The following is a 144,179-nucleotide window of genomic DNA, read 5'->3' on the forward strand; positions in this document are numbered from 1 at the left end:
ACCTGTTTATTTTCCTTTCATTACACAAGAGTATATTTTGGGTTGACTCATGAGTTCCAACAAATGAAATCCCAACTTGTATTCAAATAAACATAAGAAACATGCAACTGATTCTACAAAATGAGGCTGCCCCAAACACAGCACAATTATGACAACAAAGCATAGAATCTCTTTTTTAAAATATCTTAAGTTGTATTTTTTTTTCCTTGAATCTAGAACATCTACAAATAAGTTTCCATTTTGGTAATGGCACACAGTTGGATTTTTTTTTCCAACATTATTTCAAACGCCCTTTGAAAATCATGTATCCTTTTTTCTCCCTAAAAATAATAGGTGGCTAAAATGATAAGAGTGAAATATGCTTGTCTAACCATTTTTTAAGGAAGCCGGGGTGAAAAAAACTCAAGCCGCTTTAAAAACTGAAAGACAAAGAAGGTATATTTCACTATAAATTATTCATTGCTCTCATTTTGGATCAATATTTATAAAAAGCATGTGAATATCTATAAAGCTTGGGAGATTCTTTTAAATGTCATAATTTCCTCCTCAAAGTCAATGTCAGACAGCCTTTGTATTGACAGTAAATGAGGGCATGAGGCAGATGCCCAATTTCTTCCTTCTTTTAACATCAGGGCAGTTTGATCCACTGTGGGCTTCTGCCACTGCTCTTCCAAGTGCCCTATTACTGGAGTATGATATTCTGCCAAGTGGCTTGCTTCAGAGGAACAGACCAGCAGAGAAAGGGGTCACCCTTATCCATTGAAAAAGAACGCCACCAGGGGCTGAAGCGATAGCACAGCGGCTAGGGTGTTTGCTCTGCATGTGCCCAACCCAGGTTCGATTCCCAGCATCCCATATGGTCCCCTGAGCACTGCCAGAAATGATTCCTGAGTGTAGAGCCAGGAGTAACCCTGTGCATCTTTGGGTGTGACTCAAAAAAGAAAAAAAAAACGGAAAAGAACACTATCAAGGCCACCATCCTATTTTCTCCTAGTAGCATTTAGGGGTAAGGAGTTTTGCATTCAGTGCCAAGAATCCGGATGAGATTATTTGAATGTTTCTGAAAATCCTGGGCAGGGTAACCCCCTGGTCATATCTTGACAACTTCACTTCTGAACTTAGATATAAAACTTATGCTTTATGTCCCCTATTTAAAGAAGTGATAAGAAAATGCCCTGCCAATATCAAATATTAGTTCATGTTCCCCAAACTCCAATTTCTTTTCCAAGTGAAAAAAGTAAGTTCCTATAGAATTCTATTCTCATGCACTTGCCAAGAATATCAAGCAGAGAGAGACAGAAATGGGTTTCCAAAGCTGCCATAACTAATTCATCTATCCTGTTAAAAAAAAAAAAACAGAGGGAGATTCCTGAGAGACAACACAGGGGGAAGGTGCTTGCCTTGCATGTGACTGACCCCAGTTTAACCCTTACCACTGCATATTACTCCCAGAGCAACATAAGGAGTCACTTCTGAGCACTGAACCAAGAATAAGTCCTGAGCACTTCCAGGTGTGGCCCAAGCCACCTATACCACCAACCCCAAAAAAACTAAACAAAAAGATTTCATCAAACATCATCAGAAAGGCCCCAACCCCCTTTTCTACCCACCCCATGAAAACTAAATAACCAAAAAGATTACTCTGTTCACCAGAAGAAAACCGTTTTATTGGTAACTATTGAATCAGGGGACTGGGAACAAAATACTATTTAAAATAATGTGAAGCTTGTCACAAGTGTATGGAGAGCAAAGGGCAGTTTGTATAAGGAAGGGACCAGTATGAAAATAATAGTTGAAAATGATCACCCTGGACAAGAACTGAGTGTTGAAAGAAGGTAAAGTGTGTATATATATATACATACATATATATTCATATTCTATATTCTATATAGAATAGCCTTACTGTATTTGTATTGCAAACCATAATTCCCCAAAGGGGGCGATATATATATATATAGAGAGAGAGAGACAGAGAAGAAAAGTGCCTACCACGGGAGTGGGGGTGGGAGTGGAGAGGGAACTGGGGACACAGGTGATGGAAAATGTACACTGGTGAAGGGACGAGTGTTGGAATTTATATTACTGAAACCTAATCATGAACAATTTTGTAACTGTGTATCTCATTGATCCAATTGAAAAAAGATAAATAAATTTTAAAAAATTTAAAAAACAAAGATATTTGGCAGCACAATGCTTACAGGTATCAAGAGTATGAGAAAATTTGAATAAAAAAATAATAGGAAAGATGCTCTGTATGTTCATGTTCTGCCATTCCTCATGCCAACCCTTGGGTAAGTAGAAGAATGTTTGGAGGCTAAACAAACTATCAAAAAATCAAAAAGAGATCATGACCATTCATATAGGGATGACACAATTTCTTCTGTTGTCTTGACAAGATAGTGTGGGTGAAGCTGGTGGGCATTGGGAATGGTTTTGAAGGAACAAAAGTCTGAACTTCAAAATCTAAGTGTGAACAGTGCAGTTGGGGCTTCCATGACAGTGTCTTATAATCCAGGTTCTTTCCAGTTCATGAGTGACTGCTCCCAAGACAATGGCTAATCATTTTAGTGGTAAGAAAATTCAGCAACAAGACAAGTAATCACATTGGATACTACCATGAACGATCCATATCCCATTTCTTTGTCTTAAAATGATCACTTCCTTCAAACGGTTCCTTCTGCTCAATAAACAACTTCTTAAGCTGTTACAGAAATTCAGTTATTGGCTATATTAAGGTTTGCAATGCTGCATATGTGGGTTTTTTTTCAAAAAAAAAGTATTTTTCTGCAGAATGCCTTGGCAAATCTTCAGGTGGGAAGGTACTCCATCGCTGGGATCAATTACTAATATCAAATAGATCCTGGAGAGGGGCTGAAGTGATAGTAGTGTGTGTAGGATGCTTGCCTTGCATCACCAGGGATTCTGGGCATTCTGATGGTTCCCCCAACCCTGCCAGGAGTGATCTGTGAATACAAAGCTAGGAGTAAGCCCTAAGCTGCGCCGGTGTGACCCCAAAACATAAGTAAATAAACAAGTAAATCCTGGAGACCCCTCCAAAAACAGCCCAGTATGCAAACTTTTCACTAGAGCCCCTGTAGAAAATGATCCATGGTAATCTGAGCAGAATCTAAGCATTAACTCCAGTGAATAAAAATCAAAGAATTTCAGTTCTATTTCTTTTTTCCAGTCTACAGCTACATCCCCAATTTCAGTAGTTTCTCCTCTTTCTTGATCAAAAAGTATACATTCTTGAGACCCCGGCTAATGCACCCCCCTTTCTGCCGCTTCCCCATCTGCCCCCACTCTCTGCTGCACCTCTGGAGACCACTGATGTCATTGAGCATTTGCTGAAAACCTGGAGCTATTTCCTCTGAGTCCTCCTTACAAGATTCCTGAAGCCACAGTGACTTTCTGCATCAGCAGTTCCATCTTTGGGGCACGGAGATTGATTTTCTTTCTTCCTACCAGCGAAAGTCCTGAGTGTAAGTCCCCTGCCAGTTACCCAGAGGGCCTGACAACCACCAGGATCAACTTGAAAAACTCATCTTGGGAGTGCGGGGGAGAATGGCTTGTTCCACTACCTCTGTGTTTCTCCAAGGCTTAAGTTTTCACTGTATCAACAGAGGTGAGCCAGGCTAACTCCTGTTCTACACCAGCTGCAGGCGTAGTTATCTTTAGCAAATCGGTGCATGTCTTCTACATAGAAAGTCTGCATTTAGCAGACCAGCGCAGTCATGAATATTCAAGAAGGAGTTTTCCAATAAGGGCCTGAGAAATCACTTCTTGATCTGGTAGTGCATGTTTTCAATGGCAGGGTCTAGGAAATCCTGAGTGTGTCCTCATCTGTGTGTGTGTTTGCATGGATGATTTTGTGCCATGTTAACACTCACTAGCAAGCAGGTACAAAGGAAAGCTTATCTATTTTGAAATCAGAAAAGGCCCTTTTTGAAAGCAGGCTTGCCAAGTCTTAAAATGGAAGGCTTTTGTTGGAGACAGTGGGGGAACAGGGAAAGTGCCGAATTTCATGAGCATCAATAACCTATCAGCTGACTGCAGGTTCTCTGTGCTTTAAGAAAGTACGTTTCTGGGCCAAGAGAGCTAGTACGGGATTTAGGGCGCTTGCCTTGCATGTACTCAACCAGGTTCTGTTTTCCCCATCGCATATGTTCCCCCTGAGCATCACCAGAAATGTACCCTGAGCACAAAGCCAGGAGTAACTCCTGAGCACCACCGTATGTGACCCCAATGGAGGAAGCAAGTCACGGTCACGGTCACGGTCTTCCCGTTGTTCATCGATTTGCTCGAGTGGGCCCAGTAACGTCTCCATTGGAGACTTTGTTGTTACTGTGTTTGGCATATCGAATACGTCACGGGGAGCTTGCCAGGCTCTGCCATTCGGGCGAGATACTCTCGGTAGCTTGCCGGGCTCTCCGAGAGGGGTGGAGGAATCGAACTCGGGTTGGCCGTGTTGGCTGCGTGCAAGGCAAATGCCCTACCAACGGGCTATCGAAAAAAAAAAAAGCAAAAAGGGAAGCAAGAAAAAGCAAAATAGCAGGAGCAAGATAAAAAAAAGCAAGAAAGAAGGGCGGGAAGAAAGGAAGAAGGAAGGAAAGTAGGCAGGCAGGCAAGAAGGCAGGAAGGAAGGCAGGAAGAAAGGTAGGAAGGAAGGCAGGAAAGAAGGCACGAAAGAAGGCACGAAAGAAAGCAGGAAGGAAGGCAGGAAGGCAGGAAGGAAGGCAGGCAGGAAGGAAGGCAGGAAGGAAGGAAAGAAACAGGCTGCTTTACATAAAGAAGATTGATAACAGAAAGGGTAAAGGAAACAGGTAGAAAGAAATTTAGAATTTAGATATACAATCATAACACATATGAAATAGAGTAACCAGATTCAGAATTAACCAATATATGGGCCTTTAAAAGTGATCATATTATTTTCCACATTTGGAATAATATTAAGCTGCATATCAGTGTCAAAGGTATGAGAGTAATAATATAGCATGTTTCTTAAGTGCCACCTCTTTATGAATAAATAGCAATGATTTGAAAAACTCAAATTGGAAGAATATCTCATTGTCTTTGTAGAAATTGCAGTCAGCTCTTAGCTAAGAAGGATGTTTGCCATTTCCTCATTATCTTTTGACTCTTGAAGTTTTCTAGGATGAAATTGCCAAAAAATATAATTCTACTTCATTCTTTGAAAAACATTAAGCACTTGCCTTGAACCAAGGTATAAAAATTGGTGACTTGGCATTTCTGAAATAATCCATATAGATAAGGAAATTTTTATTAGGTTGCTATATTTCAAACTTGAAATCAAAAAATAAATTATTCTGATGTAGTCTGGCTTTTAAAAACCATCCTCTATGACATATGTCTTTAGAATAATAAATGTCCTCTTTTCCAATGTCATATGTTATATAATTTATTTTATCCACAAAATGATTTGTTTCATTTCATATTTTGCTGTATCTAACCATAACAACCTTAATATTTTCTGATACAAGTTTCCAACTAAATATTCTTTATCATGTCAAGTGCATATCATGTGTTTGCATCCCGTTTATCATGGGACTCTTTACATAATGCCACACATTTTCAAAAGAATGTATTAAAATAAAATTTCAAGAAAGCCATCATAAACGAAGGAGGAAAGACTCTCTCCAGTGTTTGGAGATTCAAATGCCAAATTTCTATCAAAATTTGCCATGATTACCTGGAGCTACATCATCTTTTAAAGAAAAGTATGTACATTTATCTTTAATAAAAAAAAAGTGGCACAGGGACGGTGCCTTGAGTGCCCTCATTTGCAAACTCTGGCATGCAAAACTCTCACAAATAGTGCTGACTTTCCAACATTCAAACAATAACAATAATTTGGGGAGGTAGATGGTGACAAAAGGTCAGATTAAAATGCTCTATGTCAAATATAGGAGCTTTTTAAGAAGCTATTACCCGCAGCCCTTAACCCCTTACAGATGGGAAATGAGGTGCAGAGCAAACGAAATTAAGATGATAGTGTGTTGACAACAGCAAGTAGATCCCAGTTTCCATCCCTACAGACAACAGGAATGACATGGCATCTTCTCAAACTGACATGTTAATGAATTTAGCAACACCTGAACTTGCCTGGCATGAAACACCTTTGACACCCAGAGGTTCTTTTGTGTCAGTAATAATCAGATTCAATAGCGTTCCCTCCTTCCATATTTGATGGCAGAATTTCCTTTTGGGTCCTAACAAGCTGACAGTGGTTCATTTTGCTTCTTCGTTTAATGGCATCTTCTTTGCAGGTGAACTGGAGATGTAATGACTTCCTCTTTTTTTTTTCCCTTGGAAGGTTCTGAAATGTCATCACAGAACCAAGATGTCTCAATTGTGCATAATGCAAACACGAAGTCAGGGGCTTTGCAAGACCCCACAGATCTTGCTAATGAAGAAGTATCACTCTGTTAGGGGCAGGAGATTTTGTTCATTCCAGGGAGGTGAGCCTTACAGGTTAAGGTTTAAGCATGACCTAGGGTGTGAGTCCAGATCGCATCTTTTATTTACTGAGTTCTTAAGAGATGGAGAATGGAAAGGCTGGGCAACAAAGGCAGGCAACCTTGTTTGCATTTGAGCACAATCCAAAGAGAAAGGTAGTGAGCTCTTGCCTCAGCAATTTGCCATGATGGGGTCTCAATTATGATAAAGTTCAAATATGTGAACTTTAAATATGTGAACAGTAATGCCACCCATAAATACAACTGCCTATTCATGAAGGCAAGAAACTCAAGTTTTCTATTTATCTCCCTTCTTCAGTCCTTCTATTTTTCCCATGAGTCTGATTCAATCGTTACATAGTCACCTCTTTGTTTTGCTCCCCTTCTTTTACGCAATAAAAAGGCACTAAATACAATACTTGTGGCTATCATTAATTTGCAGAATGGTCATGAAAACCACAGTGGGTGAGCAATCCCCCAGAATTAAATGTTGGCAATGTCAGAGCTGCCTAGACCTCCAGATCACTTAGAAATTCTGTTTTATACTTCTTCCTGATCTGACCCATCCGGCTGGTCACCAGTGAGGGGAAGATAAGAATATTTTAAAAATATGGTTCACCTATGACATACAATTTCTTGTGGGTGAGTCAAGTCAAACTTCCTAGCACAATCACACTTCACTGTGAGAGTGGCAGGCCAGAACTAAAAAAGGCTCAAGGGTTCCCCCATTTCAGCTGAAAGCCCTGGGTCACTCTCCCATTACCAAAATACACCATTAGTGATGGCCCAATTTCTTATTTTGGTGGGAGAGTTGGGGCCATACCTGGCTGTGCTCAGGGCCTCCTCCTGGCTTGGTACTCATGGATCATGCCCAGTGATGCTAGGGATTGAACCCAGGTTGGCTGCATGCAAGGCAAGGGCCCTACCTGCAGTACTATTACCACCGCCCCTCAAATCCCCCACTTATTTCGCCACTCTGGTGGTGCCCCAAATTGTTAACCAAAATGTTTCAAAAATGAATGCTCATTCAGATTTAACTGTAGTATCAACCCTCATCTTTTTCTCTTCTTTTTATACTTTAAAATCTATTATGATTATGGTCAAAACTTTACAGATGGGGACAGCAGACAGGGTGTTGGCCTTGCACGCAGCTGACCTGGGTCTAATCCTCAGCATCCATGTGATCCTCTAAGCACCACCAGGTTGCTGGGTGTAACTCAACAACAAAAAAATTTAAAAGAAATTTTTAAAAAATTTTCAGATATCCCAGATTCATCTCAAACTGCATGCCCTAGGTCTGGAGAGACAGGACAGGGGCAAGGTGCTTGTTTAATACACTGTGGACCCCAGTTCCATCCTCAGCACCCCATATGTGCACTTTGAGGGGTTGATCTCTGAGCACAGAGCCAGGAGTAGCCCTGAGCATCACCAAGTAAGACCCAAACATCCCCCCTTCCCCATAAAAAAGGCAGACTCTACTCATTTTAAGAGCGTGTTGTCCCAATCAAAACTCCCTCATATCCCCAAAATCTTATTACCTTTCTGCTGTGTGGACTCCCTATAATTATTCAAGTGTTAGGTGTGACCCACAGATCATTCTGAACTTAAAAAATCGTTCTATAAAAGATGAGGATGGTTTAACCATTAAAAACATGTCTCTGAGTCCTGGCCACTTCACCGTGTGTGCTTTTAGGAAAACACACACACATCGACCTCTGCTTATCACAGGTAAAATAATGACTTCTTCACCTGTCAACAGCAAGCTTAAAATTCCCACACATGGAGGCTAAGTCCGCTGCATCAGGCTTTGAATTTCAGCTGCTTTGCTTTTCAATGCCTCGGTTTCACTGGTGTCTCTTTTGTGTCTCTAAAGCTCACAGTGGGTCTCTCTTTGGTACTGGGTTTTTCTTTTCACAGTGACATTTCAACATAAACAGTCAATATTCATTACCTCCAAGGAGCCTTCCCTCCCATGGCTGACCAATTAAATACCAGCTGAGATGGGCAGACAAAGCTGAGAACTGTGACAACACAGGCTTCAAGCTTACTTTCTGCTCCCTGAAAAGGGAGAAAAATGGGACTCAAAACAAAGAAAGCTGGGGATTTAGGGACTATCTCTTTCCAAGAGACACAATTCCATTGGAGGATATTCAGGTCCTCTATCTTTTCATCTGCCGTATGACAGAGTGGAGGGATTTTTGTATTGGGAGTGTGTGTGTGTGTGTGTGTGTGTGTGTCTGTGTGTGTGTCTGTGTGTGTGTCTGTGTGTGTGTCTGTGTGTGTGTGTGCGCGCGCTTGCTGCTTGTTTTTAATAATTCAGAACCAGGCATTTTTGAGGTTTCACTGAGCAGGACAATCAGTCCTTTAATTAGTTCCTGCCTGAAGATGGCCATATTGGCATAAGCTGTTTACTCAAATGCTAGTGGACCTGACCTTTATTTTCTTACTCTGCTGACTAATTTGATTTCGTTTGATTTCTGTATTTCTCTACCACACAAGAGTGACTCAGGAGGCGCCACTCAAAACATCTGTGGAGACTAAACCCTTGGTGGTGAACCCCAAACTCTATCGGGAATTACTGGGAAGGGCTGTGAGACCCTCTGACCTATATTTTCATTTGGTGGAGGGAAGGAGGGGGTAGAAAAAGAGAGGTGGGATAAAGGTATTCTTATCTGTTTCTTTGAATTGCTAAAGAGTTCAATTCCCTTCCCACACCAGGCACCCCCTCCCCACCTTTACATACTTTCCAAGATACAGCAAAACATGCAGGATACTGAGTAAAAATGTTTTCTGTAGAAATCTGGATAGTTTTCATTTAATGATAATAACTGCACTTTTCAACTAGCTCTTTTATAATAATAAAACTAGCTCTTATAAAATAAAGTAGCTCTTACATAATAACTGCAACGTTTCAACTAGCTCCTTTCATTTTCACAAATGCAGGCAGTGTTCATGTGCCAAACTGCAAAACATTCATTCTCTGTTGAGGAACTGTGCAAGAAATCTGACATACGCAAGGTTTTTTTATGTGTGGAATCTCTACCAACATAAGCCACCTTCACCAAACATTCTTCTCCTCAGTGGCAAGGAGACCCTTGGGGTGCTGATTTTTTATATATGCAGTGCAGGCCTCAATGAAAACCCATCTGCTCTCAGAATGGCCATCCAAACAATCCAACATTTTCTGAAAGATTAATTTAGAACACATTCTAAACCCCAAAAAGAGCAAAAAGCCAAAAGTGATTAATGAATGAATGAATGAAATCTGCCTACATCATTTTCTTACGCACCCAAAACACCCTCGCTTTGTCATCAAGGCATCCCTAAAACAATGTCACTCTGGATTGCAATCTGTACTCAACTTCCTGTGAAAGTGGAAGATCAGGGATCAATATTCCCAGCAAAGTATAGTGCAAAATGTGTGTGCCATCTTTAGCAGCTGCTTAAGAGATGTGATGAACCAATTTGCTCCTGACAGGCCCTCCCAAGTTATTGCTCTGTTTCGTCTCATGAAAATAAGAGTTTGCTCAAGAACAGAAGCTTTTATGTGTGTGGCGGGGGGGGGTGGGGGGGGTGGGGGGGTGTACCACTTTGTGGAGTAGTTTCTATTAAAATGAAAATTTTTCGTTCCCCAGAATCTATGTGTGCATGTGCAGGGGTAACGCAGGCCTCCAAACCAGATTAAGTGAATATAATCATCAGAGAATTTTATTTTTCATTTGTGCTTCCAGCAGCTAGAGGGCACAAAAGAATGCTTTTACCTTGTCTTGTCTTTTCTTTCTTTCTTTCTTTTTCTTTTTCTTTCTCTCTTTCTTTTTTGTAATTACTGTCTGAAACTCTGTAGGCTCATAAATAAATAACAACAACAACTACAATCAAAAAGAAAACAGCAAAAAGAATAGAGAAAGCTGGTGGCTTTTGCTGCCCCTTCTTTCCTAGGTCAATCTTTCATATTTTTTTCCAACAGGAAACACAAAATCCATGAAAGTGAGGTGTGCAAAATTTGTCTTCCCCAAATAAAGAGCAAATCCTAAAAACTAGAGACTCAATCTGGGGTACCCTCATTCCAAGTTTTGCCTGTCATTATGTTTCTGGACTCTTGAAAGCTCTTTGTTCAAAAGCAGCATAAACACATGTTTAACCTTTATCGGTCCAGCATCTTAAATATTAATGTTGGTTGTGATTCTGCATTAACAACATCTATTATTTTTGCACTAATAAGAGGCTTACAAGAATAAACATGAAAGACTTTGAGTAACCTCCTTGTCAATTAAGAAACAGTCAGTAGTACTTCAAATGAAGAGTTTCAGCGGATCACAGCAACTGGAATCAGAGGGGAAATGCGTGCTTTAAGAATCACAAAAGAGGTTCCAACCATGACTATAAGTTTTCAATCTTTCCCCTCTACACACTTTGACACTCACTTCCTATCTTGGAAAGCTAGCTAGTAATACTCAATAGTAAAAGGCATTCTTTTTGGACCATTTATTTGAAAGCATAATAGTTTGGCATTTTTCTGCAAGAAACACTAATAAACCTCAGGAGAAGTCGCATCTGTTGCTGGAGTACAAAATGGGTTGGGCCTCAATAGCATAATATATATAAACACTTTTTCCCCCTAATGAACTGTACCGCCCCCTTAGGCATAAATGAGTTGGATGTGGATAGAGTACCATTTGCCAAATTGTAAATTGCCTACATTTATTTTGGGAGTGCACTAAACAGAGTGCTAATTGCCTTGTTTAGCACTTTCCTTTCTTTCATTTGCACTGGTGTAAAATCTTAGTAAATTAACTCAAGGCTTTTATTATGTAGGTAGCATTTGAACAACCAAGAATTAGTGAGGAGACAGCATGAAAGGGCTGATAAAAGAGGAGTTGGCTACCCATAATGCCATTTATATGTCCCTTGAATTAAAAGGATGGAATTAACTTTTAATCCTTGGGCTTTTTAAATAGCTAATGTTAACACAGAGTGTATTACGCAGCCATTTTATTTAAATTTGCTCACTTAAAATAGGAAGAATGTTAACAACCATGATCATATGGGGAAAGAGCACAGCGCTGTGTTCATATACACAAGTGTATATATTAAGATTCATTCGAAATAGCAATTTATGTTGCTTGTAGTCAATGGCTTAGTCAAGATTCCCAGCTTATTGTCAAAGACAAAGCACTCCAAATCATTTCCACCCACTGCCGAGAAGTATCCTCTATAGGATGAGTTGGGAGACTTATTGCCCTATCTAATAGACAGGTGTATACTTCAGAAAAACTATAATCAGACTGAGCACAGAACAGAAGGCTTCCTTGCTCTTTGAAGGTAAAGAATAGAGACAAAATAACCCATAGCGGCTGAAGGTTTTACACTCTTACAGGTAGTCTCTCTGGGGCACCTGATCAGAAGTCCTGGAATCCAGAATACATGGTGTTCTGTGGACACACCAAGATTTTTTTCTCTGTCCTCAGTGCTCTTGGTTTGGTCTTCTGCACTCAGTCTTGTAGATCCATTCCAAATCAGGGGTGCAGCTTCAAACATACCTTTTTGGAAGCAAAGAAAATCTGTTGTCCATGACAATTTTCAATGAAAAGCAATCAATCCATCGTCATTTTTGAATTTGTGATTTTGCTCGAAATACCATGAAGGTTGTGTTATGGGGTCAGAGCCATAGTACAGTAGGAAGGATGTTTGCCTTGAATACTGCTGACCCAGGTTTTTAATTTGAGGTACACCAACATTAAAAATGTTTTGCAGGAGAGGAAACATTTAGATTGTGGGCAGAGGGTGGGGGATATCTAGAATGTAATTCCCTGAGTTCAAGTTAACGGCAGAAGAAGGAAGATTTTGACTATGGGAAGTTAACCTTTATTCTCTATCTTCAAGACCATCATATACCCAGTCATAAAGAAACTTATATATTGATTCTCTTATCATTGGAAAGGAAAGATTATATGTTTTGCTTCATAGTCCCTAGATCCAAGAAGTATGATGGCAATTTCTTGATAGGTTATACATTAATGACAAAACAAACACTGAAGCCTGAGAGGTATATGTGAATCTCAATATGTTCACAGGAACTCTGCGTGCTGGCAAGTTTTGAATATTGGAGGCTTTTTAAATCTCTAATATGGAATGACCATTCTCACATGGACATACTGATCAGAGGAATACATGGCAAATGCCTATAGAGTTTCTAACACATGGTAGGCTGTCAAAGTATAATGATTTCCTTTTTGATCCTCTTTCTTTCTATGCTCTCTTTTCATTCCACCTCGTCCATGAATTGTTGACACAAATTCTTTCTTGGATATCAAAAGATATAATAGTGTAATGAATTTGTTTCTCGACAGTGCAACTGAACAGGAGAACTCCCCTATCTGATGAAAGAAGAAATGAATGAGAAAAAAATTAAAATGTCTTAAGAGTGTCTCTGGAATACTATCAAATTCAATGAGACTATTAGTTACTGATACGATTTAGTACAAATCCTCTTTCCTTCCCATCCATTATTAACTATAGCTGGTGTGTATATATGATTACAGTAGATGTTTATAATACATAAATTATACTAGAGATTTCATGATGAGGCATTTTTGTGAAGTTTCCAGACCAAAAGAGCTTGGAAGCATTTCAGGTTGTTAACTGGAATTACATACACTTCTGTGGATGCTATGAGGTCTACCTATTACTCAACACCAAATTGTGGTTATTACAAGTTTTACAAGAAATAAGGTAGGATTTAATGTATTTCCCAAACTAATTTACTTGCCATGGAAACAAAACGATGGCTCAACATCTAAGCCTTGTCTGGTTTTCCATTTAAATAGAGAACATGTTGGCAAATGAAAACTAGAGATGTAGGAGACTAGACAAAAATTGAGAAAGGTGATTTTCTTCATCCTTCATCCCCTCCCCCCAGGAGTTGAAACCATAAATGTGGTGCTATCCAAGTCCCCACAGTCCCCACAGGTACAAGATCTACCCTGGCCATGGGAGATGAAGCACCAGAAACAAAGAGAAGGTTTTCCAGCTTCTTAATGCAAAATGCTAATCGGCATTCCAAAATTTCCAAGAGAAATCCTCAGCAATTAAACTGGACCATCCTCTACAGAAGAAAGTGCTCAAAGGGACCATGGGAAGAAATTGTAAAAAGAACTGACTATGCACTCAAGTTCTAAGGGACCATCACTGGTGCATCACGTGCTGATAAAATGGCGAAGAGAAGTCAGAAACCTAAAATTAGAAAGGTTCTGGGAAACAAGCTATCAGGGCTGCCGAGGAAGCAAAGAAAGCTAAGCACACACCTAAAAAAGACAGCAGTGAGGCTGCTCAGGCTCCGACCTTAAGAGAAAGATTGTAAAGTTCTGAATCTTAAATAAAGATCTGACTATTTTTTTAAATGGAGAAAAGCTATTTTAACCTATGTGATAAGCCTTGTCAGGTGTGTGCAAGGCAAATGCTCTATGCTTTGTACAGTCTCTCTCTGGCCCTGTGTGATATATGTTTCCACTATTTTATTCCAACATGTTTTCCTTTCTTAAATCTTTAGGCAAATGGTCTAAACTAATCTTTTAGGCTATAACTTATTTTAACATATGTATACTTTTATTGTTCTGTATTTTGTCTCTAAATAAGCAACATGGCTCTCCACATTCTCCACTTCCTAGTTTTTCTCCCAGTCCTTCTTCCTTTTCTTTGATCTAATTTGTGACATTTTAATCTGCTAATACTGGTTTATGTTTTGTTTTGTTTTGTTTTTTAAAAAAGGACTTTAGTGGAAACTATTTAAACAGATGAGCCATGATTGTTTTGTTAAAAAAAATGTGTTCTTTATGGACTACTCTCTTATCGCATTGAATCTTATGATTCCTGAGGTTTAGTTTTGTTTGTTTGGAAGAATTCATAATGTTGATGACCTGTAATCCATTTCCACTTTGAACAATCTTGCCAAATGTTTAATAAATGTGTCATTTAATTTTACTAGCTAACTGGTAAATGGAGTTTTGAAGGATCCAAAGCTACCTCAGATCATCAACCCCCACAAAAAAAAGTTTATTTATGTTAAGAAGGAATTCATTCAAGTGACCCAGATCTGACATCAAAGCACTACATGTAAGTTTTCCTGTTAACACTTAATTTCTTACACAAGGTAGCAACCACTTATTAAACAAACTGTGTGTCAGGGAGCATTTATATATTACTTCTCTAAGTTTCTATGATCTCATATCTGCAGCAAACAGACTTCTTTCTCATTTACTGAAAACATTCCAAACTTGGAATCTTCACTGGACAGTAGGTATTAATTGGGAGGGAAGCCCAGAGAGAGACAATATATAAGAAGAGAAACTCTGGGTAGAAACTTAAACATTTATGAAGGTTAAACTCATGAAACATAATGTTCCTTTAAACCCCAGAAGTGTTCTGGTACCTATCTAACAGTATCTGTTATCAAAGTGATTTCCTACCCCACACACTCCATTAAATATTTGGTCAATTGTTTCCATGAACTTCTGCACAAAGTTTGGTCTGCAGGTTGGCTAAGATTATTTGCAATAATGAGAGCAAGAGTTCTCACACCCCCTAATTTCTGTCTATGGAAGATATGCTTATTACTAACTTATTACTAACTGTGAAAATTCTAAGATACATTTTTGGAGGAGTGTGGGGAGCAGGCAACATCTGGCAGTGTTCAGAACTTGCTCTTGGAGGTGCTAGGATATGAGGGGGGAGACTAGGAGGTGCTATTACTATTAGGGATCAAATTAGGTTTTCCGGCATTCAAAGCATACCCTCAGCCCTTTTGAGTAACCTTACCAAAACTAAAATTCATTTTAAAACACATTTTCAAATGAAAGTTGGAAGTGTGCTTTTAAAGTATTATAGTTTTCTTTCTATTCTTAGAGCTAGAGCTGAAAATGTGAAGATAACTTTTTTAAAAATATAGGATTTAGAGCAAAGAGGCTCTTTAACTAAAACTATTGCCTTCAAAGTGTTTATTCTGCCTTCCTAGCTGGAATATATATTGAGATTAAAATTCAAATGCGGGAAGACCTTAATTAAAACTATTTGCATCACGATCTCTCATCAAATTATTTTACTATTCAATAAAATACTTGATACAACCACCCAAAATGTTTTACTTGGAAAACACAATGTCTTGGAGACAAATACAAACAATGCTTATAAAGATGTTTTATAGATATTAAAAATAAGCTTATAAAAATTCTAGGAACAGATCTGAGTACTGACATGAACTTGACTCCGTGAAGACTATATTTTTTAACTATAAACCTAGTTAGAAAAAAAAACAAGCTGGGTTCAAACAGTTATTTGGTTTGATCTGGAAATTAAACTCTTCTCCATTTCTATCAACCCGCACTGTGCTTTTTTTCTCTGCAGAACTCTGTATTCATTACTCAATGGGAAATTTTGTTGCAAACAGTTCTTCATGGAGGACTGGGTGTTGGAAGCAGGTTCTTCTTTTATGGTAAGGTGACCACAGTTAAGTCCTATCAAATAGGGCACAGTTAGAGGGACACATCCCTTCTGCCTACCCAGTCTGTATGTGTCTAGAACAGCCCAAGAATCAATGCACTGAACTAACAGCAGCACGTGGTTATGACAATCTTCTCTGCTGAACTCAAAGCAAGGCTGGCACCTCTTTCTCTGTCTTCCTTTGCAAATAATGATATCAATCATTACATTTTATTTGTAACTTGCTTGTTTTAGTTGAGTCATTGAAATTTACAATGTTGTTAATGAAAGGGTTTCAAGCATACAGTTCTAACACCACAGCCTCCACCAGTGTCAACTTCACTCCACCATTGTCTCAGGGTCATCCCACACTTCAATGCTCCAAATTAATTTTTTAAAAAACTCTCAAACCCCACCCAGCGTGGTAAAACTAAGTTTTGTTTTGTTTTTGGTGTGGGGGCCACACCCAGAGTTGTTCAGGGCTTACTCCTGGCTCATCACTCAGGAATTACTCCTGGCGATGTTCCTGGGACCTTATGATATGCGGGGGAATTAAATGAGAGTTTGTAGTGTGCAAGGCAAACACCCTACCTGCTGTACTATCACTCCAGGCTCTTAGGGGTTTTGTTTTGTTTGTTTGTTTGTTTGTTTGTTTGGGAACCACATCCCGCCATGCTCAGGGGTGACTCCTGGTTCTGCACTCAGGAATCACTCCTGGCTCTGAGCTCAGTGGACCATATGAAATGCTGCCTATCGAATCTGATCTGCCTTGAGCAAGGCAAACTCCAGAACCTGTTCCTGTTGTACTATCTCTCCACCCCTGGACCCTCAGTTTTTAATCTTGCCTAGTGCCTTGTCCTCTTATTGGAATGGGGAGTTCAACATATTTAGCTGCAAAGGGATGGCACCAAAAAAAGAAAGAAAGAAAGAAAAAAAGAAAGAAAGAAAGAAAGAAAGAAAGAAAGAAAGAAAGAAAGAAGAAAAAGACGAAAACAAAGGCAGAGACCAATCAAAGGCTGGACACAGTCCTTGCCCATGAGAAATTCCAATGCTAACGATACTTTGGTGTGTGCCAAGTCTTAGGTGACGATTGTCTCTATTTCCCCATTCTAGAGCATACCACCTTATCCCATCACCTCCTCACCCTCCAGAATTGACCCCGCATATAAACCCACCATCAGGAAATCGGGTTTTCTGCAAGAGCGCGCTGGCAGACCCTTGCATTTGAAACGTCCCCCCTCTTGGTGGGGGAGGCTGACTTAATTCCCACCTCTCTTACTTAATTCTAGCCCATTCTCCGAGCAAGCAAGCTAAAGCAGAGAGATTAAGCCACTTTCTGAAGATCACAAAGTCAGCGGCTGAGTCTGGAGCAGAATAAATTCCGGCGGCGCTTGCCTTAAGAGATGCCTGTCACTTTGAATCTGCACGGCTCGGGTCCGCCCCACCCCCCGCTACCTAAGCCCAGAGTCTCAGCAACACATATTCAATAAATATTAGACAGGCCGCTTATTGGCTCCACTCCGAGGTGGGAGGGCTGTCTGTCCACCGGTTTAAAGAAAATTAAGCTGATTGGAGGGAAGTGCGGGGTCTATTAGCAAAGGGTGCCGCACAGATCATGCAAACAAAGGTGTTTCCCTCCTTCAGCCCCCCTCAGCTCCTTCGGAGGGATGATTTGCTGGGACTGTGTTTTCCTTCTCCTCCAATTGAGGGATTAACCTGGTCCCAGTCGAAATGCTAGAGTATCCCCTACCTGCCTGGGTCTCCCCAGCCTGGCTGATACCAGCGGGGACCCGCCGAGAAGAAGGTCTTTATTTCTGCTTTATTGTTCCAAACTACACATCCGTGAACCTTCAGCATGTTATGTACTTAACCATGGTCAGGTTGATGTCATTATTTTCTGATTGTCCGCGGGCTCCCGGGGTACTGGGCCAGATTGAGAGAGAGGGCTGGCCTGTTCTTTGTAGACTAACCTTTCAAAGAGAACCCACCCACCCCCTACCCACCCCCCGACCACCTGCATGTTTAGCCCGCGGCTTTGACATTGCACCGGGCCAATTGGTGCGCTTCAAAACACGGCTTAGCTCCAGTCGTGCGAGTTCATCTTGCCTTTTAATTTTCCCTGGGTCTTGTTAAATAAACCTCCTCTGTTCTGCCCGGAAATTCTTCTTGGAGCCGATTTTTCAAGATCCTTGCAAGAGGGGTGCACGGGTGGCTGTCTGCTCTCTCTAAATGGCTGTATAGTTATTTTGGAAGCTTCTCTGCCTCTTTTTTCACATATGTGTGTGTCTATATACACACACACACATATATGTATGTGTCTATACATATATGTGTATACATAGATGCATATATATTATATATATATATATAATTTTGTTTCCTCTCCCTCGGGTTACTGTCCATATGTCTGAGTAACTAACCAGGCTAGCCTCAAGCAGACAAAACTTGGAGCTTGTGCAGAGAAAGGCACAAGCAAGAACGGGGAAGCCAAGAGCTCGGCGTCAAGAACCACCTCTGCACTGGGCTTTTACAATCCTATAAAAATGGCTTGACTTGTTATCATTTCTGCCTGGAAAGCAGGCAACAGCCCCGGATTGCCTCGGGCTTTGATGTAAGCACCCCTGACTATTTCTGTTTAAACTCCAGCGGATAGAAGACACCTATAAAGATATTAATTAGCTCCAGTTGTCACCAGATGTGATCCAAATTCTCTGAGCCGGCTCTGAAATACTGGAATTTTTATTAGGCAAGGTAATGTTTATAGCTCTCATTACTGAGTCACAAAGACTGACGATGAGATTGAGGGGGGATGGGGGGGTAGTTTACTCTTTGTTTATCAACTTTCAAAAAAATTCTTGAAACTTCTGGTTCGGATGGGAGGGGCCTGATATCTTGGCAGGGTTGGGTGAGAATCAATTGCTTTTCATCTTCAAGGAAAGCTTTTGATTTAGACTAAATAGTGGACTGGTTTGTGTCCGAATTATGAGTTCTGCTTACTTGCTGAATTGTTCAAATGTCAGCCAGGCAGCATTTCTCCATGCAAAACTGAATTTTCTATTACTTGTTATTGGGCTGGATATTTTGTTAGATGAGCTATAATATGACAATGAAGCTGTTTATTCCAATTGCCTGAATGGTGCTTCTTAGTGGTCAGAGGGACAGAGAGAGGGGTAAAACATCCAGGAGTGTCTTTGAAAAAACTTTTCTTCAATTATTCATTGACCCCCCACAATCTCTGCCACCCCCAAAATTATCCCACTAATTATCATATACCTTCAGGACTTTGCTAGTTTTCCCTCTTACAAAACAAAGACAGCAATAGCTCAAGTTAATCTGTTCTACAAGCCTATTTAGGCAAATTTAAAAATCTTTATTTGAGAAATATTGGCAGTCCAAATAGCTGCTCAGACTCTTTCAAAAGCAGCCCTGGCATTTGGCATTTTCTTGAAGCTACAACTTCCCCCCCCCCCCCGCCCCCCGCCTCAAACCTAAGTACATAATATTCTGGCCCAATTCTTCTCTGGTGCACAGGAGATTTTAGGGTTTGGATTCCCCAAACGGGGCATATCTTCAGTCAGAATCCTCTGATGCTTACATCCTTGCATCCACTTTGCAGTTTCATAAGATCTTTGGAGGTTTTAAATGATATTCAGAAATATGCTTATGCATTTTTAAAGGATTCCTTTTTCCCAGCTGAACTCTTTTAACAAAGGTATTACACTAAGTACAAAAGCTGTCCAATTTTTTCCAACCTTTTGGTTCTTTCTAAAACACCGTCATTTTGTTAGACATTGAAAATGTCTTGATTTAGTTGTCTTGCTATTTTGGGCCTGTCCTACCCCCTGCAGTGGTAATAAGGATGGGAGTTCCTGCTGGGCCTTGAAGAATACCATTTCACGCCCGCCACAGAGCTGGCGGCTTTTATTTATGGAGCCAAGAAAATGAATGGGTATTAGTGTCCAAACATTTCAACATGCTCCCGCGGCCATGCACAAAAGGGACTGATTCGCAGCAAATTTCCACTTATTTTCCAAAAGTATTTACCTTACCGAGGCTTGGCTGAGCACTATAATGGAATAGCTGAGGGGGGAAAAAATGACCATTTCAGAACCCAATTTTTATATATATATATTTCTGAACCTGAAAAGTGCTCTACTTCTCCTGAATAAAGATAATACCTTTGGTGGCTCAGCTTTTATGGATATGTGGGTAAATCCGGACTACTGGTATGTTTGTACTTTCTCGTTTTAAACAAGAAAAAAACTCTGCATTGCCCAACAAAAGTAGTTCCTTACAGCAGATGTAGGACAACAGGATCCAAAGGCTCAAGTCATCTTTGGGCACTTCCAGTGGGAAAGACTTACTTTTTAGTGTCTGGAATTTGACCCAGGAATTAGGACCAACCTGTTCTGTAGCTATGTGGCCTATTTAACCTCAGGCTAATTGATTGGCTAGTTGGCTCAAACTGCTAGGTAACCACTTTGCCTGTTTCCATGGTGTCACAAACTCATTTCACCAAGAAACTTTCACCTGAGCACCTACTATGTGCTGGACATTTGCAACCTGCCTTGCAAAGACTTTACAAATAATGGAGTTCCTGAAGGCTTTGGCTCAACAATATTCATGTTCTCTGATGAGACAAACACTTAAACTGTCCCTTTCTCCAGCTGTTCTCCAGCCTCTGTCACTGAATAGGAATGCTCCCCATCTTGAATACTCTCTCTTCCCTCTACACCTTGGTTTACTCCATGTAGTAGGGCAAGGAATAACATTGGCCCCAATTCTATAAAGCCACATTTCTCTCCAAATTTTTACACCTAAGTTCATTCTTCTGTGCCCTCATAGTGAAGAAGTTGTCTTGAGTCCCTTTTTCCTCTCACTCCCCACCTCAAGCTCTATGGCAGACAGTTTCTCCTCCTCCTCTTTCTCCTCCTCCTCCTCCTCCTGCTCCTCCTCCTCCTCCTCTTCCTTCTCCTCCTCCACCTTCTCTTCCTTCTCCTCCTTCTCCTCTTCTTTTTCCTTCTCTTTCTCTCCTCTTCTCTCTCTCTTTCTCTCTCTGTCTCCCTCTCTGTCTCCCTCACTCTCTGTCTCTCTTCCTTTTTGGGCATTATGGTTTGCAATACAGATACTGAGAAGTTATCATGTTTGTTCATTTACCTACTTTCAACACTCAGCTCTTGTCCAATGATCATTCTAACTATTATTGTCATACTGGTTCCATCTCTACCATAACTGTCTTTTGTCCCACCTATCACTATTCTTAGTTTTGCACAGCCCTCTCTCCTTAAATGAGAGACAAGGCGTGCATGTACCTGGGTGGCCCTGGAGCGCTTCATGTTACCTGAAATAAATCAGAGATAGAAGAACAAATACCAGATGCTCTCACTCATCTGTGGCTTATAAAAATCAAAACAAAGGAATGAATGTCCAATATGTAATGAAGACAAACTCTTAGCCTTTGAATGCAAAACTGAGATTGCCAGGAAGGGGGGCGAGGGTGGGGGAGGGCAAGGGAAAGGAAATTCAACTTTCACTGAAAAGGCTACATATTTCCTTGATCAATACTTGAGGTTAAGTATCTTAATAGCCACTTATGTTTGCTTACATATAATTAGTCCAATTTTCTTCTACATTATAGACCTTTTATTTGATATTCAGGGATTTTGTTATTCTAGATATGAAGCATTTTTGATTATACAAGTTAACCAAAACATATTCTCTTGCAGTTTTCATTTCTTAATTAAATATAGTCAAATTAGTCTAGACTATATATTTTATCCTGTCATTAAAAAATTTATTTGAGAAAGAGAGAAAAAAAAGTGCCTGCATAGAGGTAGGCTAGGGGACACGAGAGAGAAATTGGGGTCATTGGTGGTGGAAAATGTACACTGATGAAGAAATGGGTGTTGGAGCATTACATGACTGAAACCCAATCAGGGACAAATTTGTAACTGTGACTCTTATAGTGGTTCACTGTATCACTGTCCTCCTGTTGTTCATCGATTTGCTGCAGCCAGCCCAGTAACGTCTCCATTGTGAGACTTGTTACTGTATTTGGCATATTATACATCATGGGTAGCTTGCCAGGCTTTGCCATGCGGGCGAATTACTCTTGGTAGCTTGCTGGGCTCTCCAAGAGGGGCAGAGGAATCGAACCTCTGTTGGTCAGGTCCGCTGCATGCAAGGCAAACGCCCTACCCGCTGGGCTACCACTCCAGCCTTGACTACCACGCCAGCAATTCAATAAGAAATAAATTCTTTCATGTCTATCCTAACATTTAATTCTATATTTTTTAACACTTGAAATTTTGCTTTTTATATTTATATTCTTGGGTGGAGGAGGCACAGTCCTGAACCGAGCAAGCCTGGAGATCTCAGCCCCGGGTCCCACACATCCGGGTTCCTCTTCCAGTTTCTTCATACCTGAGGCTCGTCCAAGCATGTGGAGAGTGGTCTTAGAATGGCTGTGGCTGAGTCCCAGAGATCTTCAGCTGCCGGGGCTCTGCTCAGGGTGGAGAGGGAAACTCAACCCGCCCCCATCCAAGGGGCCCTGGTGAGGACAGACAGGCACGGGGGCAGGAGACTCTTCTTTGTTCTCTTCTGGGAGCTTGGTTTTATAGTGTCTGGATCGTGGTCATTGATGGGGTTACACGGCAGTTGGTGGGTGTAACTGTTTAGCTGCTGGAAGATGGGGGATTCTCCGGCATCTTTTTTTTAAAATTTTATCGAATCACTGTGAGATAGTAACAAGTTTTCATGTTTGGGTTACAATCACACAATGATCAAACACCCTCCATCAGTGCACATTCCCTACCACCAAGATCCCCGGTATACCCCCCTTTTCCCACCCTTCCTCTGCCTCCATGGCAGACATGATTCCCCATAACTCTCTGTACTTTTGGGCACTATGGTTTGCAATACAGATCCTGAGAGATTATGTTTGGTCCTTTATCTACTTTCTGTACACATCTCCCATCCCGACCGATTCCTCCAGCCATCTTTTTCTTAGTGATCCCTTCTCTATTCCAGCTGCCTTCCCCCCATTGCTCCCCATGAGGCAGGCTTCCAGCTATGGAGCAATCTGTCTGTCCTGTGTATCTACTATCCTTAGGTTTCAGCCTCATGTTTTGTTGTTTTATACTCTACAAATGAGTGCAGTATGTGAGGGGACAGGAATTGAGGCACACCTGTGCACCCAAAACTCCGGCATCTTATTGTCTAGTTATCGTCCTCAGAGAACCCAGCAAGCTACTGAGAGTATCCTGCCTGCATATATGCCTGACTGGGAACACCTGTAAAGGTGATTAGAGGCTGCCCCAAAAGCCTCCATCCCTCTCGGAGAGCCCGGCAAGAGAGTATTCCACCCACACAGCAGAGCCTGGCAAGCTACCCGTGGCAGACTCAATATGCCAAAAACAGTAACAATGTTGATCCTCATTCCCCTGATCTTAAAAGAGACCCCAGTATGCCATCGGGCTACACTAGCATGTGACAGGGAAGAATGGAGATGTTACTGGTGCCCGCTCGAGCAAATCGATGAACAACAGGATGATAGTGATAGTGATATTCTTACCTTATATTTTCATCTCTGAGAATCTTAAATAATTTTTTCATAAAAAATTGCCAACAGCAGCATAAATGGAACTGAAGAATCTTATGTCAAGTGAAATAAGTGAGAAGGACAAGGTCAAAACCAGATTTTCTCAATGAATCTGTGTCAAAGAAAATAGTATGTCAAGGAAAAGGTAGGTAACAAAAGTAGACAAAACACTGGCTCTAGATTACAAGAGCAAATATGCAATGGAAGGAGAGAAAAGGAGATGGAATCAAGAAGAGCATATCTGAAAGTAATATGAGCACATAGGGCAGAGTCTGCGTTGGACCCCTCTAGAAGTGAAATATCAGTATAAATCCAACAGATCCAACACTGTTGGATTCAACAGATCCAACAGATCCAACACAGTGTTACATCCACTAGATCCAACACTACTATGAGTAGCACAGGAGCACTGTCCTCCTGTTGTTCATCGATTAGCTAGAGCGGGCCCAGTAACGTCTCCATTGTGAGACTTGTCGTTACTGTGTTTGGCATATTGAATACGCCAAGGGGAGCTTGCCAGGCTTTGCCGTGTAGGCAAGATACTCTCAGTATCTTGCCGAGCTCTCTGAGAGGGGTGAAGGGACAAACCCCAGTAGGCTGCATGCAAGGCAAATGCCTTACCCACTGTGCTATCGCTCCAGCCCTCAACCGTAAGTAAGAAGTTCAAATTACAATTAAACTGAAAATGCAACTGTCAAGAAACCAGGTTGGGAAGCATGAGAGAATCTGGGGTCAGTGGTGGTGGGACTGAATCATGGAGTAGTGGATTGGAGGTGGGAAAATTTTGTTCCTGAAAACACAATGTAAACAATATTCACATTACGGTGTCTCAATAAAATGTTTTAAAATCATAAAAAAGGGCTGGAGAGATAGTACAGCAGGTAGGTGATCGTGCATGCAGCTGATCTCGATTTGATCCCCGAAGCACTGCCAGGAGTGATTCCCGAGTGCAGAGCCAGGAGTAACATCTGAGCACCACTGAGTCTGGCCCCCAAACCAATAATAATAGTAATAAAATTATTAACTATCAATAAAGCCAAAAAATCACTAATGAGTCGTACCATTTTCCAATTTTCCAATTATATTATCTCCTCCACAAATCTGTATCATCTCATTTCATGTATGCTTTTTTTTCTTTTCTTTTTTGTATTTTTGGCTTTTGAGCCACACCTAGTTGAGCTCAGGGCTTACTCCTGGCTCTGTGTTTAGGGATCATGCCTGGCAGGCTTCAGGGGACTATTTGGGGTGTCAGGGATGCTACCCTGGCCAGCTGTGTGCAGAGTAAGCACCTTACCTGCTGTCCTGTTGCTCCAGTCCCTCTCATGTTTTCATGGATAAATTTTCATGGGTGAACCTATGCTTAGTTCCGTAACCAGTTACACTGTGTTTTCTTCATTTCTACATGAACTTTATAGTACCATTACAATTTCTGTTTTTTTCTCATTTACAAAGATTTTTCATTAACTATATTTTTCTGGTTTGCTATTTCATTAAGTTCCAAGTCTTTCCTTCATTTCTTGCTATTAAGTTTTATGCTTAGCTAAATAATTTTTAGTATTTATTCTTTTTTTATGTAGCATTTAAGATTATATGTTTTTCTCTGAGCACTAACTTACCTAAAACCATGCAATTTGATCTTTAGTCTGCAGAGATTCACAACTAAATACATTTTTTTCTTTCTCTTTTCTTATTTGACTCTCTCCCTTTTTCTTTTTTGTTTTTGTGTCACATGCTGTGATGTTGCAATACTCAGCGGTTACTCCTGGTTCAGTACTCAGGAGTTACTCTTCGCAGTGCTCAGTTGACCATATGGGATACTGGAGATCAAACCCAGATCAGCTGCATGCAAGGCAAGTGCCCTACCCACTCACTATATTATAGCTTCAGACCCTGTCTCACAATTATTAAAGGAGAATCTTATGTATCTTAATATGTGCAGCTTTTGGCAATTTTTTGTTTATGTCAAATTATTGCATTGAATTTAGAGATTATCTTTGAGACATTAACAATTTACTATTTATTGACACTCCCTTGCTTTCTCAGAACATGGAAAAGTCTGATAAATACAGCTTCAATAAGTTTACGAAAAGGTGTTTTCTCCAATTATCTAATTAAAAAACTCAATATATGTTTTTCTCTATTTTTCTTTCTTTCCTAAGTGTTCCCTTTCCTAAGTGTTCATGACATTCTTCTGCTCAAATATAACAAAAAAATTATAGTGTCATGTAAATAAACTTAGTGAAGAATTATTTTCTCTCTAAGAAGGGAAACATATTGGTAACTGATTTTACCTCGATCATAATATTTTTAAATGCAAGAAAATGTAAATGATTATTTAGTTTAGAGCTCATTTGCAAGACATATCTTTCTGTTCTTTTTTATCTTCCACCCCGCCTCAATTTACTCTGAAGCTTCTGGAGTTTTCATATTGGTTGCTGAAAGTTAGCCTTCTCTTTGTTCTTTGTGAGTTTTTCATCACATTTTGATCTCTTGCATCACTAGAAGAGAATAACTCTTACCTAACACCCTTTCTCCAAAGTCTTTCTAAGAGAGCCCATCCTCTCCTCGGCATTACACCTGAGACCACCCACAGATCCCACTATCCTAGTGGGATGAAATTGTGGTCATTCATTTCTGAGCTCCAGACCCATATGTCAATTTCTGAATATTTATACATTTTTAAAATTTTCCTGAGTCCCTACAATTCTTTCAGGAATGTCACCTCACCCTTGGGGGGGATATGATCTGATGGTTTCCATGGACATCTCAAAATCTCTCTCTTGAAGTAACCCCCAAAACAGTACTCAATAAATATCTCCAAGTTGAAAATAATGAATTACTATATTTCTCACTCTACCTCTCTTCTTTCCTAGGTCCATAGATCAGGCTCTTTATTTTCAATTATCTCTATTCTATCTACAATTCAGAAGTTCCTGGGGAATCTTTTATTTCCCAGAATATTGTTGAGTGTCAGACTACTATTTCACCCTTCTTTCAGTGAACAAAAACCCCACTGTTTAAAAAAATTCATCAGACTCTTTTTTAAAACACTGTAGATAATGTTATAGTGGTTTGATGTGACCCTGAAAAAATTTTGTCATGGCACTCTTATTACACATCAATGGTTACAATAAAGCTATTGTGTCAAAGTCTCTTGAAAACAAGCACCTCCAATATTTCTATATATTTGAAAGTCATTCATCAGAAGAGTTCCTTTTAAATATTGTTTATATTGACTTTAAAGAGAAAACAATAGCTAAGTTGTATCTAACCCCACATGCGCACTTATTTTGAATGAGCATTATGCTGGCCAGCTGAACAAATACCACCCTATTGTCAACAGAATTGAGAACTGAGGCTTCTAAGTGGGGTGAGGGTTATTGGTACCCTGGTGGAGTTTATGATGCTGTCTACTCTTGAAAAATGTGACACCTCAATTTTGAAAATGATTAAAAGGGGCAAGAGAGAAGGACATGTTTAAGGTACTTATCTTATGTGTAACTGACCCCATTTGTATCCCTGGCACCATCTATGGTACCCCAAACTCAGCCGGCAGTCACTTCTGAGCACAGAATCAGAAATAGGCCCTGAGCACTGCCAGGCATGACCCAAACTCACCTCCCAATATAAATAAATAACGTTTCAAAATACGTAAATAACATTGTTATCTTCTCTATCATCATCCCCAGTTCAGGCAATGAGAGAGCACATATATGAGGGTTGGTTCCAATCAGCTCTGTTACCCTCCATTACCCATGTGTAGTTGGTTGTCCCATCTATTTTTCTGTCATCACACTCTGTGATGTTCACACCACAAAGGAATCAACTCACATCAAGCAAAACCTCACCACCTATACACCTATCAGGATCTCATCACTTCCAAGAAGTACAGTATTCAGTCACGGAGCAACATTGAGTGGGAAAAAGAATTCCCAGACAGCCTTAAGGTAAGAAGTAATCAAAAGGAGATAGGCCAGAGTCTCTCTTCTTAAACTCTTACACCCCAATGTGATTATATCACTGAGTGTGGGGGTTATGAAAAGTGTGGATTTTTTAATTATTTAAAAAGAGAACAGTGCAGTCTCCTGCCCCCGCGCCTGGCTGTCCTCGCCGGGGGCCCCTTGGAGGGGAGCGGGTTAAGCTTTCCTCCCCGCCCCGACCAGGACTCCGGCAGCCGAAGAGCTCCAGGACCAGCCACCACCATGCTGAGACCACTCTCCGCACACCTGAAGGTACCGGCAGAGGAAAAAAGGCAAGCGGGTCCCGGGGCTAAGATCTCCAAACCTACTCGGATCGGGGCTGAGCATCCTCCGCCCAGATCCTCCGAATTCCAGTAGGCGGGGGTCACACCCAACAACTAGCCCCCTGGCGCCATGTAATCCCATCAACCGCCAAGACTCAGAAACTATAAAAACCAGGTCCCAGAACCGCGCGGCCGTGAATGTCTTATTATGACATCTTATTATCTCATTCCTACTTTGGACAAACTGGCAGGCTACCGAATGTAACCTGACCACACGGCGGAGTCTGGCAAACTCCCCGTGGCGTACCCAATATGCCAAATACCAGTAACAATGATGGGTCTCATTCTTCTAAAGAGCCTTGAATATAGCACTTTCTTAAAAATCTCAGGGCTAGGATGAAGGAGATGTTACTGGGACCTGCCCGAGGCAATCAACGAATAACAGGATGGTCGTGATTCGTGATTCATGATTTTAGGTTGACAGATGACTAGCAACTTAAATGCCTAGTCATTAATTCACCATTTATTATATAAGACGTAAGGGTTTTTTATTTTTCACTGAATCACTATGAGACAGCCCATTACAAAACTATTTATGATTGGGTTTTAGTCGTATAGTGATCCAACAACCATTCCTCCACCAGTACACTTTTCCCAGCTTCAATACTTCGATATCTCCAGTTTCCCTCCCATCAACCCTCAATATACCTCTCCCCCACCAGAGGCCTCAGGCACTCCTCTCTCTCTCTCTCTCTCTCTCTCTCTCTCTCTCTCTCTCTCTCTCTCTCTCTCTCTCTCTCTCTCTCCCTCCCTCCCCCTCTCTCCCTCTCTCTCTCTCCCTCTCTCTCTCGCTCGCTCGCTCACTCGCTCTCTCTCTCCCTCCCTCTATCCATCCATCCATCTCTCCTTCCCCTTTTGGGCATCGTGGTTTGCAATACAGATACTGAAAGGTTATCATGTATGTCCTTTTACCTACTTTCAATACTCGATTGAAGAGAAACTCTGGTTTCTCTGTAGATTGCATAAGTCTTCCACTTTTACTAAATTTTTGAAAATAAATTTCTTTGCAATTTATGATTTATTGACATACCTGTCTGCCTGGGGTTATGCAACAATTTCTCATATGCAAAGAAATCCTGAGGGGCTAATGTTGAAGATACCCTGCTCTAGAACATTCTAAAGAAAGGGCTTTGAGAACGCCCTCTCTTCTTACCTTGGTGTGTTGCCTGAGTCAGTAAAATTTGAGATATACAAAGAACTCCTTTGCAGGTTATTAGAAAAGATGAATTAGTCTGTCTCCCAACTTCAGGAATATTTCCGTGCCAGGAATAAGGCATGAGGCAGGAAGAAGTGACACTCAGGACAGGCAGCAATAAGACCGCTATGAAATAAATAAATTTGGTGAGATGAGGCTAGTTACCTGGTTACAGGTTTATCAGCCCCTTTGAAAACAGAAAATAGTTAGAAATTCTCATAAAGTAAAACACTGGAGATATTTCCTGTCTAAATGAAGAATGCCAAGGTTAGGGATGCATTTATAACAAATTATGTTTTTAATATAAAGCAGAAACAAAATAAGATTTCTCCTCCTGGAAGAACTAGGAACCTCCTTTTAGAAAGCTACCAATTTCATTTAGTCAATTCCCATGAGCCACAGGACTATTAAACAAAGCAAATCTTTTTCTCCATTTTATTCCTTTGCACGTAGTTTTAAATTTGGTCAATGATGGTAGGGTGGTGGGGGGCGGGGGGGTGGGGGCACACCACTACTAAGCCAAAGCAGGACTTTTTATTTTCAATCTTCAGACATGAATTTCATATAAACCTCCCTTATTAAAAAGATTCAATCTTGTCAGGTTAGCAAACTGGAAATTTCACTTTTTTCTTTAGGTTAACAATTACCTTTATGTGACAATGACCTTAATAGGTTAGCATTAATTTTGTGATAGCATTAATTTTGCAATAAATCATGTAGCAGGTAGGAGGAATGAAAATACTTGACCAGTGCCTAACCTGGTGAACCCCTAATTTGAAGAATAGTATTTTTTTATCTTGTACTACAGGGTCATTCAGGTAGAAAATAAAAACTAACAAAAAGAATCTGGGGAGAAAGGGAGAAAGACTCTGCACGATAATTTTGGTAGCTTTCTCATTGCAATGGAATTCTGGACTCCTTACCTGAATTTTCTAAGCACTGCCCAAGTCACACCCCAGAGGTTCAGAGGTAGCTTTATTGTCCTGACTTCAGATATCAGATATCAGATATCCCTGTCTCAATGGGTGAAGATGTTCCTGAACATCTTCAAAAGAACACAGTCCCTGGATGTTCTTTTGGTGCCTGTATGATCAACACAATCTTGGACCAGTGCTATTTATTTGTATAATGGAGAGTTTGCTGTGTTGAATTAGCTCTTTACTCATGGAGCAATTGTTGAGATTCTACTATACGCCAGGTTGGATGGCTCGTACTGGAGACACAAAGAGTTAAAGGAGGCATTTACAGGGGAGTGGTCCCCAGACAGGGAAAATAAATGTACAGTATGATAAGAGTTTCCAAAGAGGAGATTGCAGAGGACTAAGAATTATTGGCAGTGAACCTAGCCTGGAGAGGAGAGCAGAGAGAGGAGATAAAGAGCAGGATTATAGAAAATACAATGCAAGAGTTATAACTGCGGGGAGGGAGCAAAAACACAGCAGAGAGAGCATTTGCCTTGCATGCAGCCCACCAGGAATCAATCCCCGACATCCCATAAGGTCCCCCAAGCACTGCCAGGAGTAATTCCTGAGTTCAGAGTCAGGATTAACCACTGACCATTACTGGCTATGACCCAAAAAGAAAAAAAAAAATATGACTGTTGTTCTCTGTGTTGTGGGTATATGCATAGGTAGGAAACAGTATGATTGAAAGTGCAACGTAAGGATTATGACACTACTTTGTCTGTATGGGGCAAAGGGAGTAGGGAATGGTAGCACTGTCCTGTAGCACTGTCCTCCCATTGTTCATCAATTTGCTTGAGTGGGCACCAGTAATGTCTCCATTGTGAGACTTGTTGTTACTGTTTTTGGCATATCAATACAACACGGGGAGCTTGCCAGGCTTTGCCATGTGGGCGGGATACTCTCAGTACCTTGCCAGGCTCTCCAAAAGGAGCAGAGGAATCGAACCCAGGTCGGCCACGTGCAAGGCAAATGACCTATCCACTGTGCTATGGGTGGAGGAAATGATATTATAGAAAAAAAAGTCAATGAAGCATCGTGGATATACTCATACTCTTCATTCATTCATTCATTCATTCATTCATCATCCTGTTATTCGTCGATTGCCTCGAGCAGGCCCCAGTAACATCTCTTTCATCCTAGCCCTGAGATTATATTCAAGGCTCTTTAGGAGAATGAGACCCATCATTGTTACTGGTATTTGGCATATTTGGTACGCCACGGGGAGTTTGCCAGACTCTGCCCTGTGGGCAGGCTATATTCGATAGCCTGCAAGTTTGTCCAAAGTAGAAATGAGATAATAAGATGTCATAAAAAGATGTCCTGAAAAGATGTCGCGCGGCCACAAATGCGGCCGCACAATTCCGGGAGCTGGAATTTATAGTCTCTGAGTCTTGGCCGCTGATGGGATTACACGGCGCCAGGGGGCCAGGTGGTGGATGTGACCCCCGCCTACTGGAATTTGGAGGATCTGGGTGGAGGATGCTCAACTCCAATCCGAGTAGGCTTGGAGATCTCCAAGCCTACTCATACTCTTAAGTTTAAATTTATAATGTATTCTTCCCTCTCCTTTCTTAATAAGTCCCTGCTCTCGTGTTATCATCTGATGACTGCTGCATGGCAACCCACATCATCTGGGTGTTTTTTTTTCTACTTTAGAACATCACTTTAGAAAACAGAAGAAGAAGATATCCCATCATGCATGATCATTGAAAGACTTGAATTTTCTGTCCAAATGCACTTCCTAGGTGTTTGATAACTGGGTTTTGCTTTCTGACAGGTATAGGAGATGCCAGCTTATTTTCAGCTTCTACTTCTCTCACAATTCTTGAGTAATTTCATCCTAACAGATCAATGTTGAGGTCCATTAACATGAATATATCTGAGTGATCAGTGTACCATTTATCCTATTTTAGGAGATTGCAAGGAAAAATATTCTATCAGGTAGCGAGAGAATGAGTTATTTTCATTAAGCCCCTGTTCTGCCTCTTACTTGGGGATATGGTGATGCAACAGGGCAGAAATTCTCTGACTTTAGGTTTTTCCTCTAGTACAGATTAAAAGTCTATGAAAATGAACCAGATCAGCAATGGTAGCTGAAATTAAAATACTCCCGCAACATCAGTAGTATGCTAAGCCTAGCTCAAGAGTTGTCCCAACTAAATTCAACTAAGAAGAATTAAATTGTGGTTAATTAATTCCATTTTTAAAATCTAGTTTAAACATTAGCTAACGTTATTGCAGTAACTGAAATTGTTGCCAAAAAATCAGGAATTTGGGGGCTGGAACAATAGTACAGTGAGTAAGGCTGTCTTGCTGTGTGGCCATCCAGGTTCAATCCCCAGCACCCCGCTGGTTCCCTGAGCCCCACCATGACTGATCCCTGAGCGCAGAGTCAGGAGTCAGCCCTGAGCACCACTAGATATCCCTCCCTCCCTCCAAAAATTAATAATTCACCATCATAAAATTCAACTGTTAAATTTTCTCTTTTCTACTTTGGTTCTCCCCAGAAATGAGAATTGTAAGGTATTAAGGTTAGGTTGGTGACTTGGAGTCGCTTACAATTAACTGTGTGGTCTTGGAAATTTCTTCATTAAAGTGGGATCCATAACTAAAACCAGATGCATACCCAAAGTGAATCCCTCTCTATGTGGGATCCTTAACCCATAGTGAGATTCCTAGATCAACAGGATTTCCTTGCCTGAGGGTTTGATGAAAATTCAGAGTCTCAGGATTCTGCCAGACCTCAGGAAATGCCCAGCCTCTTGAATAGGCATTTCAGTAAAAATTCAAGTCATTTGTGTGCAAATTAGAAGTACAAAATATTTCTTGGGGGACTTGATTGATCAGCTTTTCATGGACTCCAATATAAGTCCTTGTCCTCTAGATTTTATTTTTCACTAACTTGACTAAAATTCATTTTTCTAGCCAGAGACCAATAACCCCTAGTTATTCTGGCACACAATAAATGATGGGAATTTGTAAGCAGGGACTTTTTGCATCAAAGCTGTGCAAATGCAAAGGCAGATGAGGAAAGTAATTCAGAGGAGGGTGGAGAAACACCATCGCTCCCCATCCCCTATAAATTCATTCAACTTGCAAGGGATGAAGACAGCAGATGAATGACTCAAGAGCCTATGCTTATTTCCTGCTCTATTCTAGCTCTTGTCATCATGTAAAACTAATGAGAATAGAGGACCAATAAGCTGGAAGTTGCTGTAGAGGTCATCTAGCTCCACTATTTCATGTGAAAGAAAGGAAGTGAAGATTTTTCCAGTTGCTTCCAAAATCCACAGCCAACTCACCTCAGATTGGACACAAGAAGGCAGATTTCCTGATGTTCCATGGAACCTCCTGCCATTTCTGGGCCTCAAAACCACCTTTGATAGGCAAGATACACACCCAGATGAAGGTCCCAGGAGTCGTGCATGCCTAGTTAAACATTTATGTTCATTGAAAACCAATAGACACCAAGTTTCCAATCCTTTCATCTCTCCACTCATTGACTGACATCCATTGACTTGGCATCTCCCTGGACAATGAATAATTGAGAAAGAAAATAAAGGGACAACTCAGAATGTTGATGCAATAATAAACAGGATCAGTTCCTTCTAAGGCTTATACCAACTGCAGATGCAATACTCCGCCAAAGCCCACGTGTAAGCCTGCATCTATGTCATTCTATTGCTAATCTATATAGCCATTCATGGTCCTTTCATCATCTTAGATCATTCTTCTTTCCTGGCTTTACTAGCTTAACCTTACTAACACTGCACTTTAGTAATCTCTAACTGTTGAACACAATTCTCTATATAAGATCATTCTCAACTTTTAAAGCATCACTATCTTTGCTAAAGAGGAGGAATTTATTTTCTCCACCCGGTGCTTTCTAGGGATAGGGCCCACATGTATTAAATATGTTCTGCATGAGTCTATTGTGCACATTTTTCCCGAACAAAGGTCTGTGGTGTTACTTTTATAACTTTAGGTCTATACAAACAGGAGACAAGAATATGTTGGTGAAAAGCCCAAAGTTTTCTAAATGTAGATGAGCACAGATTAAGAAAGCAGTAATTAATTTCCTTTGACCTTGAGCTGAAATTCCTTTCTAAAGCTGTCATAAAGAGAAAGAGGCCAGAGTGGAGAAGTGAGACTGTGTAACAATGCAATTAAACCCTTGTAATGAGGTCGGGCCTTGGACTTGTTGCAACTGATATCATTATAGCAATAAGAAGGCCTATATGGATGGTTGATTTTTTTTAATTCATGCTTTCTTTTAACTCTTTTTCTTCAGGTATAGACTTCTATGTAAGTGAAATAGAGAGGTGTCATGTATAAAGAAGCACAAATTACCCTTTTTGTTTTCAGAAGAGACATTCATTTGGACCAGACATGTGAAGCAGGAAAATGTAAGAATAATAGGAAAATCTGAGAATTGAGAGTTAATTTACCATTGTCTACTATGAAATGAAGGCAAAGATGGATTCACAGAGTTTTGGTCTTTAGGTTCCTGTAAAACATTGTGTGGACTGAGACAAGGCCAGAAAGTCTCTGAGACTCAGCCCTCTGATTCCAACAAGTGGAATAAGATGCTGTTTACTGGTTTCTTTCTTGCTTGTTTACCAGGTAGATTTGATCTGAGTCATCCGACTATAAATGTATTGGCCTGGATGTATTGGCACACACTTATATCTATTTGGGGGCCAAACTGTTGAAGAAGGCTAGTAACCCTATCAGCCCTCATGCTGCTGTGTAACTCAGAGCAGAAACTCTCAAGTACACTACCTGGGTTCAAAACCTGCTTCATCATTCTGCAGTGTGCACCTGACAAATGACTTATTATTGCCTTCTCTTCTTCTCTTACATATTGAATGGGTATTCAATGGTTCCTACTTTGTAGGGGTGGACCTGAAGAATTAATGACATCATGAACAAAACGGTTCTTGGTCCCTCCCCACCCCTTCCCTTCTTCTCCCTTTGTTGTTGTTGCACACATGCTGTGGTGCTCATATATTGGCTACAGTGACCCTGGAGATTAAATAACAGGTTGGGCTGCTGAAAATCACAGAGATTTCACATGGCATGTGGGACACAGTCAGAGATCAAATTCACAACGTCATACGTACAAGACAGAAACTTTTTACCGCAACTGTAACCCCAGTGAAAAGCATTTGAAAGTGACCGCAGCCACGTAACAGAGATTGATAAAGAATCGACACATTATTTGTATATAACAATTCTACTCAGAGAATTGAAGAGTGACGGGTTTCCCCGTAATTCCCTAAGAATAATTCTTCTTTGGGCATCAAGGCTCATGGAAATTTCCTTTTGATTAGAAATGTAAATGTTTTGATCGTTCCAGTGTGGGATTGATTGCAAACCTCTCTCTGTCTTTTGTCCACAAAAAGTGTGTCAACATTGAAGATGACACCTGGCCTCCCCTGAAACAAGGAAAGTAGGTGAATAGAAGGTTTTCCTCAACAGTTTCTAAGTAAACAAGTGTTAGGACTGCAAGTAGGGAAGGAATACAAATGACATAAGACTGCATGTCTTCTACTTTTACCCTCTGCAGCTGTTCACCGCTTACTCAGAAACCTGACTCTACAGACTTCTCAACACCTTCATAAGCAAAAGAATTTGTGACGGCTTTGAGGACCTTAATGAAAAGCAACAGCAAAAGTCCTGAAAAACTTAGACCCCAACAAAACTCCATAAAGAGACCTATTCAGGGATCATAGAGTTAAACTGCTACCAGTCGTCCTCTATTTTCCCAAGTGTAAAGCAAAAACGTTGAGAATAAGATGAATGTGGACATGAAATAAGAAGACCCATATGAAAATGCAGCTGATGAAGTCTGCTAATTCTCTCCCTTCTACAGTATGCCTCAAGTGAAAGCCAGAAGAAACATGTTAAAAGGAAATCACCTTGGCTCTGATGCTCTCAACACTTTGGGATGCTGAACCCCAGAACTTAGGGAAAGAACCAGAGTAGAGAACACCAGGCCTCTGATCATCTAACTAAAAGATGAAGTGAGATTCTGCCTTCTCTCTTGTATCTCAAACCAAATCTTCCAAAGAGCAAAGGATACCTTCCTTAAGACCAGATCTGGCCAGAGTCACCTGATTGAACTGGGACTTGTCACCAGTCAAGATGAGAGATTCCAAATACAAGAGTTAGAAGCCTAGGGGAGAAAGCAGCTGGGATAGAGAAGGGATCACTAAGTCAGTGATGGTTGGAAGGATTGCTTGGGATGGGAGATGTGTGCTGAAAGTAGATAAAGGACCAATCATGATGGCCTCTCACTATCTTTGTTGTGAACCATAATGCCCATAAGTAGAAATAAAGAGGGAAACTGTCTGCCATAGTAGAGGCAGAAGGAGGGGTGGGACAGGGGTGAGGGCGAGGGATATCGGGGACATTGGTGGTGAAAAATATACACTGGTGGAGGGATGGGTGTTCTATCATCATATGACTGAAACTCAAACGTGAAAGTTTTGTAACTGCAACTCACAGTGATTCAATTAAAACAATTAAAAAATAATACGATCACGATCATCCTGTTGTTTGTCGATTGCCTCGAGCAGGGACCAGTAACGTCTCCTTTGCCCTAGCCCTGAGATTTTAAAAAGTGCCATATTCAAGGCTCTTCCATAGTTAGGAGAATGAGACCCATCATTGTTACTGGTATTTGGCATATTGGGTACACCACGAGGAGTTTGCCAGACTCTGCCATGTGGTCAGGTTACATTCAGTAGCCTGTCAGGTTGTCCAAAGTAAGAATGAGATAATAAGATGTCGCGTGGCCACAAATGCGGCTGCGCACTTCTGGGAGCTGGGTTTTATACTCTCTGGGTCTTGGCCATTGATGGGATTACACGGCGCCAGGGGGCAGTTGGTGGGTGTGACCCCTGCCTACTGGAAGATGGAGGATCTGGATGGAGGATGTTCAGCCTCGATCCATCCAAGCAGGCTTGGAGATCTCAGCCCCGGGACCCACATGCCTTTGTTCCTCTGCCGGTACCTTCATGTGTGTGGAAAGTGGTCTCAGCATGGTAGTGGCTGGTTCTGGAGGTCTTCGGCTGCCGGGGCTCTGCTTGAGGCAAAAAATAATAAATTTTAAAAAAAGAGTTATCTGTAATAAGTAGATCTTAGCACTGAGGATTATTTGAGCAGAAGACCTCTAGAAAACAGCTGAACTGAAAAAAAAAAAAGGACTGTCACTACCACCCCACCCCCAGTCACCAACCATCACTCCCAACAGATTTGGGTGGAAGCAAAAAACATTGCTTCAGCACTCTGCTTCAACAAGAATGCAAAAGAGGTTTCCATAAGCAATCCTTGCAGCTGATACTTTCAAATCTTCATCAAAGGTCGCCCTCTCTCTATATGCTCACACTACAGCCACAGAACAATTTCCACCTTGCAAACAACTTGGGAAGATTTGTAAATTCAGCAGTTCCAGGAAGAGGGAGCTGGTGCTTCCTGATCTTTGGGTTGGTCTGAGATGCAAGGTGCTGTCTTCTGGGGCTGGGAGGGGGCGGGGAGGGGGTGACAGAAGGCAGGTGGTGAATGAAGCTCTTAGCACTAAACATTCTGCAAAAGGTTTCTTTTACATTGCAAATGTTCACAGTCCCCCCTTAGGTCTCTGCAGCTGACCCCCCCACCTTAAAACAAGTGATCAAGACTCAACCCCCTGATTAGTATTCAGGAAAGTAATGAATGGCCCTGAAATGTAAATGGATAAGGAAAGCACCTTCTATTTTGTAAAATAATTATCCAGCCTAATAATTATTTCCATGACTCTTTATGATTGATTGAGAAAGGGCAAATAGGAGCTGAGAATTGTCTTTCAGATCTAAATTCAAGGAGCAGCACCCAAATACAAGGTCAACCTGTAAGTGGGAATGGCAAGAGGCTGATTCTATTTTGATGTGGGGAGGCTGGTTTACAGTCATTTGTTTGCACTTTCTGTCCTTCCCCTCACCAATCCTCCCCCATCATCACTCTCACATTGCTGCAGAACTACAACTCACTGAGGGTCAAGGTAGGGTCCGCCTATTTCCAAGGTATAATTTTAGTAAGTCACCAAGGAGACCTTTATTCTCTCACTACTCTGTCCCTGCAGATGCAATGCAATGTAAAGAATTCTTAAAAGTAGGGGAGAATTGACTACAACCAAATTCATTTTGAAGAATCTCATTGACTTCCAGAAATGATTCATGAATCAGATTACATTCAGTTAGTGTCTCAAAAGGAGCTCTTGTAAAGCTACCCAACGTGAAAGGCTTGGAGAGGCAGAAAAAAGGAAGGGTAAGGTTAAAAAAATATATGGGAGGGCAGGAGTGGGAGTTGCTTACGTAACCTACCTACAAATGAGCAAAAATGTGTGGTAGATTATCTTCTTCCGGTAATAAAAAAAAAATCCAAGAATCCAAGCCAAAGAATTCCATCCTGGCCAGTTAAGGCTGTGGTGGCAGGGGTGGCTATTGCAGTGAAATTAGATAGTTAAATCTTGCTAGATGGTGCAAAAGCCATCTTTTTTTTAAAAATAATATTTAGGTTGCTAGCAAAATGCAAACTAGCAGTTGTTTTCCAGTGTTGTTTTACTGGGCCCATCCTAAATTCTTTTGGTGGCTAGGGAGATTTGGGCCTTCTTCAATACTCAAGGGTTATTCCTGGCTCTGTACTCATGAGTGACCCTTGGGGTGGCTCAGGGGATCACACGCTGTGCCAGGATCCAATCAGGTTCAACTGTATGCAAGGCAAGAGCTTTGTCCCTTTTGCCACATCTTATCTCTTTTAATTCTTCTGTAGAATTTCTTGGTTTGCTCCACTTTGACTTCTCTAATAAACCATATCTAGATTGTCTAGAGGAAATATGAGACATGAATAAAATTATGAGTCCTTAGGCGAGTCAGACCTATAGCAAAAATAGTTTTTCAAAGCCTTTGATAATAGGTAAAACAACTAATTAAGTCATCTCTCCTCTCCTCACTTGTTATTTAGCGCCTTTCCTCCTTCATACTTGTTGCACAAAAGGTAAGTGTAGATAATTCCCAGAATAACAAAACATAAGCTATTTATATGCATGTGAGATTATATTAGTTTCTATTTTCTATCAGAAAACTGAAGCTCTTGCACCTGGGACATGATGAAACAGAGAGAATAAAATACAATAAATATGCAATTAACCCACTGAATTTATTCCTGGCAAGCTCTAGACGGTCTCTTTTAGAATGTTGAAGGACAGATAAGAAAAGTATTGAAAAGTATCAGAGCCCGGGTAAAGCGATGCACCAGCTCATCCATCTAAGGAAGCAGCAACTTGGGACATCCTACAGGTGGTAAGTTCTGGGAACCAAGAGGAAGAAAGCATAATCCAAGGAGTATGGAGGAGTCAGCAGTGCTACTGTGCATGCTTGTTCCAAGGGCCATCCTGACAAGGTCTGGGGCTAGAGTGTCAGACTCAGTCCTTGCTCTTCAACCACTGATTTTTGAAGGTATCTCAGGCCCATGTCAAGTAACCACTTTCTACAAAAGCCTTTCCCACATGCTCCACTTGAGACCTTCAATTCATTCTCTCCAATCCAACTCTCTTTTGGATCTCTTGCACTCCCAATTCCTAATGTCTAGGTCCTACAGTCTAGGCATGACTTCATTCCTAAGATCTAGGCAAGCCATCATATTATCTTTTGCATTTTCTGAGCATCTGCTATGTGTAGAGAATGCACTACGAGGATGGAACAGAGGACAGGAATGATATGGTCAGTTCCCTGTGAACTTACAGCTTAAGCAGACAAAAGCATAAAGAAATAAACAAATAAAATGATCCTTATTGAGCTCTAACAATTGTATTATGAGTGTTATGTGCCAACAGATCTCAATAGTGACATAAAAATCTAATGAGTAGACTGTCTTTGTATCTCGGTCACTGTTTCTTTTGAGGTGCAGAAGCATCTCATGTAGTTTCATGTAGTCCTATTTGTTTATCTTTGCTCCCACTTGCTTGGTTGGTGGTATTTCATCTTTGAGGTTGCCATTTGCTTCAATGTTATAAAAGGTTTTCCTCCATGTACCTTATGACCAGGGGCCAGGAGGACTGGTCAGTGGTTGGAGTGACTTGTCACAAGTGTGGAAGGGTGGGGGGGGGGGCAAAGGACCATTAGGAAACAGGATTGGTATGACAATAATAGTTGAAAATGATCACTCCGAACAAGAACTGAGTGCTGAATGTAGGTAAAGTGATATACATGATAATCTTGCAGTATCTATATTACAAGCCATAATGCCCAAAAGGAGAGAGAGAGAGAGAGAGAGAGAGAGAAGAAAAAGAAAAGTGCCTGCCAGAGTTGGGGGAGGGTGGGAAATGTGTACTGGGGAAGGGATGGTTGTTGGAACATTATAAGACTGAAACCTAATCATGAACACCCTTGTAACTGTGTACCTCACTGCAATTCAATTCAAAATAAATAAATATTAAAAGCACAACTAATGAGTGGACAATTAACCAACGCATTGTTCCTTGCATACAATCCTCAGCATTACCAGGGATCAGACACTGAAGATCTCTCTAGCAATTTGATTCTGCCTCTGCCAATGGAACGGGGTTGGTCTGGGGCTAGGTTATACTTCCCGAAGAGTTTCTTGTGAGGCCTCATGAATGTATCTGTGAGCAGCTCTCATTATGGCAGAGGGGCCTCTGAATGCAGGCTGAGAGAAACCTCTCCATCAGAACAGCTGCTGGTGTATTATTTGATGGGTTTAACTCTTGCCCCCAATATCCTGCAGTGCTCCCGGCTGTAATTCAGATTTCAGATGCCTCGCATGGCCACGCTGATTTCACCATGTTCATTATTCGAATCTAGTCCTTTCACTTCATTATTCCAACAGTGTTTTCCTCCCCTTCTCATTTCCAATTGTGGGGTTTGGTTGGTTTTTTTTTTCAATATTCTCATCCATTTTCATCTAGGAATTTCATTTCCATCTCTGAGACTATTTGAACTCGACTCTTAACGTTTCATTAGCATTGCATCTCTCTTTTTCTGAGGTCCCTCTTATGATTGCGGCATTTTTAGGGAACTTCTTATAACTTTTAAAACTCAAAGATAATATGTGCTGGCAAGGCACATCAATTCTTTGATTAAGAAATCTCAACTTTTATAAATGCATAAAAATAATCATGCGTGGAACAAGTATTTTGCAGTTCAGGATGTTTTCTATTTTTATTTTATTTTCCTTTTTGATAAAGGGAAAAGCCTTTTTCTTGCAATTTTTGGTAGACTTGAAATCTTCTCTAAAAGAACTTAGAGAATGTCACCTAATATCCCAGGCTCCACTCCTCCTGCTGGATGTAGGCCCATCTGTCTGTTCTCCTCTATAAGGAGGTTAAAAGATCTCTGAGTGGTCATTGATGGTCACTCAGAAAGATCTCGTGGTCATGGTGGTCACTGTGATTGCCAGCCCCATCCCAGGGCTCCAATTGCAGGGAATATTTGTCCCTGGACTCTCAAGAATGAAATCCCAAGACCTCTGTCTATGTACCCAGCATAGAAAATTTAGGTAACATGATAAATAGTTCTAATGTTTATAGTACTAATGTACAAAGTTACTGTAACCCACCATCACCAAAATGGCCAAGACCCTTCACCATTTCCCCTATGTCACCTCTAGTCACCTCTAGACACCTCCAGTCTGCCTCTTCATTACCCCACCCACCTCCACCCTCCATCTTTCCCCCTGTTGCTTGGTAATCTGAGTTAAGTAACCCAAGGCCAAAGGTTTATCATTGTCTGATACTGTCTATTCCCTTGCTTTGCATCTCTCTATTCCATACATGTGCAAGATCACTCGGTAATTTTTTTGTCTTTTTCATTTTAACTTATTTCACTTACATTGCTGCATGTTTTCATCCTTTATTCCAGCTACATCATATTCTATTATTTATATGGTGATATATCACCATTTCCAACTTTTGGCTATTGTTCTATATAATTTTGATTGGTGTGTTTGTATTTGGTACCAAGCAACTGAATTACTGGATCACATGGGCTCTGGTTTTTTTTTTTTGAGCAACTGTCATACGGCTTTCCACAAAGGCTGAACCAGACATGTGTACATGATCTTCGACGTAAAGAATGCTCAGTTTTCACACTGAGCAAACGACAATGACTGCTATATAAGCAAGTGTCTTGCAAAGAACGTCAAGCTTTAAAGCAGAGTTTCAGAAAAAATATTGAAACTAACAAAGCATCCTACCCCATTGTGGAGTCACTCACAACCCAGAGGATCAATGGAGAGAAGGCAAGAGAACTCACCTGATTTTAAAAACTTGTGTTTTTAAAGTACAAAAATCAAGGTGAATAACTTAATCCATTTCACATCCATTAAATAAAGTGGGAAATAAGTGTGATGTTCGTAGATTTTCTCTGTCTCTCTTTTTTTTTTTTTTTTTTTTTGGCCACACCTGGCAGAGATCAAACATTACTTTAGGCGTGGAGCTTGGGAATCACTTCTGGTAGTGCAGGGGGGATGAGGTGGTGCCAGTAATCAAACCCGAGCCTCTTGTATGCACAGCCCTCCCACTAAGCTTCTGAGACAAAACAGGGAACACAAGGCATTAAAAGACATTTCTAGTGTCTTGATTAAGTAAAACAAGTATCTAATTGCAAGAGAGGCAAGTGATACTACAAAACCGCCCTGGAGGGGGCAATATGAAGTCTCAGGCAAGTTCATTTTCAAAGCACAATTCAAAACAATCACCTAGCAGGTTTTTCCTCTGCAAGTTGGTTGAAGAGTGCAAATACTTCTCACTCTACAGCTCAATTAAAGCAGTTCCTCCGACCAAAATTTTTCATCAAAATAAATCTATCTGTTAAATGTCTTCATTTAGTCTTATATTAAAATCAATAGGCAAACATAAAAGATTTCATCCTGGAAGCTCCATTATAGAAACAGGTGTGTGTGTGTGTGTGTGTGTGTGTACGTGTGTGTGTGTGTGTGCGTGTGTTAATGCATACAATGCTGTGGTGTTGATATTTTTTATCATCAGTGTTCAAAGTTGTGTCTCTCAGAATGCAATATTAGGAAAGACTGGCTTTCACCAAGAATCTTAGGTAACCATGAAATGACAGCTGTCAATCAAAAGCTTTGCACTTTCTCTCAGCACAGAAGTTGAATAATATATCCAAGCACTCTTTTCTTGTGACCTTAAAGAAAGTGAGAGAGTGAATTACTTCACATTAACAATATTTTGGATATGAGATACTCAAGTACCTCTAGACATTGTCCACTCACTCATTTCTCCATCCAAAGTTTATTTCTTTCTATCTCTAATTCTAGAGTGGTATGTGGTGCTTTATAATTGGTTCTGAGCTTTCTTTTCCCTCCCCAATGTTTTCATGCCAAGGATATCATTATGAGATTCTGCAGTAACAAGCATTCTTCTGCTCAAATTTATATCAATTAGTTTGGGACAGTAATTCAATTGGACGGCCCACTGGATTTTGAAAGACTCGAGACCATGTCAAAGTGATGACCTTTTTTCTTCTCTCTCAGCCAAAAGCAATTTTTTAACAAGGAGCCCTGGAAAGAAATGCTGGTTTAATAATTAGTTATTGATCATGGCCAATGCCATGGCGAGCACCATTGGGTTAGTCAGAGACCAGCAAATCGGTACTTGAGAGTTTCCTTGTCAAAAAGGGAAAAACCAAGAAGCGCATAAAATAAGAGATGTTTTTCAAAAAACAGCATAATTAGATTTTTTCTAATATTTGATAGGGATCCCTTTCATTTTCAAAAGCCAAGCAAAATCTTTAACCTGGGTTTTTTCGAAGCTAAAACAACGGAACTGGTATCAAGCAACTTAAACATACATCTTCAATTAAAAGCATAGCAAAAGAACAGCTCTGAGTAAAACAGTTGTGGAGATTACTAGAATTGCTTTGAAACAACACCATGCAAAGTTATTTTGATAAATTAACCCTGCCTTGGCCAGCATTTTTGCTCCCACAAGATACCATTAACCCCCATGCCCCGAAATGCCCATTAGAAACAATTTGGATACGTGTACCAGGAGACCATAACAATTATAGACAGTAGCTTTAAAAGTATAATTGACTTTTCTGAGCCCTGATTCAGGCATCGCTTTAAGGCTGCATAAAAATCTCCATATATAAACCATTTAATGGAAGGAGAAACCTAAAAGGAAGGTTTTATTGTACTTTGAGGGGAGAAATGTTTCCATTAGTTGCACAATTTCTTGTAGAATTTTTTTAATACTAAAAAGGCACAATATAGTGACAACTTAGTAATAACTTCTAGCTACATGGAGGTGGTAGCACCAAACCTTAAGGCAAAAATGAGTAAAAATGGGGGTGTCTCTATGTTCCATATTTATTAGGCTCTTTTTAAGTGGAAATCAACCAGATTTATGATAATAAAGTGGCTTTTGGTCAGAAATACTCTTAGAAAGAAACTTCTATTTTGGGTTCACCTTTTCCCTAGGTATTTTGTTGTTGCTATTGGTTTTCGGGAGGGTTGTTTTGTTTGGTTTCGTTGGTTTTTTTGGGAGGCCAGTGTTGGGACCCATACCCAGCTGAGATCAAGAATTATTCCTGGCTCTGCTCTCAGGGATCATTCATGGTAGGGCTCAGGGGATCATATGGGATGCAAGGCTTGGACCCAGGTTAGCCACATGCAAGGCAAGTATGCTGCACTGTAATATCACTCCAGGCTCCTTTTCCTCAGGATTAAAAAGCTCATATCTATTTATTTTTCATCCACGTTCAAATAGTTCTCAGGATTAAAGATAGTAGAATCAGATCCAAATGTTGGATTTCTCAGGCACTGGTAAAAGAAAAAGACATTTAGTTTGTTGCTGTCACAACTAAACAAAGCTAAAATCAGAAAGAGAGTGAGAGAGAGAGAGAGAGAGAAGAAAATTGCTCACCATAAAGACAGGTGGGGAAAGAGAGGGAAACTTGGAACATTTGTGGCGGGAAATGTGCACTGGTGAAGAGAGGGTATTGGAACATTATATGACTGAAACCCAATCAGGAACAACTTTGTAGCTGTATATTTCACTGTGATTTGATTTAAAAAATAATTTTTTAAAAAAAATACAAAACTAAGCTTACAAGAGTGTGTTAATTCTCTTTTGCAAATGATGTTCAAACCAAATCTAGACTATGTTTTGGTGGGGTTATCCAAGAGCAGTGTGGCACTCCAGAATCCTTCCCTCCCACGATTCAAGGCAGCTTATTCATTCTGAGTTCAAATCCTCTGACATAACAACTGTCACCTTAAAAGTATGATCATATCCTGAGATTCTTCTTTGAATCAACTTTTACCACCTTTTTTATTTTTATGTCCACTTGACTTTGGCAGTCGCAAAGAAATTTCTGATCCCTGAGCAGCTGGCATGTAAGATTATTTATATTAATTATGTACTTCTCAAGAAAAGCAGCCATGTACTTTTTAAGTCATGTAATAAGACCTTGTAAAAAGAATAATACAGACTTAAAAGGAACATTGGTCTGATGGCTTCCTCTTCAAAAACAAAGTGGCTTGATGCTTCACATAAGTAATTCCTTTCATTTGGGAAGTAAAAAGTCTGCAATGGATTTAAAAATTAGCAGGCAGTGCTAACAGCCATAGCTTCACATGCAGCGAGCATTCTCTCTGGATGTTTTTGCCCTTGGATGAGCTGGCTAACCCTGGACACATCGATCAACTCTCTGGTCTTCATTCTCATTTATAAAATGAAAGCAGTGTGGAAGCACCAAAGCCCCACTATCTAGAGTGGGGTCTGGGGAAAGCAGAAATAGCATTTCTTGGCAGTCCATTAGAAATGCAAACTCTTAGGCCCCTCAGGAGATGCAGTGAATTCAAATCTGCATTTGGACAAAATCCTCCAGGACTCGCAGGTCCAAAGTACTTTAAGGATCAGTTCCAATTCAGCAGAGATGAGGGCTGGGAAGAAAAAGAGACTGCCTTCAAGGAAAGGTTCTTAAACTGTGTGTGCCCCTTCACTTTCCACCTTCTGCTTCTTCACTCTTGCATTTCTGATCATCTAAGGGCACAGATTTCCACACACCCGCCTGAAAATCTGCCTTCTTTATTTTTTATTTATTTATTCATGTATTCATTTATTTATTCATTTATTATTGACTCAGATACTGTTGCAAAGCTTTCACGAATGAGTTTTAGTCATACAATATTCCAACACCATTTCCTCTATCAGTGTGCATTTCCCACCACCAATATCCCCCTTATTTCTCCTGCCACCACCACCCCACCGTGAACCAATCTTCCTGGTAAGGGCACAGATTTAGCTACACAAACATGCTGGTAGATGCTCTGAGATGGATAACTACCTCCACACCCCTCCTCCCTTCACACTTCTGACTCAAACATTTTCCGACGGGGTCACCATGCAAGGAATTAATATCTTTTTTGCCACCCGCTCTCAGTTCAGCTCACAACCAAATTAGTAGAGAAGTACATAACATAAATAATCTTATCTGTCTTTTTCTTTTTTTGCTCCAGTGTCTTATCTGTCAAGTTTGTTTTTTTGTACCCCTCTACCTCTCCGACAACCCCCCACTCCTCTGCCCCTCTGGATTGGGGTGGTGGAGGTGATGCACATCCAGCCCCTTGGAAGATTCACTTAGGATAACTGTGGAGGGGCCAGCAGAGAATGAACAATAGAAAACTGTCAAGCCCGACAGCCAATCCTGGATGTATTCTGGATGTATGAGCGCTGAGCTGACAGCGAGGGCCTCAGAGGGTAAACTGCTTTGCTGGAACTAATTAAACAGATGAAATTATTACATGAATATGCAGATGTTGTTTACATTTTACCATATGGTATTATTTCAGGTAATAACTCGCAGGAGAATCCCTTCCTCTCATCAATAGAAAATGGGTTGAAGAGAAGGCCCTGGGTGTCACCTTTCAATCGCCAGGCAGACGAAGATAAAGCCTGTTTGCTAAGACTGGTGGGGAGGCTGCCTCCTGGATCCAAGAGAATAAGGCCCCAGTTCCTCCATCATGGAAGTCCTGGTGGGGTGGGGGAGGGTTGGGGTCTGGTGGAGGAAGGCGGTGGGGTGGGGTGGGGGGCTGCTGTTTTGATGAACTGGAGAAATGGCTATAGCTGTTAGAGAATTCAGTGCAGTGGAAGTGCATCCAATATGACACTTGTACCTGCCTGCAAGTAGGAGCCAAGGAAGCACTGGGAATTTGGGGAGGCAGTGGCAGGGGGCGGGGGGTTAATGGGAAAGCAAAGCCCATCATATCAACTCACACATCAGAATTGTTGCATCCCAATGAGGGACACTCCTTTCCTGACTGTCATCCCCAAAGAAATTATGCCAAGCAAGGCAGAGGGGGAACATTAAATGGGAAAGCAGGATCCAGCACCCTTGACCCAGAACTCACTCCACTCACCACTCTTTCTCTCTCATTCTCTTTTTATGCTTTTGTTCCTACATTCACATCAGGTCCTACAGTCCATCTAACATCAACTTCTTCTGAGCACTCATCAGCTACAATTAGGGAATGGGGTTCACCCCTCCCCCATGATGCTCACTTGCTCTCCATAGTGTCTCCTGCCCCACAAATCTGCTACACTGTCCTTCTATGGACCAATCGGTCAGGGACATAGTGACAGGCTCTCACCTGCGCACTGGTTCTCGCCTGTGTTCTTGGGTCCTCCAGGCAACGCTCTTACATACATAATCACAGGAAGTGAAGTTTTTTTCACTTGCTTGCTTGACTAGTGTGGTTTCAGGTCCATACCTTAGGGCTTAATCACACTGTGCTGAGGAATCACTCCTGGCAGTGCTCAGGAGATTATAATGTAGTGCTGAGGTCTGAACTCCAGTTGCTTACATGCCAGGCAAGTTCCCTAATCCCTAAGCAATATTTCTATCCCCAGAAGTGATATTTTATAAAAAGAGAAAAGGGAAAAATAGAAAGATTGAGTTGCAAATTAGTGGGTACCAGAATGACAGTAAATTCTCTCCTCTGCTAATCTCCAAGGCACAATCTACCTATTGGTTTGCTTGGATTTATCTTGTTTTGTTTTGGGGGCCACACCCAGTGGTGTTCAAGCCTGACCGCTGGCTCTGCACTCTGCACTTGGGAATCAGTCCTGGCTCCTGGTGGTGCTCAGGGGACCCTAGGGGATGCGAGAAATGAAACATGGCTCTGCTGGGTGCAAGCACCCAACCTGCTGTACTATTGCTCCAGCCCTAACAGTGGCACAATCTATGTTTTCTGCAAAAGTAAACACAGGTTTGTGAATAAGGTGTGTGGGGGGAGGGGGCGGGGGGGGGGCAGGGGCAGGGCAGGAAGGAGGTGGTTAAGAAGGACAATTGCCCCAGCCCAACAAACAGTTCATGTCTTTTTGGTCTGTGTAAGCCCCCTGAAAGGCAAATGTCTTAACCCCTGAACCATCTCTCCCAAAACATCCCTTCTCTGGATTCTACCACTATCCTGGCTTCCACTCATCTCTAAAATTCAAATCTAGTGAGATTTCTCTGTGCCTTAAAGCAGGAAAGCATTTTCCTTTGGTTTTAGGCCCCAGTCTGACTGCCCCCTCCCCACTCTGAGCCCCCATCCATGCTCTGTAAGGTTCTATCTGAGGTTTTGTCTATTTTAAGTGTGTTTCCATTTTCACCCCAAACCTATTTTCCAGGGCTCTCTCCTTAACTGGGAACACTACCCCCACCCTCCTCTTTGTGAACTAATCAATATTTTATGTTTGGGTTAGGATCTATTTTACCTCTGGTTATTCTTTTTAAAAAACAGAACCATCTCATCATCTTATCGGGTCTTCCTAAAATCCTGCATTATTTTATCCTCCAAGATAATGAGACCAGAGAGACTGCTATCACATCACATGTGCAAACATCTACATACACATAGGAAGTCTTTTTTTAAATAAATCTACAATTATATTATTTATCCTACTCTATAACTTGCTCTTGTTGCCGAACAATGTCATTGACATTATCTGGATCAAATTATCAATGGAGAATACATTCCTTTTTATTTTTTTCTTGTTGTTCAGTAATAATTTTGTTGACTTTTATGGTTTTGATGCTCAAAGTTCTTTCACCACTCCCAAATTTCCCAAGACCCTCCACTATTCTCATATCCTTTCTAACCTACCTCTTCCTTCACCCTCACCTTCCCACTACTTGATTACCTGTTTTCAATTGAAGGTAAAGGATTTGTATTCATTCCATGCTGTCTATCCCCTTGATGATTCTATAATGCCACAGGAAAGAGATACCATCCCATATCTGTCCTTCTTCCTCTAATTTACTTCATTTACCATGATACCCTTCAGTTCTGGTCCAAACTGCGCACTGCAATATTTCAACATCTTATAGTTACTCATTCCTTGATTGTGTCTTTCTACACACATGCTTTGTTCACTTATCTGTCCTTGAACTTGTGATTTGCTCCTAAAATTCTGGATATTGTATAGGCAACGCAGTGAACATAGGCATGCATACATCTTTGGGGATCAATGTTTTTACGTTCTTGGGTCAGATGCCAGTTTGAATCATTGGGGTGTAGGAAAACTCTATTCTTAGAATGTGGATCATTCTCCATATTGCTTTCCATAGAGAACGTTTCACACAACTTCCCACCAAAAGTAAAAAGAGATTCCTTTTTTATCACATCGCCCCTGACACCAGTTGTTCTCAGTCTTTTTGAAATACGCCACAGAATATACACTTTTCAATGTTGCAAAATATTTCATACTATACCCGACCAGCATTTCCTACACCATTTTGCTATTATTGAATATTCAAGACTTTTTTATTTCCTTTGCTTTCCCCCCTTTTATCTTTCCTTGCAAGTGCAAATAACATTCTGACAAATTTTCTTGATGCAAGTCCTTACATTCCCATGCTTTCATTTCAAAGGGAAAGGCTCCCCAAAGTGGGATTTCTGGTTCTAAAAGACTCACAGTTTTAAATTGAATAGAAATTTCCAGATTGTTTCCCTTGAAACTACAAATCTCTGCTTTCATCAGCAATACAAGAGTGGAGTGCCATCCTTAATAATTGATATTTTGCTTCTTTGTACATTGTTTTCATTGGTTGTTTCTATTTTGCTGATATACTGTCTTATTTTTATTTGTGGTCTTCCCACTGGGAAAAAAAATTACATTCTCTTTTAGTGTGTGTGCCACACCCAACAGTTCTCAAGGATTACTCCTGGCTCTATACTCAGTAATTACTCCTGGTGGTGCTCAGGAGACCAAATGGGATGCTGGGGATTAAAATCAGGTTGGCCATGTATAAGGCAAATGCCCTTCCCACCATACTATCTCTCCAGCACGAGTTCAGCCTCCGTTAATGTTTACCATCATGTAGAATTTCCATGTCTCTCACCACTGTGCTTATATTCATTTTCCTGTTGTTTATCTCTCTCACGAATTTGTGTATGACTTTGTAGACTAATGTGTTATCTGCTGTATAAGTTGTAGACATAGCTTCCTGAGCTATGCATGTTTTCTTTTAGAACTTCTTAAGTTCACACTCCAGGCGATTCAAATATTCACTGAATGTTTAATTGGTTTAGTTTTCTACTTCCTTTTGCCTTTGGAAAAACTTGCTCGGCTAGTTTCAATATTTGTTTTTCTATGTAATAAACAAATTCCTCTGTCACATTCCTCACCCATCTTGAAAACAACTGATTGGGATTCTAATTGGAATTCTATCAAATGTCTCAACTTCACTTCTTCAAAGTTAATTCCTAACACCTATAGTTCTGACTTCGTGTTGATATCCTATGATGCCTTACCACACTGTCCTCATACTTACAACATTTTATGAACACGTGTGTACTTTAACTGTCATTCTCTTCTAATGAATAAAAAATTCAAAAGAGAAATTATCATGACTCTCTTGTTCCGAGTAGGCATTCTTGAAATCTGTGAATGACCGCATAACGAAGGGATGAAGGCATGGCTTGACAGAACGTTCCTCAGGATTATGACTTATGCATAATGTAAAGACCTCTCTTCTCATTTCTCTCCACCTCTCCCTTTTCTCTCTGCTACTCACCACAGTGGTCACTGAATCTAGGAGTTAATCTTGTTTTCTTATTGTCAGTACATTTGCCTTAGTCATTTATATTCAACATGTAAGTTAAGCCATCTGATAATTGTCTTTCACATATTTCCCATGGTGAGATAACCTCAAGTTCCATGATTTCTAGATTTTGTTTTGGGGCTCAGATGTTTTCTCACATGGCTTTAAGGAAAACAACAACAACAACAACAATGACCATGAGTCTGATATTCATACTTGGCAAAAATAATTGTGTAGGATGTGTTGGATAAGAAAGCAAATGTATGACCCCTGAAAGATAAGTAGCAATGGTTACCTAAGACACCGGAGAAGGCTAACTTCTGTATTTGAATATTTTCTCATTGATTATTCTCAGGAATCCCCCCATTTATAGATTCCAAATGGAAACACTTGAAGGAGTTCATAATTCATATCATTCTCTTAATTTATTTTTAGGAGGAAAAATGCCCTGGCTACTCAAGATGCAGTAGTATGCGTTGCTGCTCTTGCAATTCTCAGGAGAACAGAGAGAACCTGGCCCTCCCCACCAGATCATAGTTCCTCTCCTATGAATGGAGCTCAATGGGATTCTTCTTTTCGTTTGGTCCACAGAAGATTCTCCGGAGGGGTCTGCCAGAAATGCAGGCTCCCAGGCCTCCTTCCAGAGAATCCAAACAATGCATGCAATTGGACTGTGACTCAGGTGTCATGTACTAAGAATAATCCCCTCCTCCAGGGGGAAAGAAATGCGTTTCCAGTCATCATCAGGAGAGTCCATTCTGAGCAAGAAACTCTACTTCCATGGTCAAACATAAGCTTTGACCATTTACCAGTGACACATATAATCCACAAATGGAACAGCCTGAGTTTCCTGCTTAGATAGATCTCCTTGTTTTCTTTTCATTGAGAGAGACCAAGGAAGGATTTCTGTAGCAATTAGATTTCATGCACTTGCTTTGCTCGTTGGTGGAACACAGAACACTTTTATCCTAGATGGTGCGAGAAAAATTCATCCAGTGATATCCATTATCCTGAGTGTGTCTCTTGGGCTTTCTCGCAGAGAAGTTAACACACTGTTGCTTATCTCTTTTCACACACCTAAATTCAGTTTCCAAAGGATTGAAAGAGACTTCCCAGGCCTTATAATACACATTGGGATGCAGTATTTAAATAGGATTTGAATTTAATCCCAAGTCTTCATAGATAAGTGATTAAAACACAGGCTGGCCTCTATTTACGATTGTAGATAAACAACCACAGATACACCTACCAGGGGTTCAGCTGTGAGCTCCAGTGCAGTAAAGCTTTGTGTCTGTCTCTAAGGGATGTTTATGTACCTAACCAGCAAATACAGTGTTTTCTGCAGCAGCACGAGGTAAACTATTTGCAATTTCAGTAACTCTTGGGTGCACGCTCTGCAAAACGTCATGTACCATTAGCTTATCTTAGGGGTAATGGAACACCGAGCACTAAAGTCCTGCTAAAGGAAGAGATTTGGCTTATTTATGGAAAAAGAAGTATTTGAGACTCCTGAGATTAGGAACTTACTGTATCTATAAAGTACTGTTCTTACCCTGATCTTCTGAATTTTTATACACAGCTTGCTTTCTCCTTGCAATCATGAATTTGATGAAAGGCCCTTTTCTTTCCCTCATCTGCAGCAACTGATTTCAAAAAAATAATTTAAGTCATTGAAATTGGAGAATATAAGAAATAAGTCTTGCTAATGACTTCTACTTTTTAAAAAGTCTCCATCCCCAAGTCCCCACCTAATGCATATTGAAATAATACAGAAAGATTTTGTTTTAAAATCTGAATTACTTGCGAGGCAGAGAATAGAGAGATTGTTCCAGAGATAAGGCACTCTCTTGCATGGTGCTGACCCCAGTTTGATCCCCCATATTGTCTTCAGAGTATCACCAGGGGCCACAGCTGAGCTGAAAGCCAAGAGTGACCTTCTAAGCACTACTCATTGTGCAAGCAGTGTTCTACCAATCCAGTCTCCATTTGTATCCATTTTATGTGAATAACAAATATGAGATTCCACTTTTTCAAGTCACAAGTATGTTTTGCCTCCTACTTCTTTCACTGTCAGTGTTATTTGCCAACTAACATGCCAACCTGCAGGTCTGTTAATTATATAGCTGTCTGAAGATCTCCACCAGACAAGTGCATTGCCATGTTTATCCCTCCTCAGGATCCACAGATACTGTAGAGAAGGGGAATCCTGATCCCAGGCAGTATTTCAAAGTTTCCAGCCCTATCAGATCATTTCTCTGTTTTGCAAGCAGAGGAGTCGTCTCTGGGTTTCTTGTAAGGAGTCTCTAGTTTTGATGACTTAATTCCTTGTGATTTTACAGTCCAGTGTTTTTTTGGCTAGACTCCGGAGCTTGACTCTGAAAGGCACTTAACTTTATATTTAGAGCAAAGATCTCAGGACTGATCTATTTGTGCTACATCCAAGGTTCGATTCATGTCGTAGAGAACAGAAACTCTCCTTGTTCCAAACGATAGAATGATTGCCATAAAAACAGGAGTGAGGAATACGTGCCAACCCTGACCTCGTCATCCTGAATCCCACAGCGAGCACTTCCCACCCCCCAAAAAGGAAGCCACGTCATATTCTCTGGCTTCTCACCAATAAGTCTATTAATATACTGACTGTCTTAGTATACGTGGAAGACAGATGCTACCATTTGCATCTCTGCTTCTCATTATGCAGAAATATTCCAGTGAACTTCTCTCTTCGGTGCTGAAGTCTGTCCTATTGTCCAGACTCGGTAACATGAACAACATTTTCCAGGGAATTAAAACCTTGGAATCAGTTTCCTTTGAGAGGGAACAAGGTCATATGGATTCTCTTTTGCACATTTCCCAGCCCCCTCTGAATCTTGAATTAATCTCCAGTGAAGTTGGGGCACTTGACAAGGTTAGAAAACAAGACGTTTCCCCATCCTTGGCTGCAAAAGAGAACAGTTTGCTAGCACTCACCACATATATATGAAGCATCCGGGCTCTGAGTGCTGTGGAAGTGACCAATAAAGAAGAAGCCTTAGGGAATTCATGGCACACCAGAAAGACAGGCAATAAGTAAGGCACAAAGATAAGGTGGTGCAAAAAGTCCCATGCTTGGAAAGGAATCACAAAGTCTGCTCCCAACAGGACTGTGATCTGAGATGTGAGGCCTTGCTCTAATAAAGAGAAAGATCCTGAGACAACTCTCCCTTTTGGATTGGGACTAGTTAGACCCATTCCTGAGAAATCTGGAGATGATGGAGGATTTGATTTCTAGCATTTCACCCTGGTTCTGCTCATTTCCAACAGCCAGTTCTTGAGTTCTTAGCTTCTCCAGGCTCAGTTTCTACGTCCATAAAATGGGCTTCAAAAATGTACACATTCCATGGGGGGCTGTAACAGAGGCCTGGGGTTCAAATTGTGAAAAGGGGTCAGGAAGATAGCACAGGGGCCAGGGGGCATGCTTTGCATGCCTGGAACCCTGGTTTGATTCTCAGTATCAGCTGCCCCTCTAAGCATTGCCTGGTGGTCCCACAAATTGTGGGGGACCTGTTTAGGCCTTAGCACTGATCTTCTGAGCCCAGTTGGCCAAACATCCCAAGGAGTGACCCCAGAATCTTCACACAGCTTGGAAAATCTCCTCAATCCCTCTCAAAAAAGTTTTAAACACACTTTAAGTGCCATACTTACTAGAATGTTTTAGTTTTGCTTCATAAACATTTACCCAATGTATGAATGAATGAACTAAATTAAAACCTCTTTCCTATGATCCGTGTAGGATTAACATTCAAGAATAGCTTTTGACAAAGAGAGAAAATGAGTTAGGATTACTTTAAGGTGTTTACTAACTGGGGTTTGGGTATTTTTAAGTTAGAGACTGTGTTAGAGGTAGAATTTGAGATTCCCACTGGGTACCATATTTTACTTTATTTCTAAGAGCAACACCACAGAGAAGCAATTAGCATCCCTGTTTTATGGGACTTTATACACAAGGACTGTCTCCAAAAAGCTAAGGAATTTGTACAAGGTCAGAGAGTTAGTAAGTGGTGGAATCAGGATCCCAATCTAGTTCTGTCTACTCACTGCAGGGAAATAAAAGTCTGAAAGTCTGTCGAATAAAATAAAAGTCTCTGATTTAAGTGTCTTGCAGAGAACTCAATGGGAGTTAGGACCGAACTATGCCCCGGGAACTAAGAATCAGAGTTTTTGTGCTACTAGAGCATGCATTCCACCCTCCTAACTTCAAGCCCCTCTCTCCTTGCCTACTTGTCCATCAAGCAATAATACTCTCAGTATAAGAATCCACCAACATAACATAGATTTTTTTCCATGAATTTTACTCATTTCTGGAAATAGAAATGAGAATCCATCACACTTTCAGTATCTCATGCTTCTAAGCCTGGCTTTTCCAAATCGGAAAAGAGAGCTTTAAAAATCAATGACTACAATTGACTCAGAATAAATTGTTTTAGTCCTGCATTGCAACTTCTAGAAAAAATAAATAAATAATTATAATAGCCCACAACGGAGCAATAAGAGAAGCAGAACTTCTTTCTTTGTTTTATTGAAAAACTCTTAATATCTGTGAAAGACAAAAATATGGTGACGAGGACTGCAGCAATAGTAGTGTAGGTAAGGCACTTGCCTTTCACGTGCTGACCAGGGTCAACCCCCAAAACCTCATATGGTCCCCCTAGCCCACCAGGAGTGATCCTTGAGTATAGAGACGAGTCATTTCTGAGCACTCTCAGGTGTAGCCAAAAAATCACATGTATGAATGCATGTATATATATATATATGTATATATATACATATACACACATATGTTCATTGATTTTTTAAATATAAATTTATAATCCAAAGGAAAACTTTATGACGCCAAGGATGGTTATTTATTTGACTGTAGTTGGTGGTTTGCAAATGAATATGTTTATTTGGGGGAGTTATATTAAGATAATTGTGTCATTAGATTCAAAGAGCCCCCAAATTAAACTCTAGTTATACCTATATTTCAAGAGAGCGATAGCACAGCGGTAGGGCATTTGCCTTGCACGCAGCTGACCTGGCTGAGCCAGGTTTGATTCCTCCGCCCCTCTCAGAGAGCCCAGCAAGCTACTGAGAGTATCTTGCCCGCACAGCAAAGCCTGGCAAGCTACCTGTGAAGTACTCACTATGCCAAACACAGTAACAACAAGTCTAACATTGGAGACGTTACTGGGCCAGCTCGAGCAAATCGATGAACGGGAGGACAGTGCTACAGTGCTACAATGCCCAAAGCAGGAAATATGCCTCAGGAAATTATGAGAATTAAGAATTGAGTTGAGAAAATTAAGATTTCCCTATGGTCTTCTTTCTTTTCAAATCTGCACACTAAATTCTCAGGATATATTAGTGATTCCAGAAACGTTTATGAATAAACGTGTATGAGTGCATGAATAAATGCCTACTCAAGTCAAGTTGAAAAATAACACTTTTAGTATATGCTGTGGCTTGATCTAACTTTCAAACATATTTTTAAATAAATTTTGCTAGCAACCAATTAGTGAATAATTCTCAGAAAGTAGAAAGAAAACTTCCACCTATGAGATGTAAGCAAATGAATGCATATTTCCCAAATACAAAATTTAATTTATTAAGCCCAGTTTTAAAGTTGAAAGCATCTTGGCTACTCAGATTTTGGATCCTTCTGCTTATTTCTCCAAATAGGCAAATGAATGAAGACATTTACATCCAAAAGCCAGCATTTTGAAAGAGAACATTTCTAATGGCATGTGAGATTTTGCACCTGTAATTATTTTGGGGTACAAAATTGGCTACACCAATAATTGCTCCTATAAACAGCTAATTGTAGCTGCTGTTAGCCACTTGTGGGTGTAATTAGCTGCTTGCCCTTAATCTTCATGGAATGCTCAATTCTCCCTGTAATTAGTCAATTGTGGATGCTGTTACTTTCACAAGGAAGACTAGATTATCTCCCTCAAATTTTGCTAGACCTAATCTCAATTTATAGAAATCTCCATTTGAATCTCTATTTATAGGAAGTGCAAAGAGAAATGGTAATACTTTTTATAAGGATTGGAAATGACTTCACTTTCACTGCTCATGTTCCAGAAATTGTCTTACCAACCACCATCACATGGACCTCTTTACAATAAAGTCTTTTATTTCCATCTGTTGGTTAATTGAGATTATGAACTTTGTTTGAAAAATAAGTACAGGGGCTGGAGCCATAGTACAATGGGGAGGGCACTTGCTTTGCATGCAGTGGACCTGAGTTCGATCCCCAGCATCCCATATGGTCCCCTGAGCACTGCCACGAGTGATTCCTGAGTGCAGAGCCAGATTCCTGAGCATCACTGGGTGTGACCCGAAATGCCAAAAAAAAAAAAAGCACAAACACCAGAAATGCATGTGAAGTATTCAAGGTGCTTCAAATGTTTACATAAGAAAATATTGCTTAAAAAATTCACATTTAGAAAGGTTTTTTGTTTTGTTTTTTATTGAATCACCATGTGATGCCGTTACAAAGTTTTCATGTTTGAGTTTTGGTCATACAGTGATCAAGCACCCATCCCTTCGCCAGTGCACATTTTTCATCACCAAAGTCCCCATGATATCCCCCATCCTAACCCTTCCCCTGCCTGTGTGGTAGACAATTTCCACAATACTCTCTCTTTCTACTTTGATTACATTCAATATTTTGACACAGTCCCACCATTATTATTTGGAATTTTCCTGCCACAACTCAAACCTGCCAAAAAGGGAATGCAAGACAATTTACTTTGTATTGCTTGCTATGAATAGCATATGATGTTGCATGGTCACAAAAGTGGCCACACACTCCTGAAATTCTAAAATTTTAATAATTAGGATCTGGAGAGATCTCTGCAGCAAGCTGCTCAGTTCCAAGATTCTTTTGTATGTCCATGGGCCACGGCCATTAAGAAGCTTAAGTAGTAGCCTGAAGCAGTTGGACAACATCTCAGGGTTCCATGGGTGGGAGGGTGGGGGAGGAAGAAAAGGATCAGCTCCTCCCCCATCCAGTGTTTGCTGTTACTGCTCCCGCGTACTTGGGTTTTTCATTGAGTTCTGGAAGATGGCAGCCGCGGGGATTCCTAGGGGGCAAGTGAAGGGACAACACCTGCTCCCATCTGGAATAGCCTGGTGAAATCAGCCTATTGCAAAATTCAGAGACATCTCTGCAATGAGCTGCTCGGTTCCAAGATTCTTTTGTGTGTCCACATTTAGAAAGTTTCGTTGTTACAATAGGCTTGTGATATTTAATCAAAGATGGAGTGCTGCACATTTTCAGTAAAACCTTAGAGCTTGCTAAGGGAGTGTGACGTGGGCTGTCTACTAACCTCGGTATTTTGCTCCATAAACTGGGAACATTGACTCCTCTCCCTCTTCAGGTGCTTTGGAGAATTGCAAAAACCATTATAAGGCCTGATGAATGATTTCTTGATGTAACTGCAGCAAACACAACCCAGTTCTTCATGCTTATGGAAGTGCATGGTATCTCCCCATTTTGATGTTAAAATAGGGCTTTGATATTTGCTACTGAAATGGAAGAGAGCAAAAATAAATAAATAAATAAACTTTCCTGGCCATTACCAATTTTCTCTCCTAAGAACTAAGTGTATTTAATATATACTCTCATGTATTTTTTTTCATTTTCATCAGAACTTGTGTTAGATTCCATTTCTGAAAAGTTCCAGAGGGTGATTAGAATAGAGTAAAAACTCCCGCTAATTGAAGAGACAGTGTGTGAACTCCCCGGGACAACAGAACCCCAGTGGCCCCTCAGCCCAAGAATATCCTATTGCGATGATACTAGCAGCTTTCCCCTTATATACTTCTAGAAGAAAATTCTCAAGCGTTCTACCACTCTGGGAATTCTTGAATCTTTTCTTTAAATGATAACATTTCCAGTAGGGGCATAAATCAGTCTCTGTACTCACCCTTTTCCAAAACATACATGCATTCCCCAGTTACCACAGAAGCATGCACACATCTCTGTCTACAAGGGTATGCGTGTGTGCATGCATGTATGCATGTGTGCATGTGAGTGTGTGTCTGTGTGTGTGTGTGTGTGTGTGTGTGTGTGGCTGTGTGGCTGTGTGAGTGAATAATGTCAGTATAAAATAGACTGGAAGCTTTGGGAGCTGGAAGCAATATCTTTCTGCACTAAACTGCTTTATTACTGCCATTCCCTCCCTCCTGGGCATGCAGTCAGCTGAGACTAGGCCAAATTGGCAGTCATTTTCAGACTGTCTGGCAGGTCCGTGATCTCTGGGAGTACCCAGCTGACATTTCTCTCTGAACCAACCCTTTGGAGGGTCAGCGCTGGCTTTGGGGCAACAGCGTGCCTGGGCTGAGTTAGAAATCAGGACCAATATAAATTTCTAGCTCAACTTCCTGCTGGAAGGACAGCTCTACCCCCTGTGGATTTTATAGTCCTGATGGCCTTCTTGCTGTACGCCCTCCCTGTGCTTGAACTTTAGGGCAGAGCCAGCCAGATTTCTCAGGAGCACTTAGAAGGGGACCCTTCAGTGACCAAGGGGTTAAATTGATAAAATCAGTTTCCTTAAAAAAAAATAATAATCATGATTTGCAGAGATGTGTTGACTGTTGATAAACAATCCTGAAATAATAATAGAGGCTGCTTATCACAGGCAAGCAATAGTCCTATGACAATGTTCTGGAGGATGGGAAAAATGGCAACCAAGATTAATAGTGACAGAACTGGTAAAAACAAGCCATAAATTGGATCCTAAGTCATAAAATACAGACTAACCCAATAAGCACATGCTACTGTTATTATATTAATATTGTTCTAAAATATCATAACGTTTTAAACACAGAATGGAGGTAGAGAAAAATTTTTTTTCAGCAATTTTCACTCTGTGTGGCTTAGAGGCAAAAGATTTTTTTTTAAGTCAAAACCACTCCAAGTTTAACTTTGCATCAGAAAGAACTTGACTCCAGACCATCCTGCCTAGGGTTTTTTCTCATCTCTTTTCTCCACTGAGGAGGGCTAGGAAATGGGGGACTGACCTGTGGGGAGGAGCCAAGCCTTTAGCATTTGTAATGGCAGCAAAGGGGCCTGATAAAGCTGTTAATTTTTGAGGTCATAAAACCAGGTGAAGCCAAGGGCAAGGGCTCTGTCCAAGGTGAGGCTTGGAAGAAGGTGATGCAAAAAAATAAGACTGGTGATCTCCAATTAGAGTTTGTGAGTCTTGGGCTGAGGAAGGCAGAGCCAATAGAGACTATAAAAAAAGGGCGGAGGGGTGGGCACCCTGAGAATGTAAGCCTCTTTCCCCTAGAGAAGGTCTCTCTCTGTCTCTCTGCCAGATGGTTGACATCTCCAGATGGTGAGATTATATATATCTTTTCTTCCCAAAGCGGCCCAACACCCAGATTCTCCTGTTAAACCTCAATTCCCCTCCACGCCCCACCCCACTCCCACCCCTAGGAAACCTCACTTTTAACAGGTTAGCACAAAGGCCATGGAGCAAATGTTGCTGAAGGGCTGACATGCCTGCACCTGGGCTCTCAGCATCTGGATGTGTTCTGCTCCTTCACACCCCACCTTCCTCAAATGCGTACCAGTTCCTTAGCCTTCCCTCAATGTTTGCCCTTAAGAATTCTTTTTATTCTAGATCTTCTGGGCTTTGTGTTATTATTGACGTTTGTTGGTTCCTTATAGAAGGCCGTCACATTAAGTGGTTAGCCAGGAAGGGAGGCTTTGTCCTATCCACAGTGGAATATGAACCACAGAGAAATTTTATTTATTTTATTTATTGAATAAATTTTTTTTAAAAATGAGATAACAGTTACAAGGCATAATCAGGCTTCAGTCATACAATATTTCATCAACCATCCCTCCACGAGTGTATGTTCCCGCCCCCAACAATTCCCCGGTATCCCTCACGCCAACCCCCCAACTTTTCTCTCTCTCTCTCTCTCTCTCTCTCTCTCTCCCCCCCCCCCGTCTTTATGGTTTGCAATACAGATTCTGAAAGCTTATAATGTTTGTTCCTTTACCTACTTTCAGCACTCAGTTCTTACCCAGAGTGATCATTTCCAACTATCTTTGTGATAGTGGTCCCTTCTCTATTCCAACTGCCTTCTCCCCCAGAACTTGAGGCAGGATTCCAACAGTGGTGAGGAGAAATTTTAAAATCATTTCCTAATGGGCTAAAGAGTCAGTACAATGGGGTTGCACAAAGCTGATTCCAGTTTGATGCCTTTGACCACACAGGGTCCTCCAAACGCTGCCGGGAGTGACCCCTGAGCACCTTAGACCTCAATCACAAAGTAAAATAAAATAAAACCAGACTCTCATCATTGGAACCTACTTCACAATGTATGCTCACCCCCTGACTTGAATTCCAAGAGGCCAATAATCAAAGGACAAATTCTCCACTGACACCTTCTTCCAAGGATTTCACCTTCTGTTTTCCATTGAAGAAAAAGATACCAAGCGTGGGGAAGACCAGAGTTTGTGCAAGTTTGTCCGACTCACCAGGCACACACACACACACACACACACACACACACACACACACACACAAAGCTACATGTCCAGCACTCTTGTCAAGTTTCAACAAATGAATCTGACAAGGGCCTTGGAGGGCATGAGCTCAGAGTGGCCCCATTATCCAGAGGAATCCGAATCTGGCCTCAAGGCAGGCCCACATCAAATCAGACTTTAGCATATGCCTGAGAAAACCACCCATGATTCACCAACAATTATTTCTTCATGGCCTGTAAACAACAGAAATTCATTCCACACCAACCGCTGTACATTTTCTTTTCATTTCTGCTTCTTACAGAGCTCCCCTCATCCCCAAACCACCCCTTGATACCAACCCCCAATTTATGAGGTTTTCATTTTCTTCCAGGCACCAGAACTTGACTTGATTGGCAGCAGAGGGAAAATCACCAGTTCTTTGCTTCGGAAACCCTAAGGTACCTACAAGCCTCACTCTAAGATGTGATAACGTAATCTAAAGCCAGGCCTGTCAGTTGAGGTCTAAAGGGATTTGATTCAGTGTCAGAACCTTTGGCTCAGAAGGTCACGCTCTGTTCTTGCTTTTCTTATAACAAAAGGGGCTGGGAGGTTGGGGAGGGCGAGAGGGGCTGGGGGCATTGGACTATGGTCTTTGCGCCCGCGTGCGTGCGTGCGTGCGTGTGTGCGCGCGTGCATGACCGTGTGTGTGCGTGCGTGCACGCATGTGTGCCCACGCACATGTTCTGGTTTAGTGTTTTGCTTTTTTCCCCCCAAGCCTAGTGAATTCTTCAGCTGCTGTTGGTGGAGCAAGAGCTTTTTTTTTTCTGCCTCCTGAAATGTTTTCATTAGCCAAAGGCCTCTGAAGTCCGCTGCAGACGTGGATTGTGCAATGCCAGAATCTCAGGCCTCTCCAGAAGCTGAGCGATTGAAATCAGCGCCGTGGCAGGGTCTGTCATATCTCAGCAACGACATAAAACACACGGAAACATCAATAAGCAACAAGCTCCTGACAGCTCTGAGACATTCCAGCTGACAAGAAGAGAAAGGGGGTGAGGTTAGGGCTCAGGGGGGATATTTAAAATGCCTAACAGCCAGCAGAAGTGTTGGCAGGCTTCAGGGAGGCCCCCAGAAGACAAGATAAAGTCTTTCGGGTCATCACCTGGTTCGAGGTAGGCGAGGCGGGCTTCCAAGGCCACCAGGATGAGACAAGGATATCCATGCTTCTTCCTTCTCACACTCCCTGCCTCCCCCCCCCCCTTAATTTTTCAATGTTTCTAAGAATCAGGCTGCATTTATAAGGTTGCCCAGACAACGTTTGTGCAAGAGAAGATTAAAAAAAATGTTAAAAAGAAAAAAAGAGTGGGGGGGAGAGAGAAATCTGTGAGTTAAAGAATTCTGCTTCTAGCTACAATGTACAGAAATCAAAAAGGATTAACAAGGTTTTTTTTTTTTCATTTAATTTCCTGTACACCAGAAGCTTTTGTTAAGAGATCAGAGATATTGCTATTTATTGAATTTTTAATATGATCTTTATTAAAAGGCAGCACACATGGTTGGTTTTGCCTCTCTCTCTCTCTCTCTCTCTCTCTCTCTCTCTCTCATTCATGGATATAAAAATCAAAGGCCAGGAATTAACCATGGTTGTTTGATTACAGTGCTCTTTAACATGGGGGGTGGATTCGGATAGAGTCCATATTCAACATTTTTTCAAAAAGGAAAACAGATAAATGCTTCTCTGTTTTGACACTCCTTGGTCTTACAAAGAAAGAATTGGTCATGAACGCATCAAGTATTTTTTCCAGTAAGGCGGGTTCTAAGAAATGCCTTCCATCCACTATGCAATTGCACTGATTGCAAATGGAAGCGTGGAAGTGTGAAGAAAACCTGTAGCAGTATGTCCTTTTGGAGCACCAGGAAGGAAGCTCTCTTGCTGAAAAGAGTGAAAATGAAAATGGGTGAAGTTGGAATTTAACTTAGTATCTAGCTGGTGAACTTGACTTCTAGAGTCATTGGTGACAGATTCCAGAGAAGCTTTCCCTCTGCCTTGGACTAAGACTGAGTCAGACTTTGGGGAACCTGTGGGTATTTCTGAGGATCCCAAATATATGGACCCTGGAGCTGGAGTGATAGTACAGCAGGTGGGGCATTTGCCTTGCAAGCAGCCAACCTGGGCTCAATCCCCAGCATCCCACAGGGTCCTCTGAGCACCACCAGGAGTAATTGCTGAGTATAGAGCCAGGAGTAATCACTGAGCATTGCCGGGTATGACCCAAAAAACCAAAAACAAAACCCAAAAAACAAATGTATGGACCCATTTTGCTTCCATCACACTTTCCTTAGCCTTAACATCATTATGGCAAAAAAAAAAAATCATTATGGCACTGATCCCAAGTTCATTTCAACTTTCACAGAAAAATCAACCAACATCCAAAAATGTAATAGACAGAGATGAAATCAAGGTGTCCTGGTGGAAGCCAAAGAGTCCGTCCCTTGTAACCTGAATTACAATGGGAGACAGAGGGGCTAGGGTTAGCCTCAGTTTTTTCCTCTGTTAAAGTAGGAATAATGAACTAGAGAGATTAAAACAAAAATTAAGATGCTTGCCTGTGTGAGTTTGATCCCCAGTCCCACATATGGTCCCCTGAGCACTCCTCAGCATAGAGCCAAGAGTTGCCCCTGAGTACTGCCAGGAGTGACCCAACCGACTCACCCAGTACCCAAATAAAATAAAGTAAAATAAAATAAAATGTGAATAGTGTTACACATTGGGAAGTATTCTGATAGCAAAGTACAAGATGCAGCATATAAAACTGCCAGATATAGTCTATAATGTGATTCATTTCTGTCATCATTTTAATAAAAGTCAATTAGGGGAGAGGCAAAAAAAATAAAGTCTACCCAGAGGTGGGGGAGAGCGAGAGACAGAGAGAGAGAGAGAGAGAGAGAGAGAGAGAGAGAATAGTGTGAAAACAGGCTACAGGGAAACAAGTGCTGTTGACAAAAGAGAATGAGGAACCAATTCAGCCAGATTGCTACCTTGGGTGTGTCCTCAGGAGCCATCCAACAATTCAATTCGAGTCAACAACTCTAGAGAGAAGGAGAGCCTCCTGGAGAGAACAAATGACTCATGAGATCTGAGGAAGCACAGCTGTGGATTGTCAGTGCCCACTGGCCTCTGCTCATGCTCATATGCAGCCCACTTCCCCCACTTTCCAGATTTAAAGAACTAAAAACCAAACCACCAAACTCAACAGAGCCTTGGAGTCATTACCCCTATTCCTCAAGTAGAAGGGCTTCATTTTATTATGTTTGAAAATGTTTCATTGAATTTAATTTTTGTTTGGCTTTCAATACTATCAATAATGGTTTCTTGTGGACATAATTCCAACACCACACCGATCACTAGACATCTCATATGTGAGTCATAAAGACACAGAGTGAGGTAGCAATAAATGTTCAAAGGTAACATGATGGGAGAACTGATCCCCGCTATTAGTTGTTGGGGAAGGGGGGAAGAGAGGAAGAGAGTTGGGGTCCTTGGGAGAGAGAGATGGGTGCACTTTATATTGCTACAAGTACTTCTCTCTTGGCACTTCCTGTTTGTCTTTTCGCATCGTGACTGAGAATCAATACACAACTAGGAAGAATTTATGCCTCTACCCAATGGCAGTAAGCAAAGGAAATAACGGACCCCAGTGTAAGCCAAGAATCTCGCTGCTTGGGAGTGGGGAGACTAGCCTGTCCCTGACCAGGACAAGAATTAAGAGGCCCAGCCTAGAAGACTCCTTCTAACTCCATGTTAATAAATAATAATAAATTATTATTATTATAATAATATGAAGCCCTTCTACTTGAGGAATAGGGGTAATGACTCCAAGGCTCTGTTGAGTTTGGTGGTTTGGTTTTTAGTTCTTTAAATCTGGAAAGTGGGGGAAGTGGGCTGCATATGAGCAGAGGCCAGTTCAATCCAACCCCTTGAAAAAATTGTTTTTTTTTTTTTCACAGAACAAGGGAATTGTGCCACCCCTGATTATGTCTGATCTTTTAGGGAGTCTCCTTGGCACACTTTCTCTCTTTTTTGGGGGGGGAGGATGGTTATGTAGGAAACCCAACTGTAATCATATTGAGTTGTAGTAAATGACAGGCAGATCAGTTTGAGAGTGAGACTTTGTGAAGTGGCTTGAAGCAATAACTGATCCCTACTTACTCTCTGAGTTAAAAGATTGCCCAGAAAAGCTGTTAGTTGTATTTATTTTGGTGAATCTTTGGAAATAAATACAAATGATGAGTTATTATGTTGCATTTCTATGTTTCATAAGATCTATATCAGTATTACCTACATATAAGCAGTGAACATATAGTTTCTAGAAAGCGTTTTTTGCCAGATAAATCTCTACTATAGCTTCCTTGACATCGGATCTTTAAACAAGTGACCAGTGTGAACTCCAACTCGAGCTCCGTTTGTATTCTTTTGGACTTAATGGCACTGGTTCAATGAGTTGGGCCCATCGGTTTATTCATTTATTAACTTTCAGCATTTATTACAACATCTGGAATTACATGAAAATTGAATAAGTGAAGCAATTTTTGGTTTTGTTTTTTGAATATACTTTAACAATCCTAAATAAGAGCATTTTAAAGCCATGTATGTGAGTCACTGAAAAATCAGAAATTTTTTTAATGCTTCCTATCCATGCTTTCGGTACTAAAACAAAAATAAAACCTGGTGATCACGGATTACAAGTTAGACATCATGCTGAATTCTGAGATTTACTGGTCAACTCCCTTTGGGAACAGAACATTTATTGGCACAGAATTTCTATTAAGGTAACTGAAGTGACTAGTAAAAAAAACTGGCTTGAAACAGAATGTTTTCTCATAATGATACTTGATAATCTGCAATCTTCACATTTGGAGCACATGAGCAAATAATCTTCTGTTTCCTGGGCTCCATTAAGAGGCTTTTCTCAAAGTTTGAGAGAATGAAATAGCAGGGAGCTTTATTTTTATTTGTGAAAAAATATCATCCTAGAAAAAAAATTATAGTTTCTAAGACTTTCAACAGGAAGGGAAGTGGTGAGAAGGATAATATAGAATGAGGCTGCATTTTTGCATTATCCAAGCAATAATTTCAGATACTAAACATATTTAGTGCTTCCCATGATTTTTCATTATGCTATAAAGTTTAATGATAATTTTTCATGTGCTCAATGTTGATTATAACATTTAACACCCTTTTCTCTGGATTTTGATAAATGTACGATTGCATGTCACCATACTGGAGCAGTAAATTTCAGTGTACAACAAAGCATATTCTGTTTAATGGCTGAATGAGGAAATAAAGTCTAGGCAACCTGCAGACGAATGGATATTACATCAGAAACCCAGTAACAATCTCCAGAAAGAGTGAAGTAAAAAATGAACATTATGCCCTGTCTTTTCTTTATTTAGCATGCTGGTTTTTCTCTACACATGACAGGAACACCTTTTGCCCATAAGAAGCATTTGTAACCTTCATACCTAGGAGACAGTTGACTTTTGTAAAATGAAAGGGAACCAAAGTCAGAAATTCATCCTGCTGATGGATACCTGGTCTAATAGTGACCTGGTTTTCTTTATTATTCGATCTTTGTTTGTCTAGAAGCTTCTGGAGAGAGAGAGAACAAGTTATATCTGGTTTCCTAACCCTCTGTTTCTATCAACATGACTAATACTTAGTAAAGCTCCATAACTACTATCAACCACTTAATGCACTTTATCAAATATTTTCTCTCAAATTGACCTAAACTGTAGGAAATATATAAAGCAGTATTATAATGTAAAGGCCAGAGGCTTGCACTTAAAAACAATCTGTTTGAAAATCTAAGAAATACCAATTCTGACTGTAAGACCTTGGGTTAGGAGAAATGTGTTTCATGGCTTTTTGGTTTGGTTTTCTAAGCTATACCTGACAGTGCGCAGAGCTTACTTCCTGTTCTGGGCTTAGGGATTACTCCTAACTGGACTTGGGGGACCAGACGGGATCCCAGGGATAGAATCTAAATCAGCTGCTTGCAAGGGAAGCTCCTTGACCTCAGGGCTGTCTCTCCAGCCCTAATCTATCTCAATCTCAGTTTCTATATCTGCAAGTGGAATTACTCTTATTTTGCAATACTTGTAATTGTAATGATTCAATTAACTCACGAAAAATGTTGAGATTTAAAGAAAATAATCTTTGAGAGACTCATTCCTGTGCCTCATGCATAGTGAGCACTTTGTAAAATATTTTCTACTTTTACTTAGATTTCTGGGCTGGAGCCATAGCACAGCAGGTAGGGCGTTTGCCTTGCACGTGGCCGACCTGGTCAACCCAGGTTTGATTCCTCCACCCCTCTTGGAGATCCCAGCAAGTTACCAAGATGGCAAAGCCTGCAAGCTACTCGTGGCATATTCGCTATGCCAAACACAGTAACAATGGAGACGTTACTAGACTCGCTCAAGCAAATCGATAAACAATGGGAGGACAGTGACAGTGACTTATATTTGTATTTTGGTTTCAGAGACATGTCTGGTGGTGCTCAGAGGCTACTCCTGGCTCTGTGCTCACTGATTTTTCCTGGTGGTGCTGGGAAACTGTAATATACCCCAGGATCAAACCTAAGATTCCCACAAGCAATGCCTATGCTCAGTCTACTGAGCATCTCTCTGACCATTTTCTATTTTGAAATGTTGCTATTTTATCATTATAAATCAAATATCTAATTTCAAGGTATAATAATATATCTGTCTGATAAATACATCATAGACAATAAGATTGATATAGAGACTGCTTGCTAGTTCTTGAAAGAGTATATAATTTTCAAATAGACTTTCAAATACACAATGTTAATTAAAAGTTTTCAAGTTTGTTTCTTTCTGCTCCGAAAGAAATCTCTGCTTCTCATATAGTGATTAAGAAAAAAAAAACCATATACTGATTAAGAAAATGATTAGGGGCCGGAGCGATAGTACAGTGGGTAGGGTGTTTGCCTAGCATGCAGCTTACCCAGGTTCAATCCTGAGCATTCCATATTGTCTCCCAGCACTGTCAGGAGTGATTTCTTAATGCAGAGCCAGGAGTAACCCTTGAGCATCACTGGGTGTGATCCAAAAAGCAAAAAAAAAAAAAGAAGAAGAAGAAAGTGACTAGCTCCAGAAGCACTAGTCCATTTTCATCATTGAATAAATGATTGTTAGTAGTAAAATGTAGGAAGCTAACCCATAACTTAAGGAGTGAAACTTGTCAGAGTATTAGGCTAGCATATAATCGTGTTGGCCACTTATCAGAATCATCATTTGGAAACAAAGCAAATCACTAAGTATTGAATCTTCAATCTCGAGGTGAAACACACCCAGATGTGTTCAGGGACTAACCCTCGTCCTGGGCTAAAGATCACTTCCAGCAATGCTTGAGGATTTTGCAGTGCCACGGTTGTTTTCATGCAAGGGAAGTGCCTTACCCTGGTACTATCTCTCCAGTCCCTCATGCTTTTATGAAAGGATGCTATGGACAAAAATACTGCCTCCACCCTTACCCTATGAAAAGCAAGGCAATGGGGAAGAACGTGTGTCTGTCTCCACATGGGATTCAAGTTATGATTCTTCAAGAAGTCCCAAGTGAAGGATAAAATGACAAGGAGGGAAAATCAGTTTTTTGATCCCCTGATTAGGTATTGTGAATTCTATAACAATTTAATTGAGTGATTTTATAGCTATTTAAATGATATTTTATTCTCTAAACAGCTCATTTATTTGGTGGGAAATAAAAAAAATACCATTCAGATCAAAGAAAAATCTAGTCAATGTACCAAAAAGAACAGAATGAAAAACATACAAATAAATTCAAAAGGTGGAGGAGCATTTTGTAGACAAACTAGTACTGATTTCTAATGATATGTAACAGTCATGAGAAAGGAATGGTACCGAGTGACAGAGATTCAGTGTTATAAAAACCAATTTTCAGTGGTTGAAACTAGAAAACATTATATAAAGGTATTCGGGGCTAACTGTGTGGTTCAAGTACAGACAAGTATCAGTAGATGGATAGCTACTAAACGAAAATATTTAAGTCATTAACTGGAAAACATAGATTGCAAAATAATGCATGGAGTGAGAGCTCATTTTAAGAAAAAGATGTGTACAAAGAGAGATCCTTAAGGCATGCATACGGTAGTAACAACAATAATAATAAGAGTTCAGGAAAAGAACTCAAGTGATTTTCTATTTATCATGCTAAAAGATCAGTGAGAATTGCCATGCTTATGTTTTAGAGTTTAAATGAACTCAAACATCAAGTGGAGAAAATGCTTCACTGAAGAAGACACATGTGATCATTCCCACTCCTCCTGCATAAGCACCTTTTGTATGTCAAAGATCACTGATCACTTCCTCTTCCATTTCTCTGACAATCAGTGCTATTTTTGATAAGTTCCAGGAAAGAAAACAGGTACCTCCTCGAGGCACTTAAAGCTCCCAATTTGAAACTCCAGGTCATATAATACTGAATTGGATCTCAGTGAACTAAAAATGATCTTCTTTGGAGAGACTTGATTCTTAGTGTCTAGGTAACTCTTTGCTGCAGTCATACCTTTGGCATGTAGACAGTGAATACCAAGCCAGCTTCCTTCAGCATGACTTTGCTCATCAAGACAATTACTGAAAAAGTATCATGTACAAAGCACATTCAAATGTTCTTTTGCCCCCTTCTGCTACTGATTGAGAACTATTTTTATCAAAGGTGATCAAATTCCAAGTAAAGTTCATTCTCTTGTTGTTTCCATCGTATCACACGTACCCATTTTTAATTAAAACACCCTGCATTATAATGAGTTTGCAATTTATTTGCATTCAATTAATGAGGTTAGGGTGGGGAGAGAGGATCCACAGACACCCTCCTCTCTTACACATTTTCCTTTTAAATGTTACAGAGATAATTATTGGGGGAATGTCAGTGCCAAAAGAAGGAGATACAAACACATATGAAATGCCTCTTGAAAAATCACTGCCATTGTTTTTTGGGCCAAGTATGAACCCAAAGGCAAGAAGGATCTCTGACAAAATTGACTCCACTGATGAGTAACTCCCCTCTGGCAAACTCATGGAGCACAACCCGGGTAACTGTGTGTCTCGAAAATTCCTCGTTAAGTGGGCAGGGGGTCAAAAAAACATCAAAAGTTAGCAGTACTATTGTCATTGGGTATCTTTGGGGTGGGGGCAGAGATTTTACATTTTTCAAATTTACAACTCAGCCCTAGGATTATTTGGTGTTAATCTTACCTCATTGCTTTTGATGTGGTGGTGACTTATTTTTAAGTGTCACGAATATTTGTTCACTGTTCCTTCGCTGAATTGAAGCTGTTGGGTTCTGTTTGGTTGGGGTTTTATATTTTTTTAATTTTTGTTTTTGCTTTAACTGGGGTATCTAAGATATTAGTGCTCTCTTCCTTGGACCAGAAATATTTCACATCATCTGAATTTCCTTTTCCTCTCTTGTGAGAGGCCATGTCATCCCTTGCCCATTTCAGTTCTTTGATGTAGCATTATCTTTTCCCCCACGACGAACACCCTCTAAGGCTATAATCCCTTTCCTCTGCAACAAAAGAATCTGGACTTTTTTCATTAAAGTCCAGTTCAGCAAAATACAGCCATCTGTTTGACTCTGTGTCTTAAATGTCACATTGCTTTGATGAGAGAACAGATGTCCACTGACGACTATACAGATATAATTGGACGGTTACCGAATGCCTAACTTCAGGGCTACTTCTAGGTAGATATTTGGACCGCAACCAATTTTGTCCTTAATTGATGAAAACAAGAGGAGTGCTTGAATCATTTTAATATCTTTATTAAGTTGGATCTTGGTTTGCTCTTTTTGAAGATTAATTCTGGTCTTTGTTTCTCTTCTTTTATTGCTGCCTTTCAATTCTGGTTTGAAAAATGTCTCCACTCCTCCCTCTGCACTCTGTTCCTTCTGAAGGCCCTCTCCCTCAAGGCTCCTTCTGTTTGATTTTCCCACTCCTGATTTTACACTTCCTCCACACTGGTACTGAGACCTGGAAGAATGCCCTCCCTTTCAAGTCTGCCCCCCTGCTTGCCTGGAATCTCCCCTCTTCACAAAGCTCTCTTTATGTGTGCGGTGGTCTTGGGGAGTGGTTCAGGGAAATGGGTAATGAATGTATTCACATACATAGTTGAGGGTGAGAAAATAGAATGGATAATTGGATTTTGAGCCAAGAGGTTCATTATCCAAACAGGACACCAAAACATGAAATTAAAGTCAATGGTTTATCTATCACTTAATGCCACAGTATATTGCAAATCTGGCAAAAGTAGGGGCCAGATATTTTGTTTCTTTTGTGGCCAACCTCTTTCACCCAGGGTGAAGGGGTGAAGCAAGAAATCAGCTGGCATCTCCAAGTTCTCCAGGAGAGAGGGACAAAATGGCAGTGATTTTAAGTTCAATGAATCTTGCAGAGCTTTGGAAGAGCCCTCATTGGTTCATAGGTGGGTAACAGACCAAGGTCTGAAGACTTTTAATGCCACTTAAGGTCAAAAACCTACTTGAACCCCAAACTGTGTCATAATTCTAGCAGTTCCTGATTATAGTCAGTATCATTGTCTATTCTTTAACAGAAATAACTAGGCAAACTTAGATTTATCTTATGATTCAGCCTAGCATCCATCCCCTCTGGAAATCCTAGGGCTAACCCTGATCGACGCTGAATCTTTCATTAAGTTAGTTCTGTGGGAGGCTCATATGGGGGGTGAGGGGGTAGATTATATGGGGGGGGTAGATTATATGCTGCATGTGCTCTAGCTTGTTATAACTTAACAAGAAAGTCAATCAATATCCTATAGATATTTTGGGAATTTCACAGTATTTTCCTTTACCTGATTTCAGTGTGGGAAACAAAGGAATATGAAGTTTGAGGCAAAAATAAATAATCCATCATGTAACACATTTGTCTTAAAAGCATATTTCTCTAAACTTAACATGGGTATATGTTAACTTAACAAATGCAAGGACTCTGTGGGGAAGCTACTTTACTCCATCATCTTGTAAAAAAAATCAGTAGCAAACTATCACAAATCGTTTATACATCAGTCAAGAAAAGAACAACTCAATAAACTATGATATACACATGTGTGGTTTGTGACATTTTGGTCCACAGAAGATTATATGAGGGTTGAAGCGATAGCACAGTGGATAGGACATTTGCCTTGCATGAGGCCAGCCTAAATTCGATTCCTAGAATCCCATATGGTCCCCCAAGCACTTACAGAAGTAATTCCTGAGTACATGAGCCAGAAGTAACCCCTGTGAATCACCTGGTGTGACCCAAAAAGCAAAATATATATATATATATGAACAACATTGGTCCTAACATAGCTTCCTTCCATGTATAGAATATTTCACTATCTGGGTCTATGTAATGATTCTCCATAATATTAATAAAATGATGAATCCAATAATGCAATTCTCACAACATATTCGCATTGCCACGTGAGACATAACTCTATTAGGAAATACTATGCAATAGGGTAAAGGAATTAAACAAGTCTCTACTGATAGATAAACTGTATCAAGTCTTTGAAAGGTGCCATGATAGATTTAAGTCTGTTATGATATAAAATACACCCATTGCATGCATATGTTGTCTAGAGAGATAAGAAAGAATATGCAAAGTCAAAATGTACCATGCACAGTGGTTACCACTAAGAAATAAGTATATGCCAAGGAGGGTTTTAATTTTTGGTGCATTTTGTATTTATTTCTTAATGAAACGTGTCCCTCGAGCATAAATAACAAAATTTGAAAGGAAGGTTAGAAGGAGTGGGGAGGAGAACAGGCAGACAGAAAATCATGACTTATCCAGCGCAGAGGGAGCCTGCCTGTCATTAGGTCTGCTGTTTGGAACCCCATTGATTCAATAGTTTGGTGACTATTAAACTCACAGTTATGACTTCTAGTGGCTGAATTCTAATTTATCAGGTCTCCATAGAATAAAAAGTTCCAGGTGGGTTTGCACATAAGTGACTATTAAAATGTTCTGTTCTTGAAAAATTATGAATAGCGCCTTCCCCATCCTCCCAATCACCCCCATCATCCACGGAGCAAACCTGTTGGATTAAAAGCCATCAGAGATTGTTCACCAAGCAGCAAGGCTGCATAATGCATGTGCTCTGCTCGCAGCCCTCCGCTCCCTCTGCTACTTTGATTTAAGAGCATTAGGAAACTGTGTAATTTTTTTGGTCCCCTTTTTATTTCCATGGTAATTTGTGTCTGTGGGTAAGCATTTTATTTTATCAGAGACATGGTGCTAGCATTATTTTTCAAGGCGCTTGAGTTTTCCTTTGATGCTGCTGAAATTAAAGGCAGAGCAGAAGAGAGTATCCAGGCTGTTTGTCACAGAGTCAGAGGTTAGAATGACATGTGCTGCCATTTATTGTGACTACACCATGCCAGGAGTGAGGGGCACACTTCTCATGGGCAAGGCAGCCTTAGTAATATTGCAGACATCAAAACATTTGTGAATGGGATATAATTGACTTGTCATTCACATTAACAATATCCCCTGTGGAATACCACTGCAACAATGGCTGGGCAGAATATTGTTAAGTTATTTATATCTGGCTCTTTAAAACTTAAACCTTTTGGAAAAAAACACTGAAGATTTATTTTAGCTTGAACTCAATGCTAGAATCCAATATTTTTTGGTGGGCATTGTGTAAGAATGTTGATAGAAAATCTGTCAAAATTACTGCTAAATATTTCTGCAAGCATAGAATGGTTTCCATGAATAAGAAACTAATCATCTTGGGGAAATAACACTAAAAACTTTTTAGATTGTTTTTAAATGAGCAGTTTCTGATATTAAGGGATTATGATAAACATCCACAGGTGTCTAATTATTATGTCAAGACTTCAAAGATTCCATAGCAATGGAACTATATTTTTTCCCCTTTATTTACTATATTTTTAAAAGATATAAGAAACTGTTAAAATGCAAACATTTGAATGTGATTTAAAATTCTACATTACTGTCACTAGTTTAAAACTAATTTTATCTTAAAATGCACCCTGAGGCAGGAAAAATTCTCCAACTAAAAAAATGTTTAAGGGCTCTTCTGATTGCTATGTAAAATTAATAGAGGTTAGTAATGTATATATAAATACTTAAACATATGAACATAGAAAAGCTCAGAGGTATGACTAAGGAGTCAGTTTCTAAATTGTATATAACATTTGTTTTACAATGAAATAGGCTATTTTAAATTAGAATTGCATTGATGTTTGAGATAAGAAGAGAAATATTCAATAGAGTCAAGTGTTTTTCAAATTAATATACCTGTGAATTTTTTTTACAGAGAGACATGCTGTTTTGTTATTGAAATTTTATACTATCTAATAAGGAACTAATGACAAGTCATTTTATTTACATATAAACCTGCTGCTTCTTATTTCTGCTACATTTATCTACCCAACTCAGAAAAAATACTCAAATCATACAAACTCAGTGACAAATAAACATGCAAAGAAGGACTGCTTGGAAGCATTTCACTATGTTAACAAATCCTACTCCAAGACATTTGGGGCTTCCTCCATCTAAGAATATTATAGATCTACGGCCAGAGCAATAGTACAGTGGGTAAGGAAGGTGCCTTGCACACAGCTGACTAAGGTCCATCCCTAGTACCCCATATGGTCCCCTGAACCTGCCAAGACTGATCCCTGAGCCCAGAGCCAGGAGTAATCCCTGATCACTACCAAGTGTGCCCCCCAATTACTCCAAATTTTAAAAATATGAATACATAATTATATATATTTTTACTGGTGTGCAGGAGGGGGTTGTTTTGGATCACACCCAATGGTGTTCAGGGCTAACTCCTGACTCTGTGCTCAGGGATCACTACTGGTACTGCTCAAGGAGTGGTTGTTCAGCACAGAGGCAGGAGTAAGGCCTGCACACCACTCAATGTTACCCAGAAAACAAACAAACAACAACAACATCAACAAAAATAATATCATAAATTAAATTTATTTTTAAAATTTTGAAAATGTATTCATCAAAGTTTGAGGTACTAAGATTATGTAAGTTAGTTAATCTTTAGGTACTAAGATTAGTTGACTTAGTTAGACTAAGATTAACCATGACACCTCTGAGGGAATTTCTATCATGAACTACCTAACAGTAGAACACTTAAAGAATTGGATGACCTTTTCCATTCATGCAAAAAACTTTCAATGAGTATCTAAGATTGGCAGGTAGTATGGATACAACTGAGGATTCTGAGATATGTGACAACAATAGTACCAAGTAGACAGTGGGTGGAGATATCTAATACTATCTTGTAGGCATAAGCATTATAGTCATAATGAAGCACATGAGGAAGGTACAAGGAGGCATAATTTTGTCTTACAAGTCAGGAAGAGATAGTTGAACCTGGGAAAATAAATCAGAAGACCTTTCAGAACCTCATGTCATCCAGATTTCCCTTCTGAGGCCCTAACTTACACTGCTTCTCATGATGGCATGCACCCATTGTCAATTTACAAGACTAAGACGTCTGGGAGGTGAGCTTTTCACCCTGTTTTCTGAAGGACCAGCTCTGTGGATCATGTCTCTCGGGGAAGCCAGTGACTGAATGAAATATATTGTAGGAAAATTAAGTTTTCTAAGGCTAGAGAGAAGGCATAGCAGATGGGACAACCCAGGTTCGATCCCTGGAACTCCCGGCAATTCCCCAAACCTTGCACTAATCCAAGAGTAATCCCTGAGGACTGCCCAGTGTGGCCCCAAAATAAAACACAACAAATTTTCAAAGTAAGCTAACAGTGAGACAAAATTCCCTTAAAGTTATACATGTAGTTATAATGTAGCACTGTAGCACTGTCCTCCCATTCTTCATCTATTTGCCCGAGCAGCACCAGTAACATCTCACAACAAATTGTGAGACTTGTTGTTACTGTTTTCGGCATATCAAATATGTCATGGGTAGCTTGCCAGGCTTTTGCGGTGCAGGTGAGATACTCTCCATAGCTTGTCAGGCTCTCCGAGAGGGGTGAAAAAATCGAACCCAGGTCAGCTGCATACAAGGCAAATACCTTACCTGCTATGCTATCACTCCAGCCCCATTATAATGCAGATTATATAATATTATTACTTTATTATATATAAATTAATATATTATATAATATGCATTGTGTATCCATGCACATATGAATATATGATGTATATAAATATAATATACATTATCATATATAATATAATGTAGGTTATATAATGTCAGTTATATGGTATAATGTAGATATCATATAGTATGCTCTGGTAATAATGTTAAGAACTAAAATTATCTGTTCATAGTTGTCTGTTGGAACTTTTTATTAGCTCCAGAATTACCTTCATTTTTCCTCTAGTTACCCTTTTATATTCCGAATTAACTTTCTAAATCTTCCAGCATCCTCACCTATCTCTATAATGAGCCTTTTCAAAATAGTCATTTAAAAAAAAAGAAAAAACTCAGTAAAATGAATATGAAAAATCACTGAGGTAGAAAATCTGATTTTGAAAAAGAACAGCACTATAAAATTTTAGCCTGTCATATTTTTAAATAGGCTTAGATTGATATCTCCAATAATATCTCCATCCTAAAGCTTGACCTTTTGATATTTCTTAATAAGGGTGATGCCCTAAACTTATAAGACACATTCTGGGAAATTTCACCAACAACCTGTTTCAAAATAACTAATACTGTGACATTCAGTTAATGTGAATTTTTGTTTAACCAGAATTCTCACTGCCAGCTCTTCACCTTCTATAAAGTTACTATCTCATATTAAAAAAAAATCTTTATTGAGGTACTGTTATTTTCATTACTGTTACTGTTTACACCATTTGAGCAATACACCTACCCCAATATCCACTTACCCCCACCATAGATACAAAGATTCCTCCCATTCAGCTCCCACACCCTCCGCAAACTCAGTTTTTAATTTAACCTTTTCATATGTAACAACATGGGTATGGCTTTTCACTGATAATAAAACTAGTTGGATTCATTAAATGCTGCTATAAATCTCTCTTCTGAAACAGCTATAATATAGCCTTCTAGCAACCACAATATGCAATTCTTCATATTCTCCTAATATTTACTGTAAAACTGTTGCCTGCAGCTAACTTCCACTGGAGCATGTTGGGCATGAGGTGAGGTCTTGGCAGTCTATGAGTGAATGGTGGTTCAGATTGAGACCTCATGTTCTTGGAGGAAAACTGGAGATTTTTCTAACTCAGACCAGACATGAGCAAGTCTCTGCTCCACTGAGAGGAAAGGAGGAAGCACATGAAAAATATCTTAAAATACATTTTAAAGCTCCTCTGTGAAGGCATTATATTGTGAATCTTTTTTTTCTGAGAATAGTTCCCTATATTTTCTCTTTATAGAAAATAAATCGGTGACTATGAAAAGTGGCACCTAGGTAATTTTTATAACCACTGGTTTTAGAGTCTGAATAATAATGGTTAAAGAAACAATCCTTGTTTGTTTGTTTGTTTGTTTGTTTGTTTGTTGGCCACAACCCATGGTGCTCAGGGCTTGCTCCTGGCTCTAAACTCAGGGATCACTCCTGGTGGGACTTAGGAGACCATGTGAGGAAACAGGGATCGAATCCTGTATAGTTGTATGCAAGGCAAGCGCCCTACCTGCTATAGCATCTTTCAGCCCCAGAAAAGCTATTTTTAAGGCATATATGATCTAATTTCAAGTTTGGTTCTGTTAAAATCTAATTTTTAAAAATACATGCATCAAAATATATTTTAACCGACTAACAAATTTCTGTGACACATTTTAGTATCCTAAATATTTGTAAGCATTTAAAAGTCTCTTAGAATCAAGTCCCATTTCTTCCTTGGAAAACCCTGCCTCTACTTAGTTTAAAATTCTCCTTTTCAGGGGCTGGAGCAATAGCACAGCGGGTAGGGTGTTTGCCTTGCACACGGCCAACCCAGGTTCGATTCCCAGCATCCCATATGGTCCCCCAAGCACCACCAGGAGTAATTCCTGAGTGCAGAGCCAGGAGTAACCCCTGAGCATCTCTGGATGCTAAGAATTAGAAGAAAACTGTCTTTTGTGGCAAAGACCTGAAACTGGAACAGAATGTTTCCTCTCTGTATTTGGTAGGTTTTTTTTTTTAACTCTAAAAAGCGTATACTTTTATTTTTTCCCATTTTTTATAATTTTATTTATTGAATCACCATGAGAGCTGTTAGTTTTAAGGTAAGATTTGGGGGCTGAAGAGATAGTATGGAGGTGAAGGTACTTGCCTTGCATGAGGCAGACCCCAGGTTCGTCTCCAGAACCACATCTGAGCATCACTGGGAGTCACTCTTGACCACAGAGCCAAGAGTAATCCCTGAGCACCATAAGATGTGGCCCCCAAATCAACCAAACAAACACAGATGGAGATTCTGTGGAATTCCCAGAGAGATCACCTTCTCTGGCACCTAACTATTCGGGAGAACCATTCTCAGGATAGAACTGTCTCTGTTCTGATTTCTGCATCTCGAGTAGAACTGATTTCTGCATCTTCTAGAGAAACTCTGAGAGCAGATGAGCCCTGGATATGTATGTGATTATTAAACCTTGATGTGATTTCATAAAATCGTGAGTCCTGTTCCAAGTCATTGACTTTGCATATGAAGGTTAGTGTGTCTGTTTATATTTTTATTTTATTTTGTTGGTGGGAAAAAAAAAAACATCATCACAAGAAAACACTTTTTTCTCTGTTTCCTCCACCCAAAAGCAGGATCTCTCAGTCAAGTTTAATGGACTCTTCATGAAAAGAAAACTAGCTCGTGATGCTTAAGATTGACCTTGAGGGCTCAGTGTCACTAGGGCCTACAGGAGATCAGATCAATGCTGTTTTACTTGCTGAGCCCCTTAGGGCAGTGACAAGGGCTATGTTTAAATGAAGTGTCCTGGAGAAGGACAGTGGGGAGTCTCTCAAGTGTCACCTCCAGCTTTCTCAGAAAGAAGAGAGAACATTCCCAGCACACAGACACACCAAAAAAAAAAAAAAAAGCATAGTATTCCATTGTGTTATAATAGGGTGATAGGGGAACTTGGGGTCCTTGGGAGTAGTAGACGGGCAAACTGGGGATAGGTGTGATGTTGGAATTATGTTCTTGAGAAACCATATTAATGGCATTGTAAACCAAAAATTAAATTACATACATGGCATGCAAACACACAAAGTTACCAAAAGCTAAGCTAGGATGCTGGACTGAGTAGCTCTGTATCAACTCACAGCTTTACAGGACTCTTGACATGGCCCAAATCTGTAGCATCATGACCACATCCACACTACAACACACTTCACATCTGAAAGTGATAAACAGCCTTAGATGTTTATGAATAACACCCCTAATACTTTTATCACAGACTTGGGGATATATGGCAACAAGACAAAAAAAACATATCATGCTTATTGGATATTTGGGGGCAGGTAGAAGGGATTGAGGTGAAAAGAGAACAGATTGGAGTGTGGGGTGTGAAAGTATGGGGTGTAAAACTCAATAAGCACCATTCCAGAGTCACTTCAGGCAAGAATAGATGACTAATGTGAACTCTCAAAGTCTGAATGTGGTTTTTTGCTCTGGCCTCAGTCTCAAAGATGGAGGTCCTACCTTGTCCCAGGCAAACCCAAGTCAGCCTCTGTGACCCACCCCTGTTGAAACTCCTTCCCCAGTGTACCAGAGCACATGGTTACTCTTTCTACCGGGGGGCAGGGGGGTGGAGAGATAGCCCAGGGGATGGGACACTTTGCTTGAATCCTGATGACCCTGGCTTAAATCTCAGCACTGTATGTGCTCCGGAGTACATCCTAGAATTACTCCTGAACACAGAGCCATGAAAAGTCCCAAAGTCAATATCCAATATCTCCCTCCCCCTCCAACACTACCTCCAAACAAGGCAATGCAATCCATCTAACCTTCGCTCATTTGTGCACATTTTAAAGACCCTCACCCTCTTTGATGTTCAACAAAGAGATTTGGAAATACTCTTGGAATAATGCACATGCCAGTCTTGAGAACACATCCTGTTTCTCCTAGCCCTGTCATCCTCAACTAGTTCTCATGATGGAAGACACCCCACTCCGCAACCTGCCCATAATTCTCATCAACATGCTGCAACCCCATGACCATGTACCTTTGCCACCAGTTAGTCTTTCCACTCATGTTGGAAAGTTCTAGAACACCAAGCTGAGCATCAGACCATCCTGGGCCTCCTTTAAGGCTTCCTCTCTCTGCCACCACCAGTTATCTCCTCTCAAGCTTGAAACTCTCTTTGGAGCTTTCTGGAGTCTAGACTGCTGCAAGCTTCATTCCCTCCGGGCTTTAGAATTAAAGATGTTTGTACATCTTTATTCCCACTTGCACAGACTTTCTCCTACAAGTACAGATGACTTAGCTGGCACATTCTCTGCTTCTCCCTCATTCTTCATCGCTGAGCTAAGTCCTACACCACAGTTCATGGTTCCTTCTTCCCAAGGAAGGTTACTATTCTAAGTGCTTTTGGCATTCTTGGACTACCTAGATAACCTCTTACTTCCTTAAGCTACTGATATCCAATAACTCCCCTTTCCAGTCCCATGGAGCCCTCCTATATTTAGCAAACACTAAACTCATAAAAATCAGACATTCATCATGTGACTACCTCAGTTATTCCACTACTTCCAACTTCTATTATATGGAGTTATTGCTCTTCAAAGTTACTGTCCCCTTCCACTGCCAAAGTGCCCAAGGCCGTCTACCCCAGTTTCTGTATCACCTCTAATTCACTTCTTCAACCTCCTCCCCCAATTCCACCTTACTTCTTTTTCTTTTTAGTTGAATCACCTTGATATACACGGTACAAAGTTGTTTGTGATTGGGTTTCAGTCATATCATGTTCCATCACCTGTCCCTTCCCCAGTGTACATTTCTCACCACCAATGCATCACTGTCCCCAGTTTCCCCTCTCACCACCACACCCCAGTCTGCCTCTACAGCAAGTACTTTTCTTCTCTCTCTCTCTCTCTCTCTCTCTCTCTCTCTCTCTCTCTCTCTCTCTCTCTCTCTCTCTCTCTCTCTCTTGGGCATTATGTCTTGCAATACAGGTAATGAAGTCTACCATGTATATCCCTTTATCTTCTCTCAGCACTCAGTTCTTGTCCAGAGTGAATATTTCCAACTATCATTGTCACAGTGGTCCCTTCTCTATCCTACAAGCCTTCTCCTGCTTACTTGTGGCCCCAACATGGGCCAGTCTTCTTGGCCCTTGTTTCTACTGTTCATACTATATTTTTTAATGTCCCACAAATGAATGCAGTTGTTATGTCTGTCTCTCTCCTTCTGACTCATTTCACTCAGCATGATACTCTCCATTTATAAGCAAATTTCATAACTCTCTTTTGCCAAACAGCTGCGTAATATTCCACTGTTTTCAACCCTACTTCTTGGTGATCAGTTCTGTAGACCAAAGCCTAAGGTTTGTCATCTTTAGGTACATCTATTTCCTTGTTTTATTTCCTGTATGTTACAGATGACTAAGATCATCAATATTCTATTTCCTCTCTTTGTCTTATTTCTCTTAACTTGATGTCCTCCAGTTACATGCACATTGCAAAAGAATTACATGGTTTCATCTTTGGTCACTAGATCCTAGAAATCTTAGCGTATGTTGAGCATGATTTTTAAATAATGGAGCATAAGGACTTTTACCACTAAGATTTAACAAAAGTGTCATTCTTTTTTTAATAAAATTAAAATAGATAAAAACACCCCTTACACCCACCCCTATCTTATCCAAATCCATCCACCTCTTCCTTCTTAAATACTAAAATTCAGCTACTATTAGGAATGTGTTTTATTGCTATAGACTATGCCCCTCTACTTCTTTCAGTGTAAGTACCCAAAGGTCTAGATATTTTAGAATTAAGATCTAATTCTATTTTTTTTCTTTTTGGTCACGTCCAGTGATGTTCAGCATTTAATCCTGTCTCTGAACTCAGGAATTGCTCCTGAGTTGCTCAGGGGACCATATAGGATGCCGGGAATTGAATCAGGGTTGGCTGCATGTGAGGCTAATGCCCTACTTGATATTCTATCTCTCCAGCCCTAAAATCTAATTTTATATCTCTGTTTACATCTGTTATAATTCTAATCAACTCATGTTATGCTTGTTTCATAACATTATGTTTCATTTTTTCAGATCAGCCTTTAGTGACTACCATCCACATTGGTATGCAGAGATCTGATTTATTCATTTTTTAAGTGAAAATTGTATTTATAATCAATCGCATCATGGAAGTGACATAGGAATCTTGAAGGTCTGTGAAAGAGGCTTACAGTCACACAGAGGTGTGAAGCTGTACCCTGTACCCCTAGTCATTCATTTTCACCATTATATAGCCTTTGCATCTGGCTATTCTTTCTGTAATTATCTATGCCAGACCAAGAGACATCTAAGTTATCTATAAATTCTCATTTGAATAAATATTGTCAGAATGCACATTTTCACTCATTCTCTGTGTCAAAAGGTAAGAGTTGCTCTCTGAGATTCATACCTAAATAAAGACATTTGGACAGAGTCAATGTCTTGCTAGGAGATTGAGCCAAACTTCGGATTCTTGGAACTGCACATCTTGGGTGCCTTTCTCTGCCACAGAAACTCCAGGAGAGAGGGGGAGAAGCTAAGAAAATAGGAGCAAACTCTTTTCCTGGCTATCTAAAAAAGTTCTGCTTAGTTATTCAGTGGGAAATGTGGAGGGGGTATTACTTATACAGCCTGGAAATGATGTGACACATTCTGGTCTGCCTCGTGATTAGATTCTTACAAAGGGAATTTTTTTAAGTCTTCTAGGTTCTATCTGCTGAAGCTTTTTTTTTCTATTGTAGCAAGATTTTATCACAAAGGGAAAACTTTCTGAACCTTGACTCTGTCATCTACTGCGAATAATGACAACTACTTAAACTGCATTTAAAAAGTGCTGAGTAGTTGATCCCAGTATCTAATGATGTTACTCATCTTGTCGGAGTCTGACTGACACTAAAAATAATAAATTAGAACAGAAAATGATTTTATGGGATCTGTGAGCTGACAGGCAGGCTAAGTGTAATATCCTCCATTACACTTGTCATCGAATCCTGTAAGGTTCAGCTCTGAACACGGGAAACAGGGTTTTACAATGATTCCATGATTTTGATCTTCAATCATCTATCTTTGAAACATAAAATTAATTTTCCTACCTGTATATTCAGTTAAAACTGGGGAACAAAACACTCTCTGTGGTTAGACAAACATTACTATGAGCAGCTAATAGCACAGACAGGAGTGAAAGAATAAATTAAAAACTGTCATTCCTGGATTATCTAGGATATAAACTCTGAGACATCCATTTCCTCCCCCTGATCAAGTGAACTTATAAATTCAAAATCAATAGCGATACCGCTGAATCACTGGGCTTCTTTGGGGAAATTATATTTTAAAGTTCTACACTAGAAAGTATTTTAAATAACACCACAGGGGCCATAGGTTTATTTTAAGCATTTCTAGAGCCAAAATTAATTCTTATGTTTCTTTACAAAATCAGTGAAAGGTTAAACTTGCACTACCATTGTGTTTTAATCCCAGCAAATCATGATCATTTTCTTCCTTGAGTTTGGGAGAAAAAAAAAAACAAAGTTTGACAAAATAAGTTTGAATTATTTCACTTTTCATTTTAAGTAATGTTTGTGAGTCACTGAGAATAATTTTTAATTTTGATTTAGTCAATGAGCTTTCCTAACGCAATGATTTTCTTCATGGAACTCTTCACACAGTGGTGATTTGCAGCTGAAGATTTTTTTCTAAATAAATAATTTATAAAGCCAGTATACACTTATACTTTTACACACAGAGAGAGAGAGAGAGAGAGAGAGAGAGAGAGAGAGAGAGAGAGAAGAGAGAGGGAGAACGTGAGGAGGGGGAAGAGAATAGAACTGCATCTTAAACCCTATTTACAAATTTACCTTGGCAGGCTCTCTTACTGCCAATAGGAAGCGATGTTGCATATTTAATTTGCTCTTTTGTTACAACGGGGCTTAGGTTAGTTAATTTCAATTTTCGATTTCAAAAGCTATCAAATATGGCTCAGATGAGAAATCAATTTTTCTCAGCTGCCTCTGTTTTTGTGGTGGGCGGCTAATCATTGGCTGAAGGGGAGTCAGGTGACGTGGCAAGAGATTAGTTTGCCACACCCGTGTTACTGCCACCTCAATTACTGCCTGCCTCTTGTAATTTAGCCTTATAACACCTAATTTCAAGACAGAACTCATATTTAATTCATGAAAGCTTCCACAAGAGTAATTGTGAAATAAATTGCCATAGAAGATATCCATTTGTGACTCATTTTAATTTTGCATGCTACTAGCATGCTATTATTATTCTGCTTGTTTAACACTTTCACACAAATATTTTTTTTAATATTGAACTGTATGCACGAATAGCTGCATACTTTGCACCAATTCCATCATCTCTTTTACTGGGATTTCCTTTCACAAAACTTGCGCCCAGTGGTATTTCCAAAGATGACTAAACTAAAAAACTTACCATCCTCACCACTGAGGATGATGTTTGGAACCCCACAGAACTCAAAGAGTAACAACTAAAATAATCATAAACGATAGTAGCTAAATGGTAGGTAGATCGTTCAAAGGATGGAGAAATAAATAGGGTTTAATTTAAATAATCTTCTAAACAAAGGCATTCGTTACCCATATTGACATGTACTTTTCAACATTGGTATATATTTTAAAATTCTCGAACCAAAACATATAGATTTCCTGTGTATACACACCATTTTGTCCTTTTCCTCCCTGTTGCTATGCCAACAAGGTGGGTGAGGCCTTCTCAACTGCCAAACTCAGCTGTCATCCTTTCACCCTAAAAGCCTTATAATTGCTTTTATTTGCATACGACAATTAGGCAGGATGGCTCACAGCGAGAAAAACCAACCTTTCTCTCCCCAAGTGCGCACAACGCCAGCCTGTAATTTATAAAAGATACGCGCCATGTGGTAGAGCACTAAAATAGAGTGATGAGTCCTTTCATCGGATTGTAAGCCATTAACAAAAGAAAACATCCCCTTTCAGGCTATAAAAAATGCCTATCTTGTGTGAGCCTGCAAAATCGCTAAGCTCCCCCCTCCCTAGGCCTCCCCCCACCACCATAGACCCTTCACATTCATTATCACATTGAACTCAAAAGGAGTTCCAGAGAAAGAGTTACATTTGGGTGTTTATGAGTAATGGGGTGCAAATAAAATCCACACTGGGCTGGAATTGCAACCAGAGCAGTTGGTATTTGGGGGATAGTTTTCTCTCTCTCTCTCTCTCTCTCTCTCTCTCTCTTAAAACCCTATTTTGCATTGTGTTACACGTTGAAATGTCATATTAATATAGTCATTATTACCCTTTTACTTCAGGGAAACCATGACAGGATTTTCCGATCGGCATTCAGGTCTGTGGAGGCTCAAGTCAAGAAGAATGAGAATGGTTTAAATCATCTTCTGTTTCGGTTTTCAAAGGGTCTTCAAAAATTAGTGTCTAGTGTAAAAGGTCAAAACATGGTTAGAAATCACTTTGGTGATTTATTGCCATCACTTTTTCTGGTAACTTTAATTTTAATTATTAAGACATTTTAATTTTGTTCTTACAAGCTGTGTAGAGAAAAAATTTTAAACATATTCATTTGTAAGTCATATTATAAGCAACTAATTTAGCAAAAGAGTGTTTTTTTTAGCCTTTCTTGGGGTTTGTACCATTAGAGGTCTTTATAGAATGAGTATCATAGTTAAACTTCATTTCCTCTTCATTGTCTCAGTTTTTAAACTACTATTCAGAACTAAAATTGGAAGCTATTTCCGATTTTTCTGGGAATCTTTTAAAAGGCAGTCAACCCTCCATTCCTAGTTGTCATTTACTGAATAAATATTGATCATATAGGCAATTTGGGTAGCGGATTGTCACATAAGCCGAACTAGTCACCCATGTTCCTGTCTCTATAAGGAAACTATAACTACAGTAACAGCTTGTATTGGTTGATCTAGACTAATTCTGTAGCTGAGTTTTTATCCAAATATCCATAGTGAATGACAACTGAAAATTTGCTACCACAACAAAATGAAAAAAAAGACATCACTTAAAAAAATGATTAAATTAAAGCTAAAATAGTTATAATATGATTACATAATGTCAAATTCCTTTAGAAAATTATCAAAACAGGGGTGGGGAAAAAGTTTTGAGATATGCACCAAATTTATGCCAGGAGGATAAAATACATGAACATCCATTCAAACAAAAGTAAATAAATACCTAATGAAGGATGCTGAAAATCAGCAAGCAAGAAAGAAATTCATGTTTTAGAAAATATGTCATCTAACTTTTCATATATTGGAATGGAAAGATTAGTACTGTAACAACATCATTTTGACAAGGATGCAGATTAATAAGCTCTTTAATACACAGCCATCAACATATAGATTGTCTCTCCTTTTTCAGATAACAATCATGCAGTGTGCTGTGATATTTTGAAGGAGTATTCTGTTTGACCCAGGTATTCTAATTCTAGAATATAGTAGAAGTATATAACCAGGTAAGACTAAGCAGACACAGATGCCTTTGCACATGCCTTGGCTATTTTTAATAGCAAAATTCTGAAACAAACTGGACAAGCATTGAGTTTCACAGCACACATGCCATGGTGGAATATCATGCAACAATTAAAAGGTTGATGCAGAGTTTTTGAGTCTCTGTCATGAATATCTATACATCCACCGATATAGACACATGCGTTTGTGCAGGCGAATTCCAACATGCATATATAGACGTATTTTTTGTAAAAAAAAATTATGTACTGTATTATTCTCCCTTGTAGGTACATAGAGAATATAAATTAAAATATGGTGATACATAAGAAATTCACTCAGATATATGCACATTTATCATGTATGCATACACATACACACATACACATAGAGTAGGATCTGAAAGTTCTACCAAAACCTATTAAAAATAGTATTATGGTGAGATTGATGGAACTTATTTTTGTGTTGTCTTCATTTACACCAAGCACAATTTTCAGGAGACAGACACAATTCTTGAGTAAAATTTCAATAAGCAGTGTTCTAGTTTTTGTAGATATTAAAGCTTTCCCAACTTTCCCATTGCTGAAATGTTTTTTCTTCTTTAGAACTTCTCTGTTTTCTTTTCCACCGCCCCCCCCCCCCCATCTTTTAGCTTCCCTTATCTAGTCTAGCTCCACTACAAAACTCATGTAATAGAACTGACTGACATTCTACAGGTTCCTAGGGAAAGTGTACACTAATGCTACAATGGTCTAGAATCTAACTTGATACTTTCTCATCAGAGTTACTGGTAGTACTGGAGGAATAAGAAGGTAGAATTTGTTTCTAAAAGAAACACCTGCTCTATAAAGAGAAAGCAGTTAAGTATGAGGAAGGAATCTTGCATGAAACTTCCAGTCTCTACACAGTCTATTTACTCTTAATGTTCAGCATGGTTATAGTAAGTGCTGAATAAATAGTTGTTGAACCAATGGGAAAAACTGAAAAAACATTACATCAAAGAGAGGAGCTTCACAGTTCACATTATTCTGTTCATACTAGCCTGTGGGTTTTTTAGAACTAAATTTAAATAGTTTTTTGCTCAATGACAAACTGAAGGGAGAAACAGCTATTTTTTTCCTGGATAAGTCGTCATACAATTAGTCAAACTATTAAACAGTATTACTGAGAAATAAATTCCCAGATATTAAAGGCAACAATGTTTTTTAAAAAAATGAGTGTGTTTTATTGGGTTAATTTAAAGAGCTTCTTTATTTATTACATTATTTAGCTAGTTAGTAGTGCTTATTCTGAGGCAACAAAATGGTAAGACCCCCCCCAAAATAAAAGAATCAGAGGGAACAAATAATTGTAAATTCACTCTTATTAGAAACATGACACAAAAAACCCAAAACTTGAACTCGAAATATATATTGTGCATTTTATCGGCATTCAGATCATACACAAATTTAACTTCTGAAAATCAAAATCAGTCTAAATCCTGAATGATTGAAACACATAAAACTTCAAAAAAATTTTTTTCCATGGATAAAATGGGCATCTCTGTCTTCTTACTTTTATAAAACATACTGAGTGTAGCACATGGTTGGAAAGATAGGTTCAAATAAAACAATGAAGATCATGCTAATATGTGGAATATATATATATTTATTGAAGGAAAACTCAAAACAAACCCAAAAATCAGGTAAGAGAAAATATATAGAATAATGTTTCCTATCATTGTCCCGAGTTACACTTATAGATATATGCTATTCTAAGCATTATTAATTATTAAAAATAATAGTCATAATGCATCTTAAAAAGTGAGTTGCTATGATTTCATTCTACGACTCAGTGGCAGGGAAACATTCTTCTTCCAGTTACATAATAAACAGAGTGAAAGAAATTTAGATGTAGTAGCAGAAAGGGGGAGTTTTATATCTGCATGTTATGTACACTATTATGCTTTTTACACGTTTTCAAATGTCTAAGACTTCAAGTTATAATAATTTTTCAAATTATCATTTTAAGAGACTGCATACATTTTGCAATTTTCCCTTATCTATGAAAGCACTGTTTCTGAGATTAAAAAAAATACAGATGAGATAGCATCCTAAGGGGGAAAAAAATGCTGTATGGGGAAGCTGAATTTTGTCTATTGTCCTGCTTCTTCTAAGCTGCCTTCATTAGCAGCTGGGCACTGGGTGGTGGGAACCAGATTGAATGAATATCTACTCTTTCCAAATATAAAAATTGTGTCCCTTTCCACCTACATACTTGTAGATAACCACTTCACTTTATTAGGTAACCTGTTTCCAGAAAAGGTGTACCATATGTAGCTGAGGATGGTAGGCACACAATTATGATGAACAATTTTCAGTTATTCTTTTTTTCATTATGACCGTAGCTCAAATCAGATCATATCAAAGGAGAAATAGCTTACATGTCTCATTTTTAGGGATCAACAACAGTTTTGCGGCCTGATGAGATGGCTGTGGCAGTATTTGTGGGGAGACAGTCCTACTTCAATCAGGATTCCTTAGGAAAAACTGGCCAGAATGCACATGGTACCTTATTCCAGCTGTCAATTTCTTTACAGAGATTTCTTGCTTATCTCTTTTTTATTTTCTCCCCACATCTGTAATAAAAAGGAATGCATAGGTTAAAACACTAAGCCATCCATGAAAGCTGGCAGGGAGGGGAATAACAAATTTTGTGATGGACAAAGCCAGGCTCAGGTCTGTCTCCTTTTGTACCTCGGTTCCTGATCTGTGAGCTGCCCAGTTGACTCTGGCACTTTGAGGGAACAAAGTGTCCCTAACACTACCTCTCCTCCCACCAGAACCCCCCCCAACACACACACACACACACACACACACACACACACACACACCAGCTCGATTCAAACCTCATCTGAGAACTCCTGAAATAAAGCTGTCATTCAGGGCTGCTTGGGGACCTGTCACCCGAACATTGAGCCTTTTCATTTTGATGGGTCAGGCCACAATCCCCTTGAAAGAGAAGTGCGTGCCACTGGACTTACTCTTTCCACAGGAATTCTGAATTCTAATGAAACTCCAAATCGCTCAATAAAGACTGGAGCATGAAGAAGTAAGGCAATGCAGATCTGAGTGAAATTTGTATTTTATCTTGTGTATGTGTGTGTGTGTGTGCGTGTGTGTGCGTGCATGCAAGCTTGTGCTTTCTGTCTCTCACTCTCTCTCTCTCTTTCTCTCTCTCTCTCCCTCTCCCTCTCTCTCTCTCATTCTCTCTCTCTCCCAAACCATTATTCTAATCACTTAGGTGGTTCACAAAGAGGTTGGTCTCAGCTCAGGCACAAGAAGAAATGAGGTGTCCTTTGTCCAGATATGACACTGAAATTAGGTAGGCAGTTCTGAAAATAAAAGACAGCCACTCAAATTTCTTGGTGTAAATATCCATGCACCTATTGTAGTTTGCACCTACATGGATACACATACATTGCTAACATGCGCTGGAATGATAGAGAAGATAAAAACTCACATGAATATGATTCCCCCATCCCCACCCCCATGCATTTGTGTACATGCGAGTGTGCTCAGAAAGCTTTCTTTCTCAGCCTCATGTAAACCTTTTACCATAAAATAAAGAAAATAGCATTGTTTCTCTTGTCTTGGCAATTGGGAAGCGGGCTTATCTCACAGAAATGAACTGTATAGCATCAAATTATTACTTACATTATGCTCTTTCAGCAATGCTCACATTTTTAAGATACTTACATCGAGTCTCATACTGTTCAAGACTGTTTGTTTGTTTTTTCTCTTTGTTTTTCAGGTGGATCTTTTATGGTAAAAATTTCCATAAGGCAGGTATAAACGTGATTGTTCCCCGAGTTCAATACTACTTTTCAGAATATATGCTAGAATTCCATTTGCTGATCCACAAAGAAAAATCTATTTCCTTAGTTCCACGATGATTTTTCAGCCCTTCTAACTATATTTATAGAGGATGCATTATGTTCCTAGATTACTTACAGAGTTAGACAAATAGAAGGTATGGAGATGATAGACTGAATTTAAATACAATTTTAGATTTAAAAAATTAAAATCTAGAGAAATAGATATAATGAAGTTGGCTTTTTGTTTTATTAACACGTTGAACCCCAGTTAACCTTTGTTTTATTGTTTAACCTTCATGAAGAGTTAACAAGCAGTATTTAAAACATGTCACTGTGTCCTTCCAGCCCTTACAAGTCTGAAGATCTATTTGTGCTTCATAAACCTAGGAGGCACCAACCATATTGTCTGTTCCCACAATGACATATCACCCTAAATATGTCAACTGCCTTTACTTTAACTGTCCAAGGAACAGCTGTTGGAACTCCAGGTGATGCAGGGTCCAGACGTTCCTTGTAATTTTTTTCCCAGATGATACCAAGAATGCAACAGACCATTACATATAAAACAATTCCTCCAGACCCAACTAGATTCTTTTGATGTGTTTTAAGAGGAATGTTTGGGGGAAACACCACCAATATTCAACAGCAATAACTTACTCTAGGAAAGGTTCCCACAATTCAATTTCTTCTTTATGCAGTTCCACCAGAAAACAGTCAAACCTCCTTTAAAAACACTCTACCACATAAAGGAGAAAGGGTGTGATGAGTAAACAATTTATTTTTCTCACCAATTCTGTGTATGATATGTGGCCATATTAGGATGAACTCCAAAGACAAAATGGGCTCACTTCCACTTTGAACTAACGGGTTCATTTCCTTTTAGATTTAGGCTTACTGAGGAGTGTGTGTGTGTGTGTGTGTGTGTGTGTATTGCCAGAAATAAAACCCATGTGCTGTACCATTGAGTTATATCTCCAGTCTCTGTGTCCCTATAGAAGTGTATTATTTCTCCTTTATGATTTTTTTCCTATGAGAGCTAAATTTGCGTATATATCTGCCTTTCCATAAACGCAAAATGTTTTGGTTTGATTCGTGTTCGGTCAGATACTATTTTCTATTCCATTTTCCTTTTTTTTTTTGGCGGGGGGAGGCTATCGTGGATACTTAACATTGTTGAGATAGAATCAATAATCAAAAAATTAAGTAACAATTGTGACACTTTAGGCAATGAGCATGAGATTTGTTGTGCCCATGGCAAAATGATGACCACAATAAATCTAGTTAACATGCCATCAAAAATAACTGTGAAGCTTTTTTGAGATAAGAACTTCTAAGATCTACTTTTTTTTTTTTTTGCAACTTTGAAATATGTGTTACAGTATAGTGGCTGTCCTAGGCAGTACATTCCCAGCACTTCTTTTTTATCTGGAAGTTTGGGGCTGACAGATAGGAGAGGAGGTAAGACACTTTCCTTGAATGCTTCTGGCCCTAGTTTGTTTCCAAGCACTGGTATGAGCTCCTGAATACTGTCAGGGGTCATCTCTGAAGGTACAGTTGAGCACCACCAAGTGTGGCCCCAAAACACATCTGGACATTCATGCTTTGAAACCCCTTCATTCATCTGGCCCACCCACCCACCTCCCAGCCCCCACAACCACCAACCTCATTTCCTTGAAGGTCTCCCCGGATTCATGCTAAGAAACCCACAGGAAGGATTCTGCACCCCCAGTTTCTTAATTCATAAAATAAATGCACCCAGCCGCTGTCCAGCGTATCCCCCGAAGAAACAAGGAAGTCCTGGGAAGTCTTTAGAAGCTGGAGGCAGAAGATACCATGGAAGTAAACAGTAATTTTATTAATTGCTTCGAAATAGAAAATGTTGAGTTTAAATCAACACTACTTTCTTCGGCGTAAACACTAAATATAACAGCCAACGCAATACAGTTAAAATTAACTTGCAGTTGCTTTTCAAGCTGGTGAGATACAATTAAAAAATGAGGGGCATTGCCAAAACTCATTTACTGCTTTCTCTTCTTGCAAATATGATCTGTACATTCAGGTCTTCATTTTACTTCTCAATGGCATAGGAGTCCCGTGGCATCTGCTTAGTCTCGATTTTTATCAATGGGAAAAATTATTAAATTCCCCTGCGATGTGAAGCACCACTTGCTAACTCACAGGCCTGCGGCAGCAAACAACCAAAACTCCCTGCCTCCATTCTCCTCCCATGCCTGCAACTTTCTCCCCTCACGTGTGTGTGTGTGTGTGTGTGTGTGTGTGTGTGAGAGAGAGAGAGAGAGAGAGAGAGAGTGCACGCACACACACACATTCATCAGTTATGAATGTGCCAGTGAGTCTTGCTCTTGGGCCGTGGCATGCAAAATGGCTGTCTCTGAGAGTCCATAGTCAACAGAATAGCACAGGAAGGGTTAATTGGCATTTAAAGAAGGTAATTGTAAGTGTAACTGGCAGGGTTATCACCAGAATTGGGAGGTGGAATGCAGGTCTCCCACCCACTGGAAATTCTTACATCTTGAAGAGCAAGCTGAAGACAAAAGCGATGCTACTGCTGTTTCTTGATTTCCCTTTTCAGCTGCCACTGCTAAGCCCCCAATGTTCTCTTTTGAATTCACTGTATCAAGCCAGTAGTTATAGAAGTCCAGTTTGTGCTCTGTCCTGACTGTAGAATTACCTTGAGGTTTGATTGTAGCATAAATATGCAGTAAATCATCCTATGTGTGGCTTTCTTTTTAATCATGCATAATGTATATTGTATATACATGCGATTTGTTTAGAAAAGAGCTGTGAAATGATTGGAGTCACTGAAACTGATATATTTAAAGACATGTCCGCTGGTGAGTGTGGAATTTGAGTTGATGGTTTGTGGTTATTGTTGTTGTTTTTTTTTAATGGGTTTTTAAACAGGCAATTGTAAAACATGTAAATGCCAGTTATTTGGGCGTGATTGCCACAAAACAAGGCACACCCATCCCAGTGAATGACTTTGGTACACCCCAGATCACTTTATGGTTTAACTTTAAAACAGAAAGCATGTCAGCTGGTCATTAGAACACCTTTTATTAGATTTGAGTGAAAGAAAAGTAGGGGAGAGGGCAATTAAAAAGAGATCTCCTGGGCTGAAGAGATAGTACAGGGCTTACAGTATGTGCCTTGCATGAGGCCAACCCTGGTTCAATTTCCAACATCACATATGGTTCCCTGGAAGAAATTTCTGAGCACAGTGGGAACCAAGCCCTGATCACCACCAGCTGCAGCTCAAAAACCCAAAATAATAATAAAATAAAAAGGGGGGTTCCTAATGGAATCACAAAATAAAGGGGGACATAGAATTTTCCCTTCCACAAGGATTAAAGGAACACATGTCTGGGTTCACGCACACACTCCCACACATATGCTCCAAACCATGCACTCCCTGAGGAGTAGGACTATGGGTTATTCACCTTTCTGCCCTTGACGATTCTCAGCACATGCCGCAAAAACAACAGGTGCTCAATAGAAAGTACAGGAGGGGGCCAGAGAAAGATAGAGGAAGAGCGATTTTCTCAGAAAATAGTTTTCTACCAATTGCCCCAGTCTGCCTAGAAGTGAAAGAGTTATCAGAGTGAGAGAGAGAGAGAGAGAGAGAGAGAAAACCTCTAAATATCTAAATATATGATATATATTTTACTATGAAAAGAAGATATAACTCAATTTACTCTCCCACCCTTTTTATATACATATGCATGCACAGGCCTAGACACACACACACACACACACACACACACACACACACACACACACACACACCCCTATTTGATCTTCCTATCAACCCTTTGCCCTATAGCCCAAGTTGAAGATTCTTGGCTTAAGAATGGCAAGTTTCAGGGCTGGAGTGATAGTACAGTGGGTAGCGCATTTGCCTTGCATGGGTCTAGCGGGGTTCAATTCCCAGCATCCCATATATGGACCCCCAAGCACTGCCAGGAGTAATTTCTGAGTGCAGAGCCAGGAGTAACCTCTGAGCATTGCCGGGTGTGACCCAAAAAGCAAAAAAAAAAAAAAAAAAAAAAAAAGAATGGCAAGTCTGGGTGGAAGATATAACAAGGGGTCTTGTGGCAGACCCTGGTTTGAGATGATCTCCCAGGGACTGCCAAAAGTGATCCCTGAGCACCACAGGGTGTGGTCTAAAGACCCCCACCCTCCCAAAAAAAAAGAATGAATGAATGACTTCTCCCCACAACCACTGCCAGATCTTGCATAATTGTAACATGACTGAGTGGGAGCCAGGATGTCTCAGCCATGCCCCTCAACCCACACACAGACACACATGCACACACTCACAAACACACACACACACACACACACACACATGCCTGCTATGTATCAGGGAAACTCTGAATTGTCTTCCCCTCCCTTCAGCAGCCTCCAGCAGTGCCAGAATCTATACCTATTCTCAGCAGCTTCCTACCTGCCAGCCACCTCCATCTTCAGAAAAGCAAAGTAGCAGGGGTTGCAAAGGATCAGTACCTCTCCCAGTGCAAACAGAAGGGTAAACAGAACCGTATTCATTTTGGACTCAGAAAATTGTGCCTAGCTATCTCGCCTTCTTGCTATTTATAAAAGAAATCTCAATTAATACTCAATTAGTATAATTATCACCCATTTACTGTGACTTTAATAACTTGGGATCATTTCATTCTCATCGATTGCCTTAGCCATGGCCAATGGGACAACAATAAACAGTTTCATTCCTTCTTTTAATCTTTTTTTGATTGGGGCGTCCCCCAATTTCTTCAGTCAACTAGAAATTCATGTGTGGGCTCTGCCTCTGTCTTCCTCACAGGTATCCACAGAAGCAGTTTCCAGGGGGAATTCTACTGTCTGCATTCTAGAACGTGTAGATGAGTGCCCCCACCCACCCCCTTGGCTTCCTGCATCTGTACTCACTTCCGCCCAGGCCTAATGCAGTATAATTGAAACAATTTTACTGTCTGAAGCTATTCATTCTAATGTTTCAATGACAGAAAATACTGGTCAATTTGACAAGTTAATATGACTTCAGTGGTCATTTGAACTCCTTTAAGCCATTGGTTGCTAAAATTGCTCTTCACCTCCGTTCACCTGCAAACAGAATTCAGAATGTAAGGTTGTAGGGGGTGTGGTGGGGAGCACAAGGGTAGGGGGTTGGGGGGAGTGGGGAAAGTTTCTCACTGAAAAGAAGCATTGTCTGGAATAATTGCAAGTTTGGATAATTTATAGGACAGTGCCCCTTCTTTCAATGGCAGGATCCCTGTCTCAAGCAACACTTTCTTTTCTCTCCTACTGTCTTTCTTTGTAGCCCCTCAACTTTGTGTCTTGTTTCATAGACTTCCCAGAGCTTATCTCTCCCTTTGCAAAGACATGAAGCTCAGTCCTTACTCATACCCAGTCACCAAGGGACCCACGAAGGTAAAGTCAGCATTTGTGCATCTATTTGGGGGAATTTGGGGGGTGTCACACACAGCAGTGCTCAGGCGACTCTATGCTCAAAGTTCACGCTTAGTTGGGCCTGGATAGAACTAGATAAAACCTGGATAAAACTGGATAAAACCTGCCACATACAAGGGCAAGCACCTTAAGCCCTATACTATCTCTCAGACCCCTGGTCAACATTTATTTAATTTTTTTTTCCACACCCAGCTCAGGTGTTACTCCTGGTTCTGCACTCAGGAGTCACTCCCAGTGGTGTTTGGGGGCCATATGGAATGCCAGAGAGACAGCCCAGGTCAGTAGCATGCAAGGCAAATGCCCTCCCCACTGTACTAGCACTCTGGCAACCCCAAGTTAACACTGACTCTTTCTCTAAATCTTAAATGATAGCACATTTTCCAACAGCACTCCAAAAAGGAGCTTCTGAATGTGCTACTTCCCAAAGCAACAAGCACACCCAACCACATGTCAGTAGTTTAGCTGTGAGCATTGGAAATGACTTTTTTTAAACATATTCATGAGCCATAGTAAAGCCATCTTATAGGGGAATCGCTTTAAATAGAAAATATAGGTAACTTTACATATAAAAAAACATTCTACTATCTAAATAGAATTGTTTATTGGTCCATTCGAGTTTAGAATGTGCCATAGGATCCTCCCAAACTCTCTCTTTTTTCAAGAAAGCTCTGCATTCTACCACGTCTAGTTTGGTTTATATATTGACTTTGACAATGGAAAATATGGTGTCTGCAATTTGGAGATGTAGTTTCTTTCTGAATAAGGATTTCCATGCCAGTCCATGATGAGAAGAGGGTTGAATTTAACTCTGTCTCCAGATGTGGCTGCCCCCTGGTAGGGCGTTTTCCTTCCATGCGGCCAACCAGGGTTTGATTCCTCCATCCCTCTCGGACATCCTGGCAAGCTACCGAGAGTATCCCACCCACACGGCAGAGCCTGGCAAGCTCTTCGTGGAGTATTCAATATGCCAAAAACAGTAACAACAAGTCTCACAATGGAGACGTTACTGGTGCCCACTAGAGTAAATTGATGAACAATGGGAGGACAGTGGACAGTGGGCCCTGAAAAACTGCTGAGCTCTGAGCACTGACACCTTGGACCTTTTATCAGGTTCCATGAGATTTCTTTAACTCACGTCCTGCCCTGTCTACAGCTCAGAAACAGGCTTCTCCTTTCAGCTCAATCAGCAGTTTCTTGCCCCTTGGACTGTAGATGGCCCCTCTGCCCACTATATAAAGAACGAAGCACAGACTTCAGCCACCAATGGGAACTGGTGTTCAATGCGAAAGTCAGCAAGGTCCTAAGACCTCATAGCAAACTTTTCCCACATCTCTGAGGTTGCTCCAAAGAGATGAAATCCAACTTAAAGTTGCATCAGGAAATGAGTTGCCTTTATGTGTGTGCTCCTGCCCCCACCCAGGACCCCCAAAACTACTAGGCTGACTCTATAGAGATAGATGCTTTTGAAGATTCTTTTTTAAGATGTTCAATAAAAATGAAAATTTAAAGCAATTTCATGAGACTGACTGCTCAGAGCATGAGCTTGTTTGGCTCGAGATAAAAGCTAATATTTTCACCTTTCGCCTTAAGGGGTGGATTTTTCCTTTTTTTTTTTTTCATTTTCTTATCACACTCAGACTTTCCACATGGGAATACATATGCTCCCCCTGCCCCTAACAAATATGGAAGTGAAGGTATCCTAATTATTCAAAGTATTGGTCTTTCTATCTGTGATAGTTTGTTTGTGTAGAAAAATTCTACAACCCAGAAGGCTGTATGGCATTGTAGAAGGGGAGAAATGAGGGGGAAAAAAATCAAAGTGCCTATGGAGATACATCAGAGAGATTACCCAAGAAACAAGGCAGAGTTTCTGAGCCCCAGAATTCTTGACCAAAGGAGTAGTTAGTCCCAGGTCTACATCAAAAGAAAGTAGCGATCTGAGCGGTTTCTAGATTTTTCTGTGATGTTTTGCCCTTAATGTCGGAGTAATCAAAAGTTACATTAAAAAAAAAAAAGATAGGCTATCCCTTTAAAATTAGATCATCATTCTGTATTAATATGCGGAGTGAGTTGTCAGTTGACCAAGCAAATGTACTTCCTCATATCCTCATTTTCACTTCTCTCTATGAATATTTTAAAACCCTAATGTGCGCTTGGCCATTTGGGTTTTAAGCAAAGACTTATCACAGTGTAAAACCCTTCATTTTTATCCGTTCGCTGAGGGCTTCGTTTTCCTTTTTCCAGGGTGTCATTAAAATCTGATGCCAAGAGCTGGGACTTGGCAAGGTTTGCAATATAATTTGCAATCTGCACTGTTTGCTGGCTAGTCCCCACCTGCCCCCCCTCTTTTTTTTTCTCCCCCTTACCAGCCTGCCTTCTTGAGTCAATAGAGGGCATCGCTCATCTGTCTAAAAGAAAAATAGCAGCATACTAATTAGAATTCTATTTGCCAGAAGCCTCGGAGTTGCTGTGCTTATAGATTTCAAGCTTCTTTTGTTTGAATTAAATTGCCAACTTTTTCCCCCCCTCCCCTTCCTTCTTTGCAGGAGCAGGAGAGAGCCGGTTCCTTATTTGATTGAAGGGGGGTGGAGGGGAGGTTGGACGCGGGAAGAGCCTGGGCAATGGAAACCCTCAGGAAATGTCAGGGTTGGGTTTAAAAATGCCTGGTATGCTTTTCAGGGGGGCTGACTCCTGTCTTTCGATGAGTTGTTTTGGGGGACTGGGTGTGAAGGTGGAGAAATGCAGAGGGCAGAGGCTGGCTCTCCCAGAGGACCTCCCCAGCCCATGTGCCTTGCCTGATGTTGAATTCCAAGGGAGAACTGACACGTTTTCACCCCGCGCAAAGCCAGATGGTTCATACTCGGCTAAAACCTTGGGCTGGAGACCGCAAAGCTGGTGCCTAATGGAACACAGTTGCTCTTGATCTACTAGTTATGCCTTCTGGAGGTGGGGGTGGGAGTGGGGAGTGGGAGGGAGCTGGTGCCCGCTAGATCAAGCTGCAAAACAAGGACCGCAGTTCATATCAGACATTATGATTTTTTTATCAAGTTCCCAGAGGCCCTTATTAAAGCAACTTCTCCGCCCCCCCCCCCCCCACTCCCCAGACAAAATTTAAAAATCATATCCAGGTTCTATTTCCAAACATCCATACAATGATATCCAGGTTCTATTTCCAAACATCCGTACAATTTGGCAGTTCAGAAACATACCCCAAACACTATAAATGAACAGCCTCCCAATGATTCAACCTTGTCCCATTGTTGAGAACCCATGTATCTATCCCTAAGTGCCGTAAAGACCTGAAATGAACCAAAGGAGCTGACCATACAGCAACTTAGCCATTTGCCTCTGAGCTAAGTTAACAGAAAGCCTCAGAACAAGTTTTTATTTCAATAGTCCTTTGACATGCAAGAAACAAGAACAGGGACATGAGCAAGAAACAATGAAATCTGGGGCACAGGTCTCGTTCTTCAGGACTGGGTGAGAAGCTTCCTTTGTGCATATGTGAAGATAACATTGCCCAAAATATAAAATGGTACTGACTGGCACAACGCAAAGAAAGGCGTGCTATTTCTTAAGGGTTTTGTTTCTTTTTGTGTTCAGGTAAACACCTGGCCTTGCTTAAAGGTTACTCCTGGCTTTGCATTCAGAAATCACTGGTGGTGGTGCTTTGGGGACCATATAGGACGCCCAAGATCTAACCTGGGTTGGCAAGCATGCAAGCATACCCACTATACTATCACTCAGCCCAAGTCATTTGTTATGAGGACAATACTTGGTTATCAAGCCAAAAAAAAAAAAAGTTTCATCCCCCCCCCCCCCCCCCCCCCCCGCCAAGTTGTATTTCAGAATTTGAATCTGACTCTAAATGGATTTTTGGTGGGGAATGTCACACCTAGCGATGCTCAGGGAATACTTCTGGCTCTGCACTCAGGAATTACACCTAGTGATACCTGGAGGACCATATGAGATGCTGGGGATCAAACCTAGATGGGCTGTGTGCAAGGCAAACACTTTCCCTGCTATACTATCTCTCCAGCTCCTGGCTCTGAATGTTTTATGCACCTTCAATGCTTGTGGATTCTGTCTCTCCTTCACTGTTTTACAGTGTGATGCACTAAAACTGCTAAAACTCAAAGACATTCATAAGAGAGGAGGGATTAGCCTCTACTGTTAATGCTGTTCTCTTAGCCTTTTGGTTTATTTGGGGGCTACACCTGGAAATGCTCAAGGATTGCTTCTGGAAGGATTTGATGCCAGAGATCAATCAGGGATTGGCTGCATGCAAAGCAAGTGCCTTAACCCCTGTACTGTCTCTCCAGATCAGTATATTAACAATAATAATTACTATTATTATTATTATGAGATTGTTCAAGGAGAAAGGACACAATCTTTTTGAGAGCCAGCATATTCCATAGGAACTCTATCAAAAGTAATTGTCACAAATAAATTTGCTGAACAGATAATTTCTATGTGGACTACGGTGTTTATGGTTGCTCTGAATTCATTCCTTGCCATTGATGCTTTAATTAATTTGGGGGGAGCACCTGAGCAAGAAGGTATTTGGCACACACACACCCTCCCTGTTGCTAAACAATATAAATATTTTGGGGTGTTCAGGATTGAGAGACATCCAGCCATTTCTCCTCTCTCCTCTGCATTTCTTTCTTTTTCTTCCTAGTGGCATTCCAAGCCGAGAAGCAAAAATATTGACGCTTGTAATAGTATCTTATAAAGCTTAGTGCCAAGTCCAGCCGCTTCTCCTTGAATTACTTTTCCAATTCAAAGCCTCGAAGAATCTAGCCCTCCTTTATCTGTTCTTGTTATAAAAAGTGGCAGGAGGCAGAGTGGCATAATGACCCCCAAGATGGTACCTGTCACCAGGGGATTTTTCCTGCCGTCTACAGGCCAAATTTTGTTTGAACTCTCCGTGGCTTCTGTCATATCCTCAATTTCCCTCCACTCTGGGCTTTCTGTCTTAATCCCCTTCGTGGAGGCTAGTTCCTTGCCTCCTGAGTCCTTTGCCTTCAAGAAGACAAAGTAAAACTTTCATTTTAAATTCTGACTGCAGAATTAAATGGTTTCAGGATATTGTCAGGCGGCTACCTGCAGCCGCCTCTTGAACTTAAGAGTCGATGATGGAAATGGTGGTTTTAAGCCTGTTTTTTCCCAGTGCTCATGTCCTGATTGCCACCCACACTAGGCTCAGAGGTTTTGAGGCTGATGGAGCTGTAAGATAGGGTTTCCTTCAAGGCATATCCATGCCAAATGGCTGGAATGGAAGCATCTTTCTTTGGATCCGTGACACACGAACCTTAGCACAAGTGAAACCTCCATACACGCATGTTAAATCCAAGGGTGTTGCATGCAAGAGAGGCGAATGTCTAATGAAAGGGCTAGACATCTCTGAAGAACCGAAGGCTTCAAAGGAAAACTGACTTGATGACTTTCGGGAAGAACCCAGAAGAATGTGGGAGGGATACTGGGACCCATGGTGGTGGAAAATGGGCACTGGTGGAGGGATGTGTAACTTGATCATTGTATAACTGAAACCCAAGCACAAAAATTTGTAAGTCTACAACTGTACCTCATGGTGTTTCACTAATAAAAATTTTTTTAAAAAAGAATGTGTGATATTTGGTCAAGGTTTCTGCCTTTCCTGCCACTGACACTGTGGGCTGGAGGAATCTGGATATCCAGAAATTCATGAAGAAAGTGATTAGATTTCAATGTATTCAATCAAGCCTTGTGTGCAAAATGACTCAGCGACAACATAGGGCCAAAGTTCGTTCTATGATCAGAACCATGAAACAGCTTTAAATGTTGAAGTCATTAACTTATTAAGATGAGGATGAGGAGGGAAAAATGACTTTATCAATATTCTTTGAAGTGAGCTCCTTTCAAATAAAAGAGAGGGTGGGGCTTGGGGGCTCCTATTAATTAACCAGACTATGCAAAATAATTAAAGTCTTGCAGCAAAGGGGCACACCATGCAGGGAGATGCTGGGGGCAGAGAGAGACACACAAATTCATCCTTTCCCTACTAAATCTTAGGCTAGAGTTACTTGGGGAAACTGACAACTCAGACATATAGGCACCCTCTGGCCCACTCTGCCTCTTTCTGCATCTTGCTGAGTCTGAAAAGTCCATGTAGATGACTTGCTCCCTGCAAGGCACAGTGACCCATGGTGTCATCGGATATAATGACAATCCCCCCCCCCATCTCCTCTCTCTTTGGGGCCTGACCTGGGACCACCCATTCCCAACCACTGCTTCATGGAGCAGCCCCCAGCTTGGCCTCAGAGGCACTAGAAATTTATCTTTCAGCCATATCATGAAACTTATCTTTAGCATGGGCAAGGAAACAAATAAGAGAAACAGAATCGCATGTCCAGGATAGCTAACATGTGTGCTATTTCATCATGCTTGGGGAGGAAAAAGAAATTCATTGTTTCCTGTGTGCTTGCCATTTTTATTTCTGCATCTTTTAACTACTCTCTAGCTCGCTTGGGCAGTGTTGTAAAGGGCTGCCAGTGTATATTCAGACTGCTTCGAGTTCAGATCCACTCACCTCCACTGGCCTGTACAATAATACATGAAAAAAAGAAGTCATTCATTTTTTTTAATAATAAATTTGTTGTTTGAACTTCACACCAGTGCTATATAAAGTGTGTGGCTATATGTGTGTTATTACAGAAATACCATCCCTAGAATGCTACCCTGCCTTTCTAATTATCCTAGGTTTTCTGCACGGAAGGGAAAAATAATCAAAATAAGACTTGCAAAGTATTCTGGTAAGTGTCGTTGAGATCTTGGCAGGGAATTTGCCTCCTGCTTACTCTCTGTGCCTGGATACTGTCATTCTTCCAGTGGAAGAGAATGTCTTTTCTTTCTCTCCTGAAACACTGACCTCTGGGGTGTAGGGAGAGGCAGTCTCAAGCAAAGGGGCAGGAAGGAGAAATGGAGATCTTTAGTGTGTGTGCATTTATCTGTCTGTAGCAGGGCTTGGATTTCATTCAGGGAGACACTCCTCTCCCTTTTGAGCTGGGCATAAAAACATGCCCCTCGAATCAAGTGAGCGGGTAATGGCTTATCTCCCCCCCCCACCCCCACCGCCAACAAATTTATCAAGGGCAACTTGGTGGCCGGCTGATGAAACTCTCAGGGAGAGACAAGATAGAGATCAAAAAAAAGTACTGTCAAGTACAGAATCGGAGCACAAACTTTGCCCAGCGCTTGGGGACAATGATGCTCCAAGATTAACCCACCCTCTCAATTAACACCTCACATGAAAATCCCCACAAGGTCATGGGATCCGTGCTTCCATGCGGTCAATCAGTACCGCCCGCCTCCATACAAACCGAGATCGAATGCAGAATTAACACCAATCCCCAAGCCCTCGCTCACAGACTCACGTCAGATTAAGCCCTTGCACAGAGAAGATATGAAAAGCATTTCTAATTAGGGTCTGAGGTTACTGGTTAAAATGCAGGCGAAGAGTCTTCCAACCATTCTTCTCCTTTTTTATAATTTTAATTAAACTCAGATACTATTTAATTCCTACCTGCATAGATTTAGTGCTACTTGAATGCAAACCTGATAAAGAATACTCCTGATCCCCACTTAGCTGCCACAAGGACTTATTAAAGAGGGGGTGACCGTCTCCAAGATCTTCCAGGAGTCCCTTTGCAATAATTACTTTTCTATCAAATGAAAAGCATAATATTTTTCCGTAAATAGGTTTTTTCCCTGTGAAACTTTGACTCCCCTACTCTCTTGACAAAATTGTAATTATAACTTCACTGTAGGGGTTACTTTGCCATCAAGCCAGCCATTAGAATGCTTTTTCTTACATACCAAAGCTCCGTATCCTTGTGGCTTATGGAAACTTGAGGACGCTGGAGAATTTTTTTGCGCAAATGTATCACTAATTAGATGTGGATGCATTGCTTCGGTATTTACAAATGCAATTGCCCAGACACATTTTGAATTCTTAGAAATTCTGCAGTGTGCCTGAGTCCTTCTGCCATTGTCTGATTAGTAGTCTAGTGTCTTGGTACCAATTTTTAATATCTGAGTTGGCCTCAGAAGCTTTAGACAGCGTCTTCAGCATACTAAGCTTTGTTACTCCAAAGCACAGGTCTGAATAATTCAGACTCTGTAATGATAGCCTGGCCCTTATGAAGCCATTTGGGCAACTGTGGGATTCTAGAATCCATAATGCTCACTTCCTTTCCATGTACTTGATTATTGGACGAGTCTATGGTGACTTCAAATAAATATTGCTTCACAAATATTTTTTCTCATGGCTTGGTGGGAATATCTAATAACAATATAAAAATAATATCCAAAGGGGTTTCCATTTGAAACCCTGGGAGTAGAACTACTGTTTAACCTGGCAGCATCAGACAGACCTAAAAACCTCCCACCCACAGATCAAAGTTAAAATAGACTCTCCTATTTATGTTTTCAACACAGCAACATTGTCAAGTAAAGAACCTGCAAACAGAAAATTATATCATCTGGCAAATTGAATATGTACTATTCTAAGGAAATGTGTTTAAGATTTTTATTCATTTGATGCCAGTCTGAATACGAATTTTGGAAAGTTTGGCATCTTGCTTTTTTTCTTAAAAGTCTTGGGTTACTTAATATCTCCATGGTAAGATACAACAATTGTCACTAACTTTCTTCTAAGGAAACATTTTTTGATCATTTTTCTAGCCAATCATGATAATAAGCAATATAAAATAAATTATTGAGGGCCTGCTATGGGGACAGGCTTAAGGAGTGGTTGGAAAATTTGGAGACAATGGTGGAGGGAAGGAACAGTGGTGGTGGGATTGTGTTGGAATGTTGAATGACTGTAACAAATCATCATGAACAACTTTGTAAACCACAGTGTTTATCATATAAAGTGTAAGGGGAAAACTTAAAAGTAAAAAAATAAAAGACTTGGAGTAGATGAACTTTTTTAAAAAGTTAAATGTTTAGGCTCACTATTTCTCTCTTTTCTTTTCCAATATTAGCCAGGAATCTCTGTAATACCCAAAATTGGCCATGTCCTCAAGGACTTAGATTACAGAGTGACTTAGTCTATAGTATGATGAAGCAAGTTTGGTGCTGCTTACAGAGACATTCTTCAAGTTCCTTCAGACAGTGAGAAACAGGTATTTTGTCTCATACATGAAGCTGCTGCTGTGGCAGCCATTGGATCAGCAAATAGTTTGTGTCCTCCCTCTACCCAGGGGGTGAAAAAAATGCTAGCAGAATATGTGATCCTTGGTGTCTCTTACTAGGTGCCACATTTGTGTTCCCGTCAGGTTCCTATTACCCATCTCTTACCTAGATGGTTGCAAATTGGAAGATGAGCCCCTCCTCTTATATCTTTCTCCTCTGTGCCTTGCCATATTCAGCTGATATTGTTTTCTTCCCAAAGAGACACTTTGTGCCTCTGTCCCTTTCCTACCACCTATCTTTAAAATCCTTTCCTACTCCATCTCCATGGTAGGGTCTCTCTCTCTCTCTCTCTTTCTCTCTCTCTCCCTCTCTCCGTCTCTCTTTCTTTCTCTCTCTCCCTCTCTCTCTCCCTCTCTTTTTCTTTCTCTCTCTCCCTCTCTTTCTTTCTCTCTCTCCCTCTCTCTTTCTTTCTCTCTCTCCCCCCCTTTCTCCCCCCTCCTCTCTCTCTCTCTTTCTCTTTTCCTCTTCCCCCCCATTGACCAGAAGGACTGGTCAATGGTTGGAAGCTTGCCGCAAGTGTGTAGGGAATGGAGGGCAGTTAGGATAGAGCAGTATGACAATAATAGTTGGAAATGATTACTCTGGATAGTGTGAAAGTTGAAAGTAGGAGAGGGATATACATGATAACCCTTCAGTATTTTTATTGAAGACCATAACGTGCAAACTGTCTCTTATAACCCTCTCTGAAGCCAATCTTCCCACTCTGTCAGCATTAAAACAGAATCTTGAATATAGAGACCCTGTATTTTCCAATCTCAGGGTGCTTAGAGACTGTGCTAGAGTAGATGCCTCCACACCAGCATCTTCTCCTGATGCTTCCTGACTGGATGCACAAGTTGTTTAACCTCTCTGTGCTTCGTAGCTGTACCAACTCACTCAGGCTGATGTGAAATAAGTGAGTGAGGGCATGAGGGGCTGACATAAATGCCTGTCACAAAGAGGATGAATTCATTATTATTATTATTCTCCTTTAAGTTTTTTTTTACTTAATGAGCCACTGAAAAGTCTTTTTATTCGCATCTGCCTGTTAAAGTCTGGAGGTCATTTGAGAGTCAGAAATTGAGAAGGAACCACTATGACAATGACAGCTGGAAATGATAACTCCAGACAAGAATTGAGTGCTAAAAGTGAACAGGTAAAGGGATATACATGATAACCTTACAGTGCCTGTTCTGCGAACCATAAAGGCCAGTAGGAGAGAGGGTAGCCGGGGGGGGGGGGGGCACATTGAGGGGTGATGAGAAGGAAACTGGGAACATTGATGATGGGAAATGTACACTGGTGAAGGGATGGGTGTTGGAACATTATCAGACTGAAACCCAATCATGGACAACTTTGTAACTGTGTATCTCACAATGACTTAATAAAAAAATGGAAAAAATTAAATAAATATTTTTTAAAAGACTCAAAAGTTGTTCCCTGGTGCCCTGGATCCTCATCAACAAGGTTTCTCTCTGCCTCTGTTCTTTCCAGCACTTCTTACACCTGCACGCAGGCAGCACAGTTACCTAGAAAACTCAAGTTGTCTGGCTGCACACTTCATACCCTTCGCAATTTGCCCCGAATTCAATCTGTGGGTAAACGCTCTCAAGTACAACTGAGAATGCATGCTCCTTTCTGGGATGTGCCAGACAAAACCAGATCACGAGCTCTGGTGCGGCAACTGGAGCCTGTGACCCTCTTTGCCTCTCCCCAGCTCCCAGCCCGGCGCAGGGAGCAGAACAGATGCTTGGTAAATGTTTGTTAAATTAAATCTCAGGCAATTTGCTTCGATTTACTTAGAACTCCCTGGGTAAGTAATCAGTTCCTATACCATTCAATGAGTTTTTAATAGCATTTACATTGGACTCTCCATATAGGTTAATCAGAACCAGCTCTCCTAACTCCCTGGCTTTTACTCAGGGATTTCAGACAAACAGACCCAGGTCACTGCCTTTGCCCATCTTCACCGAGGGTGAGCAGGGTGGAAGGAGCCCTGATTCTGTATGAATTTCCCTGCCATTTGCAAAAGACACACTGTAAAAAGAGACTCATTGACAGGCCCAGCAAGCTAAAGAATCAATTTCCCTGTGACTGTGTTTCACATGAATCAGCATTCGTCTAACTTTTAAAAATGAATCAACTGCTTTGTAGAATACTCCACACACTCAGAATTTACATGGCAAAAACTCAGGATATAGTAAAAAATTTTTCAAGTACCTGAAATGTGGAGGAGGAAGAGACCCACACACACCCATAAGGGGTTTTTTGTTTTGTTTTGTTTTCACTCTTTGTTTGTTTGTTTGGGGTTTTTTTTATTTTGTTTTCACTTTTTTTGTTTGTTTGGTTTTGATTTTGTTTTGTTTTGTTTTGTTTTGTTTTGTTTTGTTTTGTTTTGTGGTAAGATCCTGCTATGTTCAGGAGTCACTCCTGACTCTGCACAGGAATCAGCCCGGTGGTGTTTGGTGGGGGACAGTGTGGAATGCTGGGGATCTAACACAGGTCAGCCACATGCAAGGCAAGCACCCTATGCACTGGACTATCCAGCCTCCAGACCCAAAGTTTAAACCTCAAGATTAAACCAAACACTTTTAGCTACAGCAACATTATATCTGAGTTAGAAAAGAGTGACCTTTACATTGCATTGTAACTCTTGTTTTTTCTTACACCTTTTCTATTAAGCACCACAATCAAATGTGAAAAAGAAGTATAAGCATAGGCATATACAGGAAAGCAAATGAAAACTTAAGTAACAACCAAACTCTACTGGTAGAATCTGAAAAATTTTAGAGGCATAAATTTTTCCCCAGTGACCGTTTTGAAAACATATTTCTCAGCTTTTTTGATAGAGATTAATTTTTATTTGCTTCACTACAAAGAAAAAGATCTATAAAAAAATAATAAAAAAACACTAGTTACATCAATAAGATAAGTACTCTCCACCTAAATCTAGGAATTAAAGCTAATGTTGGAGAATGAAGTTGGCTATTTTCAACAATACCACTAAAAGCAAAGAACATTTTAGGTTGTACAACAAAAGTCAAAAAGTTTCTTTAATGAGCATAATTGTTTTAAAATATCTAGATGTAAAGATTTATAGAATACAAAGTAAAGACTATATAGAATATAATCCACAAATTATAAATACTTGTTTCATGCAGAAATAAGATTTTTCTGAGTTAGATGAAAAAATAAAAGCAAATAAGTGATTTCAGTATTTCATAATCTTCGAAAAAGTGGTTAGAGCACTTACTATATGCAAACCTGTATTTATAACCCTTTCATGTATTATAATAAATGCATGCCTTGTTTAAAAAAATTAAGGAAATAAAAAATAAAGTTATGAAGATACACCTTCTGCTGGTTTCTTACTATTAGCCTACAAAAGTGTCACAACCACTTTCAAAATTAGCAGGTTATGTAATCCACATTCAGATAATTGAATGTGTTGGCCGTCCACATGAGGCTATAAGCTACACATGGTCAACCTTGAAAATTACATATGATTAATTACATATGATCAATTACATATGATCATTGAAATTCCCACTTCATATGTAAGAAAATTGAGGTTTAAAAGAGAAGTAACAGGGCTGGAGCGGTAGCACAGTGGGTAGGGCGTTTGCCTTGCACACAGCCAACATGACCGACACAGGTTCGATTCCCAGCATCCCATATGGTCCCCTGAGCACCGCCAGGAGCAATTCCTGAGTGCATGAACCAGGAGAAACCCCTGAGCATCACCGGGTGTGACCCAAAAAGCAAAAATAAATAAATAAAAGAGAAGTAACTTATCCCTTAAGGCATTTTTAAAAACTACAACAGCTCTGATTCAAAGTCCACGTATTTTCCTGAGTGTGTGTATGTGTGTGTGTGTGTGTGTGTGTCTTTCCTCAAGTACTGCTCTATTTCTTTTTATTCATGCATTCAGAAGATAATTATCAATCTGTTTACATGGCAGGCATTATTTTAGCCTCTGAAAATACAGTGGCAGATAAAGTCCCACCTGCCCTGCATTGATATTCTAGAAGGGAAAGCCAAGGAGTATATTTCTTGTCAGATGGCTGCAGTGAGGGATCTGGACAGAGAGCAATCACACATCCCAATGCCTCCCAAGTTCACATATGAAATTTAAAAATGGAAGTCATGAGATAGTCTCAAAAATAGTAATAATAATGCTAGACATAAAAGAAAATTAAGCCTGGAAATTTGATGTGTACATTAAGTAGAGAGACAGAAAGAGAGAGAGAGAGAGAAAGAGAGAGAGGTTCAATATAATGTGTACATCTCACTCAGAAGTATATACAATACAGTGAGTACAGCTCATAAAAGAATACACAATACAAAGCGTAGAGCTCATACAACTATGTATATACACTACAAGTTTACAGCTCAGGCAAGTATATACAATACAATGCATATGGCTCATACAAGAATATATAATATAAAGCACATAGCTCATACAGGAATATACAATATAATGCATCTGGCTCACATTCATGGAATCTCAAAAATGGGATCAAGTCACTCTTCTCGGAATTTAGTCTTCACTGTTTTTCTCAGACCACAGAGAGCAAAATAAAAAGCCAGAATTGCCCCCCCATTCTGACACCAGTTGAGTACCCCCCCCCCATCATCACCATATTTCAACTCTTTCTCTTTCGCCTACGTCTGCCTGCCCCACTGACTGATGGGCACCCCTGGCACAGGGTCCTTGTAGCCTCCTCCTGACTTAAATACCCACAGTGAAAACCTCCACCTCAAAATTGGGTCCATGGTCTCTGTGTTGAGGAAATTGAAATGAAGAGCAAGAGACACATTTTATGCAGCCATGTAGTCAAAGTCCAGCAGACCCACCTGCCACACATTTAGGGTACGAGTCAGTAAAGCAGCAGAGGGGACCCCCTTTCATTCTCCACTATTGAGCATTCAGACTAGGAGCAGGTCAATGCAGAGTGAGTACCGACTCAACTGGGACAGAGGCATCAGGACGCCGTCCACTTAGCCTTTGTTTTCTGACATTCTATTGCTTCCCTGGCATCTGTGCTGGACCTCCTAGCAAACCTGCTCTGTTTCTTGCTAGATGAGAAGACGCACAATTGTTTGGAGCACAATTGCTGTACTTCCCATCTGGAGCATGACTGCATATTATCCATCATCCTCTCCCTCTCCCCCACTATCCCCTCTTGGTCCCCAGAACTTTCAGAACCCAGGTATTTGTTTGTGGATGACCACACTAATCTGTGGTACCTAGAGAAGCAAATCAAGTATCCATGCCATACTCATTGATAATAAACCCTGACAGTAGAGTACAGACTCAAGAATATCAATGTGGGGAGAAGGTAAAGGTAAAGGCCCTCCTGTTGATCGTCGATTTGCTCGAGCGGGCCCAGTAACGTCTCCATTGGAGACTTTGTTGTTACTGTGTCTGGCATATCGAATACTCTCGGTAGCTTGCCGGGCTCTCCGAGAGGGGCGGAGGAATCGAACTCGGGTCGGCCATGTTGGCCGCTTGTAAGGCAAACGCCCTACCCACTGTGTGGAGCAGAATGATGAGGTATGCTGAAAGTAGCACAAGGACATAGGTGGAAGGCGGTCTTGGATTCATGGCTGACAATCAAGAAATACTTCTTCTTGCAGGCAAAGAAGTCAGGAAAATGAAGATTAAACTGAAGGTGATAGAGGGACAATAGTGGAAAGTCAAGAGACCAGAGCGATAGTGCAGCAGGGAGGGCATTTGCCTTGCATGTGGCCAATCCCAGGTGTCCCATATGATGACCCAGAACTGCCAGGTGCAATTCCTGAGTGCAGAGACAGGAGTAACCCTTAAGCATCCCAGGTGTGACCCAAAAAGTAAAAAAAAAAAAGTGGAAGGTTATGCACGTTTTGATGGTGATGGTGTTCAGTAACTTTATAAACACTATAGTAATCATATTGCCTGTGGCTACAATAACCTTATAACTGTACTTTTAAAAGATAGATAAAAATGCTAATAAAATTGTAAAAGCTCAAGTTTGTAGTGGCAGGAATACTGAAGGCTCAGAAGCACTACAAAAGGGCCTTCGAGAGATGGTACAGTGGACAGGGCTCTCGCCTTGCATGCAGCCACCAGCCTGGATTTGATACCTGCTACTCCCTGTGGTAAAAAAGCACACCAGGAGTGATCCCTGAGCTCCAAGACAGGAGTAAAACTTGGGTATATTTTAGTACTACGGGGTTTGGCTCAAAACCAAACAATATAGAAGTATTGCGGAAGTATCAAGTTAAACTTGAATGCATGGTACTTTCTCTCTTGATATAATTGTTTGCTGAAAATTAACCTAACTAGTGTTAAAGTGAATACAGTTCATTATTTTCCATTAGTGTTTTCGTTGGACTGATGAACACAAGCAGCCTACATTTCAGATTGAGGAGTTTCCACAGCAAATTAAAGTGAAGGTATCTCCTGGTTCCTGAATATCATTGATCCCATCTGGTATTCACGCATTACTATCTCGAGAAATACAAGGTGCTTAATAGAACAAATATAAAAATCAGCCAAGATTTTATTTCTCAGGAAAGATCTGCACTGTAGCACTGTCCTCCCGTTGTTCATTGATTTGCTCGAGCAGGCCCAGTAACGTCTCCATTGTGAGACTTGTTGCCACTGTGTTTGGCATATCGAGTACATCACGAGTATCTTGCCAGGCTTTGCTGTGAGGGCGAGATACTCTTGGTATTTTGCCAGGCTCTCTGAGAGGGGCGGAGGAATCGAACTGGGGTCAGCAGGATCGGTCATGTGCAAGGCAAATGCCCTACCCGCTGGGCTAGGAAACAAAAATCTACAGAATGAAATATTTGGCAACAATCACAATCATCTAATAACAATAGGTAAAGCATGAGTCGATGTACAATTAATATTTCAATTATTTTCCTCTGTAATAATTTGCATCCCACTATACAAAGTAGCTGAGGCTCCTAATTTCCCACACTGATGAGATTACCAATGTCAATGTTCTAGGATTCATATATTTATTTTTCTGTTAAATGCTACTAATGGTGATGAATGTGAGAGTGGCTAGGAGGGTGCTGATCATGCCACTTATGTCTCTGAATTTAACAGTTCACATTGATTAATAATTTATCTGTGGCTAGAGCCAATTTCTCATGTATCCTGGTTGAACGGCCACATGTATATTTATGTCTGATAAATTATTTTTAAGAGCTCTAAAAATAATTGCTCTATTATCTCACACAGAAAACTTTGAGAAGGATAAGATTTTAGAAACTGTAAATGGCAGAGTATTTATTTTTAGGCTTTTCTTTCTTCCCCAGAGAATATTGCTTTGATGAGCAGAGGCATTTATAAACCATCCCAATACTACATTACAAGGATATTATCTGTTGAGGGAATCTTTTTGATGACTCTAGTTTCCAAAAATTCTAAAGTGTGACTAGCCTGAGCAAAAAATCTACCATCGTTATAAAATACTCTGCATGTTTTGAAAGCTTAGTTTAAAAAAATTATTTTGTTAATAGTGTTTTGGGCTGGAGCAATAGCACAGCGGGTAGGGCATTTGCCTTGTACGCAGCCCACCCGGGTTCGATTCCTCCATCCCTATCAGAGAGCCCGGCAAGCTACCGAGAGTATCCCGCCTGCACAGCAGAGCCTGGCAATCTCCCCGTGGAGTATTAGGAGGACAGTGCTACAGTGCAGGGCTAACTTTTCCAAAGTGAACATAAGAAAATGACCTTTGGGAGATCCATAGTATTTTAACAGAGGCTCAATTCTCTCCGTTTTCTAATTTGTTTATCAACCCATTTTACAGGGGAGAATATCGAGTTTCCAAGGATCAAATTGCACACTTGTGCCCTATTCCCTTACAAACTGGCATCTGGGGTCTAGAGCAACAGTGGTCTTGCACACTTCCCCCAGTTTCGATTCCCAGCATCCCATATAGTCCTGAGTGCAGAGACAGGAGGGACTACAGAGCATCGCCTGGTATGGCCCCCCCCCGTTCCCCCCTCCCCCCCAAAAAGCACGCTGACTTCTAAATCCCTGGCTGGTTACACAAGTTTCCCCCAGGAAACCCCTGTGCCACAGGGATGGTGGGCAAAACGCAGAACCCTGCAGGATCCAGTACCTGGCAAAAAAAAAAAAGGCCTAAGACTGAGTATCCGCACGTTCTCAGCCACAATGTGGCATTGTCCCCCCAAAGAAGCATCTCATGAATGCACTGAGCTCCTTCTGCAGCGGACGCAGGGACGGTCTCCTCCGCCCAGTTTTTGACTGGCACTCTATTAGGATTGGTATCAAAGGGGTGGGATCCCGGCTCCCCCGGATTTGGGCCTTTCACGCCGTCTGATTGATAGCTTCTACTTGTAAAGCGGTCACCCGCACAGCTGTCTCCTGCTCCTGTCCGCCTTTGCAATGCGGTTGATGCAATTCTGGTTTCATTCGTCAGCTCCCTTGAATAGCAACACCCCTCCGGTGGGAGGAAATACTGCCAGCCGCACGGGGTCCCCCATTGACATGCAAGCCCCGTCCTGCCCAGCGCTTGGTGGGGCTGTGTCTGCTAGACTGTGGATCCCAGCCCTGATAAGTTTTCTGGAGTCTCAAATTATCTGTGCTTTACTTCGCTCTCAGGCTCAGAGCCTAACAAATGTCTTTGATACGTTTCTGTGTGCTGTGGAATGCCAATGGCATCAATTGAACCGAACTACTCCGTGGCAAAAAAAAAAAAAAAAAAAAAAAAGCAGCCGCCATTGGCCATCAGCTATAAATATCTGCTGTTTTATGAGCTCTTTGATGACAACATAAACTCTGATCATTAAACATTGATCAAAGATAGCATGGGATCAAATGGCATTATGCAGGGACGATGTGGAGACAGTGAGCAAAGGTCAGGATTAGGGGTCCTAGAGATACTAAACCCTCATTGTCGAAAAGCGTCTCCCATATCTCAGCTTTTTGTCCTTGCCACCGATTTTCATGAAATGCAGGGTGCTAAAGTTTTCATGCTTGATCATAACTTCATCTCCTAGAAGAGTTAAAATTAGCTTGTGACTCCTGTCTTTTAGAAACATTATAAATATTAAAAGGTGAACGTCAAATATTAATAGAGCTGTTCAATAGAGCTAAACAGACAACAAAGGTGATTGATAGGTACTTAGACACATAGATATAAGGGTACTCTTCTATAGCTCTCAATAATTTTATTTGCTTTTTATTGTGACCCAGAAAGAAAGAAAGAAAGAAAGAAAGAGAGAGAGAGAGAGAAAGAAAGAAAGAAAGAAAGAAAGAAAGAAAGAAAGAAAGAAAGAAAGAAAGAAAGAAAGAAAGAAAGAAAGGCCCTCCCGTTGTTCATCGATTTGCTCGAGCAGGCCCAGTAACGTCTCCACTGGAGACTTTGTTGTTACTGTGTCTGGCATATCGAATACGTCACGGGGAGTTTGCCAGGCTCTGCCGTGAGGGCGAGATACTCCCAGTAGCTTGCCGGGCTCTCCGAGAGGGGCAGAGGAATCGAACTCGGGCCGGCCATGTTGGCTGCATGCAAGGCAAACGCCCTACCACTGTGTAGTATGTATTGATTGTAGGAAAAAATTTAAATAACAGAGAAAATTATTTCGTGCTAGGATCCAGAAGTGCTCCACTCACAATTTTCTCATATTTTAACACAGTAAGGTTGTTTTATAAAGTTTTAGGTCATATCATATGCTTTTTCTTGTCTTACTACCTTTCGTATGTCCTTTTTTTAAGTTATGTACCTATCCATTTTTCTCTGATTAAATATTCCCATACTTTATTCACGGTCACGGTCCTCCCATTATTCATCGATTTGCTCGAGCGGGCCCAGTAACATCTCCATCGTGAGACTTGTTGTTACTGTGTTTGGCATATTGACTACGTCAGGGGGAGCTTGCCAGGCTTTGCCGTGCGGGCGAGATACTCTCGGTAGCTTGCTGGGCTCTTCGAGAGGGGCGGAGGAATCGAACTTGGGTCACCATATTGGCTGCTTGCAAGGCAAACGCCTTACCCGTTGTGCTATCGCTCCAGCCCATACTTTATTATTTAGATAATATCGTGTTTTCATGGGTGTATACATTTGTTATGCACAATTTTCCACATCATGTATGCTACCTTAAAGCCATTAAAACACACCATTGTTTTGGGTATAATAACTGTATGGTAAATCCCACAGATAAATCACCATTAACATAACCAATTCCTATTCTTGGACATCTACATCCCAAGGAGAAAAACTATTTTTCCTCATATATATCAGAAAGTATCTTAGGAATGGCTGAACTGAAAACAGGGTGAAATACAAGTGTCTTTATCAAGTCATGAAAATGGAAAAAATGATGACATTTAGACTGACAGAGACAGTGCTGAGAGGTGAGTTCTCTCACCTGAAAAGGACATTTAGACTGTCCCCAAGTTCTTTATTTCTGAAATGCTACCATCAGTCAAAACTTCCATTCTCCTCTAGGGCTGGCGCCATAGGACAGTGGGGAGGGTGCATGCCTTCATGTGGCTGACCCAGGTTGGATCCCCAGCATCCTGTATGGTCCCCTTAGCACTACCAGGAGTGATTCCTGAGCACAGACCCAAGAGTAACCCTTGACCATGGTCCAGGTGTGGCCTCAAACAAAAACAACAAAATAATATTTCCATCCTCCATTCTTACATGAGCTCCTGTGTTGGAAGTTGAATACTTTACATACATTTTGTTATACAAAATAAGGACCACATGGAAGCATGTGAAATGCTTTAAAATGATAAATGATAGATGGTTGGCTGGAGCGATAGCACAGCATGTAGGGCGTTTGCCTTGCAAGCAGTCAACATGGCTGACCCGAGTTTGATTTCTCTGCCCCTCTTGGAGAGCCTGGCAAGCTACCGAGAGTGTCTCGCCTGCATGGCAAAGCCTGGCAAGCTACCCATGACCTATTCGATATGCCAAACACAATAATAACTGTCACAATGGAGATGTTACTGGGCCCACTTGAGCAAAATGATGAACAACGGGAGGACAGTGATGTGACAGTGGCATGTGTAATCTATTTGTATCAGCACTCTTTGAGGATCCTCACATCCCAATCTTCCTGCTTTTCTTTAAACTGAACTGATGGTGGTAGAAATATACACTGGTAAAGGGACAAGTATTGGAAAATTATATGACTGAAACCCAATCATAAACAACTTTGTAACTGTGTATATCACTGTGATTCAGTGAAAAAAAATTTTTAAAAAACTGAACTAATCCTATGATCAACTTTAATGAAACATGGTGGAACGAATGTCTTCTGATGCAGTTTGATATGTTCTAACGCTTCTGCTTTTGCACTCTGAGCAGCTGCTGAGGAAGGACTCTGACTTCCTTAGATTGCCATGCTGGGAATAAGCCCAAGTGGCCAAATTCATATGAAAAAATAAAGCCAAGAAGACAGCCCTGGGATCTTCCACCCAGAACCTGCCCACCTGATGGTAGAATCTTTCTGAGCCTCTCAACCCTCACCATGCAAGCAATACCTTGCACAAAAGAAGAAATACCTGGTTAATCCATAGAACCAAGAAAAAACTGTAACCACCATTGAGTTAGGCATCTGTGAATACTGGTACTTAGCTTTACAATCAGAGAAAAGACTCGTTCTAGCTGCTGTGGGTCTATGGGGAAGGATGAGCTGGATGCATCTTGTATGTATCTCTATGCATCTATGCACATAAAGACTAAAATATGTGCATAAGTGCACAGAGAGAAAGAGAGGTACATTCACCGTGATAATCATTAACATCCATGGGTTTCAGCTCAAAAACAAAATCACCTCTACTGAAAACAAATTTCACTCCTTGCCATGGAGGTGGTTATGCGAGTCATTAAATTCTTGAATTGATGTGAGGAAGAGTTGGTTGGTGTGTGGTTCCAGTGATAGATTCAAATCAGCAGACTCATGAATACACTTTCTGCTCTAGGTCAGAAGAAATTGTATTCCACGGGCGTGCAGTTAAATTGAGTGGAATTCAATTCACGCTCGCCAAGGTCCAGGGTGCATAATATGTGGGATAAGCATGTCAGACATGACAGCACCTGATGGTCAGGTGGACAGAAATAAAGCTGCTGGCCTGTGCCATTGAGAAGGACAATGGCAGCTGCTATATTCCAATCAGTTTGAGCTCATGAGCTATTGCATCTCATTTCAAACATGGCAAGACCTTCCACAGAGAGATGGTAGAAGAGTGAATCTCTCTCTCTCCCTTCCTTCCTTCCTTCCTTCCTTCTTAAGTTTCTTTCTTTTGTTATTTTTCTTTTTCTCCCTCCTTCCCTTACCCCTCCTTTCTCTCTATTTTCTCTCTCACTCTCTTCTCTCTTGTAACTCTCTCCTCTTTCCTCTCCTCTCTTCTTTCTCCTCTCTCTCCTCCTTCTCTTCTTTCTCTCCCTATCTCCTTCTTTCTTCTCTCCCTTCTCTCCCTTCACTCTCAGGCAGAGTGAAGTCCAGTGCCCTCCATTTAGATCTCAAATCATTGGTCTAACATCTGTTTGCTATTGGGGAGTTACAGGAGAGAGAGAGAGAGAAAGAGAGAGAGAGAGAGAGGAGAGAGGGGGGATGAAATCAAGAACAGAGGGAAATAATGGACTGATGAAAAATATTAATGTGGCCAATAAATAGGATAGAAGATTAACATACCTGGCTATCTTGAAATGACATTTTCTGTTAACCAATAATCTCTCCACTGGCCAATTCCTTTGCTTATAATTTTTGTTGAGTCCCACACACAATGTACAATAAAATAAAACCATACTGATTTAGGTATAAGGGAAGACCTAAAATCTTAAGAAAAGTACCTAATATTAGATAGGGATATGTTAATATTTGTTGGTGGGTTGATGTAAAAATACATGTTAAAATTATATTCCTTAAAGACTTTGAACTTTGAATAGGGGGCTGGAGTGATAGCACAGCAGGTAGGGCATTTGCCTTGTACAGGCTGACCTAGGCTCAATTCCCAGCATTCCATATGGTCCCCCGAGCACTGCCAAAAGTAATTCCTAAGTGCAGAGTCAGGAGGAGCCCCTGTACATCGCCAAGTGTGACCCAAAGAGCAAAAAAAAAGACTTTGAATAGGTGATTTCTCCTCCCAATGGGTAAAGAGATGGTGTAACAATGTCTATCTCTTTTCCTGTATTGCCACTATTTACACCAGCTTGGTTAGAAAAGTTTTCATTTCCCTGTGGTATTTTGTGTGAAGAAACTGTACTTCTATCAACCTGGGTGTGTGTATATGGGTGTCTGTAAGGACTGATGCCGCTATTTATAGAAGGAAAATTTTTCACCTTCAATTCAAGAGATCAGCCTGTTGTCTGGGTTTGTTCCCCAGAATCATCAAGAAGTTAAGTTTCTTTACAATTGACAGAAACTGGAAGAAACCTGAATGCCCAAGAACAGATGACTGGTTAAAGAAACTTTGGTACATCTACACAATGGAGTACTATGTAGCTCTTAGAAAAGATGAAGTTATGAAATTTACATACAAGTGGTACAATATGGAAAGTATCATGCTAAGCGAAATGAGTAAGAAAGAAAGGGATAGACATAGAAAGATTGCATTCATCTGGGGGATATAAAGTAACAAAATATGAGATTAATACCCAAGGATAGCTGAGATCAACACCAGGAGGATTACTCCATAGCTTAGAGGCCAGCCGGGTATTCTAGGGGAAAGGGCAGTTCAGATAGAGAAGGGAGCACCAAATAAAGGATGTTTGGAGGATCCTCCCAGGAGGGGAGATGCATGTCGAAAGTAGACTATGGACTGAACATGTTTGCCACTCAATGCCTCTTTTGCAGACCACAACACCCAAAAGGAGAGAGAGAACAAAAGGGAATGCCCTGTCACAGAGGCAGGGTGGGAGGGGGGGATGGGGGGAGATATTATCCATGGTGGTGGAAAATGGGCACTGGTGGAGGGATGGGTATTTGATCATCGTATGACCGAAACCCAAGCACAAAGATTTGTAAATCTACAACTGTACCTCATGGTGCTTCACTAATAAAAATAAAATATATATATATAAAAAATTGTAAGTCTGTAACTGTACTTCATGTGTTTCACTAATAAAAATAAAAAAAGAAAAAGAAAAAAAAGAAGTTAAGTTTTATACATTGAACTATATGAAACATGACATAAGCTCTCTGTAAAATGAAGCACAGGCAGAATGCTTTCAGAATGATAGCAAGCAGCTCATTTCGGAGACTGACATTTTTTAATATCAGGAATTCTTAAGGATTTAAAACATATGTATAATGATGCACAAAACATTGGTTTTTATTGTAAATAGGCACCATTGATATATCCTGCCCCAAAAGGCCATCATGAAATCATGAAGCAGCTTTATTGAAAGCTAGGCATTGTTCATGGTAAGGATACTTGTTTATATGATGTGCTGCATTACAGTTCTAAAGTTTGCTAATAGATGCTAGGAAAACACGTGCTCACATTTTCAATAACTTTAATCATTCCATTTGAAAATCATTTTAAGTGTACGAAGAGATAGTGCAGGGTTTTGGGCACTTGCCTTGCACATGCTAATCTGGTTCAATCTCTGGCATTGCATATGGTTCCCTGAGCACTTCCAGGTGATGCCCAAGCACAGAGCCAAGAGCTCAGTGCTCTCACTGAGCACCACTTGTTTTAGGCAAAAAAACCAAAACCAAATTAATACAAAAATCATCTTAAGGGGACGGAATGATAGTACAGCAGGTAGGGCATTTGCCTGGCATGCGCCAATATGGGTTTGATTCCCCAGCATCCCATATGGTCCCACAAACACAGTCAGGAGTAATTCCTGAGTGCAGAAGTAACCTCTGAGCATTGCTGGGTATGATCCAAAAAGACAAAATATAAACAAACAAACAAATAAGAATTAATGAGCATCAAAATCAAATGTATTTGACACCCTTCCTTCCCCAAACAAAAAAAATAAATAAATGGAAAGAGGAAAAGAAATTTTTTTAAAATTATTTTAAGTCATCCAGTGACTCTCAACATCACATGTAAGTGATATCATTCTGTGTTTGTCCTTCTTTTGGCTTACTACATTTAACATGATACTTTCGAGTTCCATTCATGTTGCAGCAAATCAGAGTTAACAGCACTAAATTTGTGAGACTCCAATTTTAATAACCAAATTTAAATGGTGCCTGTCAAGATAACAGGCTGGGTTTGGGGTGGGTAGGTAAGAGAGAGAATCTGGAAACATTCCTCTCTCTTTCTCCCTCGCTCACTCGCTTTTTTTGGGTCACACCAGGCGATGCTCAGGGGTTACTCCTGTCTCTACACTCAGGAATTACTCCTGGTGGTGCTCTGGGGATCCTATAAGATGCTGGGAATCGAACCTGGGTTGGCCGCGTGCAAGGCAAATGCCCTACCTGCTGTGCTATTGCTCCAGCCTCTCTCTCCCTCTTTCTCTCACTCTCTCTCTTATTCTCTCTCTCACTCTCCTTTTGGGCGTTATGGTTTGCAATTATGGAGAACTAATCAATAGTTGCAAATTTGTGCTATTTATGAATAAGGGGAAGCTTGCTTACAAACCAAGATGAAGACATATTTTCCCTGAAAACCGCTATACCTCTTTTGAAATACCAGAAGCTGAGAGTCGGGTTAAGCAATTTCAATAATCAGCTCTAGGCTTTGGATTTTGAGGGATATCACAAGAGCTCACAGGTATCCATGCTGTCTCCCCCTACCAGCTATCTTTTCCTCCATCATAATATCTCTGCCTTTGGATATAGTGTCTCCTCTAATAATGAGAGGATCCATCATTTTCCCAATAGGCAGGTGCACATTAGTTGAGGATGATTAGATGGGGCAGATTAGAATAATCAACTGGAATGGTATGACTGGTAGATGCCATAGATGAACAGGAACAGCATAGCATGACTGTTAGGGATGAACATTGCTCCTAGTTTCAACATTTGTTTTAAATTGGTGACGTCCAGTAGTTGGAAGATTACCACAAGTTTGTGGGGAACGGAGAGCATTTAGGATAGAGAAGGGACCAGTATGTAAATAATGGAAATGATCACTCTTGACAAGAACTAAGTGTTGAAAGTAGGTAAAGGAACAAACATGATAACCCACCAGTATCTATATTGCAAACCATAATGCCCAAATGGAAAGAGAGAGAGAGAGAGAGAGAGGAGAAAAGTGACTGCCATAGAGGTGGGGGTGGAAGAAACTGGGGACATTGTTGGTGGGAAATGTATTCTAGTGAAGTGATGGATGTTAAAACATTGTATGACTGAAATTCAGTCATAAATAACTTCGTAACTGTGTATCTCACTGTGATTCAATTAAAAAAATAAAGATTAAATAAATAAATTGGTGACTTTACAAAAGCATGCAGACCCCCACAAAGACACACTATACATTAAGATAACTAAAGGATGCTGGGGACTAGGGGAACATCAATTGGCTGGCTCACAGCTAAGCTGCTTGACAATAAGGAATAAAGAAAAGCTGCTGCATATACACCGAATCACTCGGAAGTGTCTCTCTCATAATAGGTTGAGAGTTCAGGTAATGGTGTGGCTCTTCCTTCTAAGATTGTTCACTGAAGGTATCACCCTCATTTGCATGGAAGCAACTTCCAAGAATACAGTTTGTATCTTAAACCAGTGCTTCTCAACCTTTTTCCCACCATGCCCCCCATTCACACCTTCCTTTCTTCCTGTGATTTCCCTGGTTCTACTAGCTGACACCCTAGCTATCAACTTTCACCTTAACCCCCTTAGAATATCCTGCAGGGCTTACAAGGGTTCCTTAGTGGCAGTGATGTCTTCAGCTGAGGGAGACAAGAGGCGGAAGGGATGAGACCTGTCCCCATGTTAAAGTCAAGGCCTAAACGTAGCTCAGACCACATATTACAATCTGAGGTCCAGGCCACAGTAGACCATGTGATCTTTGATGTGGAAATCAAGGCAACTCTATCCCTAAGCCCCATATTCTATATAACTATTGGGTACTAGTTTAACCATCACCTGGGTCTTGGGTTGGTTGATCTAAGGAGCAATATCATCAGTCCTTCTTGAGCCAGTATTCAACAGGACAGGTCCAATTTTATTAATTCCCAGAGAAATAAAGTTTTGCTTAAAATTCAGCACCGAGGATAGAACCAGGGTTGTTCAAGTGTTATGATGGAAATTTATTCTACATGTCTTTGGTGTTATAACTGATTTATAGCATAGATTCTAAAGAGATGGTTTTGCTTGTGGATGGAACATCTTAAAAGATGCTCACCCTGGCTGCACCTGGGATGAACTTCCCTGTTCAAAGCAAAGGCAATGCTGATTTTAGGAAACTCCCAGTAACCATACTGATAAGATACCATCATGGGTGTGCGCCTTCATGTTGCCTGAGCATGAAGCCAACTAATGATGAGTTCACAGTAATGGTCAGTAAAAACAGGTTCTGGGATCCCTGAGCTTTGTCTAAGTCTCCAGATGGTGGCGTAGCCTAGACACACCAATCTGATCAACTGGGTATAATAAAGGTCTCCTTGTTCCCCCACAAAAAAAGAAAGAAAGAAAGAAAGAAAGAAAGAAAGAAAGAAAGAAAGAAAGAAAGAAAGAGAGAGAAAGAGAGAGAAAGAAAGAAAGAAAGAAAGAAAGAAAGAAAGAAAGAAAGAAAGAAAGAAAATTCAACACCAAGGAAATAGTCTTGACATTAGGATTCTGAGGAGGAAGCAACCCCTCGAATCTGGTCCTTTCCATTTACATCCATTTGTGAGTTGGCCGCCCAGCTGAAAGCCACTAATGTATTCTCCTCACTCTAAATACATCAAAGGAATGGAAAGTACTGTGGTGCAAGGAAAGTTTTCAAAGCTTTTTTCTTCTTTTTAAAAAAACTAGCTATTTAATGAAAATGTCGACTATGTAGTCAACAGATTATACTTTTTTTAATAAAAAGAAAGGAGGAGGAATCCATTTGGTGCTTTGTGAAAGTAATTTGGCAACTTCTAAGTACATTGAACCCTAGTGCTCTGCAAAGATGATGTTCAAGGTTAGTGCTTTGAGGCAGGAAGTCTGGACTTGAATATAGTAGCTGCCCTGGATGTGAGGTAATGTAACTGCTGCAGTGGTGAGAATGTCAGGGCCTTCTTAGCAGCCGCATGGTTGGGTTGTTATTCACACTTTCATTTTTCTCACACATCACATCTTTAGATTTGTCTCTTGAGATTTGGGGGAAAAACTCAACATCAGAAATGCTGCCTGCTCAAACAGGTTTTTATTCTTGAAGAGACTCTACTTCAGTGCTCTTCCAAGGACAGGCATTCATCCCTTCTCTCCTGGACACTTGTACCAATTGCCCAAGATCTAACAGACACCGTAATGAAGTTTGATGCCTTGAAGCTGAAGATGAGAGGTCGAAGTTTTCAGAGAGCTCAGAGTTCATTGCAGACCCACAGAATTTGCCCCTGAAACTTGGTTCTCAGATTTCATCTGGATTCTGGCAGACAAAAGAGAGTCAGAAATGTCTCTGATCCCAAAATGTGTTGGAAGCTCTTAAGTCCTGTTAGAAGGGGGTCCAAGCGGAATGCATTCTCTGTTACTACCAAAATATGCAGAAGGTAGTTGCTTAAAACAACAGGAACTGGTTGTCTCCTGCTCCCTGTGGACTCACTTGATTATTGCTACTCCAACTAGTGTGAATCATAATTTTTTAAATTTCCCTATTCTTTTTTAAAATTAAATCACAGATACACAGTTCACACAGCTACAAAGTTGTTCCTAATTGGGCTTCAGTCATATAATGTTCAATGCCCATCTCTTCACCGTTTACCACCACCAATGTCCCCAGTTTTTCTCTGCCTCGAAAATTATGATCTTAGAAGAAAACTTGAGAATGGATTCCTACACTCATCTCAGAAAGAAGATTGTCATGCTACTGCTGTTGTAAGACTAAAGTCTGATTGATTTTTGTCACTGACTTTCCTTTTAACTCTTGCTCTCAATCCTGTCTCATATACAGGGTAGTAGATAGGGACTCAAGAGCCTCTTTTGTGACAAAATAAAAATTAAATATTACATATATTTTGCTTTTTTAATTTATTCACTTATTTATATGATGGATTTACTAATCAGTCCACTAATTAACCCCGGGTTTGTTGTTAATATGCTCATTTATTGTTCCTCCTACCTTTAGTGTATTCGATATGCCAAAACAGTAACAAGTCTCACAATGGAAACCTTACTGGTGCCCGCTCGAGCAAATTGATGAACAATGGGAGGACATTGCTACAGTGCTATTGATATGCCCTAAAACAATTTATAAATAAATAAAATAAATGCATATGAGAGGTGTGATAACAACAAAAATATAATCAAGGAAAGCACCCTTAGGCATCTTCCAAACAAATGGAACAATAAATAGCAGATATCTCAGAAGTATGATTCATAATATTTACCCTTTAGGATCCAAATTGAATTTGACCTTTGACTTTCCAGTGTTTCAAGAAAATAGAAAAAGATACTGAGTCATTGCCTGATAGCAAAGAACAAAGAAATCTAGAGAGATTTTGTTGTGCAAAGCAATTTTTCAAGAAGAGCTTAAAATGATACCATCTAGTGCTCCTCTATACTTCACTATTGAACTCACCAAACATTTAACTGTGGTTCAGTTTCTTTTTCAGGTTCTCAGATAACTCCAATGCCTGAATCATGTGAAGTACATCTCCATTGTCACAATACCTAACGTGAATGAGATGCATAGTGAAAATATGACTGTCTCAAGTCTTCTTTCAGTGTTCCCATCCAATAAGCATTCAGGGTTACTTCCATGCAATGTGATTTATTGGAAGAAAGAGAAACCAGCCACATTTTCTGGGACAGAAAAAGAGAGAGAAAGTGCTTTTCAAAAGTAATGGAGAACGGAGAATGCAGTGGTTTGGGAGGAATGGATAGAAGAGGCAAATTTGGCAGTGCAAAGGCCCTAGAACGTCGGTGGTGGATGGGTGGAACATACGCATTCACACTTTACATTATGGTACATGTGAAGCTGTACAGTTGAAATTGCATAGTATTGTAAATCAATGATCAAACAATGATTTAAAAGGATAAGTGTTCAATAAGTATTAGCCACTTCTGTTAACTATTACCTAGAGCCACAAATAGGGGCTCCTGAAATTTCTTCATACATTATCATCACTCCTTTATTTCCAGTGCAGGGGGAGAAGAGGAACATCTGAAAAAGTAGAAACATTTTCAAAGGAAGGAAGGAAGGAAGGAAGGCAGGAAGGCAGAATGAAAGAAAGAAAGAAAGAAAGAAAGAAAGAAAGAAAGAAAGAAAGAAAGAAAGAAGGGAGGGAGGGAGGGAGGGAGAGGGAGGGAGGGAGGGAGGGAGGGAGGGAAGGAGGGAAGAAGGGAGGGAGGGAGGGGGGAGGGAGGGAAGGAGGAAAAGTAAGAAGGAAAGAAAGGAAGAAAGAAAGATAGGAGGAAGGAAGGAAGGAAGGAAGGAAGGAAGGAAGGAAGGAAGGAAGGAAGGAAGGAAGGAGGAAGGTAAAAGGGAGGAAGAAGGGAGGGAGAAAGGGAGGGAGGGAGGGAAGGAGGGAGGGGACAAAAGAGAGAGAGGAAGGAAGGAAGGAAGGAAGGAAGGAAGGAAGGAAGGAAGGAAGGGAGGGAGGGAGGGAGGGGAAAAGGAAGAGAAGAAGGGAAAGAAAATAAAGTACAATCGTACAGAGAGTGAATCGCTTTGAGAGAGCTGGGATTAGTGGTCTAAGGGACTGTTGGTCAAGTCTTGGGCCATGACTCATTGTTTTAAATCTTACATTATTTAACCTTCCTCTGCAGCCAGATGTTGCAATGAGGAGAGAGGGGAAGGGGAGAAGAGGCCAGGGCATGCAAGATCTGACAGGCTACGTGTCAAGTGCTTTCTCCATCCCAAGAATCAAAGAATACTAGTGAAAGCTTTTAAAATGTAGAGTGACATGATGGAATTTGTATTATCATCACTTTAGCTCTAACAGGAAAGCAGATTGGAGGAAGCCAGGGTGGATGTCTAGGACGCAGGCAGTGGCAACAAAGCTGAAGATGTTTGGGTAGAGGCCAGAGATAAAGGGGAGATAAAGTCAACAGAACTTTGCATTTGTGTGAATATGAGAAAGTGAGAGAGAGAATTGTCAAGGATGACTTCAGCTATTTGGATTGAGTAACCAACTGCAGGGGTTAGAGTGTCAGACACTGTAGGAGAATGCTTTGTTTGGTTTTATTATGTGTGGGAGATAGCTCCGAAGCAATGTTTCGAATGTGTTGAATTTTAGATGTCCTTAGACACGCCTGGGTGAGGATGGAACGCAGGAAGTTAGTCATAACCAGCCTGGAATGATAGCCATGGGTGGGCGTAGCCCAGTATTTCTTGTGGTGAGATATGAAAGGGTCGGTTGTCCTGCAATCTCCATTTTCTCTAATTCTATTGTGCAATACATGGCCTCAAAATGATTCCCTTCCCATTCAGAGCTGGAATATTTTTGTGAAGCTCCCAATTTACGGTTAGTCCTTTCAGCTATGGGAACATTAACAGTGATGACTCAAGCAGGGGGTTGAAAAATGTTCACACATCAGGACTTGCTCGCTTTTGCTGTCCTTGCAACCCTGGTACCACCATATAATGAGTCCTCCACAAGCTGTTGAAAGATAAAAACCCACATGAGGTGAAACAAAGCTGAGGAACTGCCAAAGATCACATGTGTGAAGCTATTCTGCCAACTCGTGGCAGTCACAGTGGGCCGGCACAAACAGAGCCACCTAGCTGACCCATAACACAGGGCGCAAAATAAAATGACTGTTAATTAAGCCAGTACATTTGGGGATGATCTGTTCCCTAGGAAAATCTAACAAAGACCCTTGGTAATGCAGTGTGCTATTTTGAGCTGGTCACTTTTTCAGGCTTTTTGCAGCCAAACATGACCTTAGGACCACATGCTGACCAAAGAGAGAGAAACAGGATTCTCTTGACAGTAAGATGGTATAACTGTGCTTTGTCTTTTCTCTATTGCCTCCTTGAGCTGAGATTGAAACCATCCAAGTTCTCCCTGTGTTCCTGGACCACATCAACATGCCCAAATTGTTGGATGCACCAGTATAAATGGGAAGACGCACAGGGCCCCGAGACTTCGTGGGGGAAAAGCTCTTTCCTGTCTGACTCCATATGTATAGGTGAGATAGAAATAATTGACTTCTATCTTGTGGAAGCCACCATTATGCTGAATTCATTTTACTTGCAGGTGAACCTTAAGCCTCAAAGCTATTTCCATCCTCAAAATAGGGGACAATGGGGAAAGATGGATGGTAGGGATTGGGTGGGGGGCTTCCTTTATTTTTGCTTCAGGCTAACCTTTCTAGTCCTGCATTCTTTGTTCTCCTGCATTGACAGAAGTGCAAGAGGCTATTTAGCTGTTTGTCTTAGAAATTACTGTTTCATCCAAATCAGAGCAGTTGTCTGCTTCCCTGAGAAGGGCCAGAGCTAATTCTGTTAGCACCTGCTTGTGGCTGGTCTCAACTCACTCGGCACTGTAGATAGCACCAAAAGTAAGTTTCTATCTCCAGCCTTAGGAAACTTGCTGGTGCCTCTGTACTTTTTTTCATTTCTTTGGGGTTGGGTACACAGAGCTGTACTCAGGGCTCACTTCTGGTGGTGCTCAGGGACCAGAGAGGACACTGGGTATCAAACCTGGGCTTGGCTACATGCAAAGCAAGTGCCCTCCCCATTATACTATCATTCCTACCTCAACCCCAGTCCTTTTAAGTTTCAAATGAGCAGTGCTTGCTCCTTCTTAAGTTCTTGAAAAAATTAAGGTGACATGGACCCACACCATTAATAATACACATATTATTGGGCTGGAGCGATAACATAGCAGGTAGGGCGTCTGCCTTGCATGCAGCCAACATGGCCGACCCGAGTTCGATTCCTCCGCCCCTCTCAGAGAGCCCGGCAAGCTACCGAGAGTATTCGATATGCCAGACACAGTAACAACAAAGTCTCCAATGGAGACGTTACTGGGCCCGCTCGAGCAAATCGACGATCAACGGGAGGGCCTTTACTTTACTTTACTTTACTTTATTGTGCTCTATTTTTTGTATATTTATTTACTTTATTCTTTATGGTGGGCTGTGATGTCAACTCATCTTAACCTAAACTTCATGTTTCATGATTTCAATTTTGTGTAGCAACTACAGTTTCAATGTATCACCATAACATCTTTTAAGGGAAGCAGAAACCACACGCTTCTACTTTCATTGCAGCACATGTTATAATTGTTCTGTTTTATAATTGGTTGCTATTAGTCATCTCTTCCTTTGCCCCATTGATAAACTACACTTTATCCTCGTTTGGATGCATAGGGGAAATATAGCAAGGGTTTGGTATTTTTTGAGGGACTGGAATGTATGCTTCTCTGATACAAGGATGAGGATGCATGTATCATATACATATGAGCAAGACTGAGATCATATTATTATAACTCTCTGATTCTGGCTAAAGCCATCCAGTTAACTATGGCCACAGAAATAGTGTAATACACCACACACACACACACACACACACACACACACACACCATTATCAGAGACATAAACAAATAAACAAACATGTCTGGTCCATGAATTTGTAGATTAGCAAGGCAGTTCTGCCCCAGAAAGTTCCAGAGAGGTTCTCTTCCAGCCTGTACCTTGGGCCTCACCTGCTAACATCCAGGACCTGGTCACAAAGCCCCAGAAACCATTTTGTGACAGGAACCACAAAGTCACATGACTTTGGTGAGTAGGGGTGCAGCTGGAAAAGGGGTAGAAAACTGAAGGTAGCATTTGTCTTTTGTTTGTTTGGGGGCCATACCAAGAGATGATCAGGGATTTACTCCTGGCTCTGCACTCAGAAATTACTCTTAGCAGTGCTCTGGGGACCGTATGGGATGCTGGGGATCAAACCAGGTCAGCCACATGCAAGGCAAACGCACTCCCATCTATAATATTGCTCCAGCCTCCCCCCACTTCTTCTTGTTTGAGGTCACCTTGAGTGATACTCAGGGACTACTCCTGACATAGCACTCAGGAGTCAGGAGTTACTCCCAAGTATACTCAAGAAACCATATGGGATACTGGGGATAGAACCCTGGTTGACTGCATGCAAGGAAAATGCCTTATCTACTATATTGTCGCTCTGGTTCTGAATCCATCTTTGGCAACTTACCATTTTGCAGGCGGGGGAGTGGGGGACAAAATCACAGCATTGATTTTGCTGTGATATAGTGCAAAATATCACTATAGTGGGGGAAAGTACAATGAACAGAAGGAAATTAATCTTGGTCTACAATGACTGGTGCTGAACACTGTCTAAATTCTGTTTGTCCTTAAAACTCTTTTTTTAAAATTTTTGTTAGTGATATTTTTATTAGCGATTTAAATTAATTTAAATTTTTATTAGTGAGGGGCTGGAGCGATAGCACAGTGGCAGGGCATATGCCTTGCGCGCAGCTGGCCTGGTTGAGCCAGGTTCTATTCCTCCGCCCCTCTCAGAGAGCCCGGCAAGCTACCGAGAGTATCTCGTCTGCACAGCAAAGCCTGGCAAGCTACCCATGATGTATTCAATACGCCAAACACAGTAACAACAAGTCTCACAGTGGAGACGTTACTAGGCCCACTCGAGCAAATCAGTGAACAATAGGAGGACAGTGCTACAGTGCTTTTATTAGTGAAACACCATGAGGTACAGTTGTAGACTTACAAGTTTTTGTGCTTGGGTTTCAGTTATACAATTATCGAGTACCCATCCCTCCACCAGTGCCCATTCTCCACCACCAATGATCCCAGTATCCCTCCCTTACAATTCTTAAATGAAATATCTGCTACAATCAATGTTCATTTTTCTATTTCAAGAGTCAGAGATAGCATGATTTGCCCATGACATTGTAACTTTGTGAATGACTACTCTCTCTCTCTCTCTCTCTCTCTCTCTCTCTCTCTCAGTGAACCCCTGAGCTTTGGTCACCAGAAAGCATGAGACTAGCCCTACCCAAAAGAGGACACAGTAGTTCTGATTTCCAAGAAAGAGAATCCTTATTTCCTCCTTATTACCACCTTAGTAGACTTCAAAGCAGATTAGAGACCTTCCCAATTCTCTCCTGCCTCCCATGATAAGGAGGCTAGAGTTGAGAGAGAGGTAACCCCAGTTTGTGAGTTGAGGGTAAAACTGGGATTGGAGCCTTATCTCTGGGCCCCCCAGGGTCTTTTCCACCTTCCTTCTCTACGCTTAGGTTCAGGGCCTTGATCCCTGTCTAAATGCAAATTTCCCTGGATGGCAGCTTTCACAGATTATTTTACTTAAAGGCAGTGGATGGATGGTGCAAAGCCAAGCCTTCAAGCTGTTTAAGGACTGAGAAACAGTTCTGCCCACCTCTTGCTGTGAATCTGGTTGGCCCTACCTAGTGACCTAAGAGCCTTCATCATCAGAAGTCAGGAACAGATGTGAGCATAGCCAGGGTATACACTCACCAGGGGTGGGTAACCCTAGAGATGCCTCATGTATCTTTCTTACTCATCCAACAGTCATTTAAAAAAAAAAAAACTTGCCCTGGGACCATAGTACTTATTGAAGGGCAAGGGGAAGATTTGACCCACTTCTGATCTTGGGGCCAATGACTTCCTTCCATGCATTTAGTATTTGGATCTTTCTTGCCTATTGAACACACAGCCACACAGCCCATGTGAACTTCCAAATAAGCCTTGAAAAGTAGCCCCAGGTGTTCATGACCAAGACATTGAACAAGAACAAAAAAAAAAAACCACTACTTAGAATAATAACACTACGACTCATTGATTTTTGCTTTCCCCTTTAATTATAGGGCAGGAAATATTTGGTTAAGACATCACTGCTTATGATATCAACATGAATACCAAAATCAGGGAGGTTTGGGTGGGGGAGTCATTCTTCCTTTTGATGTTCATCTTCCTTCTAGAATAATATCGCTTTTTCCTGCCTCATTTGTAATATAATAGCTAATAAGTGATAAAGTTTAATGTCTCTTGACAAAAAAAAAGCCTTTTAAAGATGTATATTTTAATACACAACATATTTAGAGCTTATGATAAGCAATTTTCTTTCCAGAGGAAGTTTTTCAAGGGAAGGGGAAGAAAAGTGACTCTAAAGGTAATTTCAGCAGCAAAGTAGATTAAATATCCACCATATTAGTCACAGAGCATTAGGTGGAATTGAATTGACGGGACAGAGGTCAAAGAGTGGCTGAAATTTTTAGCCCACCAGAGGAGAAATAAAATCCAACCATACTTAAAATCATTAACTTTAAACCCTTTGATATGAGATCCAAAACCTCACAGCTCAGAGCAAGAACTTCCAAACTCCACGCCTGACAAAGCAATAAATCCTCTCAAGGGAGCTACAGTCTGTGAAACACTTTAAATGAAGTAGAAAGTAAAAGAAGGGGTGTTTTCAGGTTCCTTGGAAGAAGATCTATTTCCATGAGATTTATTAAGGTAACTGAATTCTAGGGTCTCCACAGCCCAGACACCCAGGGCTTTCTTGTACAGCAGTCCTTGTACTTCTGAATGAGTCATGCACTAACACCTAGTGGATTTCTGGAGAGAAAAGCAAATCTAAAACCTGAGGACTCTCTCCCATTCATTTTCAAGATTAGAGTTGATTGTGTTGTAACTTGGTTTTCGTAACAAATGGGTCTGCAAAAGTGAGATATTCAAGCATGAATGATGCTCAGGAAGGAAATGGGGTTGAACCTGGGCTAAAGATCCATAATAGAACAGCACAGCCTCCAGACAAGGGTAGTTTAGGGGCCGGAGTGATAATACAGCAGGGAGGGTGTTTGCCTTGCATGCAGCCGACCAGGGTTCGGTCCCCTGCATCCCAAAGGGTCCCCCCAAGCATCATCAGGAGTAATTACTGAGTGTAGGGCCAGGAGTAACCTCTGAGCATCACTGGGTGTGACTCAAAATAAAACCCCAGAAGAGGGACAAGGATAGTTTATCCTCAATTTACCCTCCTCACCCCTCCAAACTTACCTTCATTTGTTTTAGGTTCCAAGAAAAGATGAAATGTGTCTCAGAGGACCAGCCCACAAAGGGATTTTAATATTCATGCAGCTCCCCCACTTTTCTTCATTGGTATCTCCCTATAAAAAGCCCTTCTTGAGATTGTGCAGTCCTAGCAGTGCTCCAGAGACCTTATGGGATGTCAGGGATCAAACTGGGTCAGTCGCATGCAAGGCAAGCTCCCTCCCACTTGTCTTATCACTCCAAGCTTGCAATTGGACCTTCTGAGGTGGGAACATGAAGTTAATCTTGAACTTAGAAACTAATCTGCAGAAAGGATTCCAGAGTAAACTAGGCTTCCTCATAATTTGATAGACCAGAGAAATACCGTGTGAGGTTCAGTCATTTCTGGATCAGAGACTCTGGAGAATCAAAAATAAATGGAGCTTGAACTATGTCTGTTCTTTCTCCACTGACACTAGCTTCCTCTTCATTATTACACATGCTGAGTTTTGAATCCATCAATGAACAACACTGATTGGTTTATCTATTGTTTTTTTAATTTCTGCTATGGCTATGAGCCATTCATCTTTAAAAAATGAGATGTCCTCTTTTTTTTTTTGTTTTGGAATAACACCCAATGATGCTCACAGCTCTGCACTCAGGAATCACTCCTGTTGGAATTTAAGAGACCCTATGGGATTCCGGGGATCGAACCCCAGTTGGCCATGCACGAAGCAAACAAGGCAAGTGCATCGCCCATTTTACAAGTACCGGCCATGGCTCTGGTCCCCAGGATGTTGTTTTTAATGGTGGTTATGAGAAAGAATCAGCGCTATCTAGGGGACAGGGAGAGAATTGGCTTGTAATTATAAATGTATTTATGACTACACTAGATATGTTTTGGCTCCTGAGAAAGTGGGTTATCTATGGAATTTCCTTAGTATACAGACAAATAAGTGTAATGTTTTCAAAAAAGTTGTGTTTGGCTAAAAAATAAGGTGTGTTCTGGGGGTTGGAGAAATAGAACAGCAAATCAGTTGCTTGTCTTGCACATGGCTAATCTGGGTTTGACCCCACTGTGATCCATTGGCCACACCAAGGAGAAATCCATCCCTGAGTGCAGAACCAAGAGTAAGCCCTGCGCATAGCTGGGTTTGGCTCAGAAACCAAAATAAGATGTGCTTTTTGTTCATGAGCATTTGACGAAATAAGAGGACACTGCACAGAGGAGTTGGGGTAGAAACAGAAGGTACTCAGGAGGGCTCAGCTGTCCTCAGATAGGCCAAAGGGCCATCCCTAGCTCTTGACATTGGGCTGAACTAGGTACATCATAATTGGGTGGCATTGACAGTAGTAAAAGATGGGTCCCCTCAAAGTCAGGTGACACAGTGGTGTCACCTTACTGATGACAAATAGGCAGATAGAGCATATATAAGAGAGCTTTTGAAAGAAGGCTCAGTGCTTTGGATCTGTTCTCAGGGATCACTCCTGGTTCTGTGCTTACAGATCACTCCCAGGTCTGTGCTCAGGGCTCACTCCCAGCTCTGTGCTCAGGGATCAATCCTGGCTCTTTGCTCAGTGCTGACTCCTGACTTTATGCTCAGGGATTGGTAGGCCATAGGCAGTGCCAGGATGCATGTCGAAGCAAGTGCCTTGTCTAGATATACTATCTCTTCAGTTCTGCTTTCATTTTTCAAAAAACGTAGGAATGCATGACTCAAGTTTCAAATAGCACGTGTGAAAATAAGTCAGATGATCCCCTTATCACTGACTCTAAACCCCCAATTCTCTTACCTGCAGTGATTTTGGTTTTCCTTTGTCTTTAGGTGACCTTTTTTGTTGGATCCTCCTCAAAGGAGCTCGGGAGATGCAGAGGACGCATTGTGGTTCTCAGCTCCACTATAATGATCATTTAGAGATGCTATATATGCATATGACATGTAAAAATGATGTGTTTAAAAATTAATCACACCACTAGGTCTAGGCTGCCAGTACTGCTACCCACTACCTGGGTGCCCCCAGCCTCACTCCTAGCCTGGCCCTGGTTAACTTAGACACTGCAATGCCCAAACAGCATCACATCCTCAGGGTTTTCCATTGAACTGCTAGCCTGAGCATCTCAGATAGGGCCCCTGGGCCTCCTGCCTGAGCACAACTTGGGAGGCACAAAAGAAAATAAACAAAAGGTGACCCTTGGGCAAAACAAAATAAGAGCGTAGTGACAGTTTTTATGATCTCAAAATTCAAATTTAATAATATCAACACTGACAATGGTGAAGGGATGGGTGTTGGGATATTGTATGATCAAAACCCAACCACAAACAACTTTGTAGCTATGTATCTCACAGTAATTTAATAATAAAAAATAATAATGATGTCAACACTCCATGGCTCTTCTCTGATGAGACTTTTATAAAAATGTCTTTTTTCCTTGTGTCTATACATTTATCTTTTAATTTTTATTAAATTTTATTAAATTTAATTTTTAATTATTTCAATTGAACCAGAGTGAGATACACAGTTACAAGGTTGTTCATGGTTGAGTTATGAGGAGAGGGACAGATATAGAATGACTGCATTTATTTGTGGTATGTAAAAAAAAAATAGAGTGAGACTAATATGCAAAGGCCAGGGAAAACAGGAGTTAGGAGACTGATCAATGGTTGGAAGCTTGCCACAAATGTGTGGGGGGCAGAGGGCAGTTAGAACAGAGAAGGAACCAGTATGCCAATATTAGTAATGATAACTCTAGAGAAAAAATTCTTTACCCCCTATTTTAATCGTCCCTTTTTAAATAAATTTTTTAATAATTTTTTTTGCCACCCTCGAGAACATCATGCAGTGACTGGAATGGGAAGGAATGGGAGTGAAGATAGATGGTCAGCAACTACACCACCTCCGCTTCGCTGATGACATTGTTCCAATAACACCAAACATCAGCCAAGCAGCACAAATGCTAGCCGACTTCCACCGTGAGTGTGGAAGGGTCGGACTACAGCTGAATCTCTTGAAGGCAATGTTTTTGAGAAATGGTCTCATTTCTGATGTTCCATTCATTCTCAACAGAATGAACATCTCCAAATGCAATAGTTCTGTGTACCTAGGTCGAGAAGTCAACACGACGAATGACCTGGCAACTGAGTTGCGCAGTAGGAAGAGAGTGGCTTGGAATACCTTCAAGAGCATCGAGGAAATAGCTAAGAGTATGAAGAATCTCCGGCTATGAGCACATCTCCTCGATTCCACTGTTCTTCCTGCATTAACATACGACTCAGAGAGCTGGCCCCTACGAAAACAAGATGAGAACGCTATTCGGGTCTCCCAAAGAGGAATTGAAAGAGCTATGCTTGGAGTATCACGCTTCAATCAAATGAGAGAAAGAATCCAGAGTTCCGACCTCCATCAACGCTCAAGAATCAGGGATGCTGTCTCGTTTGTAAAGGCATCAAAAATCAGATGGGCTGCACACGTAATGCGATTTGGAGATGACCGCTGGACTAGAGCCATTACCGACTAGATTCCACGGGATGTCAGAAGATTGCGTGGCCACCCACCTACGAGATGGTTAGACTTCTTCGTCAAGACCCTGAATGATCGGTTTGAGGCTCTTTGTGTTCCTAGAACGAGCAGACACCATTGGGCTACACTAGCAAGCGACAGGAACGAATGGAGACATTACTGGCGCCCACTCAAGCAAATCAATGAGTAACGGGATGTCAAGTGATCAAGCGAATAATTTTTTTAAATAAATGTTTTCTGTAAGACTGCAATTTACAATGCTGTGCATAACACAGTTGTTATGGCCTTTCAATGTTCTAACACCAATCCCAACACTAGAGTGAACTTTCCTTCACCAACTGTCCCCATTTTCTCAACCACCCCCCAAGTCTGCCCCTTAGCAGGCACACAATAATTTGTTTTGTGTTACCTGTTACAATTAAATGGTTAAAGGAATTATCAAAAATACTCCAGTAAAAGAAAATTTGTGAAAATTATTGCATCTGACCACAAGGTTGTTAAGTCCTTGTCTGAGGATTTACTGAGCTATTTGTTGCTAGCTGAGCTTCCTGTGTTATTGTTTTTGTGTGGTGAGTTTAGTTGGCTTCTTTGTTACCTTTCCATTTAATTTGGTATGTACCTACCGAAATTTCAGTATGAAGGAATTTGAAAGGGTCGCATGGCCGAGTATGCGGCCTCATAGTCCAGAGAATTCAGGACCTATAAAATTGACAAGGACTGGAGCAATAACACAGAGGTTAGGGCGTTTGTCTTGCACGTGGCCAACCCAGGTTTCATTCCTCCATCCCTCTCAGAGAGCCCAGCAAGCTACGGAGAGTATCCCGCCCACACAGCAGAGCCTGGCAAGCTACCCATAGCGTATTTGATATGCCAAAAACAGTAACAAGTCTCACAATGGAGACGTTACTAGTGCCTGCTTGAGCAAATTAATGAACAACGGGAGGACAGTGCTACAGTGCTATCTCTAGAAGTAGTAGATTGACAACACCTACCTCACATAGTCACCACTCTGTCAGCTCAGCAGCCCAGTTCTTTTTGCCTCTTTTATGTTTTCAGACATAGGAAATATAGCCTTTCCAAAAAGGTTGGCCATGGGGCTGGAGCAATAGCACAGCAGGTAGGGCATTTGCCTTGCACGGGCCAACCGAGTTTGATTCCCAGTATCCTATATGGTTCCCTGAACACTGCCAGGAGTAATTTCTAAGTGCAGAGCCAGGTGTGACCCAAAAAGCAAAAATAAATAAATAAACAAAAAAGTTGGCCATGCTTTCTGAGCAATTGAAATTTTATTTCATTTCACCCCACCTTTTATTCTATTAGTGGCCATTGTTGTAATGACTTGTGGGACACACACACACACACACACACACACACACACACACACACGTGTCCTTAGAGCTTACCCGAGGTTGCAAGCTTTTTGTGGTGATGTTTTTTGTGGCAATGCTTACACACAAACCTTGGTCACACTCATTTAGGGTTTTTTAAAGGTTTGGGGGCTGCAACCAGCAGTGCTCAGGGTTTACTCCTGGCTCTGTGTTCAGGCATCACTCCTGGGGAGCCCATTTGGGATGCTGGGGTTGAATCTAGGTCATCTGGGTGAAGAAAACTACCCTACCTGCTGTACTGCCTCTCTGGCTCCAATACACTCATTTAGTTTTGGTGCTCCGAGCACTTTCTGGTCAACATTCACTATGGTGCTCACAAAAGTACATGCCAGAAACTGCCTGACCGCAGGTGGAACTCACATATTTTTAATTTCCTGGCTATGCAGCTGATCTTGCATACCTTATTAGAGTACTGGGAATCCTAGACAGCAGAGCCTTGAGACCAGGTTGAACACACATCAGGTGTCACTGGGGTTTGAATTAGTGATCTCATGTTTGTAAGATAATTATTTTTAGCTACAAAGTCATCCCCCAGGTTCCCAATATAAAAAAAAATTTCTTGAGCAAAAGTTATTGAATGCCTTTTCACTTTTACATCTGCTGAGGACTATTACACTGTCCAAAGGATGGCCACTCCCTCAACATAGAAATTTTTCCTCTATGGATGAATTCCAGGCCTGGAGCTTTCTATAAGGTCATCAACAGTTGTCAACGTGACCCCAGTCACTGTCCCACATAGGCACTGACATGTTTTTAGTATTCACAGTGAATCATGAAAATGGTTTTGAGGTAATAATGTCAGAAAATATACACAGCTTGATTTTGCACACAGTATGGGAGATTTCCCTAGCCTTATATTGGTTTACAGGAACATAAATTTGTATCTGAAGAAAGAAAAACATTTGTAATCAAAATATTCACGGCATCCCTTAAAGAGGAGTTTAAGAATAATGTTTAATAAATATTGTGTGTGACTACCTTAATGAGATAGCCACATCATGTAGTTCCCTATGATACACAATTCTCCAAAGAACACCATTTACTCCATACACAAAGCACCCAAGTTAGAACTTGATGTGGCCTCGCGTAAAATTAGCTCCACTCCAAATCCCAGACCATATCCATGCACTGACTAATTATTTCCCTGTTTGTTCGCATGGTATCATTAGTGTCGATCTCATTGTGCTCTTTTATAGGTACCTTCACATGTTTCTACAATCTGATAGTATCTGGTACAGCCACTTATGAGGCTGCTTCCAAAGTAGTTTCTAACAAGCCCAGGCGGGCACTTAATGAACCAATTACAGGGGCTTCTGGTGAAGAGACTTTGGGGATCCCATTTCTGCCCCTCTTTCAAGTTTAGAAGGTGGTTTAAATGGCTGGGTTGTCCACCTGTTGAGTTAAACTGACACATTGTGGGGTCGAGGGGATAGCACAGTGGTCCACCCATATTTGATCCCGGGGTCTCATAAGTTCCTTCAGCCTACCAGGAGTGATTTCTGAGTGCAGAGCCAGGAGTAACCTCTGAGCACTGCCAGATGTGTCCACAAATAAAACAAACAAAAACATATGCATCTTGTTTTAAAAAGTGTGGGGCAAGAGGCATGGGGGATGGGAGATATGGTGGACCAGAGGTGGCTGTCAAGACACTGAAAGGTCCCTCAGGTAGCATCTTTGGCTGCTACTGTAATATCTGGGTCATCCTTAAATTTTGGGCCAGAGAATTCTCATTGTCATACTTCCTTTTTATTCCTTTATTTATTGAAGAACTGTAATTTACATTTATTGATAGTTGAGTTTAAGACATATAATGTTCTAGCACTATCCCCCACCAACGTTCCCAAGTTCCCTTCTGCCTCATTCCAGCCTGTCACCGTGACAGGCTCTTGTTAAAGTTTGGTTGTTGTGGGGCTGGAGCGATAGTACAAGGAGAAGAATAGTTGCCTTGCACACTGTCAAGCCGGGTTTGATTCCTGGCACCCCATGTGATTCCCACAGCTCACTGAGAGTGATCCTGGAGTGCAGAGCCAGGATCAAGCCCTGAGCACAGCGGGTTTGGCCCCAAAACCAAATAAATAAATAAAGTTTTGTAGCTGTAGTTTAGATCTTGTGCTTTCAGTGTTGTTCAGTGTGTGATCTGGGTGTGTAGTTATGTCAACACCCACATTGCTGATGGACCCAAGGTCCCTGATCTTCCTCACCTTCTCTCCTCCCCTCTCAATTTTTTTTCTTCTCTCTCCTCCTCCCTGTCCTTTGGGGTCAAGAATGGTCTAGGCATCCGCCTTTTATTACATTGCATTCCCTCATCCAATTATTCTGCATACCACAGGTAAGTGAGATCATCCTGTGTTTGTGGTTCTTCTGGCTTACTTCACTCAACATGAGATCTTCCAGTTCCCTCCAGGTTGCAGCCAATTCCAAGATGTCATCATTCCTGGAAGCTGTATATTATTCCATTGTTGTCTATATACCACATCTTTATAGACTCATAGGTTGACATATTCAGTTTTCAAATTTCAGCTCACCCACGAACAAATAACTTTCTTCCAGAATGTGTGGCAGATAATCATAGGACTCAAAGAACAGAATCTTAGCCCTAGAAACTTTTTTTTCTTTTTGGGTCTCACCCAGAGATGCTCAGGGGTTACTCCTGGCTCTGCACTCAGGAATTACTCCTGGCAGTGCTCAGAGGACCATATGGGATGATGGGATGCTGGGAATTGAACCCAGGTCGGCCGCGTGCAAGGCAAATGCCCTACCCGCTGTGCTATTGCTTCAGTTCCAGCCCTAGAAACAGTTCTAAGTCCTCTTCTCCTCCTTTCATTGTTGTGATGGTAGATGTGAATAATCAGGACACACACACACACACACACACACACACACACACACACACACCCCTAGCAGTGGTGCTTACCAGCAGTTTCTCCTCTTTAATTACATTCTTCAGAACATTATGATTATAGTGCTCACTTGGGGTAGTCAGTATGGTGTTTACTCACATGTTCACTGAGGGCCATGCGTCCTGACCTAGGTGGGCACACATCATTTTTAGTGGCGGCACATGCTGGAGTCACACCCTCTAGTTGTAGTGCTCCCACACACATGGTCGTCTGTAATGCTGTCAGAGATTATGACACCCATGATCACACACAGCAGAGCTGCCAGGTTCAAATAGCAGAACTGTTACTGGATCAAGCTTTGTGCTTGTGGGAGCACAAGGGATCACACTCAAGACCTAATGCTTGCATGACAGGTACTCTAAACTACTGAACTCTTCATCCAAGACCCCTCGAAACATATTTTGACCGAAAAGTGAGTCTGAATGACAGTGCAGTCTCTCTAGAAATACAGTCAGGCCCCTCAATAATGATCTACTTTTTCCTCTGCCCCTTCTAGCATTCTGGCTCCGAGTGAATGATTTCCTTGTGCTTTTTTGTGCCTCAGTCTCCCCCTCTATAAAATGGACATAAAAATGCTTTGAAGATTAAGTATTGTATTGAACTTGCTTGTTTTGCTCGGGTTTCTTATTAGTGGTGACTATTACCAGCTCATCAAGGGCACCAGTGGAGTCTCTATATCTGTGTCTATCTGTATCTTCCTCACTGTTCACCAGAGACCAGGGTGAATTGTGGGCATGAAATGAAATGCACATTGAAATAGTTGGAAATGATCATCACACTGTACAAGAACTGAGTGTTAAAAGTGGGTTAAGAGATATACATGATAACCTTTAAGGTTCTATACTGCAACCCACAATGCCCAAAAGGAGAGAGAGAGAGAGAGAGAGAGAGAGAGAGAGAGAGAGAGAAGGGAGGAAGAAGAAGGGTGATGGGGGGGGGAAACTGGGGACATTGGTGTTGGATAATGTACACTGGTGGGGAAATGGGTGTTGGAATACTGTTTAATTGAAATTAATCATGAACAACTTTGTAAGGGACTACCTCACAGTGATTCAATTTAAAAAATTGAAAAATAAAAAGTAAATGCAAACTTCCCAGTGTGTTCACACACCACTATTCCTTAAAAAAAAAAAAAACCTGAGGGAATAAAATCAGTAGCCATGATTATTTTGTCCTGTCTAGCAATGTACTAAAATATTACTCAGGGATATTTCTTCTTATATTTCTCCACCACCGTGACTTCAGAGACTCACATTGGGTCAGTCCAAGCCTCAAGAGTTGTTTTTTGTTTTTGTTTTTGTTTTTTATCTCTTTGTAGCATTGAAAACAAGTACATACATGATTTGGGGGAAAAGACTGAACCAAAATTTCCAACCTGGAGTCTCACTGTATGAATCTGTGTGTAGGTATGTGTCTCTGCATCTGAATTGTTTTGTTTTGGTTTTGAGCCACACCTGGAGTCACTCAGGGCTTACTTCAGGCACTGCATTCAGGAAACTCTTCAGGCAGGATGGGACACCCAGCCCCAGTATTTCCTGCTGGCGCATTGCATCAGAATTTAAGCTACTTTACCCATTCAGTGACTGATCTCTCACCTGTGACTCACAAATACAGATGTATTTGCATTTGAATTTGAGCTCCTTTAGACTTTCAATGATGAGACTGTTGACCTGCTTCTTCACCTGTTACCCCCAAGGGCATGTAATCAACTGTCAATTCAAGAGGTTCTTAGGTTGGTTGGGTGGTCCAAATTTGAGGGATATGAGACAGTGGAGGGATGGGAGATATAGAATACTGGAAGCTCAGTTGTTTTTTAAGTTGAATGTCCCAGACTTGAGGGACGAGTTGTGAGTGCTCACAGACATTCCTTGAGGCTGAATGGGACCTGGTGTTGGCTGGGGGACTGCCTTGTGGTGGTGTGGAATCATAAAGGAGAGGATCCCCCATCTCCTTTATGATTACCCCCTCCCCCGCATGATGCAAGTCCAACTCCAGAACCACAGGCCTAAAGTGATGTCAGGGGAACACATGGCAGCAATCTGAAGAGATCCAGTGGCCAGGCAGGTGAGGAGAACCCAGACCTGTGTGCTAGTCCATCTTGGAACAATTCATCACGACCTTCCACTCAACAGAATGACTTCCGGGTGAGGTTAGATTAGCAAGAAGAATGAGAAGTTGGTGACTGGAGAGAAAGTAAAAGCAGGTAGCAGCACTTTCACCTTGCACATGACTGACCCAGGCTCAATCCCATATCCCATGTGGTCTCCTGAGCATTGCCGGGAGTAATTCCTGAGCACAGAGCTAGGAGGAACCCTTGAGCATCATTCATTATGGTCCAAAAACAAAAAGAATGAGAAGTTAGGTGTGGAAAGTATACGGGATAGGTCTTGTGCCTTGCATGCACAAGGATTTGTGTTCAGTGCTGAACCCTGCATGGGTCCCACCCCAGCATCACCAGGGCTAGCCCTGTAGGATCCTCAAGTGCAGCTGTATCCAAGGAACTTCATTTCATTAGTGAGCACTGAATCACCTAGCCTGGTTAGCTGGGCATCACCAAAAGTCACCTCCAGCCCCGCTGAGCACTGCTTTGGAGTACCCCTCTACCCCAATTAGAAGAAATAAAAGAAATGAAAACAATATAAGGCGGTCTCTCAAGTAGTCCACTCCATCTGCCTTTTAAAGCAATGGAGCGGAGCTGATACTGAATGGAAGAGAATGAGGGCTTCCTTTCAATGGGCAAATGGTGTGTGTGTGTGTGTGTGTGTGTGTGTGTGTGTGTGTGTGTGTGTGTTAGGCACCACTTTATAAAATATAACCACTTTATATTCCAGGTTGAACCTGGAATATCAGTCACGTGAAAGGTTTTCCCTGTCTAGAGTGGTATCCTCAGAGCAACTGCCCAGTGACCTCGATCATTTGAGTATAGGTGCTTTCTAAGCCAAAGATAAACTCCCTGGTTTGCCTCAGACCCAACCAGAAATTCCATCTTCCTTTGTCTCCTGTGCTTGTGAAGACTTTGCAATTTGGACTGTGATAGAGGCTGAGATTAGACACTGTGACTCCTGCTCTCTCCATTTATTTCACTGACTTGGTCTGAAGACGAATCTAAGCAGTAGTACTGTTTTCGAGGTAGAGGGGTTGGATTTTGTTTTGTTTTGTTTTGTTTTACTTCCCGGGGTAAATGAAATTGCTGGGAGTTTGTTGTTGTTTTAAGTTTTGTTGGGAGATGAGGAGCTCTCAAGTGAGGAGTGCGGGGCTCAGAGTGGTGCTCAAAGGTCCCACCAACACTCTCCATGAACTGGACCAGCAGCTCAATGTGAGGGCCCAAGAATGCCAGGGATAAATGCTGGGGGGACCATGTTATGCCAGGAACCCTATCTGGGTAGTGTGCCAACTAGACATGCGCACTGAGTGCTTCTAGTCTAATGCTCAGTTCCAGTAAGGTTTTCTTTTTTTGATGT

The sequence above is a fragment of the Sorex fumeus genome, unplaced genomic scaffold, assembly GCF_029834395.1.
Source record: "Sorex fumeus unplaced genomic scaffold, SorFum_2.1 ptg000051l, whole genome shotgun sequence".
Taxonomy (NCBI): Eukaryota; Metazoa; Chordata; class Mammalia; order Eulipotyphla; family Soricidae; genus Sorex; species Sorex fumeus.